The sequence below is a fragment of the Patella vulgata genome, chromosome 1 (assembly GCF_932274485.2).
Source record: "Patella vulgata chromosome 1, xgPatVulg1.2, whole genome shotgun sequence".
NCBI classification, from domain to species: Eukaryota; Metazoa; Mollusca; class Gastropoda; family Patellidae; genus Patella; species Patella vulgata.
The window spans coordinates 32,360,952-32,485,007 of record NC_065879.2 but is presented as its reverse complement, the minus strand read 5'-3'; the positions used below and the strand labels follow the sequence as shown (position 1 = coordinate 32,485,007).

At 35.3% G+C, this 124,056-nt stretch overlaps 6 protein-coding genes across 9 annotated transcripts; 3 read left to right on the top strand and 3 right to left on the bottom strand.

The window, feature by feature from the left end:
• Nucleotides 1–7,547: 7,547 nt before the first annotated feature.
• LOC126809700 (collagen alpha-1(XII) chain) lies at nt 7,548–17,824 on the top strand. The gene is made up of 5 exons (XM_056102058.1): nt 7,548–7,566; nt 10,074–10,296; nt 10,735–10,969; nt 11,182–11,553; nt 17,156–17,824. The coding sequence occupies exons 2-5, from the start codon at nt 10,078–10,080 to the stop codon at nt 17,446–17,448; spliced, it is 1,119 nt and encodes a 372-aa protein (XP_055958033.1). The 5' UTR covers nt 7,548–7,566; nt 10,074–10,077; the 3' UTR covers nt 17,449–17,824.
• A 23,308-nt stretch (nt 17,825–41,132) lies between these two features.
• On the bottom strand, nt 41,133–59,145 carry LOC126811535 (FAD-dependent oxidoreductase domain-containing protein 1). Of its 3 annotated transcripts, none has more exons than XM_050537225.2 (11): nt 58,934–59,145; nt 57,399–57,489; nt 56,921–57,194; nt 56,583–56,712; nt 55,914–56,016; nt 55,335–55,429; nt 54,536–54,711; nt 54,014–54,162; nt 48,877–49,012; nt 47,258–47,362; nt 41,133–44,935 (listed from the first exon to the last, which is right to left on the bottom strand). In XM_050537225.2, the coding sequence occupies exons 2-11, from the start codon at nt 57,422–57,424 to the stop codon at nt 44,681–44,683; spliced, it is 1,449 nt and encodes a 482-aa protein (XP_050393182.1). In that variant the 5' UTR covers nt 57,425–57,489; nt 58,934–59,145; the 3' UTR covers nt 41,133–44,680. The 3 variants fall into 3 exon arrangements, with proteins under 3 accessions (XP_050393182.1, XP_050393191.1, XP_050393207.1); XM_050537234.2 differs by having other exon boundaries at nt 59,030–59,133; XM_050537250.2 differs by lacking the exons at nt 56,583–56,712; nt 56,921–57,194; nt 57,399–57,489 and having other exon boundaries at nt 58,934–59,133.
• Nucleotides 59,146–71,445: 12,300 nt separating this feature from the next.
• Nucleotides 71,446–83,938, bottom strand: LOC126814863 (uncharacterized). Its single transcript, XM_050540286.2, has 3 exons — nt 83,080–83,938; nt 76,981–77,059; nt 71,446–72,226 (listed from the first exon to the last, which is right to left on the bottom strand). Exons 1-3 carry the CDS (start codon nt 83,868–83,870, stop codon nt 71,468–71,470), a joined length of 1,629 nt encoding a protein of 542 aa, XP_050396243.1. The 5' UTR covers nt 83,871–83,938; the 3' UTR covers nt 71,446–71,467.
• Nucleotides 83,939–84,438: 500 nt separating this feature from the next.
• LOC126822009 (phosphatidylinositol polyphosphate 5-phosphatase type IV) lies at nt 84,439–103,933 on the top strand. Of its 2 annotated transcripts, XM_050550729.2 has the most exons (12): nt 84,439–84,563; nt 87,413–88,732; nt 90,786–90,909; nt 93,104–93,201; nt 93,574–93,698; nt 94,033–94,152; nt 94,627–94,719; nt 95,139–95,306; nt 95,587–95,702; nt 96,078–96,214; nt 100,286–100,332; nt 101,064–103,933. In XM_050550729.2, the coding sequence occupies exons 2-12, from the start codon at nt 87,450–87,452 to the stop codon at nt 101,141–101,143; spliced, it is 2,391 nt and encodes a 796-aa protein (XP_050406686.1). In that variant the 5' UTR covers nt 84,439–84,563; nt 87,413–87,449; the 3' UTR covers nt 101,144–103,933. The 2 variants fall into 2 exon arrangements, with proteins under 2 accessions (XP_050406686.1, XP_050406693.1); XM_050550736.2 differs by lacking the exons at nt 84,439–84,563; nt 87,413–88,732; nt 90,786–90,909 and having other exon boundaries at nt 90,931–93,201.
• A 1,408-nt stretch (nt 103,934–105,341) lies between these two features.
• On the bottom strand, nt 105,342–112,948 carry LOC126828402 (DNA-directed RNA polymerase I subunit RPA12). Its single transcript, XM_050558197.2, has 5 exons — nt 112,891–112,948; nt 111,306–111,454; nt 109,247–109,350; nt 108,902–109,011; nt 105,342–105,526 (listed from the first exon to the last, which is right to left on the bottom strand). The coding sequence occupies exons 2-5, from the start codon at nt 111,430–111,432 to the stop codon at nt 105,502–105,504; spliced, it is 366 nt and encodes a 121-aa protein (XP_050414154.1). The 5' UTR covers nt 111,433–111,454; nt 112,891–112,948; the 3' UTR covers nt 105,342–105,501.
• A 181-nt stretch (nt 112,949–113,129) lies between these two features.
• On the top strand, nt 113,130–120,072 carry LOC126828396 (uncharacterized). The gene is made up of 4 exons (XM_050558186.2): nt 113,130–113,300; nt 114,668–114,769; nt 117,842–117,934; nt 119,058–120,072. Exons 1-4 carry the CDS (start codon nt 113,223–113,225, stop codon nt 119,169–119,171), a joined length of 387 nt encoding a protein of 128 aa, XP_050414143.1. The 5' UTR covers nt 113,130–113,222; the 3' UTR covers nt 119,172–120,072.
• The last annotated feature ends 3,984 nt before the right edge of the window (nt 120,073–124,056 follow it).

The window sequence follows — 124,056 nt, the reverse complement described above, 5'->3', positions numbered from 1 at the left end:
TTGTTGGAATGTAATCACGTGGAAGCTTGTGGTGACACCTTTAAAAATTAAAGCTAAACCGAAAGTATGATCACCTGCTGATTCACTTTATTGTTCTAGCAGTAGCTATAGGCCTACTAAAAGGAAAAACAATTATATGGAATACAAGTTACTCAGAAGTGTATAGCCGGCGAATTTTCAACGACGGTTCTCTCGTCTTTATCAAGCAATCATTTCTATCATCACCGATCATTTTTTTTTTTTTTTTTGAAAAAGATAATACAGGTTAGGCCTACTACTTAGAATAGAAGTGTATTTCCGCCAAATTTTCGACGGTTCTCTCGTCTTTATCAAGCAATCATTGCTATCATCACCGAACTTGCATTAATTGCAAGACACACATTCAGTTTGACTTGGTGCATGAAAATTATTGAAAACAACATAAATCCTTAATAATTTTAACAAATACAATGTAATAAGCAAAACAAGTTATGAAACCAAGAAATTAAAATGATATACGACGTGTACATCTAGCTCTTATACAATTTAATGGAGTGATTGGGTTTTGTTTTTTTTAATTACATTATCAGGATCCCGAGTATATAGTTATATGCCTATATTTATTTGTATATTTGTGGTACTTATTTGCGCTAATCAGATGGGCCCTGCGTACAAACAAGCAGATTGGCGGTAGGCTATAAATTTATTTTTTATATCGACTGACTAATTTTTAACATTCATTTAAGAACTGACTACATAACTTCAAGCAGGCTATAGGCCTATACTGGTCTACACTGTAGCACTAGTTGACAATAGTTATATGCCCCTCAATCCCCGCTCCCACCTCCTCGGATAAATCACACGGGTGTCGATGGAGACGCTAACACCAAACATTGGTGATCTGCTATGATTTGTTGTTATGATTTTAATTTTTACAAATAACATGTAGGCCAAGTTAGTAGTCAACGATAATAACAGCGTTCATAATGTCGCTGGACATGTTAAACAGTACATTTGGTAAATGTCACGTTTTCATAACCATTAAAACAATAAAAGAACATACAGATGTAGATGTAATAGGCCTATTACGGATGTAGGATTGTGGGTGATTCATAATACCAGTACGTCATGTCATAGCTACTTAACATACCTTTATCACCACCCACCAAGAAAATTACTTTCAAGCCATTGAAGCAGCACTGGTGTAACACTATGCTAACCCTAGAACCATTCTGTATATAATTTGGAAAATGGCTTAAAATCTTTGATTTGAGTCAACAATTAAATTGTCGAATTCATTCAATTTTGTGTGTCGTTAAAATTTAACATCTATAGTTAACACCATATTATAGTCAGCTGTGTTCTAGCTGAGTATTCTAGCTGATTTTCGACTAAATCACATTTTTGCCCCCATATTTGGTTGATTGGGGATGTTCCATGAATGTCCCTGTCAGGTTTCATCTAGCTCTGTTCGCAAACGACCGAAAAATGTTACTTCTAATGAATTGTTCAAAAGGGGAGAGAAAACGCGAGCACGATAATATTATTTTGTGTTATTTCGTGGTGCTGAAGGGCACTCCACGGGGTAAAACAAACAGTAATTTTAGCGTAGATTATAGTATGAATCGCTTATGAACTATTAGATGGTATAAATAGAAGGTTAGTAAACAAACGCTTAAATTTTTAAAATGTCATTTTAATTTGTTTGTTACATTTTTGACTAACAACCAAGTCCTGACTCTTGAGTACTCGTTTTACAGTCGATGGATTTTTTCTGCAGGCGGACATCTGGGCAGCAACACGCGCTCAGGGGATTACGAGCCGATAGCAGAAGCTTACTTCTATTTGGCTATAATTTGATCAGTCTTTCCAAACCTGGGGGTCAATCATTAAAAGAACTTGGGGTCGGGGGAGTCAAAGGGGTTCACCGGGGCTCCGCGGGTAAATATGAGACTTGTGAATAAATATGTTATTATATTCCATTCAATCATTTTCATATACCAAAAGAAAGCCTCAGTAAAAAAAATATAAAATTTAAGCCATCTAATTTGAATAACTTTAACCAGAGCTTCGAAATATGTATTCTATCGCCTCGCGGTATTTTAATCTATCTATATATATCAATTAAACACGAGGGATAAAGTCAACGATTAACTTTTTATTGATATATTACCACACTTCGTGTTTCTTTTATAAATTATAAAGCCGTATACAGTAGACCTTTTATACAAAGTTTATTTAAACATGTATAACTAAACGATTAGAGGGGAAAATAAGACCACAAACACGAAAAGAAAAACTGGCTTTGGTGTCGTACTCTCTTCTTTTGTTTATGCCAGTGCCTTTATGTCGTACATGTACTTGTTTCTTTATAACAAACGGCGTCTTTTGTATAAAAAAAAACTCCTTACACACGCCCCATTAGTATTTTTTATTGTCCTTCTCTTTATTTATGGTGTTGGTTAGTGCTAGGTTTCTAAACAAGTAAAGGTGTGGAATTAGCTCTAATTGAATGTAGTTAATTGCAGCTCAATCTCAAAGAATTAGCAGTACGTAAATACCAGATCGTCTATAAGCCCGGAAACATTACAAGGCGAAAATATATCTACTTAATCCTTAGTGAAACAAAAGTGTATAGTTGACGTTCATTTATTCTATGCGAAATCGAGTGTAAAAAAATGGCTATCGAAATCATAAAATGAGTGCAGAATAAAAGTTAATTTGATACAAGTCTACGTTTAAAACCCAAACGACAAAAACGTCCTTCCTTTAAACGTTAAGTACTATGTTATCCAACTACACGATATATTTTATTCATGAACTTCCCAGATCTCAACCCTTCTTTATTCAAAAAATTGAAGAAAAAAACAAAGAGAATTGTTTTTTTGTAAAAGGGCACAACAGTTCTTGGATTTGTGTGTGTGTGTTTTGTTTTTTTTATCGTCTGTATTTAAATCAATATTTATTTTAGAGCATGTATTCCGACTTATTTCTATTGCAAAACGTCTGCTTTTAATTGGTATTGCACAGCATGAATAACAAGCGAAATGAAATAATGGACAATGATCGCTGGAAAACTCATACGATATTGACAAGGAGTTTAAGACCTGGCCAACAATTATTTACGTCCATGGTTGTCATGAATTGATTTTCTTTCTGCATATTAATTTTATGCTCATGTCAAGACAGTGGTATTTCATAAATCTTTATCATAGAACCGAAAACTTTCTAAAAAAAAAGGTTTAATTGTTTCTAGATAACATTTAATGAGAACTAACTGTTTCTAGGATATATTAATTTTACCATCCCTAATGGACCATATAAAACAGCAAACGAATAGTTCGGCAAAGCGACACTTACAAGTTCACGACCGTTTTTTTCTAGAAAATCTATAATTTAAGTACGAATGTGTGTTTGTGTGTGTGAAATAGCTACATTTAACATCTGCTTCCACCAAAGTGATATCGCCGACAAGCACCGGTTCGATCGTTCGTTCCTTGATGCATAACGTTCGCTTACACCTTGGCTGATATCGCAGACAGGTTTTTTCCTGGGTCAGACCATAAGGTCTCTGATGCCAATCTCACACCTGAAATCGTAGATTAACTCTTAGATCTTGTATCACAGGCACCAGTTGCATAACAGCTTAGCCACTAGCAATTCTTTCTAGAACACTTTACATAGTAGCAGTTATATCTAAAACGCTTTACCATTATGAATATTAGCAGTTATTTTAGCAGTTATTTCTAGAACACTTCACCACCAATAGCAGTTATTTCTAGAATACTTTGCAACAAATAGCAGTAATTTCTAGAACACTTAACCACCAATTGCAGTTTTTTCTAGAACACTTAACCACCAGTAGAAGTTATTTCTAGGGTACTCTACCAGCAGTAGCAGTTGTTTCTAGAATACTTTACCGCCAGTAGTATAGCTGGTTCTTTATAGTAATAGCAGTCATTTCTAGAATACTTTACAACCAATAGCTGTTATTTCTAGAAAACTTTACCGCCAATATCTTTATTTCTAGAATATGTTACCACCAATAGCTGTTATTTCTAGAATACTTTACCACCAATAGCAGTTATTTCTAGAACACTTTACCTCTAATAGCAGTTATTTCTAGAATACTTTACCACCAATAGCAGGTATTTCGAGAACACTTTACCACCAAAAGCAGGTATTTCTAGTACACTTATTTCTAGAACACTTTACCTCTAATAGCTGTTATTTGTAGACTACTTTACCACCAATAGCAGTTATTTCTAGAATACTTTACCTCCAACAACAGTTATTTATAGAACACTATCACACATTAGCAGTTGTTTTTAGAATAGTGATTTTTTATAGAATATTTTACCCCCAGCAGCAGTTATTTTCAGAATACTTTACACAGTAGCAGTTGTTTCTAGAATAGTCATTATTTCTAGAATATTTTACCCCCAGCAGCAGTTATTTCTAGAATATTTTACCACCCATGGCAGTTATATCTAGAATAGTTTACCACCAATAGCATTTTTTTTTAGAATAATTCACAGCAAATAGCAATCATTTCTATAACACTTCACCACCCATTGCAGTAGAGCACTTTACCATGGTGATCTCGAAATTTTCTTCTAAACGCGAGCAGCAAAATGAGAAGAAATGTAAATATGAAGAAGGAGTTTCTATTCGCGTCACTAATTTTTCTTGGTAAAACAGACACTTGAGTCGACAACATATAGGCTAACATAAAAACTTTCCTGTTGAGAACTTGGATTGGCCTAAAACTATTTTTCACCCCATGGTTATAGTTAAGAGGTTAGATCAAAATCGTCAAGTATGTGGAATAGAAGGTGTTTTTCTTTTTGAAATCTTTAAGACTACAATTAAATGCCTAATAGGTGAAATAGCTTGACCTTAACGTCCCAGAGAATGTTTCTTCTCGCCCTACATGTCAACATGAAGAAAGCAGGCAGAACTTTCCTTTATTATTTTTATTACGTATTCTACGTAGATTTCATTGGTCGTATAGTAAATACGCCTTAGTATCGTGATAAGATATTGTAAAACGAAATAAGCTGCCTTCTTTTCTTTCTTTCCGCTTAATTGTGATCTCAATAGCAGAAAACGCCTTCCTTTTCTGTTTTTCCTCAGAATCAATCATCGGAATCTTCATAAGAAAAGAAAATTTACATCATGTGCTAAAAATGCATCATTATATGTACACCGTTGTTTCATTTTTGGCTCATTGTTTCAAATATATGCTTTGTTTTTGTTTTGTTGTGTTTTTGTTATAGTTTTGTTGCTTTTTTTGGTGTTTTAGTTGTGTTGCGTTGCGTTGCGTTGCGTTGGGTCAGGGAGTGGGACGTCTTTATGTTTGTTAATAATTACCCCTTTTACTGGACAAAATTTCATCACATTCAAAAAGTTCCATTAAAAAATTCTCATCCCCCGTTTTTTATATATATTATACAAAAGGAATAGATTTTTTCTAAGGAAAATAAAGAACAAAAGTAAATAAAATAAAAATAGAAAATGGAGAAAATCCCAAAATGAACAATGACGTAATGTGTATCAGATATATATAAAACGAATATTATTTTTCCAAAAGTCTTGAATTAATATCATTGTTATTCGGTCTATACACACAACCAATAAATTAGGTAACATGGAAAAAATTATATGCAATGTTTATATAGCTTTTGTGAAATTTATGATAATGATATATTTTATTATAGCTAATGATACGAAGAATTATATGATCATTATTGATAACAATATTGTATTATATATAAAGATTATTAAACCTTTAGGGAAATAGATATTTTATGATAAAAATCCAAATCATAATCAATGAAGTCAACAAACACGACACCAAGTTGACTCCCCACACGAAGAAAATACTATAATGATGAAAATATTCATATTATAATGGACAGTGGTATCAGATGTTCATGAAAGAGTAAGAATCCACCTATGAAGTAAAACATTAGGCCTCTTCAAATCTGTAATGGCCGATGAAATTCAGAGATAAGTCTAGTTGGTAAATATCCCCGTTTCAGCAATTCCGGTAATAATACTTTGCTTCGAGCAAAATATCGTAATAACGTACTGGCATAACGTTTATATAATTGATAATGACATATTATCATTTCTGCTGATGATAAGAAATTTATTATACCCACTGATAATGATATTCTATAGATGAGAAGTTAATATACACTGATAATGATATTCTGTAGATGAAAGGATTATTATACCAACTGATAATGATATTCTGTATATAAGAAGTTTATTATACCAACGGATAATGATATTCTATAGATGAGAAGATTATTATACCAACTGATAATGATATTCTGTAGATGAGAAGGTTATTATACCCACGGATAATGATATTCTATAAATGAGAAGTTTATTATACACTGATAATGATATTCTATAGATGGGAAGTTTATGATACCAACTGATAATGATGTTCTATAGATGAGATGTTTATTATACCCACCGATAATGATTTCTATACACGGGAAATTTATTATGCCCACTAATAATGATATTCTATAGATGAGAAGTTTATTATACCAACTGATAATGATGTTCTCAAGATGAGAAATTTATTATACCAACTGATAATGATATTCTATAGATGAGAAGGTTATTATACCAACTGATAATGATATTCTATAGCTGAGACGTTATTATAATAACTGATAATGATATACTATAGATGAGAAGGTTATTATACCAACTGATAATGATATTCTATAGATGAGAAGGTTATTATACCAACTGATAATGATATTCTATAGATGAGAAGTTTATTATACCAACTGATAATGGTATTCTATAGATGGGAAGTTAATTACATTACATCTATAATGATCGTTTAATATATCAATTGATAATGAAGATGGTATTTTACCTTTAATGATAATATATAATTGTATATTATGATAATGATAAATTTATTAATGGTAATGATATCTTATAATATCACTGTAACGAGAAGTGTATTATGCCTATCGGTCATGGGGGATTTATTATAGCTAAAGTTTATGATAAATATTATGTCTGATAATGATATTTTTTTTATATTTATTAAGAAGTCGTATTTTATTAATATTTTACCTGGGACGGGTTTTTTTTTGTTTGTTTTTTTTTTTTGGGGGGGGGGGGGGAAGTGTCTTGTATTGATAACAGGTAATTTGTTTCAATAATAAAAAAAGGAATTATATACCATAGAATTGTCTCTTGTGTATTTCTAGTTCAATTATTACATGGCATCGAGATACGCGAAAACGACAAAATCTCTGTGGATAAATGCTGCACATTGAACGCACCCGGAACACATGAGTGTATTTTTCACACGTGCGAGCTCACCTTTTTTCCGATCGAACTAAATTCTGTATTTGTTTGCAGTGTATTTACTTTACATCACGATCAACCAGCCACGCCTACCATTTTCAGCATTACATCTATTTGGTGCGCTATGATCGAGACTGTTTATATACTTATAGGTAGATCCCAGTATTTACCTGTCGGTAAAGGAGGAAAAAGCCTTTGATGATGACGTCACTTTGCGTTAAGGGCGGATCAGGTGTTGTAAGTATAGTCTATATAAAGCTAGTTTAATATCACTCTTTCTTATTTTTGTTACAAGTATTTCCTTATAGTCGGACGGACGATCGTCCTTAAATATTAGAATAATTTTGGATATTTTCGAAACTAAACCTGGTAAGTTAAACATCGTCGATTCTATAGTTTAAATAATTACATTAATGGCTTATAATAACCAGCTTGATTTATTCCAAGTGCATTTTCATTGTTTTGTTTAGTTGAGTAGGGTCTATTTTGAAATAATTAATTCCTAGCTTAAACTTTTTTTTAACCATTATTATGAGTTTAACAAACGACTTTGTCATTAGAGACAAGTTCGGTGCCATTTATTACAATTACTGGTTTCCAGTGAGCGTTGTCAAGTTGTGGTCACGAACGACTGATTGGCGACTATACCGTGGACCCCGTATAAATGGTGCTATCTCCACAGAGTAAAAATAATCCCGAAAAGCTTTCAAATATAAAACTACATGTATATATTATATAAATAACTATACTCTTGCTACTCAAGTTATTTGATCTGTTTATCTGAATATAACTTTAAATTAATACACGTGTAATTATTATTCTGCCAATTAAATTAAATCCTAAACAAACCTGCCCTTGATGTTGGCAAAAACGAAATTATTATGATTAGAAATAGGTACATGGGATGTTAGTAGAACTCTGACAATTTTCCTTGAAAGCACCGACGACAAGATTGTATATAAATTATTTTAAAACAACACTTTTTTAAGCAATATAAACTATGAAAAATATAAAAATGGTTTGAAAAGGAGATCATTTGAATGATATCTATCCGGTTTTAGAAGAGCGTCCCTTTTATGTGCTAAAAAAATCACTTTTTTTTCATGGGCATTAACCTTTTTAACGTTTTAGCTATAATTTTATCACTTGCTCCCACAAACTGAACTATTCACAGAAATAAATAAACTGTCATGATAGGTTCCGTTCTGTTGCTAATACTCTTAATCATTGGGTTTAATGTCATTAGTCACGTTTAGTTCTTATCACTGTATGCTAATACAAACTCCTCTTTTCTTTTATCTGTTTGTTAATTAGGACGAACTGTATAACAAACATCTACACACTGAAAGACCGAACATAGACCTTTTAAACATGTCTTTATCCTCAGCTTGACATGACATTATGTCACCCACTTTCTATATCACCAGGATTTCTTTTGAAATGACCGGCACCTCCTTGCCTCCCCGCTCTTTTAAACTCACGCTGTACCCTTGGTATGATTGTTTAGGTTTGTAATTTTAACATCCCAAAACTATAATGCGAAAGACTGAAATAAACTAGGTGGTCGGATATGGCATACAGGGCCAGTTTTTGGCACATTTGACAAATTTTCTCAAGGGGCCCGCAGCTCACCAACTTAATAATTTTCCAGGCAATATGGCAGCAGGGCTGCATTTTCAGGTATTAAGCAATTAATAATTGTTAAGTAAAGCATAGTGCGTCTTAAATAGGAATAGGTTTATTTAAAGTTATTCATATCCTGCAATGCATTCATATCCTGTAACTTCGGGCCTCCACTGGCCATGGACATAATATTCCTCCACTGTCGGAAAAAGTGCCCATTTATTTCCATGTAGAATTACTATAAAAATTCGACTCTTTTTGGTAGCATACTTTCAAATTATGTTGATAACAAATTAACGAGACTATAATTTTGAAAGTTCAAATGACATTTTCTTTTAAAACCTGAATTAATGTTTGTCTTAATCAGATAATTGCACACCTGTGCAAAAGATGTAGGTTAGATTTTACCGGCCATTTTCTTAATTCTAACCACACTCTTTCGGTTTACAGTTACATTAATTAGTACTTTTAAACTTTACGGATTTATGGATTTCTTGCTCTGCCTGGTGTTAAACTTAAAATGCATTAAAATGAGAATTTGCTTTATTTTTAAACTTAAACAGAGTAAATACGTGAAAAATGTAAGTAAAAAAAAAAGTAAGTTAACATCTTAATTTAACATAATGTTAAAAAAAAAATTAAATCCTGTAAAAGTAAACAAAAGCAATTTGAAAGTTTCAACGAAGTTTGAAAGGTAAGTGTAACCTTAAAGGGTAATTTCAGCAGCCAACTTTAAAATACTGAACCCAATAAACAAATATACATTTTTTACTGACTGTGAGATTTACCCAACATCGTAACTGTCAATACTATTTTCAAATTTCTCTCTACAAACTAAAAACTACCCAAGTAAATTGGTAGTGTATTTAATAGAAAAGTCAGCCAATATCCAAACTGAAAGTAGAAAGTAAAATAAATAATACATTAAAATAGGATCAGATTCGATACGCAGCATCATATCATATCTAATCTGATATTTAGATTTTTTAAATTGTAATAATTATTGTCATTCAAACGTCCAAATCGCAATAAGAAATTATTTTCAAAAAAAGATATATTTCTAAATTATTTCTAAGATCTATATTTTTTTTTAATAAGTGATCTTTTTTTTTCAATTTCAGAAATATGAATCCAAAATTGCATAGGTTGGTGACATTTGGACTGGCCATCTGTTTAGTCCAGAGTAATGCCGTTCCAAAGACTATTCTCGCCAATGGCAATGATTGTCCAGACGATCGTTTGATGAAATCCAGAACTTGTAAATCCAGCATGGAAAATCTTAGAAACCAGTATAGAGATACTTTGAGCAATTTACAGGATGTTCTAGCCAAAACTATCGACGAGGTAAGTAATATATTGATACTGCACGAGGGCGTAAGCCCGAGTGTTGTTTCAATATAATACGCAATGTCCTATTCGAGAGCATTAAACAACTTAAAATACAGAAATAATGGTACCTCAACATCAACAATCCTAGTCGAAACCTCGCTCAGTAGTAAACAATATTTCGATATTCCAGAGAATTGTGTCCTGTGTATTTCCAGTTCAATGACTATAATTCAAACGTATATTGATTGCTTTCAAGGTTTTTTTCTCCTTTGGATTATGTTTGTTTGTTGTGTGGGTTGCTTAATACATTCAAGGAAAAAGCTGTAATCGTATTATGTCCATAGGATTTCAGATTCCATTCTAAAAACTTTCATTTTTTGAAAAGAGCCAAATCACCATATAATAGAATACCTTTTTGAAAAGAGTCAAGTTTCTGAATAATTTTATTTTCAGGTTGATAAAGCCGCAAGCCGACAACTTGAACCTTTATGTAGTAAACTGTCCTTACAAACACCACTTATTCGAGCAGAAGACGTACAGAAATGCGTTCTTTCACAGTGGTCGGAATGGTCTAAGCCACAGGGTTTCGGAAAGATAAAAAGAACCCGAGAAATCAAGATAAATGGTTGTGGATGCCCAGACGAATCTGAACTCGTACAAACAGTTGATGTTAGCAAATATACCAACGGTAGGTACATGTAGTCTGACGTTAAGCAATGTCAATGGAATATGAATATCTGCACTTTGAATTTAAATTTCCTTTTCAAATATTCTAAATCTGAAACGCAAATCAGAAAGCGGAAAATAATCTAACCATGGCCGACACTCGAATGTTGAAATTTGAATTGTTATATCAAACTGAATAAAATAGTAGCTAATAATGATACCTTATATTTCTAGACAATACAAGTGTTGCTGATCAATTCCAAGGAGAATTTCTAACCAATGGAAGCAACCCAAACCTACCACGTGACATTTTGATCGTACTTGATTCCAGTGGTAGTATCTATGACAAGGACTTTGAACTAATGAAAGATGGTCTAGAGATTATGATAGATCTTTTCTGTGGTGGCTTTGGACCAGACAAGAGTAATAACCGAATGGCTATAATACAGTTTGCTACCAACGTCACTATCATTCATGAGTTCGGTGATGACCAGGACCCAGAAACATTGAAGGAAAAAGTACGCAAACTTCGCCATTATGCCGGTAACACCTGTACCGGAGATGCCATGGACGTTGCTTCCAGAGATATATTTAATTCCGTTAATGGTAAGCATGCTTTTGGTCTGGTTTATTTTTTAGTTTTAGTGTATTAGACAACGCATGATAACAACACTGGGTAGATCAAACGATGCGGTATAGAGACAGAAAATATAAAATCAAAATACCCCAAAAAGATAAAACGATGTCGGAAAACCCTAATCAAATTGTATTTGTAAACATCTTGGGGTCGAGTGAAGGTGGAGTAAATTTTGGATGATCATAACATATAATCAGGGCTGGCTTCAAGGCGATTGTTCCTAATTAGAACCCACACACAAGTGGGTCCGCGCTAGTTTGATCTACCCAAGTCTTGTCAAATACAACTTACACTAAGGCACGTTCTTAATAATTAAAAAAAATGTTATTTTTGGTCATTTTTATTAAACCCTTCAACTACTACAGACATTTACTGTTTCCAAATCTTACTGAACATTGTCTTAGAACTCGCTTAAGTTTCTAGATTCAATTTTATGTAAAAGAATCTTTCTTTCTTCCATAATCTTAATTTCAAGTGGGCCGCTTCTCCTTGCGTGCATGTCGGAACGCGGTAGCAATGGTAGAAATATTCTGCTACGGTCTCTTAATAATGCAAGTTTCTTAGTCAAGCTAGCGGATCCCATGGATAGCATTGTTAGAGCTTATTTTAATTTTTTAAGCATGTTTAATTGTGTATCTTGTAGTCTTAACTATCATGTGGTTCACTTACCAAATCATTTCACGAAAGAAATATATATATTAAAATTTTCATCTTGCAGCAATACTCACCGTTGAACAATGTCAATACTTTATTTGATGTTACAAATATTGGAGTGTTTACTAATACGAAACACCCCTGTACTACATACAATAAGGAACAACAATGTTAGCTTGTTTAATAGAAAAACACATCACTTTCTTTGTAAAGATTTGGGAATGTATAGAGGGTTAAAAATAAAGATGAAACATTTTTTTATATTGTACGACAGTTTCTAGATTCAATTTTATGTAAAAGAATCTTTCTTTCTTCCATAATCTTAATTTCAAGTGGGCCGCTTCTCCTTGCGTGCATGTCGGAACGCGGTAGCAATGGTAGAAATATTCTGCTACGGTCTCTTAATAATGCAAGTTTCTTAGTCAAGCTAGCGGATCCCATGGATAGCATTGTTAGAGCTTATTTTAATTTTTTAAGCATGTTTAATTGTGTATCTTGTAGTCTTAACTATCATGTGGTTCACTTACCAAATCATTTCACGAAAGAAATATATATATTAAAATTTTCATCTTGCAGCAATACTCACCGTTGAACAATGTCAATACTTTATTTGATGTTACAAATATTGGAGTGTTTACTAATACGAAACACCCCTGTACTACATACAATAAGGAACAACAATGTTAGCTTGTTTAATAGAAAAACACATCACTTTCTTTGTAAAGATTTGGGAATGTATAGAGGGTTAAAAATAAAGATGAAACATTTTTTTATATTGTACGACAGTTTACAATTCGCCGTTTAAATAAGCCATGTTCTATCACTGTGGTCAACTTGAAGAAGTTCACCAATAAAAGAAAAAGTCACAACCGTTGATACTATGTTAGTTTAAAACAGTATCTATTGAAATTGAGTATAACTACTGTATCATGCTCAGTATTTGTGTCTTATGATAATAAAAGTCGTGTAGTAGATTCATCAGGGTGTATTTTATAGATAGAATAGTAAGTTTTAGCAAGTTTTTCGCATCAACATAATAGCTTATATCTATAGCATGGTATTAGAATTATTGCATTTTTCGTGTGCTTTGGACAAGAAGCAATCTGATTAAAACACAGATCCTATTACGTTTCTTTTTTTATAGTTCAAAATTTGGTTTTACTACGCTGAGATCTGGAAGAGTTGTTATATAACCCGCGTTCTGGTTGAAGTCAGATATTAGCCATTACACGGAACTGTGGGTATCCCACTAGAAACATCAACGCTCATTGGTTAATCAAATGTGTGACGTCATAGGGTCAAAAGCTGCTCGTATGACTCCTGACGCGACCCTCTACTACAACTGGTCAGATGTTCATGTAGGAGAGGCCATCGAAAGTATAAAAAAAACGAAACTAAATATATATCTGTATTTTAATCAGATTGCACAAAAAGTGCCAAACTGTTATTTCGATTTGAAATATATATCGAAGTTTGTAATTCATCTGTTTGATTTAAAGAAGTCGTGTTAGTACCTGTTGCTCGATAAAAAAAGAATTGGTGGGTAGCCGTGCTGAAGTCTGCAGTCTTAGATCTAGAGGGCCTAATATAGGTGTATAATATTTTGACATTGCCAAAAGTCTTTCTTACATGCACTGTAATCTGAGACATCCACCGTCATTCTTGGCTTTTCCCAGTTATGCTTAAAACGCACGTTCACCTTCCTCTCACCGCGGGGGTGTGGGATTGGGATGGGTCCTGTAAGTCGAATAGCCGACACTGAGAGTAGTATTTAGATAGTAATGGGTAGTTTAAAGGACAATATTGGTGTTAATCATTAACACAAATAGTCCGTACATTCTCTTTTTTTTATTCATTCTATACTTAATAAAAACATTTTAATGTGCAGGCTTTTTCTATTTTTCTCGTTTTCTCTTATCTAGTGACAGTCAATTATTTTTTTGAATTGTCAGATATCCTCCCACAGTCTTATATAACAACTTTTGATCTTCGAAGGAATTATTAGTGAGCAGAAATTCGCCCGTGTATCTGTTATCACTCGTCACTTCCAGTCGGTTATATAGAAGGATAACCCATGTTTTCCTTTTGCGTTCGTCACTTCCGTTTCTTGAAATCTCCATAACGCATCTATCGTAGCAATGATCTATGTGTTAAAATTATATTCGGAACGTGTTTAACCAGTTCTGTCGCATATGTGATAAAGACTGACACCAATATTGTCCTTTAACTTGTTCACCAACATGCGATATCAATACTTTCAACCGTAACGTCACAAAAGATCGAAAGCATCCTTCGAACTGTGGATCTACAATCAGTTTATATTGCAATTTGTTTCCGGGAAGGGAACCCTGGAGTAAATGTTCAAGCACCGCCGAACCTTTGAATGTCTTTTATACGCCCACATTTTTATTTAGACACATATTTTCGTCGCCCCTGTCCGTCCGGACGTCCGTCCACAAATTGTTTGTGAACACTCTACAGGTCACAATTTTTATCCAATATTGACGAAAGTTGAGATGTGTATCTTCCAAAGATCCCGGTTCCTTTCGAAATCGGCATGTATGGGATCGTAACTTCATAGCTTGTTGACCCTCTGGAAGTGACAATTTTTATCCGATTTTGATGAAACTTGAAATTTATGTTTATAACCCATAGATCTTGAATCCTATCGATATTCGTGCATATCGGACTGTGGATTATGGCTCTTGATTGTACGAAAAATCGCGTTTTTAGCCCGTGGGTCATCTAGAGGCCATAATTTTTATCCGATTTAAAAAAAAACTGTTACACCATAATGACGATTAAGTTCGAATTTCGTGAAAATCGGACCGAAACTGCACGACAAAATGGCCACTCCTTGCCCGCAAATAGTGTAAAAGTGTGGAATATCAAGGTAGTGGACACTCTAGAGGTCACAGTTTTGATCCGATTTTGATGAAACTTAAAAGATATGTTTATATGCAAAATATCTCGGTTCGATATTCGCGCATATCGGAACGCAACTTCCTGGATTATGACTGTACAATAAATCGCTTTTTTGGCCTGTGGTTCCTCTAGAGGTCACAATTCTGTATCCGATTTTGATGAAACTTAAAACCTGACAAAAAAACTGACCCCCAAACCTTCATAACAACAGCCAGTTGTCACGGCCATTTAATAACTGGGTTTTGCTTTAATTTATCCCTTAAATTGTTTTTGATACTTGGGTTACTTCATTATTGGTTTGAAATTAATTAGATATATTAAGGAGAAATTTAATATATTGTTTAAAGTAATAATACGCGTAGCTTACCTCTTTAAATTTTACTCTGAAACGTGTAACGTGTAACGTGTAACAGTATTATTTGATTTGGGCCGTTCTTTCACGTACCTTTCTATTATCGGTTTAACAAATATGACAAGATTGAAATGTAACAGGTTTTGCCTTAATTATATTGCAATCCAAATAACAATGTTTGGCCTTGCGTACTAGTCATGAAATGCGTCTTATGATTACTATAATTATGTAAATGATAACATCTGTGTGAAGTTTGTTGAAGGATCCAAAACTCTATTACGAACTGCTGATTTGTTTTTTAACAGTTTAAAGTTAGTAGGCGTGACACTATCCCCGCCTCTTATTGTACACGTAACCAGGGAAATTAAATTCACTTGTTAGTCTCAAAATGTCCGAGATTTTAAACGCAACGAAACTTCGAACCCACTCTAGCCCCAAACAACTATGTCAAGCTATGTGATACGTCTTCAAAGAAACACCAACTTCGAGTCAAGTGAAATAGGAAACGCGACTGGAGACAAGAAAATAGCCTATGTTTGAATAAACCTGCCTGAAACAATTTCCAGTTTTCTGTTTCATGTTGTCCAGATTATTGCTGCGTTTTAATTACTTATTAGCATCGGCGAATAGTCGCTTAATGAAAACTTGGAGAAGTGCGCTCTATAAACCGTTTCCAAACGGTTCAACATTTTGACGTTTCCTTTATAGCAGAGCTCCAGTTGAACTGGGACCGCTCCTTTAAATAATACCACACCTGACACGTCGATAGAAAATGTTAAATTTAAACAATTTATTTGAATTGTACTTTATGACATTGATTTGCATATATTATTTTTTTTTTTTTAAAAAAAATACTCTTTACTGGGTGACGCCAAAAAAGATTAACGTATTAAAAGGTTCAGCCTACAAAATAATTATGGTGCATGTTTTTATGAAGTCTGCCAATTGTGCATATCATGTGCGATTTCAAAAACAACTGAAGACTGCATAAAGGGAGAGGAAATCTTATTCTTTGTTTACGGCTATAATAAATATCAGACGGTACTTTCAAACTTTCAAACTATAGGTAAATGAGCTATGTATTTGTGGTCTTCATAAAAATTTGGGACTGCCACTCTTTAAGACGCAGATCGTGACAAAAATTGTCATCTAGCCTTATGTGTAATGGTCTGTTATTGTATTTTACATTCCGAGAATTTCCCCCATTTCTCGCTAACACCTTCAAGATAAATACACAAACATTGGACATTGTTATAAAAGCGACCCTTTAGACACGAAAGCTTATGATTATCCAGACAATTCTGTAACCTTCAGTTTGGAAACTTGTCGTCAATCCTAACAAAACTGGCCGTTTTTATTTCTTTATAAAATCACCTCAAAGCTTTAATCAAATAAATGCTTGTCTAGGATTTGTCACATAGAGTTGACCACATTTCCCCTCTGAACCATGCAGAGCCAAGACAGCTCCCGTGATTGTCTTGTTTGTTGTTGTAGTGTTCGTTCTTTTTCTGTCTGTTCTCGTTATACATTTTATATAAGGGGTCCAGTGGAGATTCAGTTTGTATTGGGTTTTGTTTTCGAAAAACTAGATGCATAAAGTGACATCGTTTAATTTTTTTTTGTTTTCTTCTCTTTCTCAGGTATGAGAGATTACACAGTAAAAGATACCCTATTAGTGACAGACGGACAATCTAACTGCGGTGTTGATCTGCATTACACAGTTTCAACATTCCTCCAGAAAAAGTCTAAGGTCTGGGCCTTGGGTGTTGGCCTAGCAACTTCACCAGCTGCTAAGAAGGAAGTGGAATCCGTAGTCACCGACAGAAATGCTAAACACATCTTTTCTTTGGCTCAATTTACCGATTTCAAAGCAATGATTGACAATATTAAGGCCCGCGGTACTAGTGACCCGTGCCAGAAAATTGAATTGTAATAGATTAATAACCTTGACCAAAGATATGTTACATTCCTGCCAATCCCCTCCACCCCGAAAATAAACACATGAACTACAGGCGAATATTACAATAAATAACTTTTACCATGATGATGACGAAGAAGAACATGTAAGGAAAGCATTTGTTTTTGTTGTTTTTTTTATCTATTTGTAGAATAAATTAATATATGGTTTTTTTGTTAATCCTCCCAACATCCACGATATATTGAATATTTAATAGCCGAATGATAAATTTACAGTTGTCACAGTTCAGTTAATTCTTCATAAAATTTGATGTTTAAAACAGTAAAATTAGAATTTGTTGTTCAAAAAAATAAAAATTAAATTTTACATTTAAAACAGTGTTTATGTTCTCGACGTACGAGACATGCTTAATATATATTCATGTTGTTCTTATTCTTTGTAATAAAAACACATCTATGGTAAAAATAACGTTCTGAGTATTGATTATGAAACAAACTTTACATTAACTTCTGGGAAAAACAGTTCCCCAAGACGATTTTACAATAGACCTCTCGCCTCATTTAACATAGGCGAGTAAGTAGATTTAGCTGGGGGTGGGCATTGGTCTAGGGTGGAGACAAGGTAAAGTTTGCGCGAGGTCTTGGAGATTACCCGAGATTTTTACAACAATATTTCTGGTCATTTAGGTGAATACATCAAAATGGCGGCAACGCTACGCATGATATTTCGATGAATGTACTCTGCCCGAATAAGGGGAAGTACAGTCCTATCAACGCCAGCATAAAACTCGCCTGCACTTTAATTAAATCATAGACTACGCCCACCACTGACAAAGTCGACAGTGACGACTCTAAAAATCAAGGTCACCAAATCCCACATGGGAAATTTAAAAAGAAAATGCATGGCAAAAGGTCAACGGAAACAACAGATTTTTAAAAAGCGACAGGGTCCTTTCTTCAATGAGCATTCCCATGGAGTTTTAAAACATTATATCCATTATGTATCGCGTTCGCAAGCTTTCATACATTGGGAAATAACTCTCATGATTTCAGGGCAAAATGTATAAATATGACTGGAAAGAGAAGTCCGAAAATTACGATTCGAAAATCGAGGTACATACATTCCGATTGAGTTCTACAACATTATGTCAAGAACTCCGACATGTATCGGCTATGGTGATTACAAGATTTCCTAAATTTGGCTAGTGTGCGGGGAAAACCTCCATCTTCTGTGATTATAAAACTCTGGTTTGGGCTCTTCTTTGTGGACCAATCAATGATCCCTGCGAATCTGAAAACAACATCCGAATAGAACTATGATCTGTAGAGTGGTAAAAAGAATTTGTCGACGGAACGACGGACTGGCGTATACGCCTACATTAAATATATAAAATAGCATGATAACTCAGTGAATTTCGATTGTGGTTATTCAAAAACTCAATCGGTCCATCGGGCTCCCTGGTGGTCGAACTTTCTGACTGGACAATAAACTGTTCATTTTTATATGCCATTAGATTACAAAGGATCAACGTGAACAAGGGTGGGTGGGGGATGGACAGGGGCGTGAATGTCAGTCGCAAACTAAATGCAGTCGGTCGCAAAATAAGTGCTCACTAAATTAATGAGGTAAACAAATAATGCCATAAAAGGAAAAATCCCAAATTTTATGTATTTGCGTGAGTCCGTGCACCTAAATTGCATACGTCACGCTACTCACCCAAAACTTTAGTATAAAATAAGCTTGTAAACTTATGTTTGAAAAAAATGTTTTTTTACCCTTATTCTGTTGTGAGTTGGTCTAAGGAAAAAAATCGCCCTTTGGAGAAAAATAGTCGGTCTCAATATAAGTGCAGTCACTGGAGTCGGTCTCAAAATTATGCATCGGCGACTGACCAAATGAATTAATGAGGTAAACAAACAATGCCAGAATAGAAGGGGGAAATCTCAAATACTTAATATACGTGCACCTAAATTTCTTACGTCACATAGTTGGTCTCAAAATAAATTTTCACTGCAGTCTGTCTCATACTAAATGAATTAATGAGGTAAATAATGCCAAAATAGAAGGGAAAAAGTTTGTGCGAATCCGTGCACCTAAATTGCAACGGTATAGTATAGTATAAAATAACCTAGTCAACTTGTCATGTTGGAAATAAAAAATCCCTGTTATGAGGATGTTGGTCTAAGAAATTGAGAGAGCTTGTTACGAAGATTTTGATAACTTAAATTATATTATTGATTGTCATACGAATAACATTAGTCGAACAGTTGGTAAAAAGTTATCGGAAGCATAGTTTGTTTCAGAAATACGTAAAAAAATCTTTAAACTATGAAATGTTAAGGTGATCTATTGAACTTGAGAATTTTTACTTGTTGCATATCTAATTCCAATAGAATTTAAAACGTATTTTACTCGTGTTGTAAGTATTTTCTGACCATCAGAATTCTGCAAAACCTTTTCCCAGTAAACGCCCCCCGTGAGACAAAGTCCCTTTAGGCCCAGTCCCAAAAAATTAACAGCTCAGTTATATAATCTAAAAAAAAAAAATTTCGCGCCTACGACGCTCAATACTATGATGTCATTATTCTTCAACTATTCTGTCTTATACAATCTCATCACTATCATATTCACAGTTACAGTGAATCGCCCAGTTAGTACTACCACTAGTGAGTTGGGCGACATACTGTAGAATTGTTATTTCCACTCTCGCAAAACAGGCGAAATTGACGGACGGGCCTCAAGATTCTGTCCCATTTCTTATCCTCTCGTTAAGGGGAATTTGATCCCATTTGTCATGACATTGACTAAAGTTTTTCAGGCCCAGTCCCCCAAAATTAAGAGGTCAGTATCTGATTTTTTCTCGCGCCTGCGCCGCTAGATTCCATTATTCTTCCACTCCTCTGTGGTCTTATACTGCCTCAGCACTATCATTCACAGTTATAGTGAAGTGCCCAGTAAATAGTACCGTTGGTGCGTGGTGTGTTGGGCATCAGACTGTAGGAATGTTCTGACAACTCTTGCAAAACAAGCGGAATTGACAGGGGCAGATTTCGAGATTCTGTCCCATTGACTTCTATTTCTGGTTCTTTGTTCAAAAGAATGTGCTCCCAGTACTGACCTTAAATGCCAGGATATTGATTCAATTTTTCAGAATTTTCTCAGGTTGCTCAGTGTTATGGCCACTGATCCTAAGGTTCACATAAATTTAATAACACAGTCAATAACAATCATTATATTATATGACATAAACTTTATGTCAACTTGAATACAACTGCTTTCCGACGAGATATATATATATATATACACGATCTATGTTCTACCGGGAGGCTCAGATATAGCTAGTATATATATACGATCTATGTTCTACCGGGAGGCTCAGATATAGCTAGTATTTTGTTGACATTCATTGCAGGTTGTGCTTGTGGATGGCGCCCTAGATTTGAAACAGCCCCACCCTCATTCCCAGCTTCCAGATAAGCTACTTCACTCGTATTAGGGACATGTTCATCAGTCGGTCACATTTTTGCTAAACACCCCCCCCCCCCCAACCCCAAACAAAACCTTTCTTTATGTACGCCCCTGGGAATGAGGGATTGTCTGTTCTACATGAACTGTCTGGTTTGATGCCCTTTAAAATAACTGCATACTATATATTAATATTCATAATATAGACATAGACACGAATCGGTATCTTCATTAAAGGGCTAAGCTAAAGTTACAGTTACAGATGAGATTCTGAAATAATTAATAGCTATTCTTATTGCCGAGAATTTGAATCCATTCATTACAAAAATGAGAAAGGCGATATATATTAAGTTTTTATTTCAGACCAGTTAATATATATTAATTTTTTTTATTTCAAACCAACTAGACATATTATAGAAAATATGATACCAAGTAATATCAAACAGAAAATTAACGACTTTATTAATACGTAAGCAAACGCATATACAATATCATCATCATATATGTTATTAAAAACAAATTAATTTTGTATTTTAAACTTCTAATTAACAGTGGATAAGTTTTAATAACCACTACTTTTGTTTCGTCAAAAATTTATCATGTGGTATTTCTGGTGATTTTGTTTTGTATTTATAGACAATTTACTAACTTTATACATATATCGAAAAACTGATAATGGGAGAGAGATGCAGCCATAAATGTTTTTTTTAACAGTACATATGCTCATCATGAGGAATTAAGGCACCGCGGTATCGCCAAATAAACAATACAAAATAATGCAACAAAACCAATAAAATATTAACGTAATAAATAAGCAATATTTTAAAAACAAACGTTTATGATAAACAATGACTTGACAAATGCGTTTACTTCACAATAAGCGAACTTTGACCAAAAGTGCGTAAAATTATAAATCAAAATCTAACGTTTTCGTTATTCCCTATTAAAGATTGTCAATCACTCGTTAGTTAGTCTATGCCAGTCTTCTAGAATACATTATTACATCCAAGAAAATTGTTTAAATTGTTCACGGGGCATTTTGTAAATGAGTGAGAATAACACATGACACAATATTATATGGCATACACATGGGCGCCGGAACGTCCGAGGGGCAGGTGGGCAAGGTGGGTCCAGGGGGGGTCTCCCCCTCTGGGCCTGAGGAGAGTCCGGGGGTCCACCATCGCGAACATTTTTGAAAATCGGGCGCAGAAACGATGAAATCTGACGTCTTCTGGCAGGCTACCTGTCAAAATACAACTCAGATCACTAGAATCATGGACCTTATAATACATTATAAGGTCCATGCTAGAATCAATAACTGATTCGGTTCACTTCGACGTAGTATATCAAACAAACATCTCGAAGCCAGTGTTTCAACATTTCATCGGATATATTCAAAAATATAAAATCTTATCATGACTTAGTATGGCAACGTGTACTAAACCCGTAACCGAAGTATATTTTTGCGCTGTTGCGATCTAATAACTTGCCTGGTATAGATCTTCTTCGTCCATACGATTTTTTTTTGTGAATAGAAGCACGATATGGGCTCCCCTGCCCTTTACCTAAACAACCAATGCCCGAACGCACATCAATTGTTATTGATATCAAGTTTGTTTTGGGTTGGGTTTGTTTTTTTTTTGGGGGGGGGGGCATTTGCACCGTCCCTGGGCATGCTTAGAAGTTTATTTCTGGCGAACCTTCGTCGAAACGTCGCCAGAAACAAACTTCTAAGTAACTTGTATACCATATAATTTAATTGTGTCATGTGTTATACATTCAGGAATAATAAATGTTTTTAGAAGAAAGTCTGCTTAGCATGTAATAATACATATCAATAACATTTACGTAACCTATATAACATATATCGAAAATAACAGCAAACGTATTTAACATCTGAAAACTTGTTTGCAATTCATTTAATTTTGATAGCGATCAATTTAGAATACCTCCATACAGGTTTATAGTAAATTTTGACGAAATAGCAACTGGTTTTAAATCCGTTTCCCCCTATTATAACATCGGCAAAGATCAACAAATTGTGATCTGAAGAAAGGGGAAACGATTAAGAAAATGAAAAATGTGCTGCAGATGACCACATCCTGACTCCACCATAAAGCTTGGGACAGGTAATTCAAAGCAATTAATATTTTAGGTAGTGAGTGGACTGTAGAATGAAACATTACAACTTCGGAAAGATCTCCACAGGCTTCCAACAATACAGCCAGACCGTGAAACATACAAATCAACCTGACAGCAACCCACAAACTTTTATGTTGTTTGATTCCTTCTTGTGTGTCATCGGTTTGCTTCTTCGGTTGGACGATAATGCGGACTCGTCTGTTCTGGATAGCATTAGACGGATCTGTGACAGTGGCAAGTTTGTGTTCTTGACTAGGTGTCAATCTAGCAGAACAAGTGACAGGTTCAATTTCACGACAAGGTGCCAAAGTAGGTGAATAAGTGTCAGACTTGTTTTCTTCAATAGGTGGCAATCTTGGGTAGACACGACAATCTGTATTCTGAGCAGCTTGAGGCGAATCAGTGGACTGTTTGTTTTCTTCATTAGGTAGCTGTAACGGGTAGATACAATACTCAGGATTAGGTGTGATCTGTGGTGGTTCTTTGCTGTACTCCGGCGGAGGAACGGGTGGTGACGTTTCGGCTTTCACACTAAACGTTCCAATACTCAATCGACACAAAGGTTTCTTTGAAAGTACTGGCTGACTCATGGATTTCGTCAAAGGTACCAATTTCGTTGGCGTCGGGCGATCTGTTGTTCTGCAATTGCCGGAATTAGCAAGTCGAATTCTGGCAGACTTTTGAACATTGTCAGCTCGATTTATCTTTCTTTTTGACGCATTACTTTTTATTCTGCAGCACCCATAGCATAATTCAATTCCGGTTCCAATTAATACAATGAAAGCGGGAACTATTCCATTTAAGATAGATCGTATGACAATATTAGTCATGGTGTCATTGTTCAACCAGCCCAGAGCAAAGAATTCATTGAGGAGAGAATTGGTAGTTTTTGAGTCTTCCGCAGCATAATTTTTTTCAGACCTATGATGAAGATGGCCATGCTTTTTATGCCCGTAGTAATGGCTGCGTGTTTCGTTCCACAGTGAAGACGACTTTTCTTTAAGAAAATTATCGATTACGTCCACGCCTTTGGCAAAAGCCTCTGAAGTGTGTTGATTTATATCAGACGAGTCCATGAAAGCAAACTGTTTTAAATAATGCAATCTTTTTTTCACATCCCCGATCTCTGTAATGTCTATTTGGTTAAGTTTATTCAAAAGGTTTAGCCAGGGAGGTTCCGAATCTGTGCTATCGCTAAGCAACAGATCAAGTAGTTTCATCATAGTTGCTGTTTTGGTTCCTCTAAAGTTGATTGGTACGTCCGTGTCTTCGGAATATGTATCATAGTTATAATAATGTGAACCGTGGCTATAAGATGTAGTCCTAGAATTTTGATATAAGGTATCGTTTCCTGTGTATGCGGGATGTCTTGACATCTCCGGGAGGATTTTGTTGCGAAATTGTGGATATCTAATGCTACGTCTGTTCATACGTGGCTGTACTTTCTTGTGTCCTTTTCTGGCGAAATCAAGCTTTCTGGACAAACAGTTTTTCAGCACTTTTGAGGCGTGGATCATATCTGATAATCTGGTCTTTTCTTCTAGGGCTGATGAGGACATTCCAGTTTCAGTAAAAACCCGGTTTTCGTGTTTTGTGACAGAGCATGATGAGAAGAATATAACTATTCCACAAACAGCAACGATATTGAAGGCGATCAGAACAGCTATCTTACCAGATTTTTTTCCAGTTACAAGCTTTTTTCTTCTGAAGAGTCGGTCAAAAACGAGTGCAACTACTAACCATATGGAACAGGTTAGAGGGAATGTCTGAGTCCAGGCTACGAACTGACATTTGGCATCTTTAACTACATCTTTGGCCATCCATTGTACTATAAAACAGAGCAGGAATATCGTATCAAAGAGAGCGAGACATCGCAAGTATATGATGAAGGTTGACCAATTGGTAGCTCTCTTGGACAATGCGATAACTACACACAGGTTTCCCAATATTCCCACAATAGACAGCGCCAATTGAATCTCCAGAGAAGGGCTTTCGTATGGTCGAAGCATGATAAAATGTTGTCCTGAAAATACAGAAATTCGTATCTATTCAAAGATCTCAACAAATTATTATATTATAATTTATAGAGAAAGCATTAGTCTGAATTTTTTTAATATAAATTAACTAGATCTTTCACTCCGGGTAAATGATTAGCTTATGTTTTGAAAGAGCGCGTCAACGAGAGCACCATGCAGGGCCATCTTCGGTTATCGTAATTCCTTGACTATGGTCGAACTAAATGAATCCGAATTTCATTTAGTCCGGACCATAGTCCGAAAATACTGAACCATGCTATTGTCGATGAAACGTAAATGCTCAATATTTAGAAAGAATCTATTTTAGTTTAGTATATAATTTTTGGAAAGCTTGAAAGAATTTTAAATTGTTGCTGCTTCTATGAGCAGATAATTTTTGTCTCGTATGTTATGTCTGACCCTGTTCATCTCCCTCTAGTGGTGAGGGAATGGGACTGCCTAGGGCCTTTATTATTCTAAATCTGAAACTGAAGGTGTAGGTGACGGCTCTCGAGATCCGTAGCCCCCATGCTACACTGTTCAACGTCGCCAACTTCAACGCAAGGCTGCGCTAAAATTTAAGCTTCCACATTTCTATATTGTAGAAATCAGTGGATGTTTCCCAAAATGAATTGTGAAACATGCTCTGAAATTGAGCATTTTGTAGCCATTTTCGGTGACCTGAAAACCTTAAAGAGACAACACAACAAATATGTTAATGGGACCACACGACAAATACCAAAGGTTGCTATTGTAGGCCTACTGTAGAATGCAATCTGTGCTTAAAAGGGTGATAAAATACATATGTGAAAACCAAAATTTATCCATACATAAAATGACGATTTCCAGTACAGTCCTTTATAGCGACATCACGTTGGAACCACTTCAGCATGTCACTTCTTGTCCCTAGGGGGTTGTCATACCGTAAGTTTTATCAAAAACTAACGACCCCCCATCTTGGCACTTTTTGAGATTTTTGCCTGGTCTTCTCCCAGATACTCTCTCTCTCTCTCTCTCTCTTCGTGCATTTCCGTCTGGATTATTTGCCTTCTAAGCCAGATCTCGTCCACGATTAATTAATGGTACGCACACAAATATGTCAAATTGATAGTAACATCCTTACCCGCCTTGTCGCTTCTCACTGCATTTTCGATCTGAGCAAAACTACAGTAAAATTAAATAATAACGTGAAATATAAGATACCACTGACGTACACAATATCGATTTACATCGTTATTATAACCACGTTGATTATTCGCTTCATATTACAGTTTTAATGAAAATCGCCCGACTGATATCAGAAAATTAGAGATACATAAAATAAGTAAACATCTAACGCAAATTAAATGGATGGTCTTTTATCTGGAATGCAACAGAGTGGGGGAATAGAAAATAGATTTATCGTCCGCTCTTCACAAACTACATTATTTTGGCACTGACATATGGTACCTTTCATTTCAATAATTCACTTGTGGGTAGGAGTATTTAACAGTGGGTGTAAAACGGTGGACACCCCCAAAAAACGACGAGATTAGGAAGGTGGTTTCACTTCTTCTCACGTACAAGCTAGAGATTAAAAATAACGCAACATGACTCAATGACAGGCATTATGATAATACCACTTGACCACCAAAGCTCCTTGAATACAAAAGGCCTATTATATATTCAACTTCAAACAAATATACCCACAAGCAGCTTTGACGCCACAAGGAACAAGGGTGCTGTGAAGGGTGTTTCTTCAAACATGTCGAGGGCCAATATGCATAACAATTGTAGGCCATCTTACAACAAGCCAACAGTGAAGCTGATGTCCCCCGCCGAAATCCCAAAATAAATAGATGACACATATTAATTAATTGCACATTTATGTTTTTCAAAAGTATCGAGCAATCAAACTATACACTAAGTTACACCACTCTCTATCAGATACAATGAAGATGGTCTTGTCCCAAAGCATCGATCAATGAAATTGATTAGCTCCGCTTAGCTTCAGCTCGAAACAGTGGCGGATCCGGGGGGGGGGGGGTCTGCTCAGCTACATATTTTTTTTTGTAAAACAACACTTTTTATGAGAAAAGTTTCTCGGCCGTGTGGTTTATTCTTTATCGTCAGATGTGGGACAGGGTGGGCACTCAAAGCACGAGATAATGATATAGACATTATGTGATATCACAATTAATGCTTTGCATCCATCAAATTGAATCACAATGTCATTGTATTAATTCATAATAAAAATTAAGTCAAACGAGGTGTTAAATTTCTCTGTTTAAAAAGCTCAATGTGTATGTATATACGCCAAAATGACGATAGAGACCATCAATCTGTTTCACAGAGAATTACGAGTCTAGTAATATATCTCTGTCAAAGATGACTGCCTTAACACGTGCCGTCACAACACGCGGCGTCAATCATTGGCTGATTGGCGCGTGCATTGTTTACATAACACGTTACTGCTTCGGAGAGAATGCTACATTTTAGTCATTTTAATACCCATTTACACTAAATAGGAAATAATTTTTACCTACAAATACGTCAAACGCCTTTATTTATTTTTCCAATACATACAAAAAATGTTTTAGAATTTAATTTGTCTCAGGAAAAAAGTTAATATTACTGGCTCATTAAGCCGCATCGATGTCATCCTTATCAGTGATTGTCGCGGCCTAGCAAATATTCACTGCGGATCAGTGTGAGAGACTATGCGGGAGGAGGGGAGGATACATTGTCTCAGGAACCTGGCACCCCCCCCCCCTTGCAAAAATTTCTGGATCCGCCCCTACGAAATGTTAATCATTGAACATCTACATCAAGTTTAAACATTCTATCTCAATTAAATGCAGAGTTCTTATGTTCCAAAGTCTTGACCAATCACATTGCTTATCGCGCCTTAGCCTAAGCAGAAAATTCTCACCATCGAACTTAGTCAAGGTAATGATATAATGAATCAATATTCGGAGTTTCATAGCCCCCACTTCATTATAACCAAAGTTATGGTGACCCAAAGCATCAACCAATCAGATTGCTTAACCCTGCTTACCCTAAGCAGACAATGTTCATCATCGAACTCCATCAAGGTATTCACATAATGAACGCCTACACCAAATTTGAATATTCTACCTCAATTAGAAGGAGAGTTATTGTGATCCAAAGTCTCGACCAATCAAATTGCTTATCGCTCTGCTTACCCTTGGCAGAAAATGTCCATTATCAAACTTAGTCAAGGTATTGATGTAAAAAAGGCTATACACCAAGTGTCCTCACTCTCACTGAATTAGAACTAAAGTTATCGTGTTCCAAAGCATCAACCAATCCAATTGCTTATCTCTGCTTACCCTAAGCAGAAAATTCTCCTCTTCAAACCCCATCAAGGCATTCACCTAATAGAAACCTACGCCAAGTGTGAACATTCTAACTGAATTAGAATAAGAGTTATTGTGTTTCAAAGTTTCGACCAATCAAACTGCTTATCGCTCTGCTTACTTTGAGCAGAAAATGCCCATTATCGAACTTAGTCGAGGTATTGAAGTAATGAAACTATACACCAAGTTTCATCACTCTCACTTAATTATAACTAGAGTTATCGTGTCCCAAAGCATCAACCAATCAAATTGCTTATCTCTCTGCTTACCTTAAGCAGAAAATGCTCATCTTCGAACTCCATCAAGGCATTGACCTAATAAACACCTACACCAAGATTGTAGCTTAATTAGAAAGATAGTTATTGTGTCCCAAAAAGTGTGACGGACAGACAGACAACAAATTAGCATAATCAACTATTGGAGGTTTGGTTGGGTGCATTGAAGCAATAGCTAATGACCATGCTCAGACCATAGGAAATTGAAACTCTTTCTGTCACCAGCATCTGCATACAACCTAAAGGTGAAATGTGATTGAACGAAATATGCTGGGAGTATGGATGGAAGTGACGGAATAATCCCTTTGGTACAAGAAGCTAACCACGCTCTTAGGTGCATTAGATCCGCATTGATAAGCGGATCTCCATACTATAGTTAGTGCATCAACTCATCCTCGATCGTTTGATCATGAACACATATTTTAAGTTTCATAAAAATCGGATCAAAATGTGACATCTAGACTGCCCAGAAACAAATGTGAGCGGTCAGGCATAGACGACGACATGATATGTCCACATGAAAATGATAACAATGCTTTCGATCTGACAAATGGGTAAAATAATGTGAAAGTAAAGCCGAAAATTTCAGCAATCTTGGATAATGACTGCCATTTTGAAAATTCATTTGGCTAATGTAATTGGCTTAATAAATGACTCTAAACGGACATCTATGCTAGTTTTATTGCTGGACTCCAGATTCTAATGATTGTTAACATCATCATTATAAACTCTTCAAAAAAGTAGGGGATATTCAGAAACAATACAAAACTGCGGAAATGCACTGCTGATTTTATTAGAGGTAATCAGTGTATGTTAATAACAGACCAATTGCCTACACATGAACATAAACGGTTCATATGGGCGATTATATGACGGCCCCATTTCAATCGCAAAGAGATACACCGTCAAAAGTGAAAATGGACGTTTTTGATTTTTGTTCTAATAATGAGTAATTGCTCCACCAATCCTCAGACATTCAGCAATTCGTCGTGGCATGCTCCTAATCAACCGTCCAATCACGATTTGGGGCAAACTGAACCACTCCTCTTGCAGTGCCGCGGCAAATTCTTGCAGTGTTGTCGTGTTATATAGTGATAAGTCTAGTTACATAAGTAGTTAATTGTGGTCTGAATCTTAGTTAAGCTTGAAAGAGTTACCTCCCTTTAACTGTCTTTGCCTTTGATTTATAAAAAGAATTATTGATGTTTCTACTTTGTATGAGTGATCTGCCCTTGGGGGAAGAGAATAAACATGTGGATCATTGAATGGTGTTTTCTTTATTGAGAGTTAAAGATTGAGAAATAGTGACACCCCCAGTGGGATTAAACCCACATAACATGGTGGAGACGCCAGATCTTTCCCTGAAGTAACTTTATAGTCATTGAATTTGAGTGGATGCCATGACTTTTCTTCGATTGAATTGGATTTGATTTTTATTTTGTGCCAGCCAAACTCGCCTGGTTTGAGTCAAGCCCAGCTTTAACTTTTCAGGCTGCTTACAGCTTAATTAGGCCTATCACTGTGAATATTCGCATTGTCATTGTGTGAAAAGACAATTATTGTGCCTATTTGTGGTTGCAGTTTGACTTTGTTCAAGAACATTTTTATCATTTTCATTGTGAAATTTTGGTGAGGTATCCTAGTTCGTTTGTAGTATTCCACTTCATTGAATTATTAGCCTAGATCTAGACATGAACACTGCCAAGAATCAGTTAGACCTAATTTAGCCTGTCATGCCTTTTATAAACATTAAAGCAAAGATGCAGTAATATGAATGATGACGAATGAAAATGATTACAAACTTTTGTGTAGATGAGCTCAGATCAGATCTTATTTACAAGCTGAACAATTTCAACTTCCAGTTTTTAAAATCATTGAATGTGTGCTGTGTCCAGTGACATTTGATTCATTTTCAACTCCCTAGCGATTCCTGTTACATGTGCTGTTTCGAAAGGAGTGCAGTGACATTTTCATCCATTTTAGCTTTTATAACAACATTAATTTGATATTCTGTGTTTTATAAAACTATTAATTTAATTTACAGAACTGTTTAGTAATATTTAGTCAATTTGTCCAAAACTATATTGTCAACTCCTTGATATGTAATATTTGTTTTCTTGTAGGAATCAATTGCATGTTACTAATCAAAATTTCTTTTCAGGTTTAAGTTTTATGATTTAAGTGTAGGCCTATTCTTTTATTACCAGAAATTGATCAGTGTCAGTGTGTGTAAGGTCCTAGGTACCGTAACTTTAAATGTTATTTTTTTGGCCTAATATTTCTCTTCTTATTATCTGCAATGGAGAAAATGATTGATCGGTTCGATGGGTCTGTTATTGATAGGGATACTGCAAGAGCCCACATTCTTAGCTTTGAGGATTACCTCAACCATCAAGATATTGCTATTGACGATGAAGAATTTGAGCACATATCACAACTGTTTAAGCAATCGCTCAAGGGCAAGGCTCGTCTTTGGATAGAGGACATTGAATTTGATTCTTACGCTAGTTTGAAAGACCAGTTCATTGACAAGTATTCCTCAACTAAAACTAAACTTGGATTGTATAGCCAATATTCCAATATTCAATATGATTGTTCATTGTCACCTAGTGACAATTTAGATAAAATCAAGAAATTAGCCAATCAGTTAGGTTATAATTTGTCACAAGTTAGGGATAAATTTATATCTATTTTACCAACCAACTGTAAACAGGCTGTTATTATGGCAAGTTCAGATGACACAACTGCACAAGCACTTGCGTTTCAAGCTCAACGCTATTTTGATGTGGGTAGTAATTCATCACCAACTACAGCTGTAAAAGAGGTTTCCTTTAATTTGTCTGAGAATTTGTCCAGTTTACGATTGCAATCCCAGAATTCCCATAGTCCCCAAAGGAGAACCCCAGCACATTCTGATTCCAGCAGAGACACATCTCATTCACCTTTCCGGGTTCAACGACCTAAAAGTACCTCAAATTCTAGGCTGCGCAATTCACAGTCACCCTTTAGAGATAACAGTCCAATACGTCAGTCGAGGCGTGTTATATTTTGCGATTATTGCCTCAATCCGGGTCACACATGGAGATCCTGTTTTGCTCGGCAAGATGATCTTATGAGTAGGCGTAGACATTTGTCACACTCTTTCAACCCTACTAGTTTATTCAGTCACCTTATACGTCAGATTTTCAGTCGCAGCCTTCTGCTGTTGACAGACAGGGTTTTCGACAACCTGGTGGATCATCTAGGCCACAACGCTCAGATCAACGCACACATAGTTCTCGCAAGGATTTTTGAATAGGGGAATATTTGATAATAATGCTCCACAAATATTCCCCCAACTCAATCATCTAGCCAAACATGTTTCAAAGGACATTAACTCGGATGTCATTCTTCAGTTAAGTCCCTTTAATTACTGTAAGGGTAGTTTATCAGATAGAAAATCTGTGCTTATTTTATTTGATAGTGGTGCTTCTAAATCACTTATTTCACAATCCGTTGTTAATTCTTCTCCTTATTTGTCAAGTTTACCTGTACATAAGTTAGAAAAATGTTTGGAATTTCGTATGGGTAATGGTCAAATGTTAAGTTGTTCAACTTTCAGGTTTATACAAGTCTTTATTCAAGGTTATTCGTTTCGTTTAAAGGTTTATGTTGCCCCACATTTAGTGGGCATTGATCTTATTTTTGGTCAGGATACCTTATCAGAGTTACAAGGTTCCTTACATTTTGAGGATAATGTATTTCGGTGTAAGCCTAAAAGAGTCAACTTTTCCCCAACACACAATGTGTACATTAAGCCAGGTCATACACGCTATGTCGCCTTATATGGTCATGTCCCAGGTCTTTATAGGAATCGTGAGGTCCTTCTTCAGAAGAGATCAGATAACACATGTTCATCGTTTATACTCGCTACTTTACAGCGTAACAGAGCTGTTGTTCCCATATCAAACCCTGGTAGTAAAACTCTTCACCTTAGGCAATCTCATCCTTTGTTCTATTTCAACACAGGTACTGTTTTTGTGTGTGATTCCTCAGATTTTGTTCAACGTGCAGAACAATATTCCCACCTTAAGAAGGATGATCCTTTATTGCAGTTATCAGAAGATGAGATTTTACAACAGCAAATTAACTTGTATGATAATTGTATTTTGTCACCTAATGAGAAGAAAGATTTTCATAGACAACTATCCCAAAGCAGAGAAGCATTCAGTCTTTATGGTGAGATTGGCCATTGTTCTAACATTGAAGTTGACATTAATGTTAATGACCCTCGTCCATTTTATATTCGCCCATATCATACCACTGAATCAGATAAAGAGGTTATCGATGCTGAACTTGATAAATTAGTAAAATTGGGTATTATCGCCGAGGGTCACCAATCGTACACCTCTCCTGTTTTAATTCTCCCTAAAAAGGGAACTACAGATAAACGTGTTGTAGTTGACTTTCGTCACTTAAATAAGCGCATTAAGAGGTATAACCATCCATTCCCTTTATTATCATCTACCTTGCAAAGAATTGGTCATGCTAAACCCACAGTTATCAGCTGCCTTGACCTTAAGTCTGCTTTCTTTTCTATGCCCCTTTCACAAAATGCTCAACAATACACGGGTATATCGTCCTATCACGGAGGTCGCCACTTTTACTTCAAGCGCTTAACACAAGGCTTAAGTGTATCCCCTGCTATTTTTCAAGCCGAAATTGATAGGATTCTCTCTCAAGTACCTGACAGCCGTCATTACTGTATTGCTCATCACGACGATATCATTGTATTTAGTAAGGATGTCCAGTCACACAGTAGTCACTTACAGGCTGTCTTTCAAGCACTTATTGATAATGGACTGAAGATTTCTCCTCGTAAATGTTCGTTCTTCAGAAATCAAGTTGTGTACATGGGTCATTTAATTAAGATTAATAACGAAGGACTTGTTACCCTCCAACCATTGGCAAATCGTTGCCAGGCAATTCAACATCTTGTTCGTCCTAAGTCTAGTAAAGAAGTTCGTAGGTTTATAGGAGCCGTTAACTATGTCTCAAACTTTCTGCCAAGGCTACAAGAAGTTATGCAGCCCCTTCATCAGATTTCTTCCAAGAGATCTAAATTTTCATGGACCGAAGAACATGAAAAGGCTTTTCAAGATGTAAAATATCTTCTTACTAACCCACCTGTTTTGTACCTCCCGACTGCAAATGGTCCCTTGAGTCTCTATAGCGATACATCTCGATCAGCTACTGGATCGTACATTACACAAATCATAAATGGCAAGGAGCGCATATTGGGTTATTATTCTAAGAAGTTACCTCCGCATGTAAGTATTACAGTGTTACCGAGTTGGAAATGTTTGGTCTTCTCATAAACATCACAAATTTCCAGTACTTACTCAAAGGAATTGAGTTTACTGCTTATGTTGACCACTCTGCAATAGTTCAACTTCTGTACTCCAAGAAAGAGCCTTGTTCTCAACGTCTCACTAAGTTAATTGTCAAACTATCCCAATATTCATTCAAAATCTTCTATAAAAAGGGAACTGAATTAGTCTTAGCAGATTTCTTATCAAGGAGTTCAACTGATACAGACGATGAAATTGATCAAGTTGTGCCCACTGCTTTTACCCTTTCTGAGCTCGCATTTCCTGTTACTCAGTCAGCAAGTCGCCCGGTTACACGGCAATATGCAAAACAGAAGCAAATAGCCATTCCCGAACTCTTCCCCAAACCTTCCACACGCACTACTACCGTTAGTCAACCAACTTCTAGTACTTCAACTGAAATCCCTTCTTCCATTGTGTCTTCCAATAATATCTCTTCACAGTCAAGGAATTCTAGAACTCACCAGTCAAAATCTCAACAGAACTCTTCCATTCCCCTTCCCTATATACGCCAACCAAGCCAGAATGCTGTCCCACCTAAACCACCACCAGTTCTCGCCGACACACAAGTATCTTCCTCTAATGATTCTATATCTGAATCTCGTCTGGTCGATAAATCAGTAGACATTGATATAGATGGTGATACTCCCATTGATCTCTGTATTCCTCCCAAACCCCTCATCCACAATTGTGAACGGCTGGTCACTAATCATTTCCCAAGACAAGCTGAATTGGATAAGTTGTACAATGTTATTAAGCGTAAAATCATCAGAGACTATAATTTGACATTCGATCAAAATAAGCTTCGGCTTGAACAAGCGTCTTCTCCCCAATTTAAGCCTATCTATGATTATTTGTCTCACAATATATTGCCCAGTGATCGCAAAGCTGCGAAACGTCTCAAACTCCAAGCAGAAGAGTACATTTTAGCAGAGCATATTTTATTTCGTCTTCTCCTACCCAAGGATGATCGCTTTACTCTTCAACTTGTCATTCCTGAGTCAATGTGCACAAATTTGATACATCAGTATCATGATAGCCAGTTGTGTAATCATCAGGGAATAGTTCGGACTTATTTGACTATGCGAAAGCTCTTCTACTTTCCCAACATGTTTCAGAGGATCGCACAGTACATTAATACATGTTCTACTTGCCAGAAATTCAAACCCAAGACAGATAAAACCAGAACATTTCATCCTAGGATACCTGAAGAATACAATGTTTTTGACAAACTTAGTATTGATTTCAAAAGCATGCCTGCATCCATCTCTGGTTTTAAGCATCTTCTAGTTATATGTGATGAGATTACTCGCTTCATCATTTGCGTCCCAACTAAGTCAGTTGACGCCGAAACAGTGTGTGAAGCTTTAATCCAGAAAGTAGTCTGTCTCTTTGGTCCCCCATCTGTCATAGTAACAGATGCAGCTGCAAGTTTCATCGGAAAATTGGTTACCTCTCTTTGTACAACACTTGGTATTAGTCAAAAAGTAATTAGTGTTGCAAATCATGGTAGTCTTCTGGCAGAACGCCACATTAGATCAATCTCTGATTTTCTCAAGGTTAACTTAAATCAGTATGGAACTGATTGGGTCAGATATGTGTCTCCCTGTTGCTATGCTTACAATTCTTTTGTTTCACCACAGTTAGGTGACTTTTGCCCTTACGAGTTGGTATTTGGTAAGAAGCCCAAAAACCTTACCCATCTTCGTTGGCAATTCGATGGAGTTTGTCGTTCATATTTCGAGTATGTTTCCCATTTAAAGGACAAGTTTGATCATATTTCTAAGACTATGCTTGAATTACAAAGATGTCAACAGGAATCTCAGAATATCAGTATTGCACACACCCTCAGTAAGAATCCTATTTACGGATTGGGCCAGTTAGTTTATGTACTCAAACCGTCATCATCAAGCCTTACTTCAAATTCACGTAAAATCAAAGCTGATTGGTGTGGTTTTTTGGTTGTGCATCAAATTCTTGATCGAACCCATTACGTTCTCTCTACGTTGGATGGTAAGGTCCTACAGGACGTCTATTCGATTAATCGGTTAAAACCATGTTTTGTTAGGTCTCCTAATTTTGAGACAAAAATTACCCACATTGATCAACTTCAGAAAGAGTTAGGTAATATTCCTAACAATGACAATCTTACTGTTTTAACTGAAACTAATCAATGTTTCATTACGGATGAATGTGATGTTATCTTACCTAGATTTGATGAGAGTGATATTGTTTCTAATAGGTCTACAAATCCTATTAATATTTGTCATTATCTTCCAAATGGTACAAATAATCATAATATTGCTTATGTAGATAAGTTATCACACTATCAGTTATCAGAACAATGTAAGATGTTACAGGAAATGTCTAATGTGTCTTCTATGGAACTGCATAAAGCTAGGTTCAAATGTGGTTCATTGCAAGTTTTGATAACTACCTCTAATGTCAAGAAAGGTCAAACTTCTTCCTGGATACCAGTTAACTCATCTCCTGTTTTGTTTAATGTAGCCAATGGACTTATCAATGATAATAAACTACAAGTAACTGGTAGCCTAAGCAAATATCAAACCTTGTTATAATAATTATTGTTTTACATTCATTTGAGGATTATAACATAAGTGTTATTCTAACATCTCTGAATCGTGTTTATTCATAGACCCACCTGTATCGCATATTTTAGAGCAATCTTTTCTTGGTAATATATACTACATGCTTTTGGGGGTTTTGGAGCACTTGAATAAACCTATTCTGATTTGTTTACTCATTTTTTTTGATGTCTTTGATTTGTTCAAAGTTTCATGCCTTGTAATATATGTTACACATTAGTATTTTTAAGCACTTATACAAACATAGATGATATGTATTGTCAAACTAGTTTTTCCAAAAACTGTGTTTTTGACTTAGGAGGGAGGGATGTTATATAGTGATAAGTCTAGTTACATAAGTAGTTAATTGTGGTCTGAATCTTAGTTAAGCTTGAAAGAGTTACCTCCCTTTAACTGTCTTTGCCTTTGATTTATAAAAAGAATTATTGATGTTTCTACTTTGTATGAGTGATCTGCCCTTGGGGGAAGAGAATAAACATGTGGATCATTGAATGGTGTTTTCTTTATTGAGAGTTAAAGATTGAGAAATAGTGACACCCCCAGTGGGATTAAACCCACATAACAGTCGGTTGACGTTGACGTCGACGAAAACGTCTCCCGATCAAATTAAACGTAACACACTAAAGCAAAGATACGCTAAACAGTAAATCTTATGCAAGAACCGATAGGAAAGCAAAACTAGATAGATAAACCAGCACGCGGCAGTTTTCATGAACCCTTCCTTGAAGTGTCGAATTTGACAATGAACCCCTCCCACGTGTATGGCGCTATTGCGTGTCGCACATGCAGCTCAGTGATTTTGTTGGGGCGATAAGTTCTTCATCTGTGAACATACCCTCAAAGCATGTCAAATGTCCATGACTATTTGTCATATCGCAACCTGGATAGGTATTTTTATTTCAATACCCCCTACTTGTTTTTTGAAGAGTATATATGGTATTGGATATACAGCCAGGGCATTGGTTGCTTTAACCATTTTGTCTGTACACGTATGTGGTAGTGTATATTAGTGTATATTCAGTGGGCCTAAGCCTATAATAAAAAAAAGAGAAAGAAAAAAGAAAAAAGAAAAGAGAAAGAAAGGAGAGGGGGGGGGGAGAAAAGAAAGAAGGAAGGGGAGGACTTGACACACTACAGGAGAAAGAAAAGATAGGAAAAAAATGACTGACAAACATCACAAAAAAAAGAAGTGTACTACAAGGAAAGAACATTATGAGTTTGACCTCAATATACCGAGAACCGTGTAATTCATCTTTTAACCTCTACTTAGTTCTTCATGAGTCATTATCGCAGAAATAATCGCCAAAAACTGAGAATAAAAGGTTTTTGTTTTTGACACTGAAGAGAATTCTCAAATTCATCTAATGATAGTGCTCTTAGGTCATTCTGTTATCTAATTGTATCAGGAAATCAAAAATTTGCCTACTACTGCTTTGGTCTGAAATGCTTGGAAAATGGGTTTGCGGTTGTCAATTTTCAAAATTTTCCTGGGGGCCTTCTCCAATGACCTGACAGGTGGGCCTACGGCCCACCAGTCCGGCACTGTGTATATTTGTATTTATTGTATCTTGGGTATTTGTATACTGGGTATTTATTGTGTATTTGGTGTTTTTGGTATTGTCCCTTAATATTACATCTCTAAGCTCGTCAACGACATCTTTACAGTAGCAATTCTAATCTCTCTCACTTTTAAAGGGACAATAACACTCTTCCTGGCTTGACAGCTCCAGAAAATAAAAAATAGCCTTATTCTAAGTACTAGATGTGTTAGTGTCCTACCTGCTGTGTAAATTATCCATTAAATCCTAATATAATCAGTATATATTTTATATTTGAATCATAGTTATAGTTGTGTAATTGAGAATATTCTATTCTCAGCGATTTAGTGTTAAATTATTAATATCCTTAATTTCAATCCTGTATTTTATATGGTAAAGCTTTTGGAAATACATATACCACCCTAAACTCCTATTTTCTAGGGTATGTATTTGTATGTATTTATTATTTAATAGTCCATTGTAATTATCTGTCAACAAGGTCGCCATTTTATAAACCCTGCTTTACATTCCTTTGTTTCAAATAAATGACTTCCCGACACCATTTTTAATATATGTATATAATGTAAATTATTATTATTCTTGATTTTTACATACATTTTTATATTCATACCTATTGTCATAAAGATCCGCAATAAAATCTGAACCCGTGACCTGGATCTTCATTAATCATTAAAGAACCCTGCTACATTGTAACAGATAACAAGAGCATCTCTACCGCTGCAATATACGTCCACATTCCTGCTTTGATCGTTTAAATGATTCATATGCTGAAATTGAACAAAATCTCTTTTTAATTGCAATATGTAGAGTATTTACAGGCAAAAAATCATCCAAAATCTTCGACATTGAAAACACGAATTATTTATCAATTTAAATCAACAGTGATGTTGTGTTCTTAACGGAAAAGATGGGATTATGATATCCAATATTTAAGACAAAAAAAAAACATTTTACCATTGGTATACGAGTCGTGTATGCCATGCGTTTCAGCGCCATTTGTAACAGGGGACTCGAAAAAGGAGGCCAGACATGTCAAACGTTGACCTCATATTCTTACCTGGAGAGCATGCGCAATAATTTACTATTGGTAACCAGACGCTAGAGATTGCCATTCGATTGAGACTTCTGGCGTATTTCACCGAACATAACTGATTAGAAATTACAGAAAAATCAGTTTATATACATTCATTTTACATTATTATATGCGTTGCGACCCACTTGTGTAAATTTCTAGATCCCAAATATTAGCGATTTAGCTTCTTTAACAAAAAAGTGGGTATGGTGCCACACACCTAGGGGTTAGGGACATTCACCAAAATAAATAGTTGCTATCCTTACGGTATAAGGAATAAATATGCCAAGTTCCAAGATGATACATTCAGAATTCCAGCCTGTAGACAAAAAACACAAAAATTGGGCGTGGCTTTGTCCCTGGGGGTTGGGCATGAACCAATATAAATAGGTGCAACCCTATGATGGATCATGCCGAATTGGATCCAAACCTGTTAATAATTGAAGCCTGTGGATTACATGTACTTACAGACAGATATTAACAAAAAGTGGGTGGGTATTGCACCGCCCAAGTGAGGCGGATCATGCACCGAAATCAATAGTTGCCGTCCTTCGGGTATAAGGAATAAGCATACCAAGTTCCAAGATAATCCATTCAGAATTGTAGCGTTCATTCGCTAAACACAAAAATTGGGCATGGCTCTGTCCCTGGGGGTTGGGACATGCACCAAAATCAATAGTTGCTATAAGGAATACATATGCCAATTTCCAAGACGATCCATTCATTAAGAATTGTGGCCTGTATTCAACACACAGACAAATGGGTGTGGCTCTGTCCCTGGGAGTCGGTCATTCACCAAAAACAATAGGGATAATCTTTTGCACTTTCTGAGCGAGTTCCGGCTAATAAAATTAATCAGTAAATGAAGTGAAATGTTATTCCTTTTCTAAATCCCTGACCATGCAAACCCATACAGTCGATGGTGGTTTCCTACAAGGTTGTTGACACTCTAGAGGTCACAATTTTTATACGATTTTGTATATAACCGAAAGATCTCGGTTTGTTTCGATATTGGCGCATATAGGATCGTCACTTCCTATGTATACATTTGTAACTTGTGGACCCTTTAGAGCTCACAGTTTTTATTTGATTGTAAAAAAATACGTTACACCATAATTACGGTTGAGTGCAAATTTCATAAAAATCGGACGGAAACTGCCTGACAAAATCTCCGCTGCATCATAGATAATACCGGTATTATCTATGGCTGCATGTAATATCCAGGTTGTGGACCACCCAGAGGTTCGAATTTCCATCCAATCTGATATATCTCAAAGGTCTGGTTTCCTTTCGATATTGGCCCCTATTGGACCGTAACTGTCTGGATTATGACCCTGATGGTACGAAATATCACGTTTTAGCCGTACGTAACTAACGTACGAAAATTAATTGGTGGCTAGCCTTTTTTTCGCACGTAAACAGTGAATGGCCATTTTGCTCAGTAATCCCCAGCCAGAATTTGGCTATTTTCTAAATTTGCGTTAAAGTTTAAAATATTTGTTTTAGAACTGAAATAAATTAACTATTAGTCAATCCCAACGCTAAAAACATCAACAGAATTGATTGTGTATATCTAAAATAGACACGACCGACGCACAAAATAGTGCCAAGATGGCAGCTACCATTTGCAGATAGGTTGTAGAACCGCTATACGGGCAAAATTACTCTCGTAATAACTCACTGCATGGCATTGGAACGGGAAAGTAGGCTTGTTAACCATTTCATTTCAGTTACCTAATTCCCAATCTCCACTTCCAAAAGTGTTCACTTCCATTTAGGCATATAAAAAAAACCTTGGCAAACATGTTTTTTAATATATATATATATAAAAAAAAATTTCGTATTTATACAGGTTTTAAAATGCACTATATTTACAATATATGTTAAATATATAATGTTCATATAAAAATATGCATAAAGTGTACCTCATTTGCATGAAAATTCACATTAATTATATATGTGTATGAAAATATCAAAAGTCAAGTCATATCTGAATTTACATATACACTGTTACAGAAATCAAATATATTACTAGTTTTATGTAGAACAGATTTCACTGATGAGCAGTATTTTTGTGACTAATATATTATGATTATTAGGACCAATATATAGTGATTCAACCTTATTATTATATATATTCTGTGTAAAGAAATTAATATTAGCAGACAGGTTATATTGAAACCTAAAAGCAATGCATTTAATCATTGCCATGGAAAAAATACAAGATGGGGTTTGTTGATTCTTACCCAATTGATTCTTACTAAAACTTTATAATCTACCCAACTCTAAATCGTAGTTCTATTAGACTGTAACTAAGGGGGGGGGGGGACAATAGATATACATTGTCCCTCAATTTTACAGCACCACTGAGAACACTTCCCGCCCCCCTCGTTGTTCTAAGCTACTTACGACCCGGAGTTCTAAACATCAGCATGGTCTTTGGCATTCTTTTAACTCAAAACTTTCGTCATTCAGTGAATGAATTCCCTTAAAACTTTAACAGTATATTTGGCAACTTGAATCTCAATTGTGAGTCAATGTCACATCGAACCGGCCACTGGAGTGTTTGCTTCAAAACCAGACTCGTTTCTTTATATTCAAGAATTGGCGCAACAAAGTTAGAATATTTTCATCCCACTGTAGTGACTTGTCAAAAACTTAATTTCCAGTTACACTAGAAATAATGACCAGATTAGGTCAAATTGGCTTTAATCAAATCCAGACATAGTGGGATAGAGTGGTAGTGGAATAAGGTGGGTTTTTAATGCTGTACTGTATTTTTGTGAGGTTTAATTCGGTAAATTATTGGCACTTTTTGACTAGCTTTTTAACCTGTTCCTTTGATGTTACTGATAGTCAAAGTCACTGAATTTGAATGCGGCCGCCGATACAGATGGCGCCCGAATTTATATCTTCACCTTAAATGCACGACAATATCTCAGCTCAGAAGATCCATTAAATGAAAAAAACAAGCCAACAGCGAGGCTGATGTCCCCCGCCGAAATTGCAAAATAAATAGATGACACATATTAATTAATCGCACATTTATTTTTTTCACTAAGTTTCATCACTCTCTATCAGATAGAATCAAGATTATCTTGTCCCAAACCATCGACAAATGAAATCGATTAGCTCTGCTTAGCTTCAGCTCGAAATGTTAATTATTGAACTCAGTCAAGACATTCACCTAATGAACATCTACATATACATCAAGTTTAAACATTCACCTAATAGACACCTATGCCAAGTTTGAACATTCTACCTCAATTAGAAGGAGAGTTATTGTGTTCCAAAGTTTCTACCAATCAAATTGCTTATCACTCTGCTTACCCTCAGCAAAAAATGTTCATTATCGAACTTAGTTAAGGTATTCATATAATAAATCTATACACCAAGTTTCATCAATCTCACTTAATTAGAACTAAAGTTATCGTGTCCCAAAGCATCAACCAATCAAATTGCTTATCTCTGCTTACCCTAAGCGGAAAATGCTCATCTTCGAACTCCATCAAGGCATTGACCTAATCAACACATACACCAAGTTTGAACATTCTAGCTCAATTAGGAAGAGAGTTATCGTGCCCCAAAGTATCAACCAATCAAATTGCTTATCTCTGCTTACCCTAAGCGGAAAATGCTCATCTTCGAACTCCATCAAGGCATTGACCTAATAAACACATACACCAAGTTTGAACATTCTAGCTCAATTAAAAGTTATCGTGTCCCAAAGCATCAACCAATCAAATTGCTTATCTCTGCTTACCCTAAGCGGAAAATGCTCATCTTCGAACTCCATCAAGGCATTGACCTAATCAACACATACACCAAGTTTGAACATTCTAGCCCAATTAGGAAGAGAGTTATCGTGTCCCAAAGCATCAACCAATCAAATTGCTTATCTCTGCTTACCCTAAGCGGAAAATGCTCATCTTCAAACTCCATCAAGGCATTGACCTAATAAACACATACACCAAGTTTGAACATTCTAGCTCAATTAGGAAGAGAGTTATTGTGTCCCAAAAAGTGTGACGGACAGACAGACGGACGGACAGACAGACGGACGGACAGACAGACGGACGAACCCATTTTAATAGTCCCCTGCTTTCTTCGAAAGGCGGGGGACAAAAAGTCATTATGGATCCTTCTCGTAACAGATCTGTGGTCGGCGCCTCTACATTATGTACCCCAGAGAATCTGAGAGAATGGATTCTGCCTTTTGAGGCAGGAACTCGCACTCCAAAGAGGATTCCTAGCATCTCTAACACAGTCAATGGCAATTATCATAAACACAGATAACTCCATGACCGCCATGAATGCCGAATTGGAGAACCAAGAAGTCATAACCGTCAACGAAAATCCAACAACCGAAGTGGAATTTGCCACCTACTCAGTTTCGGACAACGATGAAGTATCATGATCTATGTTTCAATACTATACTGGAGAAATACGACATTGTGTTTTAAAAAAGCTTAATGTGTTTATCTATAACTGTAAACATTGTTTTCATTTGTAATTCCATATATGTTTCTATCTAATTTATATCTTTTTATAAATATCTTTCACCATAATCGTATTATTACCGTGAATCGTACGGTATTTAGAATACTAATTAAATTACATTTATTCGATCAATATTCTTCCAAATTAATCACTAATAATCCTGATCATTCAGAACGGATCAGGATTACTTCAAATCACTCCAAATTATTCTTAAACGTTCCACTGACGTCACAATTATTCTACTATAAATACCACACGATTCACATAACCAAACATGTCTACGAAATCAACATTGGTGGAAGTGGACGTAAAACTCCAGGAAGGAACGAATGAATGATAAGCAATTATTACTGAAGAAGGACTCCTCATGTCCGAAACATTTGATTAATAAACCTCTTGGTAACATTAATGGAGTTCATCTGACTTATACTGGTTACGGAGGTTGTGTCTCATTATACATCGTCTTCTCTATAAACCCCTGTGTATCGCCGAGAACCCAGTACGGATGTCCTCCGACAATTAGTCTCCAGCTTTCTCACACCTCACTTTACGAGAGTTCTCCACGTCCTCTCCACGTCGTCTTCAACTAAGTCACTAAATTCTGAGGGCGAAAAAAAAATCAACAACTAAAATAATTCCTTCGATATTTTGTCCAATATTATAATATTTAAAACACTTTCAACATATTATTTGATAACACTTTTGTATTTCACACAGCAATCTTTCTTCAGATGAGATGTTTTAGTGGTAAAACAAATCCAGATTTTTATACAAAAAAAATATTTGAAAAAAACATCCACAGTTCAAGTCTATGTCCAAAATTATACAATCTCTTCCTGACTATGATATTCTTATAAAACAAGAGATTCTTAAAATCTTCCCATATCATGTTCTCATCTCCTCGCTTATAAAATCATTTCTGAGGAATCTGTCAAATCCAAATTTTGACAAATCTATAGATTTGTAATCTTCAGCCATGATTAATTCAGCTATAGCTCTCCCTACACCAATAGAATGTTGTACAGCATGTCCACCTAATCCATTAGCAAACAGAAAATTATTATGAAATGGATGTCGTCCAATCACAAGGTTCTCATCAAATTCATTGTAGTCATGGTAACATGACCAAGCACTCTTCAACTATAACAGAAATTTAAAAGAATTAATACAATAACAGATTTTTGCTTTTTGTTATCTAAATTACATTCCAAAGTATATAAAAATCAGTACCAAAGTATATATACATCAGTACCAAAGGTCCTTTGTTGATGGAGATAATTCAAACAGAGGAATAGTTTTTCTGACAAGGGGGCATAATTACAGTCTTTGTAAAGAGGAATGAACAAACAGCATATAAGCAAGATTTATTCTGCAAACTCCTCACATGTTAATTCATGTTTTTACAATATCTACTCCACAGCAGCTACATCAATGTCTAAACAAAGGCATTTCCAACCACCTAATACACCAACCAGCAGCATAGTCATCGAAACAGGGACTTGAATGAATTTTAAGTTATGTTAATTATCTGGAGAAACTTAAAAACTTATTTTTAACTAAAATTAGGCTGTGAAATTTCTTAGAATGTAGAACCAGCAGTTGCCAGGCAAGATACGCCCACATTTTGCAAGAGATAGATAGAGAACAAGCTAAAAAAACCCAAGAGCATCGCTACCACTGCAATATACGTCCACATTCCTGCTTTGATTGACAACATACTTTTTAAAATGAAGAGCATGAAATATGAATTGGCTGCAATGACTGTAATATGACAAGAGGCAAAGAAGGCTAGGCGTTGGGGTTTGTTTTGCCAAATTTACAGACTAAATATTAACAAAAAAGTGGGTGTGACACTACAAAACTGACACAGTTATATGTGACACTAAATAAATAAATAGTTGCTGTCATTGCGATATAAGGAATAAATATGCAAAGTTCCAAGATGATCCATTTAGAATTGCAGTCTGTAGATGATAAACACAAAAATTGGGCGTGGCTCTGCCCCTGCGGGTTGGATATAGAACAATATAAATAGGTACAATTCTGTTATTGAAATGATTGACATACTGAATTTGAACAAAATCTGTTAATAATTGCAACCTGTAGAGTATTTACAAAAAAAAAAATTAACAAAAAGTGAGTGTCGTATGACACCACTGGGGATCATGACATGCACCAAAATAAATAGTTGCTACCTTACGGTATAGGGAATAAATATGCCAAGTTCCAAGATGATCCATTCAGAATTCTAGCCTGTACAAATAAACACAAAAAATGGTCATGGCTTTGCCGCCAGGGGTTGGACATGGACCGATATAAATAGGTACAACCCTATGATGGATCATACTGAATTGGATCCAAATCTGTTAATAACTGCATCCTGCAGATTATTTACAGGCACATCCAGGGGGGCGGATCATGCACCAAAATCAATAGTTGATTTCCTTAGGGTGTAATGAATAAGTATACCAAGTTCCAAGATAATCCATCCAGAATTGGTCGGGACATGCACCAAAATCAATAGTTGCGACACATAGGCTATAAGGAATAAATGTGCCAAGTTTCAAGATGATCCATTCAGAATTACAGCCTGTAGAGAATAAACACAAAAATTGGGTGTGGCTCTGCCCCTGGGAGTCTGGGCATGCACCAGAATCAATATTTGTCATCCTTAGGCTATAAGGAATACATATACCAAGTTCCAAGATGATCCATTAAAAATTGTGGCCTGTAGACAACACACAGACACACAAAGAGAAAATGGGCCTTAGCTCTGCCCCTGGGGGTTGGGTATGCACCAAAAATAATAGGAGTGATCCTAAGGTTATAAGGAATAAGTATGCAAAGTGTCAAGAAGATCCATTAAGAATTGTGGCCTGCAGGTGACAAATAAACAAATACAAAAAATGCATGTGGTTCTGACCCTGGGGTTCGGGCATGCACCAAAAACAACAGGAATCATTCTTATGGTATAAGGAATAAGTATGCAAAATTTCTGAACAATCCATAATGATAAAAAATCGGATAAAAACATGATTTTTCGTAAATCAGTGGGCATAATCTATGCAGTTACGATCTGATATATGCCAATATCGACAGGAACCAAGATCTTTGGGAGATAAACCTATATTATAAGTTTCATTAAAATCGGATAACAATTGTGACCTGTAGAGTCTCCACAAACAAAGTGTGGACAGATGTCCGGACGCACAGAGGCGACAAAAATATACGTCCACATAAAAAAGTGAGCATGTAAAAACAAAATTATAGACCAAAAATTATTAGTCAGCTCAAAGTAAATAAAAGAAGGAAAGAAATCCTTAAATGTCAACCACAATTTTGGCAGATGACTTTTTCTCGCTAACAGAAGCTGAAGGCTACAGACAGACACACATTGCCTTAGTGACATATATAAGCCTACTCATAATTCCTTCTTTCAAAGGAATCTGGTCTTCAATATACCTTTAAGTTTTTAAGTGTTGGAATTCTGTATTCTAATTGGGGCTTTACAGCTTCTTCAAAAAAACTATAATCTATTGACAGGTCTTCTGTTGATGGCTCCCGTTCCTATAAAAATTAACAAAACCAGATAATAATTCAACCCAAGTCAATTCATGCAATCAGGGTCTCATAAGCCCACATAAGACTTACATAAACATTAACCAAACAGGAAACAGACTCAGCCTATGTAATTAAACCTCCCCCCTTATGTTAATATACAACTTTAGGCAGCTTTTGTGAAACATGCCCCAGAATTATAGAAAGTACATTAAATATGACATTTAATTTTGTTAAAGTAGCTAAGTCTCTAACTCAATATCATCCAAAATCTTCGACATTGAAAACACAAATTATTTGTCTGTTTAAATCAACATTGATGTTGTGATCTTAACGGGAAAAGATGGCCTTCTGATATCCAGTATTTAAGACAAAATAAACATTTTACAATTGGTACACGAATCGTGTACCATAGTGCGTTTCAGCGCTATTTGTAATAAGGACTCGATAAACAAGGCTAGGCATATTCCACAAATCATGTTAAACGGTGACGCTATATTCTTATCTGGAGAGCATGCCCAATAAATACTATCGGCGTAAACTGGAATAACCAGACGCTAGAGATTGAAATTTGATTGAGAATACTGGTGTATTTCGCCGAACCTAACTAATTAGAAATTACAGTAAAAACAGAAACGATCAAATGTAAATCAATTTATATACATTCATATTACATTATTGTATGCAATGTGACCCATTTGTGTCAATTTCTAGGTCCCAACTATTAGCGACTTAGTTCCTTTAAACTTTACAAATACGGCTTATTTAACCAACAAATATTTATGAAATCTAAAATTCTATACCTTTAAATTTTAATTAGTGTATTAAATTGCAAGCACAAACATTAAAACAAATATTGTTTGCAAAATATATTTCTAAACTATATCAATTTCAGTCTGTTATATTAATGAAAACAAAGAGATATCATAAAACTAAACGACCTTCAAAATTTTAATTAAACCTATTTAATATTAATTGTGTTCGAACTAATGAAAATGTAGAGATTGTATGAAATGATAAACCATTCTTGTTTATGAAGGCAGACTAATTAAAATTCAGATAGGTATATACATTTAAGTAGCAATATTTTCATTTTTAAAAACCAAACATGTTCTGACTTTAGTGTTAAAACATACTTTATATGGTTCATCTACAAATGCATTTAATCTTACAAAGCTCTACATTACTCAAATACAACATTTAAAAAAATCTTAAACATACTGGCTACCAAAATAATGTTTGTTTGTAGTATGTGATGTTACACAGAGATAAACAATTGACATTATACAATAATTCAAATATAATGCAAATATCAGAGCTTAGACTGTTAAAATTTTAAAATATTAAAACCTGCATATTCAATCATTACTATGGTTAAAAGTTGATTAATGACAACAAATTCTTCTGGCTTGCACAGACTTATTACCGCTTTAAAATACACACACCTGAATTACAATGTACAAGTTAATATATTCAACATATTGCCAACAGTGCTTGTCAACTTACAAAGTATATTTACCTACCTCTGATGGTGTACCTCCACAAATATAGTTCCCACCTAAACCTTCTCTTCTAAAATATACACCTGCAGGATCTATTAGGACAGGGGTTTCTAAACCAGGACCATTTGGGCAATTCACAACATACACAAAACGTTTCCTTTCAAAAAAATAAAAAAAATAAAACCAATTCTATATTTATATATGTTATGTTACAAATATATTTTCCAATCCAAGGTTATTAAGTCATACTGTCGTGGAAATAAATGTTTAATTCTTTGACGAGAGTGTCCCTGAGCCATTCGGGTTGATCGTTGATAACAAGATGTCTGACGTCTTGAGTCTTGGACATAAATAAGTGAAGATTGTGGGGACTACAATGTTGATTTTTTGGTTTATCTCCAATATTCCACCATGTGTTTATAATAGTCCTCACAGTTGTTTTATGGCCATGTAACAAGTTAAAGGTCTAGTTTTCAAATATTGATACCATAACATTAATATACAAGTGGGAATCTGAGTTCAGACATAGACAGCAAAGTCAACAGCACTTCCAAAATCAACAAATCCTGCAATGTCAAATCAAATCAAATCAAATCAAATCAAATCAAATCAAATCAAATCAAAATAAATAAATAAATAAATAAATAAATAAATAAAATTTTAAATTAAATTAAAAAATAAACAAAACAAACATAAAAACCTAAAACTAAACAACAAAAAAAAAACAAAAAAAACTAAAACTTAAACTAAAACTTAAACAAAAAAAACAAAATACTAAAACTAAAACTTTTACAATGGATAATTTGAAATTGTCGTTCACCAAAGAAACAGTTTGTTAATTTGAGGGAATCAGGTTGGATACCGTTTAGTTTTAAAATCAGAGACAGATGAAGCCTTTTTTATATCATTACTAAACTATTCCACGTTTTTATAGTAGAAGACAAAAAAGAGTTTTTATAAATATTAGTTTTACATTTAATTTGTGTAATGTGGTCAGAATTACGTAAGTTGTAAGGGTTGTTAGAGGAGGTAATTGGTGGAATAAGACAACAGAGATAAATGGGAGCTATGTTATTTACCATTTTATAAAACATTAATTTATGAGAATCCAGATCTAATATAAAGTGTATTATTTGAGGTTCCAGAAGGTAGGGCAGTTATCGATTGTAAATGCATCTAGGTAGAGTTTTCCTAACTTTTGTAAATATAGAAAGAATAAGAGAATTATACAAAACACTTATGATTATGCAATGGTTTAAATTTATCAGTCGACCATGATTGAGGTTATACTAATTAAAAAATCCACATCATTATCCCATTTACAATCTTTGTTAAAAATAACACCTAAATGTTTATGAGTATTTACATAATATAATGGGATATTGTTAGAAGAAGCGACAAGCAAAGCGGGGGTGGGGGTCTACTAAATGTAAGACTGATCATTTTGTCTGGGTTGAATTCGACCTTCCTCTTTTCTGACCAAACATGAGTTATCTTCTGATCATTATTTAAAGTATTAAGGGTGTTGAGGGGATTATCTATGATCAAAATAACGAAGTATCATCTGCGAATAATGTTAATCGGGAGCTAACATCATTTGTAATATCGTCAATAAAAATTAGAAAGATAGGTTGCCAGGCAACGAAACATACGCCCACAGCAGCTAAATCGCCTGAGTGGTCGACAAGGGTTGTCACATATTTATTCTTTTTTAGGTAATTGGGGGCATTTAGTTTTGTTTTTTTAAATGGGGTTTAATGTCCACTGGACACAAACTAGGTCATTTCGGGACCAACACATGTTTAATTTCATTTCAATAATTCGCTTGCGCAAAGGGGTCTTTAGCAGTGGAAGGCAATTGGAGGACCCGGAGAAAACCCACAAGGTTGGACAGGTGATCCTACTCCTTGTCATGTACAACCGGGGAATCGAAACCACGGCAGTTGACCCAATGACAGACCTTATGATACAGCATGCATGTGCTAACCATTCAGCCATCCAACCCCCCAATTTCATACAGATCAGATTATAATTTTTGTCGTTCACAAGGTTGTACAAACTAAAACAAGGGCCTTAACTTTAGAAGTAATTTACAGAAAATTTTGAAATTTGACAGGCTTTTTCGTTTTACTAATTTAAATAATGCATATAAATTTCATACAGATCGGATGATAACTTTTGTCATTTGAACGTTCACAAGGTTTACAAAGTAAAACAAGGGCCATAACTAGAAATAATCGACAGAAATTGCTGAAATTCAATAGACCTCTGTTTCACAAATTTAAATGATGCATATAAATTTCATATATATCGGATGATAACTTTCAAGGTTGAACAAACTGAAACAAGAGCCCTAACTTTAGAAGTAGTAATTGTAAATTGCTGAAATTCAATAGGCGTCATGGTTCCACTAATCTAAATGATGCATAGAAATTTCATACAAATCGGATGATAACTTTTGGCGTTAGAGCTTTCACAAGGTTCAACAAAGGCCATAACTGTAAGACGTAATAAACGGAAATTGATGGAATTCAATAGGCTTCTTCGTTTTACTAATTTAAATAATGCATATAAATTTCACAAAGATTGGATGATAACTTTTGGCATTAGAGCGTTCACAAGGTTCAACAAAATGAAACAAGCGCCATTCTCTAGACGTAATAAACGGAAATTGCTGAAATTTAAAAGGATTCTCCTTTTTACCAATTTAAATGACGCATATAAATTTCATACAGATCTGCAGATAACTTTAGATGTTAAGAGCTTTTTTTAAAATTAAATAGGCTTCTTTATCTCACTAATGTAAACAACATACATCAATTTGAAAACAATCGGATGATAACTCTTGGCATTAAAGTGTTCACACTCGTACGAGAGCTATGTCAATATACGTGAGTTTAGTTTGTGTATCAAGCCATGATGCCATACCCTATCAAATGCTTTTTTTATATAAAAAATATAGCTTTTACCTCATGCCCTTTGTCTAAGCAGGTAGAAACATGGCTTTACAAATTGATGAGATACATATCAGTGATTTGGTAAATAGCAAAATCATTTTGTTGAAACCCAGACTGGTATATATATTTAATGTTTTTAGTATGAACAAGACAACAGTGAGGCTGATGTCCCCCGCTGAAATCCCAAAATAAATACATGACACATATTAATTAATCGCACATTTATTTTTTTTAAAAGTATCGAGCAATCAAACTAATTATCAACTATACACTAAGTTTCATCACTCCCTATCAGATATCTTGTCCCAAAGTATCGACCAATGAAATTGCTTAGCTCTGCTTAGCTTTAGCTCGAAATATTAATCATTGAAATTAATCAAGACATTCACCTAATGAACATCTACATCAAGTTTAAACATTCTACCTCAATTCGAAGCAGAGGTTTTATGTTCCAAAATCTTGACCAATCAAATTGCTTATCGCTCCCTAGCCACAGCAGAAAAATCTCATCATCGAACATAGTCAAGGTATTGATATAATGAATCTATACACCAAGTTTCATCACTCTCACTTAATTAGAACCAAAGTTATCGTGCCCCAAAGCATCAACCAATCAGATTGCTTATCTCTGCTTACCGTAAGCAGACAAAGTTCACCATCGGACTCCATGAAGGCATTCACCTAATAAGCTCCTACACCATGTTTGAATATTCTAGCTCAATTAGAAGGATAGTTATCGTGTTCCAAAGTCTTGGTCAATCAAATTGCTTATCGCTCTGCTTACCCTGAGCAGAAAATGCCTTATCGCTTTCTGTAAGACACAGAAATGCATAATTTTGCCAGCATTATTCTAGGTCTCATTACATAATGAATGAATAAATGAATGAACTGAAGTTTAAGTTCTACTTTTCCACACCAGCCAGACTAATGAAGACCAGATTATACAGTAGGGATTATACAGTACGCTGAATAGATAAATATAAACAATGCCGGTACAAAAGTGATGATATATGTTGATTAATTATTTATCTCAAAATACAGCAGTAGAACTAAAGTTAGTATTATCTGTCTTAATTCTTCAAAATAAAAAGTGGTATCAGGGAGAAAGAGAAATGGGGTAATTTCGGGACTAACATATGGTTCAATTTTATTTCAATAACTCGCTTGAGCGCAGGGGGTCTTTAGCGGTAGGGTAAAGCCAGTGCGACAGGAGAAAATCTACGAGATTTGACAAACGACCCTTTTGATTTTCACGTACAATCCGGGAATCCAATCCAGACCACTTGACTCAATGACAGACCTTATGAGACAATGCACACCTTAGACTTTAGACCATTGGACATCAGGTGTTCCGAACAAGTTAGCATAGCCTATCTCGTTCTTTACACCTGTCAATACTTTTAGATAACTGGAGTGATAGTTTTTACCGGGATTTTAGAAGCTGAAACTCCTGGGTAGAAGATAACAAGACCACAATCATAAAAGTCACTAACCCAGTGATTTAAACACTGGACATTTGGTGCATTTTCTTCGCTCGAAAGAAAAGTTAAATTATACCAAATCCAAAACAGTGGTAATTATAATATACTAAACTATTTACAAAAATAATTCACACATTTTAAATAAGGTTTTATAGACACGGAACTTAGTTGCCCAAATTGTTTTATTTGTGGAGTTATTGATGCCTAGATGTTTGAAAATAAGCAGATAATTGCAATGTGTCGAGGCCTATGACTTTTGAGTCAATACATTAGTATCAATAATGTTTGACACGACTGCTTATAAATTAACAAGCCATATAAACATTGGATCACGAGATACTTCTTATTCGAATAATTAAGCCAAGATTAGTTAAATAATATAAAAAATAATTTATTTTGTAAGCAGAATGTTTCTTTCATTGTAGAAAGTAGAAATCCTGTCCATGGAAGTAGATTTATGTCGATGAAAAGTTGAAAAGCTTGATGTTTTTGCAGTTTAAGTACATTAAGTTCTAGGTTTTCACCATAAAAATATCATTTTAGATAATAATTTTCCAGTTTACTTCAGATTTTCTACTTTTTACTTTCTGCTTTTTGAACCTGATACCCCACCACAGGTTTATACAGCCTGAATATAAGGTGATTTGGTTTTGGGATAGTTTGAGAGAGGAATTTCAATTTAAGGTCATAGTATTCTTTCGGCAGCTATAATAAATTTACCTTGGTGTTACGGGTAGAGGGAAGGCTAAATCTACATCACTGCCAATACCAATTATTGCTTTTCTAGCAACTTCACCTGCCCAAGGCCCCGCACAATTAATTACATGAGAGAATTTAATACCATATTCATTCCCATCTTCACCATTTACCTACATAAAAAATCACAAGATTCTACAAAGTAAGCAAATATTTATTAACTATTATTCAAAAAATGTAAATTTAAAGATTTGACGATCACAATGAATCTCACCAAGTTGTAATATAATCTGTCCTATATCTCGTTCACAAACATTTTTATAAAAAAAACAAGTATGCAATCCAAAAGAGTTAGGTGCAATTCATGATATTACCTTAAATGTGGGCCTATAAAAACTAGTGAGAACTGATAAATGTAGTCTCTGTGTGTTTCAATCTTTATGTGGAAATTGGAAAGACAGATGAATGGATGTACAGGCATGAGGCAATATACAGCTGCATTACTGTGTGTATGCATATAAAAACAACACTTAAAATCATAATTACCACAGCACTGTCCAAAAATTTTTTGTCTATATAACCAGTTCCTGAACTAACAGCATGTGATTTAAAGTTAAAGCGATCTAATTCACCATGAATATAATTGACACCATAACTGATATTCTTCTGAAAGAAACTTTTGATCAAGAGCCATGGATCAAACCAGCCTTCTCCTTGGAGACCTGCATAAATAAAATCACATTAATTCTCCATTAAAAATAGTGATTGGATTGATTTTTTTGTCAAATATTGTTCCAACTGATTGAGTATATTATCTAATTGTTAGATTTACAGGTAGGACACCTTACCCTTATCACAAATTGTACAGAAAAGTATGAATAATGCTGCGGCACATCTAACCTTCACGGCACTAGGCCTGATTATGTCTATTTTTATTCAAACTTGTTTATCATGTGGCTTGATCAAGGGAAAATCCAGTTTTAGCTTGTATTTGTTGTTAGTCGCTGTCCATTTACCATAAATATCAATGTCTAAGTAAAGTATTGGATTTTCATCCATTATTAGTCATTAGATCAACACATAAAAAGAACTCCCTACGTCACTCGGGGAGACCACCATAGGGTAGTTTCAGGGAATCCAGTATTTTTTCTACCAACCAAATTTGCCATACTTTTATTCGAAATAACTACCCAATAAGTACTTTCATGGGAATGTATCTTTAAAACAATACATAAATAAAATCTTGGAGCATATTCATTTCTGAATACGTGCATTTTAATTGAGTCTAAAATCATCCAGCCATATGGTCCTTTAATCAAATTAATCAGTCACTCTTTATACCTACCATACGAACCAACTTCAACATCTTGTAAATTTAACCATGGAAATTGCTGTGCTAATTTATCTTTTGTTAAGAATTTGATTCGAGCTCCTAATTCACTGCAAAATATATTAGAAACCATTTAAAATAGATTAGATAATCCAATCATTCCTTCCCACTAGAGGAGTTCACATAGCTATTTCCTAGAATTGACTACATACCATTCATTCGTTGGTTAGTGGGGGGGTTAACGTCCAATTAGTGGGTGACATCACAAATATTTCCTAAGAAACTTGCCAGAAGAGACAGTCGTTATTGAGAGGCAAGTCCAGTGTTGGACAGGAATAGGGGGTAATTCACAGTCCCCTCACGGTAGTTTGAGGTACGGTGTTTAATTGAGCCTGTCAGTACCATTGTCTCTCTAATCAAACGCATTGCTCCTGGAAGCAAGCGATAAAAGAAGTAACTTAATCAGGACCCCTGGAATGGTGTCAAGCATAATAAGGTTCATGGTCACCAACTGCACCAAGTACTAAAGGACAGTCAGTGTTAAAGGGAGATAACACTATTGGTATTATTTTGATTTGTGTAACAAAAACATACTTCTGCATTTTTACATGAGCAGCAAGTTCTTCTGCTTTATCTTCTGGAGTAAGAAATAGGTAACCATGGTGATTGAATTTTACATCTGGGGGATCTTCTTCATCTATAAATACAAAATGATGAAAAAATATATATATAAATAAGTTTAGTTAAGATATAAATTTTAATGATTTTAACAATTATTTGAGCTCACTTGATTAGGAATTAGCCATTAAATGAGTGCAAAAAAAAAACATGTCTGACATCAGTACAAGTTCTGTTAGAAAAACCTTTCAACTTTTATTCAGTTTAAACTTTGAAATTGGGTCATTTTGAATTGTGCATGCATGGGCAGCTTACTAAAACAAGGTCTGGGCTTTGTAATTTTTCCAATCAATATTGACATATTTAGATCAGGGAAAACCCAAAATAATTCAGTTGATCAATATGATCCTTGGTGTTACCTCCCATCTAAAAAAAAGTATTTAGAAAGGACATAAATAAAACTTTACAAATTTAATAATACACATCTGTATTTTTTCAACATTTGATGAGATATATAGTGGAAACAGCTCAGTGAATATAAGATTCAAATTACTCTTCATATCTATATATCAGTAAAATTTGCTTTCTCAAAGTATAACTTCAAAAAGTAACATTTAGCATTATTACTAATAAATAATGAATTACCCAGAACACTAAGGTATTGCTTGATATTACGTAAAAAATCAGTGGCAAATAAGGAAAGTTGCACATTTTCAGGAACAGAAAATTGATGTCTAACTCCTCCAGCTGATAACATACTTGATGCTCTGCTATACTGAAAATACATTAAATAGGCAAAATCAAGACATAAGGGACAGAAGCTCCTTTAACCTGTAATGAAGAGTGCATCTTCTGCAATAATTCTAAAATTATATTAGTTAATCTGCACTAAAATTGAATTGAGACAAGTGATGAGATGTAAGAGGCAGAGTTTTTAAGCCTTTATATACCAACATAACCATGTGACATAACATTATACTTACTGTTAGATCTCTTTCTACTAATGCCACTGAAAAAGCTTTAGGATGAAGATGTTTCAACCAAAAGGCCACAGATGAGCCCACAAGACCTCCCCCTATGACTAAAGCATCCACTTCTCTTGGTATTAATTCTGTTGGCAAGGGACCATCTAAGTTTGTAAATTCATCCTTTAGAATCTTCCAAGGAGATCTATAATGGCCTCCTGGTGGTACTTTCTTGCCACTTCTTTTTGTGGAGTAATATCGTAATAAGCGTGGTAACAGATCAGCTTTAGTTCTGAAAAAGCAAGTTTTACTTTTAACTTTTAAAATACAACTCCTCCAAGAGTCACACAGTAATTGTGCCTATCATTTAATTTGCATATACACCTAAAATTAATTCGAAACTGGGTTTACATATGCAATTATTATTGTGGTGACTTATCAACAATGAATATAGGAGGGACAAGAAAATAAGAAGAAAAATTACTTTAATACTTACAAATGTTTCACACCTGTATATAACATGGTGATAATACATGAATTCCACAGGCTACAGATCTTGATCAATATTAATTAGACTTAAAAATGGACTAAAAGAGAATGCAATATGAATTATATTGGTGGCAATTTTTCAAATAATCTTCAATGAGTATAATTTGTAATAATTTTATTGTTCTTTCTTAATTGATCAAAAATTTTATCACTAAAAATGACAACAGGATTTTTTGTATGCTTGATTTTAATTTTCTAGTTCCATGTTAGTTTGCAACACAAAAACTCCTCCATACAGCTAGCAAAAGTGATTGACCAAATGTAGTGTAGTTGACTTAGATCACATCTTTCGTTGTCAGTGAGTAACTCACGTTTGTATATTATAATCATATCTAGGACTACTGATAGAGAACTGGTTTAAGATGAGTTATTTGCTCTTGAATTCGATAATGTCAATTACAAACATGAATTTAACATAATAGACTATAGACATCATACTTAGTCATAACTCAATTTTATTTTTGAAAGAAATTTTCCACGTTACAGGGGCCTGTATCGCAAACTTCAATATTGCTGTGCCTCTTTTTAATCTAATTTAATCCATGCCTGGAGATTTTGTTTTCTTACTTAAATGTTAATAAATCTGACTACTGGTACATCAGATATTATTCGAAAAATACAAGCAGTTTATGACTTGTAATTACAAGTTGTAAGTGTTTGACATGAAAAGCATTATTCTTGAAGAATTGTTTGTTCAGAATATTCTTTAAAACACGACAAAAAAGCCCTCCCATATTAAGTGACCAAACTGTTATGATAATCTTTATAGTCTCTATCCTAATAATAATCCAAAATTATAACTCCAAAATCTGCATCGGCTAGGTTCTCTGGCCTTTTAAAGTGGAATCTGATTTGACATTGACAAAACGATTACATTGTATTCAAAGATAGGCCTACTGGTACCATAGTATACTGTAGTCTTAAGACAAATCTGCTAAGCCATTGCTCGGCAACGCAGTGGCTCGCTAACACTGAGGTCCTGGATCGATCACACTAATCACAGTACTGGCAGCGAATTTCCAACTCGTCAGACAGTTATGCAGGACATATATGGGCCTCGCAAGGACAGTGCCTATAGTAGTTAGTCTGATGGAATGAAAACCAGCTCCTCTGTCAGTGTGCTATACATCGGAGTGCACGTAAAAGAACTCTGACAGTTGGAATATAATTGCTGACCGGGCACAATTTCCCTTATAGCACACTATAAGGTAGTTCAGCACTCTGAACGTATATAGGTCTCATTACTCTCGCCCTGTATAATGCGACTGCAATACAATGAGACCTACATTCAGAGCTGAACTATAGGGCGTAGGCCTATGCCCAATAGGTAGCCTATAGAAAAGTAGGATATTAAAACCTATTTCATTCAGTACTTCATTTCATGTCATTGCTGAGATGAGATGTAAATACTTGAAGTACATCACCTTTTTTTAAGGAACCGAACTAAAAAAAATAATAATAGCCTATAAATATAATATACACCTTTTGGCTTTTCTTATTTTTTTAGTCTCTTAATCTTAATGATATATGTTAGCTTCCATCTGCTGTAATATGATTAAGTTAGACGGGATAGCCTACTCATTCTTTGCACAGTCCATTTCTACGATAATTTTCTATACTCCAACATTGTAATCAGTAATCCCCTTTCTATCTGTCATTCTTCAACACGTGCATTCTTCAATAATAACAGAAATCAAGGGAGATGATAAACCGAAGAAATTCGTAGTTGCCTCCCTTACATCGTGACCCGATTGAACGGTATCGGGGTTTGGCTTTGCACCAAAAGAGCAATCTGTTTCCCAGCGGTATTGCAAAAGCCATCTTAAGCGAATACTGGTCAATGTGACCATAGAGCTCTGTGGCAACATAGCCTTATTATCAGGGGTGGGGTGATCGCCCGAAGGGCCGGTCGGACAAAAAATGAAAAAAATATTTTTGTCCAATTCGTCTAAAAAACCTTTTTTCTGCTGAACATTATATGGGGGGCGATGATGATCATGTTGTATATGGCCGGTGGCTTTAACGGCCGGGCCGCCACGCCATCACTGGAGTCTGGAATGGGCTGGTATAATAGACTCTATGCTCGGTGGGAGAGGGCGAGGGAGGTGAGGGCGAGGCGGATAGCAATTGGCTCTATAAAAAATTACACACATTTTATTTATCATTAACTCTTATTTCGCAAATTCTGGGTCCATTTGAAATCATCCTAATTATAAGGAACCAAATATTTATCATAATATCGTCAATAAGGTTTTAGCACCTTTACCGCAAATTCTGAGAAAAAAAATTAATCCCATTGATTTCAGGGTCGACACTCTTTATGCCTGATTCCTTGCTCTCATTTCGAACCTCATTTTTTTTTTATTTCCTTCGTGAACCACGCTGTTGGAGAGCTTTCGAACTGCCAATATATTGTAAATCTTTGATTTGGTGTTCTGACGGCTACAACTAAGCTGATACACACTACGAGCCTTTGCGCAAGTATAAGTAGCTTAAATTGCAACATTCTCAACACATATCACAGTTTGCATGGAAATAAGTAATTATTTTACAAGTAGTGAAGAGTGGAACACTGAATCTGAATCGTATCTTACTGAACAGTTTTTGTATATTTTCAAGGTGACGTGAAATCACGTGCGTGTTCTAATTTATGCGGTAGGCTATGTTTCACCTTTAATTCAATGGGAATTGGGAATTGGTCTATTATTTAAGATATGTGCAGTGCAGTTTGAGGTAAGTTTAACTGGAAATTATGGGAGTTATAGGCCAGTAACTCTTTTGTCATCAAATGATGACAAAACGTGTTCAGAGAAGTCCTTATTAAGATACTACTGTTACTGCGTCTGGAGCAAGATGGGAGACATAAGTAGTATAATAGACTCTCCCCCCCCCCCAAAAAAAAAGTAGGGGATATTCAGAAACAATACAAAACTGCGGAAATGCACTGCTGTTTTTATTAGAGGTAACCAGTGTATGTTAATAACAGGCCAATTGCCTACACATCATGAACATAAACAGTTCACATGGGCGGCTTATCTGACGGCCCCATTTCACTCGCAAAGAGATACACTGTCAAAAGTGAAAATGGACGTTTTTATACGCCCACATTTTCAAGTGGACGTATATTGTCGTCGCCCCTGTCCGTCCGGACGTCCACAATTTATTTGTGGACTCTCCACAGGTCACAATTCTTGTCCGATTTTGACGAAACTTGAAATATAGGTTTATCCCCAAAAGATCTCGACTGCTTTCGATAATGGCATGTATCGGATCGAAACTTCATGGATTATGGCCCCTGTTTGTACGAAAAGTCACGTTTTTAGCTTGTGGACCCTATAGAGGTCACAATTTTTATTCGATTTTGTTGAAACTTGAAATATAAGTTTATAACCCAAAGATCTCAGTTCCTTTCGATATTCGCGCATATTGGACCGTAACTTCCTGAATTATGCCCCCTGATTGTACGAAAAATCGCGTTTTTAGCTTGTGGACCCTATAGAGGTCATTTTTTTAATCCGATTTAAAAAAAAAAAACGTATTATTATATCACCGTTACACCCTAAGGACGACTGAGTTCGAATTTCGTGAAAATCGGCCCAAAATTGACAGACAAAATGGCCGCCGTTCGTTCTCAAATAGCGTAAAAATATGGTATATCAAGGTTGTGGACCCTATAGAGGTCACAATTTTTATCCGATTTTGTTGAAACTTGAAATGTAAGTTTATAACCCAAAGATCTCGGTTCTTTTCTATATTCGCGCATATCAGACCGTAACTTCCTGAATTATGACCCCTGATTGTACGAAAAATCGCGTTTTTAGCTTGTGGACCCTATAGAGGTCATAATTTTTATCCGATTTAAAAAAAAACATTTTATTATATCACCAATACACCCTAAGGACGGCTGAGTTCGAATTTCGTGAAAATCGGCCCAAAATTGACAGACAAAATGACCGCCATCGTTCTCAAATAGCGTAAAAATATGGTATATCAAGGTTGTGGACCCTATATAGGTCACAATTCTTGTCCGATTTTGTTGAAACTTGAAATGTAATTTTATAACCCAAAGATCTCGGTTCCTTTCGATATTTACCCATATCGGGCCGTAACTTCCTGAATTATGGCCCCTGATTGTACGAAAAATCGCGTTTTTAGCTTGTGGACCCTATAGAGGTCATAATTTTTATCCGATTTAAAAAAAAAAGTATTATATTATCACCGTTACACCCTAAGGACGGCTGAGTTCGAATTTCGTGAAAATTGGCCCAAAATTGACAGACAAAATGGCCGCCATCGTTCTCAAATAGTGTAAAAATATGGTATATCAAGGTTGTGGACCCTATAGAGGTCACAATTTTAATCCGATTTTGTTGAAACTTGAAATGTAAGTTTATAACCCAAAGATCTTGGTTCCTTTCGATATTCGCGCATATCGGAATATAACTTCCTGAATTATGGCCCCTGATTGTAAGAAAAATCGCGGTTTTAGCTTGTGGACCCTATAGAGGTCATAATTTTTATCCGATTTAAAAACACGTATTATTATATCACCTTTACACCCTAAAGCAGTGGACACATTAGCTGAATCGTTCGGCCGAATCATTCGGCCGAATTTTATTCGGCCAAATCAATCGGCCGAATGGGTGGACACACTAGCCGAATGCTTCGCCCGATTCAACCTGCCGATTGCATCACCTTTCACGTCACATGATTAAACATGGCGGCGTCGATGTCTTCAATCTATCACGTGACTTCTCGATATGAGTGGTGATTGGCTAATGAATTCTATATTCGGTCGAATGCTTCGGCGAAGCGGACACACCAGGCGAATATAATTCGCCCGAATAAATATTCGGCCGAATATATCAAACCTGTTTGATTCGGGCTAAGGACGGCAGAGTTCGTATTTTGTGACAATCGGCCCAAAATTGACAGACAAAATGGCCGCTGTTCGTTTTCAAACTGAAAAATATGGTATATCAAGGTTGTGGACCCTATATAGGTCACAAGTCTTATCCGATTTTGTTGAAACTTGAAATTTTGATCTGATTTTGATGAAACTTGAAATACATATTTATAACCCAAAGATCTTGGTTCCTTTCGATATTCGCACATATTGGATCATAACTTCCTGAATTATGGCCCTTGATTGTGCGAAAAGTAGCGTTTTAAGGATGTGATTCCTCTAGATCTCACAATTTTTATCCGATTTATAAAAACGTTTGAATATATCACTGCTTCACCCTTATGATGGATGAGTCTGAATTTCGTACAAATCGGACCAAAACTGCCGGACAAAATGGCTGCCCCTCGTACGCAAATATTGTAAATATATGGTATATCAAGGTTTTGGACTCTCTAGAGAGAGGACACAATTTTGATCCGATTTTGATGAAACTTTAAATACATGTTTATAACCCAAAGATCTTGGTTCCTTTCGATATTCGCGCATATCGGATCATAACTTCCTGAATTATGGCCCCTGATTGTGCGAAGGGTCGCCTTGTTTGCTTCAGCCGTTCAGGTCACAATTTTCTTCTGATTTTGATGAAACTTGAAATGTAAGTTTATAACCCAAAGATCTTGGTTCCTTTCGATATTTGCGCATATCGGATCGTAACTTCCTGAATTATGGCCCCTGATTGTACGAAAAATCGCGTTTTGTTTAGCTTGTTGTCTATCCATCTCTTGCAAAATGTGGGCGTATCCTTCCTGGCAGTCGCTGGTTGGTTTTCGTCTTAATAATGAGTAATTGCTCCACCAATCCTCAGACATTCAGCAATTCGTCGTGGGATGCTCCTGATCAACCGTCCAATCACGATTTGGGGCAATCTGACCCACTCCTCTTGCAGTGCCACGGCCAATTCTTGCAGTTTTGTCCGTTGACGTCGACGAACACGTCTCCCGATCAAATTAAACGTAACACACTGAAGAAAAGATACGCTAAACAGTAAATCTTATGCGAGAACCGATAGGAAAGCAAACATGGATAGGATAAACCAGCAAGCGGCAGTTTTCATCAACCCTTCCTTGAAGTGGCAACTTTGACAATGAACCCCTCCCACGCGTATGGCGCTATTGCGTGTGGCACATGCAGCTCAGTGGTTCTGTTGGGGCGATAAGTTCTTCATTTGTGAACATACTCTCAAAGCATGTCAAGTGTCCATGACTATTTATCATATCACAACCTGCATAGGTATTTGCATTTTAATATCCCCTACTTTTTTTTGAAGAGTATATATCCGTCTTTTTCTCTCAAAAATATCAAGGTTACAGTTGTTCTTTATTTGTCTAAAAATAATAAGGTACCTATAGTTAATACGGCTACCGAGTCAAACCTCAAAACCGGTAATTTTTCAAATTTAAAAATCTCTGAACTGCATGAAGTCAGGGGCGATTATTATAAGTATAAAATAGATGACATTAGCAATAGAGTTTCACTTCATGACTAGTCAAAGACGTCCAGCATGTTGGAAAACCAGCGGCTGCCAGGCAAGATACGCCCACATTTTGTAAGAGATGGATAGAGAACAAGCAAAAAAAAAAGAAAAAAAAGCGATTTTTCGTACAATCAGAAGCCATAATCCAAGAACTTATGGTCTGAAATGCGCGAATATCGAAAGGGGCTGAGATCTTTGGGATATAAAGATATATATTTAAGTTTCATCGAAATCGGACAAAAATTGTGACCTCATAGGGTCCACAACCTTCGTATTACATACTTGCATGGGCGTCACACATGGGGGGTCCGCAACCCCCCCCCCCCCAATTGTTTTTCGGGGGGGGGGGGGCTGAATATACCTGACCCCCCCCCCCCAAAAAAAAAAAAACCAAAAAAAAAACCATTTACATAGTAGGCCCCAACTCCTATTTATTTACAAAAATTATTAGGATTAGTTAAGATTCTATCTGTATAAAACAATGTACAAATTAAACCACAAACACTTATGTTTACTTTTTGAAATCCATTTATAATACACAAAATGTACAAAATACTTTAAATACCTATACAACTTTCTTGTAAATGTAAATGTGTTGTTCATAACTCAAGTGTAACATTCAATATGTAAAAGTCATGAAAAAAATATTAATACGGCACCCCCTGACCTAAACATGATAAACATTGTATTGGTGTGATGTTTTAGTTTAACCCCGTAAAATATGCCAGAACAGTGTTTACAGAAGACTGAAAACTTTAAAAAGAAATTTGGGGGATGCCCCCCCCCCCCCAGTGGGAGGGTGACCCGCCCACACTCTCCCTATCGCGCTACATCGGCTGATTTTTCGTACATTCGAGGGATAACCCATGAAATTTCGATCCGATACATGCCAATATCGAAAGAAACTGAGATCCTTTGGAGATATACCTATATTTCAAGTTTCGTCAAAATCGGATAAGAATTGTGACCTGTAGAGTGTCCACAACCTTGGTATTACATACTTTTACACTATTTGCGCACAAGGAGCGTCCATTTTGACAGACGTGAAATGAAATGAAATGAAATAGGGTTTAACGTCCTACTTTTCTGCTCCGAACTGGGCTAATGAAGACGGGCATACGCCCTACAGTGTGCTATGAGGGAAATTTTGCCCGGACAGCGGCACTACAGGCTACTCTTATATCGACTTCCAACTGTCAAGGGATCTTTTACGTGTACACGGGACCTCGGTTTTTCGTCCCATCCGAACGACTAGACAGCTGTCCCTGTCAGGCCCTCCGCCCTGCATCACTGACAAGGGGGAACCACCCCGGAAAATCTGGATGAACTTTCTGGGCCAATGCAGGGATCGAACGCCCGACTTCCAGGTTAGCGAGCCAGCGTCTTACCCACTTAGCGAGGTCGGGTGTTCGTCGAAAAACCGAGGTGACGAGAGAGAGGGGGAGAGAGAGAGAGGGGGGGGGGTAACGTCCATTCGACACAAACCAGGTCACCTAGGGACTAACATGGTTCAATTTTATTTCAATAATTCGCTTGTGCGTATGGGTCTTTAGCAGTGGGAGGAAACCAGAGGACCCGGAGAAAACCCACGAGGTTGGACAGGCGACCTTACTCCTTGTCACGTACAACCATGGAATCGAAACCCCTCCAATTGACTCAATGAACTGGATTGCAAATCTTATTATCAATTGGGTTCATCCTTTTATTTTTAATTGGCCAAACAACCCCACGAAGTTTGAACAAGAACCTTGAAGCTTACTAAGACACGGTCAATAACTCAGTAAATCTGTAGAGCGATTGCTAGATTAGGTATCAGTGACAGGAGCAATAACTCTGTAAATAATTGATGCGCTAGAATCAATTTTACATATTCTTGTTTTATCATGGATAAACGTTTGGTGTAAAGAAGGGCAAGAAAATTCTTCAAACTAACTATATAGATATATATTTTATTTACATAATTTATATAAATCAATTTACAAATTCAAATATGAAATATGTATGACAAAGTCAAAACACTAATATATACAATTAACTACTATCACAAAATTCCACTTGTAATTGTATGAAAGACATAATTTTCGTCTTAAATAATCCAAATATTATAGATTTCAGATGTCCTTACATGTAAGTAAGTCTTCCCGGCAATGGACATCAGCACTAGGGGCTAAATTCTAAATCCACCGTTTTTACTAATTTGCACATAATCACTAGAATTCCCCGAGGAAACATTTAACAGCATTTGGATTGTACTATTGGTCGCTTTACCGAATTTCGTCTTTGGGATCGTATCGTTGGTATACGACGGGGACTAAATCTTCTAAAATTCGACTCATTTTGTATGCATTCATACACTGATTGTTCATCATGGAAAATCTGGGTAGTTCCAGAATCTTCTGAAATCTCAAGCATCAGCGTTCGAAGATGATTCTGTAAATACGATTCTTTGTTCTTCAATTCATGATTCTTGTTTTTTATATAATTTCGTTTTTTCTGTATCTCGTTCAAACGTCTGTCGATTCTCTTGTTCAACATTTTTCTCTGTAACTGATCACCTACGGGTGCCGCTGTCACATAACGCTTGGTTCTGCTTACATGTGGAGTTTCTGAAAATAAACTGACATCGTCGCCGTAAGTTGAAACTTCGTGATTTGTAGTGAATTCAGTTAATTTACTGGTTTCTTTAACATTATCCATCCTTGTAATAGCTTTTGAAATAAGATACGATTTAACAATAAGTTACGATGCACTATTAGTTAAAGTTTGACTGATGTTTAATTATAGAAGTTTATATACTGTATCTAAATTTGTCATTTAACTGTCAATCAAGGCACTTGCACTGTTATACAAACTAATCCATAAGTTTAACCACTAATCTGTCAGTGTCATTAAGTCAACTAATAAATTAATCAAGCTCAATTATAGATATTCCGATACCTCTTAATTAGGTGATTACATTTAAAATTTATCTGACAACCGTATTTTATATAGTTTCGGTAATAATTATAATGCTCATACAGAATAATTCAATTTAATGTCCTTTAGAATAGAACATGTTTACCATATTTCACTTTCTCGGCAGAATTCGTAGAAATTATGACCAAGAGAAACCGCGCAACCTGTGACAAGATCAATAATAGAGGTTAACCAATCCATCATAGACCATATCATTATATGTCTCCCAAATTGCTAAAGTACAATAAAAATGTGTTATCTTGTCTAAAAGTTTCAGCTCAGAGTATTGACCCGTTTGGAAATGATAGCAGAAGCAGTTTATATGGGTTACGGAATTCTTTTACAGCACCTGCAGTCGGGAACTATTTCTTGTGGTAATTAAAATGCAGCAATAACGTTCAATTATTGGCCTATTAACCCAAGACATATTAACGTGCCTATACAGGCGAAATGAAAAACCCGTGCTTCGAGAATCAGAAATCCGTGCTTTGAAAAAAATGATACGTATCCTTATGAATCTGATTGCATGAGGAAATTCAGCCTGTGTGCCATTAGCAATCATTGTGATCACCAAATTCACTGCGTTTGATTTCATTTAAATTTCGTGTTTTGTATGTAAATGTCTAAAAATAAATCTGTTGATGACGCAAGTAGTTAGATGCATGTTACAGTAACGGGTTGTCTGTTTTTGAACGTTTCTTTGGACTGCCAATGATACAAATACGCAGCTATAAATACAAATCTGTAAATTATGTAAATCTTTATATGACCAGTTTCACATTAATTTATGCTTCTATTTTTGCCCGTTTTAGATGTTGATGATCAAAAGATCTTGATTGAATTCAATTTTGGTGCAACTGCTTGGGTTATGGCATTACATACACAAAGTGAGCTTTCTAGAGTGATGGGATCATGGGAGCACAAATCCTGTGGATAATCAGCATTCCGCGACAGGCCCGACGGAGTGGGGAAGGAGGGATAGGGAGGCTGTAGCCCCCCCCCCCCCCCCAACCACCACCACCCTGAACAATTTTGCCACAAGTAGTCCTTTCTCCAGGTTATAGCACGCAAGTAATTATGCGGTTACATACAACGACGCCTGATTTTAACATAGAAGTGAGGCTTCTAGACGTTCAGAAGAAACCCCTGCTATGCTCTATACTGGTCCCTTGGTAGAGAGACCCCAGTTGCAAGGGTCACGATAAGTAAACTAAACAGTCGATCTTTATTTCAACCCCATCTCTCTTCGGTTGTATCTATGACAGAATAGGTAATTAAAAAAAAAACGACGGGATAGAGTTTTTCTCACACTCTTTCCTTGTGTGCCTTATAATTGTCTTTTTATTAAATCCTACAAAGATCCAAACAATTTCAAAAAATTTGCTGAACTTAAACTTCAGCCTGTGTACGATCATTTCCCATAGTTTCAGTTATCTTGGTTGCGCTTGCATAAAAGTCATGTTCTTTCCAAAATATGCTCCAAATGGCCTCCGCAGCGTTGGAGGAAAACTTGCATACATCGCGCAAAATTGTAAATTACTATAACACATTCCTTTTTGGGGATTTCCCTGATTGTCTCACGGATAATGATTGTGTACCAGAACAACTAAACTTTCAAACGATTAGTGAAGGCAGCAATCACAACCTATATATACGCTTTATAAAACGTGTTCCTGGTCTTTAATTTCCATGCATCGCCAATCATTTGCGAATAGCCTACTAGAAAGACGCATAATAACATTGGTTTGTTAGAGTCTGTTAGATGATGATCATGTTGTATGTGGCCGGTGGGTTTAACGGGCCGCCACGCCATCACTGGAATCTGGATTGGGCTGGTATAATAGACTTTCTGGGCCGGGTGTGCTGGGTGCGAGCCGGAATTCGGAATCCTGCAATGGGGATTCCGAATTTCATCCGAAAATTTCATCGGATTCCACCGACACTGTCGCCAGAAAGGTCTGCCGATTGTTCGTAACTCCCCAAAAAAATTCAATTTTAAGGCCTCTGCAAAATTTGATGATAGCTGGTCTTGACGATACAATGATAATACGTTAATTAATAATATGACGATATGATAATTTCACAGGTTGATGGTTGTAAATTACTTGCAGGTCGGGGTTTTGGCCTAAATTAATCGATTTATGAGATATATTATTTGACAGAGATTATAATCAGATATGCCACCAAATCGCATATTTGGGGTTCATGTTTCAAAATTTTCATGTCTGGAACCACCATCCGGGCTCCGCGGTCAGTAAAAGGGGCCGCTCCGACACGGGAGCCCGGGCCGGTTCCCGGCCCCAATCCGCCCCTGATTGAGGACCGTCTTTGTTTTTATTGTACCGATAAAGTCGAAAATGAAGAACACCGTGTTTTAGAATGTGAACTATATAATATAGCGATTTTAGAAAGGTTTTATTTACCTTTATACAAGTTCTGAGAAAATGTCTTTTATTCTGTCCAGGGATGAAATAGTTAAATTCAGTGCCAAAACCTACTGCGATATTTAAAAAAACAACGGATGCAAACTTTGTATCCATGTTCGTGAATGGGTTCTTATTTTTAGCCCGGTATAGATATTAATTTTAGAATTTCTGTCGTAGGTGTTTTTTGTATTTTACTATGCTTATTTATTTGTTTCTATATAATGTACATATCGTCTCTCATAATTCTTAATGAATGGCAGTTTTTTAATACTTAGTATATCATAATTTTAGAATGTGATGTATCTACAACTGGTAAGACGTTAATAAACTAATACATGTATTGCTATTACTACTACTACTATAGAAGCCATAATAAATTATTAATGATGCGGAACATATGGATTAGCTTATTAGTCCGGTGCCCGAAGTGGGTGGGGTGGGGGAATCGCCACCCGAGCTGTGATTTTATGCGACCAAGTGTTTCTAAACCAGTTGTTTGCGTAGATTCCGAATCTGTGGGGATCATGCGTTTTTTTGGTGTTTGTTTTTTGTTGGGTTTTTTTTTTTTTTTGGGGGGGGGGGGGGGGCGGGGCGTTTTCGATTATGTTGACTATTTTGACATAAATGATGATCATGCAGGGCCGTAACTAGCCCAGAGCAACAAGGGGGCGGGAAGTGTCGTCAGGGGTGCTGTAATATTGACGGACAATGTATATCTATTTTTTTATGGTTTAAATTTTTTTCACAGGGGGGGGGGGGGCGAAACTTTTTGCAGGGGGGGGTTACCCCCCCCCCCCCCTGCGCCCCCTCTAGTTACGGGCCTGTGATCATGTTATATATTAATAAAACATAACTTTCTAGGACTGTCCATCTTTAAACAGGTGTATATCATGCCCCTGGACAACTGTCTTGATTTGTGGAGAGGGGGGTTGCAGGTGTGCATGTGTGGAAGAGTGGGAGTGGGGGGGGGGGGGTTGTAAACTGTCGGGAAATGAGATCACGTTGATATAAATGGTGATTTGCTTAGAGCTTGGTAAAACAGTACTTTTAATGCCGCTCCACATCACTTAATTAATATGTGTAATAAAGATTCCCACATAAAGAAACCACTTGGTTCAAAATCCACCTGAAAGTGGCTTCTCGTTAGCTTTTTCGTTTAGTACTAATTTCGTCATTCAAAATATTATATTGTAATGGTACTTTTCAAGAGTTCTGCAAATGTGAATAATAAAACAAAGTAAACAAGAGACATGCTTACATATTAGGACAGGCGACCCTACTCTTTGTCACGTACAACCGGGGAATCGAAACCAGGTCAGTTGACTCAATGACAGACCTTATGATACAACGCGCACGCCCTAACCATTCGCCCCATCAACGGCTCATCAAAAAACATCCACGCCGCTTATTCTTGGAGTTATAATTGTGAAAAACTCTATTTTAGGCTCTTGTCAAGTTATCTGTGACCCGGCGTATATATTGGAAAAAATCAATGTATAGCTTATGTGATGAATTTTCCTGATATTTTGTGTCATTATCTTAGCGCACGCGCAAGGGTGTTCCCTGTGGGAGGAAACCGGTGTACCCGTAGTAAATCCACGAGTTTGAATGTGTCCCAACACACCAGAGATCGCAACACCATGACCGTAAGCCATGGATGACCGACCAGCTAGAACTCGAATTTATATGAAGCCTAAATATGGATTGCAAATAGATTGGGTGAATCTAATCAACAAAATCTGACCGATGACGAGATTATTGATCTGTGAACAAACATCACGATTTAAATTAGGTACAATGGCCCATAAATCTCATCTTTTTTCTTTAAAGACTGCTATTGGAGTGCTCAAGTTTGAATGGCAGAAGGGATGAATCCATCATCGAAGGGGCGAGTTACTTTATGGGATGGGAGGGGGCGCAACAATCTCATCAGTATTAAATTTGAAAATCGGGCTCCATTTAATGCAATTTCAGTGAATTTGATATCAAATTTTGACTGGATGGTTAGTTGAGTTAATCTTGTTCAAGGGTTAAATTTAATGTGACAGACGTGTACTCATTATTTAAATGACATCTACAAGTCATTGTCTACTGTTTTAAACAAACCAACACACCATAGCACAAAAAAATGACCATTGTATTATATACATTATCAATATAAAGTATCACAGTCATTTAATATCACAAAACCACAGTTAAGTCTTTGTTTTGCAAACTACACGGGTCTTATCATCGACATTTTGAATTTGACAATCTCTGACAGAGTTGATGATGGTATCAATGTCTAATTGAGCGTCTCCCAGCACATTGGATTTTAAGCGATTGTTTTTCCTAACCACCAATGCTTGGTCCATTTCTGTACAAATTGTTTTTAATTTAATTTTAGAGTTCTCGATAAGCTCTTGGATTTTCTTCCTGTGGGTAAGACACGGGTCACAACACCCAACTTCTACCTTCCCTACAATATTATCCTCTTTATAAAAACTTAACCGACGAGGTTTTCCTTTTCTTTTAAAATGTGGTTTATCTGCTTTTCTTAAAGCCTGTAACTTTTCCCGCCAAGTCATAGAATCTATACTTTGTGAGCTTAAAGAGGAGGTTGTGTTGCGAGAATTTATATCTTGAAGTTTTCCAAGAGACAAATGACCCCTTCTAGAGAACACAGACATTGGGCGTGGGGAAACGATGTCTGTGGAAACAGTCGAAGATGCACCTATTGATGGATCTGAAGAACCGTTGTTACCTGGCATGGTATCAGAAGACTCGTTATCAGTTTGGAAGGTATGCGACGGATCCGACAACAGGCTTCTACAACATGTCTGGGCGTTTGCACATTGCTTTGAAATAATGCTGGAAGAATTTGATTGATCTTGTTGACAAATGTTGTCAATCCTTGCGTCTGGGTGGGGTTTTAGTGACACCTCAGTATGATGTGGAGGTTTTTCACCATCAATCTGAAAATATATGAAAAAGGGCTTATCAAATCACGGACATAAAACATATGACACTTCTAGTTAATCTGAATTTTAATATTTAAGAAAGTGAAACGTAAAAATATAACAATTTTTAATATAATATGTCATTCGTTAAATCTATAAACAGGTATAAACAATGAAACACTAGAATATACACCTTACAATATAATTAATTAATATTCCATGGTCAATTTTGAATTTCGCGATTAAAATTTTTAACTCGTTAGTATTAAAGGTGACATTAATGAAACAATAGTGTTATTATCAACGTCACATAACACAGCAATTAAAAGAACCACACACTTTAACGACAAATAGGCGAACCTAGAATTTAAGCGTTGTTAATTATGTTATATTTTGTATTGTATGAAAGAATGGAAAAAATAAATACGATGGTGATGATGTAGTTTTGGTGATGATTACGGTTGCTACGAAAGCGCTCTTTGATGTTGCTATGTATTGATGATTCAGATATATACAACATGCATGTATGACGACGATGATGATGATAAAAAATAGGTTGGATTAATTGTTAGGCCTATGGGTTTTTTGTTGTTTTTTTCAAAAAAAATATTACAGTTAATTTATATATCAGTAGCTTTGTTATATTAGTTCACGGCATCCACATCCGACTCACTTCGTGTCTATTTTCTGATTGGATCATAACGGGCGGCTAGACTTACGTACGCTCGACCGTTGGAGTCGAACCACATCTGTAAAAAGTAATAAAACATAAACGGTTCCTAGATTTAAAAATTGGGTGATTTTTCAGTGTAACTACTATTTAATTAGTTGAAAAGTATATTTTCACATGTTTGTGTACCCTTTATTTTGCGTAGAGTTTGTAGGGCTGGTGTAGCGCTTATGGAATCTGTGGAATATAATCTAATACAAGACAGCTTAACAATGGGCGGAGGGGGGGGGGGGGGTAATTCCTGTGCTACTTAGGCGAATGTAACTTTGTTAATCCTCGTCTCCATCTAGGGAGCCACGGTGGCTACATGAGTAAAACGCTTGTTCACAAGCCTGGAAATCGCGGGTTCGCGCCCGGTGTTGGCCGAGAAAGATCATCGGGATTTGCCAGCGTGGTTTCGTCTTGTCAGTGGTGAAGGGCGGAGGGCCTGACAAGCACAGCTGTCTAGTCGTTCGGATGGAACAAAAAACCGAGGTCCTGTGTACACATTAGCGTGTACGTAAAAGATCCCCTGGCAGTTGGAATTCGATATAATAGTAGGTCGTAGCGCCGCTTTCTGGGCAAAATTCTCCTCATAGCCCGTCTTCATTAGGTCAGTCGGAGTATAGAACAGTAGGACTTGAAACCCCATTTCATTTCATTTTGTCTCCATTTAGGGAGCGGCTCTAAATTTTGGTTGGAGTAGAAACGATCGGGTTGGAAAAAAAATATAAATCGTGACGTTATTGCTTATTCGACGTATATATTCATAAAACTAAATAAAGGGTGAATATTATCCATAATTGGGACAAATATCAATGAAGTGATCCATAAAACTAAAGATAAGAAATCACACGGTGAATACGTGTTGGTATCCACTCAAACATTGTTAAATTTGCATGGTTTGAAACACTTCAAATAAACACAGCAATCAGAATCTCCCTTGATATTCTAGTTCAAGCTATTACCTATGCGTTAGTAAAATAATATGCATGTCAATTCAACTTGGCACAACCATTCAAAATAGTTAGTTTAGTCACACTCTGCTAAAAATCAAATATAAAATGCCCTTTTGTACAACCAAGTTTCTTAATTATATCACAGATTATTGCCGTACGGAACTTAAATCGGCATTAGGTAAGATTAGATAAAGAGCTGACAGTTCTCGCTAAAATAGTTAAAAATAGATAATGAAACGGGAATATGTTGAAATGTCAGTAAAAGTACTTCATTCCGGGCCAAGCTGTCGGCGATACAATAACACTGTAGCCTTGATTGTCAATGCTACCGTTGTTACGATTATCCATTTTTACCGTTATTTTATCGACCACAAAACTTATTCAAACCTACTTAATATCGGAGGCAGCCGATGGCATCGAGCGTTGATTATGGTCTTGGTAAGTTAATTAATGTCTAATTAATAATTTATATAACATTTCAGACCTAAAGAAAGGCTTGCAATAGGCAGATTTAGCTCTTGCATAATGTCGGTTTAATTAAATAAGATTGTGTTTTTACTACATGTACAATTACAAGTGTACCGACAGACAAGAAAGCGGTTTACTCAGCAGAACTCCCCAGGTAAAACTATATATAGTTTTATATGGTTGTCATCGACATTTAAAATTGATAGAGTTCGGGGATATTTTACTTGTACAGCCCAGAAAACATACTTCTTTTAATTTGGCTTTCTGAATTTTTCGACATACAAGGTGTACTAAAAATAGTTGTCAGATTAACATGTGTGAAAATGGGAACATGAGTGGTGGGATGCAGAATGTATTGCGCTTACAGGGACGTACGGGGGACATTTTGGACTTCTATACATGTATATTAAATTAAGCAAGAGACTCGTTGCATCAACGGTTATTGTAAAGTTTATCCGCTAAGTTTTACGGGCAAGATGGGTGTAGTATCTACATGTATATGTACATCATTATCATTTGTCTGATGATCATTTTATTTTTATATACCCAAGATGTGGGCTATAGGTGTAGGTGCCATAGTGCAAAATCTTCAAATAAATCAAAATATGACGGATGTGAAGTTAATAACAGTTGCTGAAAGTTAAGTAAGTGTTGTAACACGTGACACACATCTACCCCAGAAGCAATTGATGGTCCTTGTTTCATTTCTTTAAGCCGCTTTTTGGTGGTAGCCTTAGATACGTCACCTTCCGACTGACCTTCTGTAATCATGACCTCTGCTAACTCCTTCAATTTCTGTTCAGTAGGTGTTGAACTCGCCCATCTGTCTTTTGAACCTTGAAGTTTTGGCGGTAAAGATTTTGTGGAAAATTTATTGGCAGGTGGAATATATTTACTACCACCTTCGTCAGATATCCAGGGCGAAGAGCAAATTGGTGTTTTGGGACTGGCTTGATTAACGTCAGATTCAGCAGAGCAGACTTTGGCGGAACGCGGTACGTCAGAACTATTACTAGAATTATTAACCATGTTTTTTATTGGGGGGACTTTAACTCCATTTCCAGAAGGAGGTATAGAATTAGTATGTAACTGCTTCGGAGATTTTCCTGGTGGTTTTGGAAGCCTTGAAAAATATTCCGTTTCTTTTGCATTCCCATTAGTTTTCTTGCCTTTCGTAACATCCACTGGATTATGACACTGCCAATACATAATACTAGGCATTGATGGAATTCCTTGACTGCCATCTTGTCTGTTGCCTGCCTTTTCGCGGCCTATGGTGGCTCTCGCAGACGGAACCAGTTCTTCTGTTGGAAAGAATATCTTCTGCCGATACGAACTTTCAGTTCTGCGTGTGTAGTTATCTTTTGAAGCTACGTTTTTATCACATGACGCAGAAAGATCATTGGTTCCATTACCTACTTTATTGCTGAGGATTTTACGCATTCTTAGAACTTCTTCGGTTGGCGAGAGGTGTTTAGCTTTAGACGTGGAGGACGGTCCGGACTGCGTTGAAACACCATTTGAGAACTGGTTAGTTTTGACACTTCCTTTCTTTACAGTGAAGCATATTGGTTGTGGGAATTCGTTATCTTCTGGTCCAGTTTTTACCAATACAGCTTCCATTTTACCGGGTGGATCTATGTTTTCTTTAGAATAATAACCGACCTTAGTATTACCCTTCTTTAGTTCACCACGGGTGAACATAGCTTGTTTTTGGTTGTAACGACATGAAGCTTGCTTAACAGAAATATCTTTAACTTTAAAAGGACAGTTCATTCCTGCTTCAAGTCCTCTCTTAAGTTCTCGTTCTCTATCAACTGAGGTTGATCTCACTGGTTTCCAAACCTTTTTCTCTTGTCCTACTATAGAAGCAGTTGCATATTCGGCGGTAAAGGCACATAATGTCGAATGCGGTTGTGTGAAACGGGAATCTTTCAATGAAATCAGACTTGGTGAATCTAAAGTTTTCCTTCTCTTTCCACTGGGCGGGTTATTTTCACGGCGAATAACAGGAGCAGACTGGATATCCGCGTCTTGTTCGCCAACAACATGTAACTTTTCATCAGATGTCTCGGTGATTGTTTCAGATTGTATTTCCGTATCTTCTTTCTGTGGCAGTGGTGACTTTGATCTCGTGGAAGATCTACTTGTCTCTTCTGGAGAAGGACTTGATATTGGTGTTCTGTGGGTACTATCTGTGTATTCAGAGTCGCTTCTTTCGTAATACTAATCAGTAACATAGATAAAATATCAATTGATAAATATAATATAAAGGGATTGTAGAATTCAGTTTAGTTTTAAAAGCAGAAAAAATATATTGAACTCTAAACAATACCATACAATTACCGTATATTGGTAGAACATTTCCAGATGGCATAACCTTATCAAGAAACAAAAAGCTAAGAGATAATATAGTGTTCATTCATGTACTTTCATAAATTATATACTAGTAAAAAGCATGTTGTATGGGAGTGATGTGGGATTACTATTTTGGCCACTTATGCACATTACATGTACAGCAATTCTTAACCCCGGTGTGATTGGGTTTTGTTCTCAAAGGGTCGACGCTAAAATTTAAACTCTGGTATCAAGTTTGTGTATTTTACTATAAGATAACCAATATATAACAGTACCTGATAATCTGGTGAAGCGTTTAAACCATCTAGGGTTCGAATTTTTGAAGGTGTTGATAACTTTGTGCCACTGGCTATTCTGTAACGATAAACAAAAATCATAGCTGTATAGTATTAACCAGATTCGAAATCATAATATTTCATGAAGAATCTCACTAGTTATCTCATCATAGTCACATGTCTGGGTATTTCTTATCGAAGATCTATCATGTTTTCGTTGTGTAACTCACGCCGGAAGGAGCTCAAATGGACATAATGCAATTTGTTTTCTTTTTATGGATATTCCGCCAAGGATACCTTCTACCAAGTAGGATGAACTTTTGAAATCCAAATATCCTGAACAAGGGATTTAAGTGGTGCTTTTTATAATATACTGGGGACCACGGTGGCTAAGTGGGTAAGACGCGGGCTCGCTAGCCTGGGGGTCGGGTGTTCGATCCCTGCATTGGCCGAGAAAGTTCATTCAGATTTTCAAGCGTGGTTCCCCTTTGTTAGTGATGCAGGACGGAGGTCCTGACAAGGACAGCTGTCTACTAGTTCGGATGGTACGAAAAGCCGAGGTCCCGTGCATGTAAAATATCCGTTGACAGTTGGAATTCGATATAGAGTATGCCGTAGTGCCGCTGTCCGGGCAAAATTTCCCTCATAGCACACTGTATGGCGTATGCCCGTCATTAGCCCAGTTCGGAACAGTCCGACGTTAAACACCATTTCATTTCATTTCTATAATATACTTGTATCCTGCGAGAAGCATGGAGTATGATGGTTCTGGCTTATGCACAATGTTAGCGTGTGACAGTCTTATCATTTCACCAAACAACGACTAAAAAAGGCGTCCAAAACAACGTGAGAACATTGACTTCTTTAGGTGCCCCGTATACCATACTCAGTCCATCCCTGATTTGGAAAGTTCGTGAATTTACGTTGTACTTGTGTATTTTAACAACTGGCTTGATTATTCTGCTGGTGGCCATTGTCCCTTGGCTACATTTGTGTCAATTTCTAGGTCCCAAATATTAGCTATTTAGCTCCTTTAAGTGGCGACTTGTGATATACACAAGACAGCTAGAACACGCGACACTATTTCTCTTGTATTCGAGAAGTTCACATAGCTAGGGAATTTGGTGGTAATTTGGGGTTTACTACAGCATACTAAACGTTCGTCACATGGGGTTAGACAGAATCCGTCTGAGTACAACTATGTAACGTTTTATTGTTTATATCGGCGATATGGTAACTAGCATTTATAAACAATGGACACACATTTCACGATTCACGGATACGTTTTAATAGCCATATAATTAGAGGGATCATATATCTTTAAACCGTGATATTAGGGATTTGGCATAACCGTGGTGATTAAGAACCGTGTAAATGTATATACACGTAGGGTACTATCATAACTTATTCTATTAGGTGCAGTGTAATTTATTACTCATATTATATTTACTCGCTAGCTTTTTCTTGACTATATGCAAGCTGTAGCCGACTGCACATCTCTTCTATTTTATTAAAATTTTAAAAAAACCTTTACACTTATGGTAAATTTATGTAATAATAACTGTAAGAAATTTCATTCGAAAACAAAATTGTTTACGTAATATAACTACTCAATCTTATAAATTTCTCAATTTATTTATTTAATGTGGCTGTAAAGGGCTTTGATTTATGACGGTGGGATTTTCGGGTTTTATATTTGTTTAGTTTTCATAAGGGATTCATAGTGTCATAAATCATAATATAAACTAATGCATTCCTTGGATCGGTATCTACGTACACGTACTTAATATACTTGCTGTCAAAGGACAAGCTTGATCATGACAGAGTATTTAATTTATAAGTGGCGTTTGAGTGGCTCCATATTTTGTTTAGTTATTTCAATTAACTGCTTAGAGTGGGCTAACAATACCGTGGGATATTGGGCGTTATATAGAGAATACATCGATCACTATATCATGAACACATTCATATATGTCTGGTCAATTTTCTACATAATAATACATTTATGAAAGAGGCTCGGTGTTTTAAAGACTGGATTCCATTCATATATTAATCCTTAAACATTTCGTTCCTTGTTTTTATCAATGGATAACATCGAATAGCTCTTATAAAGACTGGCCCGATATTCATAGAAATGTATTTCAGTTTAAAAGATAGGAACGCAAACCGTGTAAATGCGCCCACACAGAAATTATGCCATGCGAAAGAAAAACTTAGATGCTGACTAGATTTGATATTACGATTCGTGTCTAATAATGACCTCAATGGCTACGCCCAATCTAAAACAAATCCATTACATTACTGTAGCCTCTATCTGTTAAAAATGTAGCAATGTAACATTGCTTTTGGAGAATTGTGTGGGGGGGGGGGGGGCGAAACTGAACGTCGTGGAGTGATGAATATCAATTGGGTTCATCATCTCATGACCCCAATGTTTCAAACCTAATTGGAAAGATGTCTGTTAAAAACTGTAGCCGCTATCGCATTAACGGGCTATCGGAGAAGGGTTGGCGTGGTAGATCAAGAACAGAAGGCTGCGAAACGATGTCAGAATGACAGGGGCAGCAATTCCAAAAGGGAAAATTGGAGAACGCTGACAATCGATAGGGGTCATCTGCTCACGGTGAGTATGCTTCATGCCAAGTTTGAAAAACATCCTTCAAAAACTCTGTCGTTTACAAGGAATTTTCTTGGAACAAAATCATCACACCAAATCCCTCAAACAATCTATAGCCTCTATCAACGAGAAACTGTTGACGGACGGACGGGTAGGGGCGACGACCGACTATATACACCCAAAATACGTGTGGCCCTAAAACATTAGCGTCATCAAGACAGAGTAACGGTGGTGTGACAAACTTTATAATATTCGATTACCAAGCACTTTTAAGGCGACTTTCATAGCGTTGCCTTAGTACAGAGTATGTTTGGGGGGGGGGGGGTGGATGGCCGAATGGTTAGCACGTGCGTGCTGTATCATAAGACCTGTCATTGAGTCAACTGGCGTGGTTTCGAATCCCCGGTTGTACGTGACAAGGAGTAGGGTCGCCTGTCCAGCCTCGCGGGTTTTCTCCGGGTCCTCCGGTTTCCTCCCACTGCTAAAGACCCCTACACGCAAGCGAATTATTGAAATAAAATTAAACCATATGTTAGTCCCGAAATGACCTAGTTTGTGTCGAGTGGACGTTAAACCCCATCTCTCTCTCTCTCTCTCTCTCTCTCTCTCTCTCTCTCTCTCTCACAGATTATGTTCGTCTCAAGGGTTCCAATATGCGGATTTGGTATTTGAAATATTTGTATATGCTTACATCGACGTCAAGAATCTGTGTTTGTTGTTTGTTTTTCTATAACCTTTAAACATACATTATGCAAGAGCTAAATCTGTCTATTGCAGGTCTTTCTTTAGGTCTGAAATGTTATCTAAATTATTAATTAGACATTAATTAACCTATCCAGATCATATTCAACTCTAGATGGCATCGCTAGCCTGCGATCTTTACTGGATTATGAGCCGATTTACTGAATAACTTTCCTTTACGATTTAACTTTTAATTGGATAATCGAGACTATGCTGTTTATCGTACTGACTTTAGTAATGATGATCGAGGCTAGGCGGAAATTTCAATCGCTTAGTTCTCGGTTCATAGTGGATCAATTTGAATGAAATTTTCAGCAAATTGCCTTTACATTATCTTGTTTTTAACTATTATAGTGAGAACTGCCAACTCGTTATCGAATCTCCCATAATCTACATGTATCTTTAAATAGATTAAATACCCCCCCCCACCCCAATAATTTGGTATTTATACTGTTATGTGGCTGTACGACAGTTATGATTTTTTCTATCACAGATGATACAGACAGTTTTAAGTCTACACTGAATGAAATAAATGGAACTCGTATGTTATTTGTTCTAAAAGATCCCACGATAATATAGTGCACTTTTATAATATGTACATATTTATTGAATAAATAGTGTCAGAAATAAAAGATGGGAAAAAGATTAACACCATCCCCTTGTTCATGGTAATATAAAAGGTGTAATGTGCACCATGCATTCGATAATATCAGATTACTATAAACTAAATAGTAGAAGAATGGTCGAAAATACAAATTGCATGTATATGTAGACCGTAAATATAATAACTTTATTCATATCAATAATGAAAATAATCAAAGTACTATTAAAACTACATATTATGTGACCAAACCAAAAGTCGATATAATCTTCCCGGCGTCGCACAGTCGATAATCTATTAATCGGATTAGGCGGAAATCGGTCAATTCTTAATCAATATAACCGCTTCATAAAACGTGAAATAAAGGTAGTCTACTCAAAGCAAGCAAGCAGTTGATATTTCGATCACTGTAGTGTTACTGAATAGATTGGTGTCTCAAAACGCATACTTATAGACGGTTTCTTGAATATTTTATGTAACATTTTTGCAGTGCCTACATCTACTCAGTGCAGTAATACTTGTATACGGGTAACTATGGGTGACGTAACATTTTCGTGTGGGTTAGTACATACTATAGAAGATTCAAAGACACTCGGTCCCCGTAACTCCAGTATACTTATTAAGTTTAACTTATACATAATACTGTTATACAATCTGTTCCGAGTGTGTGGACGTGGTTTTCATATTAAAGGGGGGGGGGGACCCTGGTTTGTCGTCATCCGAACGAATAGACGGTATTCCTTGCCAGTGAATCGGTCCTGTATCAATGACACGGAGAAACGAGCTTTCTCGGCCAACAACGAGATCGAATCTGGGACCTCCCCATCAGTGAGGCAGGACCTTAGTCACAGAGCCACCTGGGGGTTGGATGACCGAATGGTTAGCACGTGCGTGCTGTGCGGTCTGTCATTGAGTCAATTGGCGGGGTTTCGATTCCCCGGTGGGAACAAGGAGTAGGGTCGCCTGTCCAACCTCGTGGGTTTTCTCCTGGTCATACGGTTTCCTCCCACTGCTAAAGACCCCTACGCGAAAGCGAATTATTGAAATAAAATTGAACCATGTGTTACAATCCTACCTGCCTTTAATATCAACATCTCTTAGGAATCGTAAGTGTCGGACCAATTTTATTAACCAATGACAAATTTACAATGTAAATAATCCATGATCACTATCGTCTGATATTTAATTCACGGATAATCAGATGTCTGGCCGTAATACTACATCAGTCTTTTCCACACCCAAGTTAAAACATTCTTTTCTATCTTCAGCGCGGCAGGGCGTTATTATCATTACCCGATATTGACTATATATCTACATATCATATTACGATATTAGTAATTTATAGATAGGGATCCGCTATTCGTACCAGGTTCGACACCAGAAACGTTGGCGCCGAAATATACTTCAGACCTACAAGCTGTACTTCAATGTGAAATGAAATGAAATGGGGTTTAACGTCCTACTGTTCTGCTCCTAACCTGGGCTAATGAAGACGGGCATACGCCATACAGTGTGCTATGGGGGAAATTTTGCCCGGGCAGCGGCGCTACGGCCTACTCTTATATCGAATTCCAACTGCCAAGTGATCTTTTTCGTGCACCTCGGTTTTTCGTCCCATCCGAACGACTAGACAGCTGTCCTTGTCAGGCCCTCCGTCCTGCATCACTGACAAGGGGAAACCACGACGGAAAAAACTGGATGAACTTTCTCGGCCAATGCAGGGATCGAACACCCGACCTCCAGGCTAACGAGCCAGCGTCTTACCCACTTAGCCACGTGAACCCCCGTACTTCAATGTAGTTTTAACTATAAATGAATGAGTGAAATAGGGTTTAGTGTCTTACTTTTCTGTTTTAACTATAAAGAAATTAATGGATACGTGTGCAATCCGAGGCAGGATTAAAAACAAACTGTATATATTATTGAACCAAAAAGGGCAATTATCAAAATAGCTATCAGCGATGAATTTAAAATAAATGTTCTGTTCTGCGCTCTTTGTCCAAATTAGTTTTGAAGTTTTGACCGACCTGTCAATATTTTATGCGTCATGATTAACGATCGGGGGGGGGGGGGATCTTTCTAATAATTGATCAAGAATGAATCTGCCTGCTATAATGTGCGATACCTCAACCCAACTCACCTCTGATGATTATTACCGGGTAGTGGTGTAGTTGTTATATCGGTTGCGCTATTTTTGCCGTATTTATACGTTGCACTTTCTCGTCGGGTATATTTCCTGGCAAATAAATCATTTTGCGCACTGCAATCCGTATCCGATTGTAAAATTTGTTCCACATCGCTCTCAATTACCCTTCCTACATTTTTTCCTGAGAAAAAGTCAGTATACACATTGAATGGGTTGGAAACACTTCTGTTTGTATAAGAAAAGGTACCGGTATGTGGTTTGCTGTTTGTTTCCTTACGTTCTGACTTCTGTGATATTGTTTTAGTATTCGGCACCATTGAATATTTTTCGTATTCTTTGTAACGTTTTAAATCAAAGTATTCTTTAGAAGATGGAATTCCGGTATTTTTAGAACATGTGCAATCTTTTCGGTATTGTTCGATGTATCGTTTTGTGTCTTTATAATGCCTAAATATATAGTGATGCCTAGCTAATGAACAACTTCGACTGTCTCTCCAAGAAATAAACTCTCTACTAGAACTGTTACCACTATCTTCAGCACATTTTTCTCTTTTTCGATACGACACATTTTTATCGGGCACCCAGCCTGATAATTCACAAAATTCATCGTCTTCGGCTTTTTTTCTTCCTTTCTTTTTGGTTGGATTTTGTTTTGTTTTCTTTATAACGTCAAGGAAGTCTTTTCGTGAAAACTCATCGTCTGCTATTAATAATGACTCTTGAATTTGTCGCTCCAAATATACGTCGTGTTTATGTTTATTATGAAATACTTCAGGACCTGTCATTTTAAATATTATTGCACGGTTAATTTACTGTTTTCCACACTTTATATTTCATACTGTTATATCCTTTGTATCCAATAAACACCTTGTGGGGTTCCTGTCGTGTGCCGCACACCTGTCAAATACTTTGCTGTGCGATTCGATTTGTTTACGGCTCTTCCAGCCTCCTACCTTTACCGGTAGATACTTCGTGAATAGGAAGCTAATAAAACGTGGCAATGGTTTTTTTTATTGTTCTTTCTCCAAGACCGTAATACTCTTGTATGCAAATATATAACATACTTATTTTTTTAATATTTTAATTAATAGCATCTTATAGCCTACTTTAGTTAGTATGTTTTTCCAGGGGAGGAGAACACAACAGCGGATTTACGACATTGTCACCAAATTTATGTATTTAAAAAAATATCCAACATACATAGTTCTGTTTATTAATGATATATATTCTTGTTACATCCTGAGAATCTGAGTCACTTTCGAAATGATAAATAAATTATTTGTTTATCTGAGGAAAACGGTCGTAAATATTTATAACGGAAATCGAATGTTTTTATAATCATTAAGCATGCGCATAAGATTCAGCATTCCACAATGGCTACCAAAATAATGTTTTTGGTTAATTATAAGATTATACAACCAACTTAGCCAATTTTATTGGTTTGCATTCGGTAGACAATCCGAATTTTAAAAACTCTAGTAAGTATTTTCAATTATGAAATATAACTGGAGTTAATATGTGTTGGAAAAAATCGAAAATTTATAGAATCAATGCCGGTGTTTGCGTTGTTGCTATGCAGTGTCAGTGAGTGAGTGAGAAGAAAAAAAAAGGAATATTTTCTCTTACTACTGACTTATTATCCTTATTATAAGATAAATATGTATGCATTAGTGAAATAACTATAATAGTGGCTAAATGTCATTCTGCAAAATATCACACACGTCCTTATAAATTCACTTCAAAATTATGGCAGTGCTTCCAACAAATCATCATATTCATTCATTGTACTATCGACGTATCGTATGCAAGTTTTCTTTTGTACATACTCTTTAATTGTGGTTACTCTACCTAATTAAAAGTTAATTTTGCAAAGGCAGAGGGTGTTTGCCTGCCTGATGGCAAGGAGTGATTTCGTCATTTTTTTTTTGCTAAGGCCCAAAAATAAAAGAGGAATCTGTTTCCTGTAACCGGATGGAAAAAAGGGTAGGGTTTTTTTTCTTTTTTTTTCAATGTTACATTGTTAGATCTTAGTAGTAAATCTATCTCAGCATATAATATTCTGTGCAAAAATCTTCAATTTTATGTTAGGTTGAGTCCGCGCCAGGGAACATGAAGCACAAATAGATTGGTGGATGGAATTCTTGGATAATTGTTTAAAATGTATCATAGGCTAGATTATGATTTAAATATTCTTTTCGGGAGCAAATGGACTTTTTAATCGTTCTATAATGCTAAAAAAAATTAGCATCCGGAGGCCATTTTGGAAAAACTTGCGCTGAAAAGTTAAAAAAATCATATCGTAAAGTCGCACGAAATAGGTCCATATTAAATTTATTTATCTTGTTTTAAATACCAATCGAGCAGATCCTATCCACCTGTTTGAAATATACATTCACTTATTTTTCTCAAATTGCGTGCCGTTGCTTATTAGGACGAAGGTTGTGAGGATTATAGCTTTTCGAAATGTGCAGTGGTGAATCTGTACGAAACCTGTAGTCTCGAGTTTCATGCCAGTTAGCAATCTCGCGTCAACAGTATGGCAGTTCTTAATAATCGTTCGCTGTACAGTAGCCGCCTATTCCGATCGGTAAATGCAGATTCAAAGAACGATGACATTTATATTCATTTATAGCAACAAATAATATAGGCATTTTCACGAATCTGGTAGGTTTTGAGTATTCTGAACGGTCGCTTGTTGAACAAAAAAATTTTTTTATTTCTCGACACTAAAATTTTTTTAAGAGTCGGCAGGTTTTGTGATGGGTCGGTCAGGTTACCAGAAACAGAACATTTTTTTTCTTTGGCCTAACCAAAAACTTAACCCTAATCCTTGACCACGGAACTTGGACATGTATTACTATTAATAATTAAGACTACCATGTACATTAATTGGCGGTTTCTCTATCTTTCTCTCTGCCGAAAGTTTCACCCAGCCAGGTGACGAATATCTTAGGGAACATAATAGAACAATCGGTTTTGTTTAGATTGGGTGGCTTGCATTGTTCAAATATATCTAACATTACCTTTTGCAAATTACATTATATTTAAATTAAAGATACATTATGGGAGATAAGATAAAGAGATGGCAGTTCTCACTATAATGGTTAAAAACTAGATAGTGTAAAGGTAATTTGCTGAAAATTTCAGTCAAATTGATCCACTATGAGCCGAGAAAGAAGCGGGTGAAATTTTCGCATAGTCTCGGTCATCATTACTAAAATCATTAATATAAACAGCATAGTCTCGATTATCCACTGTTTTGATTTAATTATCAATGGCCGTTAAGCGGCATATAGAAATCTAATTCAGCCAACATCGAAGGCTAGCCTTGACATCGAGAGTTTATTATGGTCTGGATAAGTTAATTAATGTCTAATTGATAATTTAGATAACATTTCAGGCCTAAAGAAAGACTTGTAATAAGCAGATTTTGCTCTTGCATAATGCATGTTTAATTTATAGGACCTGTTTACACTTTAATTAAAAATACTTAGCCATATATAGATAGTTGTGTGGTTGTTTAATAATTGCCTTTTTAAAAAACTGCCGAAGTTCTTTTTAAAGCCATTATTACAAATCCAGTAAGCTTACACTATGTTATCAATTGTAATGTTTGGAAATGGTTTTGTTTGCTTCAATCACTGTATATTGTTTGGTGTAGCTATAAGAACGTAGCTATAAATGTTGAGATATGCTGATGTGCTTGTTTTTAGCTACGATTGGGTGCCTTTAGTTCCAAGTGGCAAATTCAATTTCTTTATTAATGTATGTAACATCTTAAAAATAAGATAATTTTTATACTATTATGACTAATTAAACTTACAGAGGCCAATGTAGTGGCAAAACTTTCGCCTAACTCCAAGTATTCACGTTTAAATTAATGAAGCATTGTTTTTATCCGACATAGACCACCATACATCTCTCGTTTAAAAATGGTGTTCCTAGTAACGACTTAACGCCTCGATTTTAAATACGATGATTTATACCCGTTTCAGGTAGAATTATATGCGTTATTGGATGTGGCAGAAATATCACAAATAACAATAATCATCGTTGTTTTGATGAAAAATATTGTCAATTTTACTTACTAAGGCCTGATGTGATTTGCGTTGGGCTTTGCTACGTGGAACTATATTAGCACCATCTCTTATCTCGAAACATGGAGGGTTGAAAAATGAGGTATTCTATTATGTTGGCCTTATGCTCTGTTAAGCATATACCTGTACCAAGTTTTTACACACAGCCAAAAACACTCTTATCAGTGATGAATTTGAACACTTTTTGTCAATGTGTAATTTATTATAATACTATTTTATGTGTTTTATAGTTTAGAGAGTAAGCCCACCTCGGGAAGCTGGTGGAGGATGTCCAATATCAATATGAACATGATCGAAGATACAAGTACTATTGGTACAATGGATGAACCAATAACAAAGAAGCAACCAAAAGTTAAGAAAAAAGGAATGGCAGCCAAACTAGCAGAAAAGAAAAGAAAAAATGGTTCCTTGGTTTCTTTAAGAAGTCAATCTGATATCAAAACTGACAATAAAGGTGAAGTAAATGGTGAAGATTTGAAAATAAGTAACAATGAACATAACAGTGATATTGATGTTATCCATGTGTCAACGAAGCATGATGATATAATTCGTGTGACTAGTTCTTCTAAAAATGATGATGTCAGTAATGTCTCAACAAACTCTAAAAGACTTATGAAACGTGAAAGATATAATGAATCTGAAGATAAAACAAAGGATAAAAGCATAATAGATGCTGCCTTTTCAGACAATTCTTCAAAACCAAAACCCAGGCCTCGTCATAACAGTGATAATGTGCGACCAAAAAATCCTGAACCTATCGATTTAGATGAAGGTTTTAATACAGGAAAATCAACTGGTGAAACAGATGAAGCCATAGTTAGCCCATCAGAAACATCTCAAAAATCACAAAGGCACAGAAATCTACGCCTTTCACATCAAAGGTCAAACTCAGTGGAGTCATTAAAAAATGGTCCATTTATGCCTAAACCGCCAACCACTCCACGCTCCAAAGGTGCAACAAAAGGTGAATCCGTTATCAAAGATAATATATCGTCTGGCGAGGAAGCAGACACAGAGGCCAAAAGTTCACCTTTAAATCATAAGCAAACAGTTATAAAAGATTCTCATCAATCACCAAGATTAAAAAATATAGAATTAACAATTGATCCTTGTGCTTTACAAAACAAACATGTGAAAGATATAGACAGTCCCATAGCCGACAGACTAAGTAATGGTTCAGAAACTGAGATGCGTGAGTTGGCAAAAAATTATGAAAAGATATTGAATGACAAATTAGACACACCTCGTAGTGCAGCCGAGGATAGATTATTTAATCATGCATCTCCATTGCAATCTCCTGGACATTCACCCTCTAAACTCCTTTCTCCTAGATTAGCTCCTCTCACCCCTCTCAAACATCCTCCTCCCTTACCTGGTAATTTTAGCTCTCCTGCTCTAAGGACTAAATATAAAACAGAGATAACAAATCCGTCCAATTTATTTGGGAATTCAGATTCGGCACCACATATTGCAACTGATAACATGTCACAGAAATCATATGCATCCGTAGGGGCGATCCCTGTAATGACAACGAAAGAAGCTCGATCAAGGTTAGTCCAAATTTTGAAATACTAACAAAAAATTGTTTCCTCTGGCTCAGCAAACAGTTATAGTTTGACAAATAGGCTATATATAAGCTTTTTATAGGACCACATTTTTTATGCCTATTTGTATATCACTGTCACCCCTGTCATATGCTTATTGTTAGCACAATAGAGGCTAAAAGAATCCCAGAGGTCAGTTATAGCGTTTGTTGGTCTATAAATATGGTAGTCAAGCTTGTGGTACTGTCTCTTATGAAGTATGAAAAAAATCTAATGTTAAATGCAGAACCTTGCAACGTGATGAGTAATTTAGCCACATTAACGTTTTGACAAAATAAAAACACAAAAAAAACCCAAACCATATTTTGTATGGCATGATCTGATCTTTTTATACGCCCACATTTTCATGTGGATGTATTTTGTCGTCGCCTCTGTCCGTCCATAATTTGTTTGTGGACACTCTACAGGTCACAATTCTTATCCTATTTTGCCGAAACTTGAAATATAGGTTTATTTCCAAAAGATCTTGGTTACCTTCGATATTGGAATGTTTGGGATCAAAACTTCATGGATTATGGCCCTTGATTGTACAAAAAGTCACGTTTTTAGCTTGTGGACACTCTAGAGGTCACAATTTTCATCTGATTTTGATGAAACTTGAAAAGCATGTTTATAACACAAAGATCTTGGTTCCTTTTGCTATTTGGGCATTGTACGAAAAATCGCGTTTTTAGCTGGTGGTCCCTCTAGAGATCCCAATTTTTATCTGATTAAAAAAAAATGTTTGAATATATCACCGTTACACCCTAATGATGGCTGAGTTCGAATTTCGTGAAAATGGGACCAAAACTGCCGGAAAAAATGGCCACTTTTCGTACGCAAATAGTGTAAATATATGGTAAGGTTGTGGACCCTTTAGTGGTCACAATTTTGATCCAATTTTGATGAAACTTGAAATATACGTTTATAACCCAAGGCGCTTGGTTCCTTTCAATATTCGCACATATCGGACCGTAACTTCCTGAATTATGGCCCTTAATTGTACGTAAAATCACAGTTTTAGCTGCTTATTGTCTGTCTAGAGGTCACAATATTATCTGATTTGAAAAAACTTTCGAATATATCACAGTTACACCGTAATGAAGGTTAATTTTAAATTTCATGAAAATCGGATCATTACTGCCTGACGAGATGGTCGCCCCACGTACTTAAATAATGTAAAAATATGGTATATCACGGTTGTGGACCCTCTAGAACGTAGAGGTCACAAATTTGATCCCATCTTGATGAAACTTGTTTGATATTAATCCAAAGATCTTGGTTCCGTTCGATATGTGCGCATATTGGACCGTAACTTCCTGGATTATGACCCCTGATTGTACAAAAAATCACATTTTTAGCTTGTGGACCCTCTAGAGGTCACAATTTTTATCCGATTTTAAAAAAAAATTCGAATATATCACTGTTACATCGTTTAAATGTATCACCATTACACCCTATATCAGACCAAAACTTCATGGAATATGGCCCCTGCATGAATATACGTAAAATCATGTTTTTAGGTTCTGGACCCTCTAGAGGCCACAACTTTTATTTGATTTGGAAAACCATTCAAATATGTCACCATTACACCATAATGACGGTTGAGTTCAAATTTCATGAAAATTGGGCTGAAACTGCCTGACAAAATGGCCGCTCCTTGGGCGCAAATAGTGTAAAAGTATGTAATACCAAGGTTGTGGGCTCTCTAAAAGAAGTCACAGTTTTTATCCGATTTTGACGAAACTTAAAATATATCTTTATATCCCATTTATATCAGTCCATTTCGATATATTCACACATTTTAGACCATAACTTCCTGGATTATGGCCCTTGATTGTACGAAAATTTGCTTTTTTCATATCTTGTTCTCTCTCCATCTCGTGCAAAATGTGGGCGTATCTTGCCTGGCCACTGCTGGTTTAAATTTCATATGGTGATTACTTTGCAACTAGTGTTTTGCCTAACAACCTATGTCTATTTATAGAGTGATTTAAAATAATGATTTTATTTTCATTAGAAGTCAGAGTGATGCTGGTATTCTAAGTTCTCCATCTTTAATGGGTGCTGAGGAGTTGGAGCGTTATTTTCCCGATAGACAAATCCATGTTTGGATTGGTTCTTGGAATATGAAAGAAATTAAGGTAAGCAAACACAACAATGAAACCATCACCATAATATCATAATGTGAATATTAGGTTTGGTTTTTTTTTCATCCATAATACATTTAGTTGTTATATTTGTCATTTATAAGTAAAAGTTGTCATTATTCTGCTTTGATGGATATGCCTACATTGCACTACAGATTCGAGTTGAGCAACTGGACTGTCTTCAGTTTGATTGCCAAAGACGAGGGGGAATAGTTTAATGCGTGTGCGTTAGATCATAAGTTCTGTCATTCAGTCAAGTGACGTGGTTTTGATTCCCTGCTTGTACGTGACAAAGGTGTAGGGTCGCATGTTCAACCTCGTAGGTTTTCTCCAGGTCCCCCGGTTTACCTCTCGCAACTAAAGACCACTACACACAAGCAAATTACTGAAATAATATTGAACCATATGTTAGTCCTGAAATGACCTAGTTTGTGTCGAGTGGACGTTAAATGAGTTAAACCCCCATTTTTCTCTCTTGATTGCCCAAACTGCCCAGCTAGTTGACTATGACACTTCAGTCAGATCATACATTTGGGAATTCACATGTAGAATTCTGGTTTTTGCCATGTTTTTCTCTAGGCCATTAATTTTGGCAATGTCCTTTCATTATAATTAATTTTATATATAATTATTGTACTACTTATTATCCCCCGCCTTTCGAAGAAAGCAGTGGACTATTAAAATGTGTTCGTCTGTCTGTCTGTCACACTTTTTGGGACACAATAGCTCTCCATCTAATTAAGCCAGAATGTTCAAACTTGGTGTAGGTGTTTATTAGGTCGATGGAGTTTAAAGGTGAGCATTTTCTGCTTAGGGTAAGCGGAGATAAGCAATTTGATTGGTTGGTGCTTTGGGACACAATAACTTTAGTTCTAATTAAAGATACATTATGGGAGATTTTTATGGAGAATTGGCCATTCTTGCTATAACAGTTCAAAAGTAGATGATGAAAGAAGAATATATTGAAAATTTCAGTCAAATTACTTTATTCTGAACATAGTTATCATCGTTGTAATATTTGACTAGAAATGGTAGTGAAATGTGCCGTCACCTTGGGCGATCGTTTGATTGACAGGCGTTAACTCCACCTACATATCTCGATTATCAAGTAAAGTTTTTAATGGCATGCGGAAACGCTCTACAGCGGCCTCGCTAAGTACACTCTATCATTTAGCCTCGATCTAACTGACGCATTATCATCAGGATGCGCCATATTTGAATTAATTAATAAGTGAAATTCTATTTAAATCCGAGCTGTAGCCGAGCCATCCGTGGGTCTACAGAGTTGATTTTGGGCTTGTTGTTTAAATAAAGATCTAATTAAGACTTGCAATAATCAGATGTTGCTCTTGCATAATGTATGTTTAAGTGAGAGTGATCAAACTTGGTGTATAGTTTCATTACGTCAATACCTTGACAAAGTTTGATAATGAACATTTTCTGCTCAGGGTAAGCAGAGCGATAAGCAATTTGATTGGTCTAGACTTTGAAAACAATAACTCTGCTTCTAATTGAGGTAGAATGACCAAGTTCGATAATAAGCGTTTTCTGCTCAGGGTAAACAGAGCATTAAGCAATTTGACGGTTTAAGACTTTGGAACACAATAACCCTCCTTTTAATTGAGGTAGAATGTTTAAATTTGGTGTAGACGTTCATTAGGTGAATGCCTTGTTGGAGTTCAATGATGAATATTGTCTGCTTACAGCAAGCAGAGATAATCAATTTGATTGGTTGATGCTTTTGGGCACGATAACTTTGGTTATAATTAAGTGAGAGTTATGAAACACCGAGTATAGATCCATTATATCATTACCTTGACTAAGTTTAATGATAATTTTCTGCTTCGGCTAAGGAGCTATAAGCAATTTGATTGGTCAAGACTTCCGAACAGAACAACTCTGCTTTTAATTGAGGTAGAATGTTTAAACTCGATGTTGATGTTCATTAAGTGAATGTCTTGACTGAGTTCAATGATTAACATTTCCTGCTAAATCTAAGCAGAGCTAAGCAATTTCTTTGACTTTGATTCTATCTTATAGAGAGTGATGAAACTTAGTGTATAGTTGATAATCAGTTTGATTGCGTGATACTTTTAAAAAAGATAAACTTGCAATTAATTAATATGTGTCATCTATTTATTACGGGATTTCGGCGGGGGACATCAGCCTCACTGTTGGCTTGTTTCAGTCCATATCATCATCCATGACTGACTTCCTGCTTCCTGAATCTATAAAGTATGTCCAAAATATTTATGTTGTTGGTACGCAAGAAAATGCTATGAATAAGTAAGTACCTATTACCTTGCCCTTAAATGGTTTTCTACCAGGAATTTATCCTGGCATTCATAACAAAAATAGATAAGTTTTAGTGGGATCTTGAATGATTTTATTATATATTGTTTATAGTAAATAATTCAATTCCTTTCTTGGGGGTTTATTACAATACAATTATGAAAAAATATATGGTTTAATGGAACTATTCGAAGTATATTTTCAAACTTTAGCCAATATAAGTTGACCCAACGTTTCACAGACCCAAAGTCATATAGACCCTTAAGTCTCATTATCAACATTTAATCTGCTTTACCATTTTATTGGTATGAATATTATGAATAAACGATAGTGTGATATTTATGACAATATCTTATATTTTTACAGGAAAGAATGGGAAATTCATATACAAGAGATATTGGGACCAACATTTGTTTTATTTCACTCTGTTACTCATGGTTCATTACATTTAGCTGTTTTTATACATCGAGATCTCATATGGTTTTGCTCAGGTAGATATAATTTGTAACTTTAAACATTAATTCCAAATTACTTTCTTCGTCAGCAAATCATTTATTTTATTTAATTATGTATTCCCATCTATGCATTTAAGGGTTTTGAAATGGCTACATGTGCATGTTTTTGTGTCACAGCCATATAGGCCTTGTCTGTTGTTCAATCCTCTTCAAATGATTAAAATATTGTTTTAACTAAAATATTGTTTAAACTAAAATATTGTTTAAACTAAAATATTGTACTTCAGAGACTTTAAACTATTTCCACTTATTATAAGCGGATATTTCAAAATCGACGATATTAATAGCTTTGGATGTTTCTGTTATACAGTACCAGAAGACGATATAATATCAACACGAGCTGTAACTATGGTAAAAACGAAAGGTGCTATTGCTATATCATTGTCATTTTTTGGTAGCTCCATCTTATTTATTAATTGTCATCTAACTTGTAAGTATTACCATTAATTGACTTTTTGTTCCATTGATATACTATCCTTCAACATTCAGATCTAAAAGATAATTTGGATTGGTTTGTGGATAAAACTTTTAATGGAGCTTTCGGGAAAGGCAGAAACTTGATGGCCATTTACTCAGAAGATGCTAAATGGATTATAAAACGTTGCAATGCCGACACTGGTTTTTGATGAAGAAAAGTTTCAAAACATTATACATTTTCTCATTTTGACTATGCCATGTTTGAGGTTGGGGATCAGATAATTCAACAAACAATTGGTTTACCAATGGGAACTGACCCCGCCCCATTTATGGTAAATGCACATTTATATAAATATGAATTCTGCTTTCTGGATCATAAAACGAAAAACTGATTACAAAGTAGCTAAAAGTCTAAACTTTATTAGAGTACTTTTGATTGTGTATAATGTTAAATTACGTATTACATTTAACATTTGTTGTTTTTCAGCCGATCAAAGTAGAAAAAAAGAGAGAATTTTAGATTATCAGAAAATCATTAGTGGCTTAAAATTACCCAGATCTTCAACAAGTACAAGTAAAGGTAAAGATAAATTATGCTGATCATAAGTAAATCAAAATACGATAAAGTTCAAACCTTTATCTGCCAAGGTTTTGGAAGTGAAATGGGGTTTGATGTCCTGCTTTTCGTCTCTGACTGGGCTAACGACTGAGGGAAATTTTCCCAAGATTTCAGCATTTATGACTACTCTTCACCAAATTCCAATTTTCACATGTTTTTTTCATGTATACTCCTACTCCTCTGATCTTTTGATATGCCTCCATTATGCACGTTTAGCACTCACAAGGGAAACCATGTTGAAAAATTCAGAGGAACATTCTTGGTATAACCAAGGCCTTGCTCATTGAACCACCAGGGATCCTTCCAAGGTTTTAGTCTAGCATAGCAACAACTGAGTTACCACAGATTAAAATATTTATTAGCAAATCGATTTATTTCAGATGCGACAGCTAACTTTGATTGCGTATTTTGGTGTGGTGATCTTAATTTTAGAATAGATAGAAAAAAGTCTGCTGTTGAAGGAAAAGTAACAGAAATAACAGAATCTTCAATTCCTAATTATGAAGATTTAACTCGTGGAGATCAACTAACTAAAACTATAACTGAAGGTTTGTTTATATTCTGGTACATTGTAGTAGTTAAAAGTGTTAAAACATAACAAGGTTAAAATCTCCTCTACTAGCCTATTGTCCATGTAATCAGTGGGGAAAATATGGATATGAAAACATCATATGATATTCTGCATCTAACATTAGACATCTCAACCTTGTTTTGATGTTATGTGGATTGTGGGGATAGAAAATAGTTTGTTACAGCATATCTTATTAGCTAGAGTATAATGATGTAGAATTTACTAAATGCATAATTAATGAATACTTATCATTTCAGGTAAAATATTTCACGGTTTTCAAGAAGGTAGAATAAATTTCCGTCCAACTTATAAATATGATGTAAATAGTGATAACTATGATACATCTGTTAAGAGTAGAATACCGGCTTATACTGTGAGTAAAATTGATTAATTATAACAAATTAACAGCTTGTATAGAACATACTCACCACAGCTATGTCCATAAAGGTTGTCACATGTTTATTATGCACCCACATTTTTATGTGTGGACGTATATTGTCATCCCCCTGTTCATAAAGGCTGTCACATTTTTATTATGCGGCCACATTTTCATGTGTGGACGTATATTGTCATCCCCCAGTTCGTCCGGACATGGTGTTGGAATCAAAATTAATTGTGGTGACAAGATTGTAAACAAATTTATTTTACCATGGTCCATGCTTTATGATAATTTATTTTGGTTTCAGTAAATATTGTGTATAATCCAATACTTTACCCTTTAATCATATTCTATTATTTTGTTTTACAGGATAGGATTTTATTCCGATCTAAGAAAAAAAATCATATATCATGTTTACACTATGATTCTGTTATGTCTGTAATGATGTCTGATCATAAACCAGTTTATGGTATATACCAAATGGCTGTTAAACCAGGGAGAGACTTGTAAGTACAGTTATTGTATATAGAGACCAATAGTGTAACTAAACAGAGGTGCTGGACACGAAAAGTTAGGGAGTACCACTTCAAAAAATGTGAAATTTAGAAATTGAGAGATTAAACATGCATTATGCAAGAGCTAAATCTGCCTATTGCAGGTCTTTCTTTAGGCCTGAAATGTTTTCTAAAGTATTAATAAGACATTAATTAACTGATCCAGGCCTTAATCAACTCTCGATGGCGTCAGATTTCTCCTATATTAAATAGATTAGAATGGTTCAACGATAGTTTGATTTAATCAAATATGGAGGACCGAGACTTAGCTTCGATCAACCAGTACGGTGGTTGAAATTATTGCACACGTCTGTCAAACCTTCAAAGGCTAATATCTTTGCTTGCAATAGAGTAATTTGAATGAAATTTTCAAATTATTCATTTTACATCATCTACTTTCGAACTATTATAGCAAGAATGGCTAGTTCTTTATCTAAATTTTACATAATGTATCTTTAAGTTAGCTAACCAAAATGTTCAAGGTTTGCTCACAGTGTTGGTCAGGAAAGTTCCTCATAATTTTCTGGTGTGGTTTCGTTTGGGTCAATGGTGCAGGACAGAGGACTGACAAGAAATAGTGTCTAGTCATTCAGATGGGACTAAAAACAGAGGTCCATTGTACATGTTGGTGTACATGTAAAATAATGCTGGATGGTTGGAATTGGAAATAAGAGTAGGCAGTAGCTGTCCTGGTAAAATTCCCGCGTAGCACACCGCTTGGCATATGCTTATCGTTATTAGACCAGTTGGTCCAGAAAAGTAGGACGCTAAACCCCATTATGTGTTCAAAATCAGTACTAGTTCTGCTTGATCTTAGCGCTGCGTTTGACTGTACATGATAGACCACCAAATTCCTTTTAAGAGATTGCTGAACAACTTTGGTGTAAGTGTACTAGACCTTACATGGTTCCAGTCATACCTTGAAAACCATACACAGACAGTTGTTATGAAGGTTCCCATCCAATTCAACGGTTTTAAAGTATGGCGTGCCACAGGGTTCTGTTCTCGGTCCTTTATTATTTACTACATACACAACATCTTTACGAAATGTCATTCATAAACACGGTCTTAACTACCATCTGTATGCCGACGCCACACAAATTTATATAGCTGTTGAGCCTTCTTCTGAACCATAGATCTTTCGCAATTCAATATCAAATGAAACCAAAAGCGCATATCCTATTAAAGGTTTTAAAAAGTATCTTAAAACCGAATTTTTTAATCAAATATACAGCTGATTGAATACGGTTCTAGCTGTGTTTGTCTCAGACTTTTACCATGTGTATTAAATAATGTTCAGTGTTTTTTGTTTGTCTTTTTTATACGCCCACATGAAAATGTGGTTGTATATTGTCGTTGCCCCCGTCCGTACGTACGTCAGTCCATCGTCCACAATTTCTTGCGAACACTCTACAGACTACATTTATCATCTGATTGTTTTGAAATTGATATATGTTGTTTACATTAGTGAGATGAAGAAGCCTATTTAATTTCAATAATTTTCGTTAATTTCTTCTGGAGTTTTGGTCCTTGATTCACTTATGAAATTTCAGAAATTTCTGTTAATTATGTCTAGAGTTATGGTCCTTGTTTCACTTTGTTGAACCTTGTGAAAGCACCAACGACAAAAGTTATCATCCGTTCTGTATGGAATTTATATGCATCATTTAAATTAGTGAAACGAAAAATCCTATTGAATTTTAATGATTTTCATTAATTTCTTCTGGAGTTATGGCCCTGTTTCACTTAGTTGAACCTTGTGAACACTCTAACAACAAAAGTTATCATCCGATCTGTGTGGAATTTATATGCATCATTTAAATTAGTGAAACGTAGAAGCATATTGAATTTCAGCAATTTCCGTTTATTAAGTTATGGTATTTGTTTCACTTGTTATTATCCTTGTTCACTATATTGAACCTTGTGAACGCTCCAACAACAAAAGTTATTATCCGATCTGCATGAAATTTATATGCATCATTTAGATTAGTAAAACAAATAATCACATTGAATTTCATCAATTTCCGTTAATTTCTTCTGAAGTTATGGCCCTTGTCTCACTTTGTTGCGCCTTGTAAATGCTGTAACGACAATAATTATTATTCGATCTGTATGAAATTTACACAGATCATTTAAATTAGTGAAACGAAGACTCCTATTGAATTTCAGCAATTTCCAATAATTAAGTTTAGAGTTATATAACCCTTGTTTAACTTTGTTGAACTTTATATGCATCATTATATACATCATTTAAATTAGTGAAACAAAGAATCCTATTGAATTTAAGCATTTTCAAATAATTAGTTGTAGAGTTATGGTCCTTGTTGAACCTTGTGAATGCTCAAATGATGAAAGTTATCATCCGATCTATATGAAATTTATATGCATTATTCAAATTAGTGAAATCAAGAATCCTATTGAATTTCAGCAATTTGTGTTGATTACTTCTAAATTTATGGCCCTTGTTTTACTTTGTTGAACTTGTGAACGTTCACATGGCAAAAATTATAATCCAAACTGTATGAAATTTATATACATTATTTGAATTAGTAAAATGAAAAAGCCAGTCAAATATCAACAATTTCTGTAAATTACTTCCAGAGTTAATGCCCTTATTTCAGTTTGTAAAACCTTGTGAACCCTCAAACACCGAAAATTATAATCTGAGATCTGTATGAAATTGTCTTGTAAATAAATGCCCCCAATTATCTACAAAAGAATAAATGTGCGACAACCCTTGTCGACCACTCGGACGATTTAGCTGCTGTCGGCGTATGTTTCATTGCCTGGCAACCTATCTTTATGGAATAAAGATACATTATGGGAGATTAGATAGAGAGTTGACTGTTCTCGCTATAATAGTTAAAAAATAGATAACGTAAATAGAAGTAAATTAGAAGATGTTGAAAATTTCAGTCAAATTTCTCCACTATGAACCAAGATTATAGCTTTTGAATTTTAAGCCTAGTATCGATCATCATTATTAAAGTTGGTACGAAAAAAACCCAACATAGTCTTGATTATCCATTTTTGGATTTAATCATCAATGAGCGTTGAGCAGCAAATTGGATTCCAATCCAGTGAAAATCTGATACATAAGTTGACATCAAGAGTTGATTATGGTTTGGATAAGTTAATTAATGACTAATTAATAGTTTATATAATATTTCAGGCCTAAAGAAAGACCTGCAATAGGCAGATTTAGCTCTTGTATAATGTATGTTTAATGTGTTGTGATTGTTGTAATTTTATATTAGTTGTGCTTATGTAAATTGCCCGATAGCAGCTCGCTGAGTTGAATTGTCAGCACTATATAAATTAATTATTATTATTGTATTTCCTTTTATTTGGAAGTTTTTAGCTAATGTTTTCCTTTTTGTATTGAAGGTATAAAGTTATCATGTCAGTTATAAAAAAAATAGTTTTTATCAGATAATTGTATTTATATATCTGACTTCTCACCACATGTTTAAAGGGCTAATACCAATAATTTTTGGGAGAATAAAACTGTTTAATTTTGTTTTAAAATGCCTTAAAATCCTCTACCTAAGGGCCGAGCAACTAACACAATATTTTTGATAAGTTTTCAAATAACTGAAAACTGTCAGTCTTCATCTGGAAATGGAGACCAGTGTCCCAAGCTGTATTATGCGGTGTCTAGATAAAACCAGACATTTTTTGTATAAAAATAATGTGTAGGTGAAATTTATCTTTCATTATCAAGTATAGCATTTGGGTCAATCACTGTAAAGACCTCTCAATGAACGGGAATCGATTATCAGGCCCCCAAGGAAAAAATTGACCCAAAATCTTAAAAGGGTTACGTGCCCGGATAAGCAGTTTTGACGGTCATGTCCAAACGACTCAATATTTTGAGCTGAAATTTTGAGATACGGTCAATACACCATTCCTCTATATTTTGGCATTTAAATTTCATACAAACTCGGCCTTTTATTTTTGAGACTCTGTTCAAATAAGGGATAGTCCCTTTAATACTATTCCAATTTTTTTTTTTTTTTTCAGTGTCATGTCTGCAGCAGGTAATTTTGATCGAGATGTTTACTTGAAAGGTAACTTTAAATTCAAATAACTTAATCACAAATTACCTATCCGTGAACACCAAATATTTCAGTTATTAAAATATCATTTAGGAATCAATCAATCCCCATTTATCCTTAAGAGTATTTAATTTGAAAGAACTTTTACAAGATTATTTTGATAAAAAATGTTTAAACTTAGGGCGAAGCAGTCCAATTTGGAGAGAGAGATAAATGGGGTTTAAGATCCACTTGACACAAACTAGGTCATTTCGGGACTAATATATGGTTCAATTTTATTTAAATAATTTGCTTGTGCGTATGGGTCTTTAGCAGTGGAAGGAAACCAGAGGACCTGGAGAAAACACATGAGGTTGGACAAGTGACCCTACTCCTTGTCACGTACAACTGGGGGATCAAAACCACGCCAGTTGACTCAATGACAGACCTTATGATACAACACACACGCGCTAACCAATCGGCCATCCAACCCCCAGTCCATTTTGGATAACATAACTTATGTCTCAGACATTTGAAATATTTTTGCAGTTAATGCTAAATCTTTAACCAACAAGGCAAGGTACAACCTATAATCAGTATACAGATTTATATCTTTAGTTATCTGATTGACCCATGATGTACTTTCAATAGTTAACTCATCAAATTATTTGGACATTCCAAAGTCACCTTTCTTATAAAATTTGTATGATTGGTTGAAAGGTATTACTCCATCAAATATTTAGGCAAATCATTTGTTATTTCAGCAAATCAGAGGCGAGCGTTGCGACTGGCTACATCAGAAGTTAAGAATCAGAAATCAAGTACAATCTGTTCAATACAATAAGATCAACTCTAAAGCTTTGTATTGAAGATGTGAATTTTAGGAAAGACCTGAAATAGATTATTTGAGAGACAAATGTCAGTGCCATATTGTTTTGACTGTTTGGATGGAAGGAGTTGATAGCAAGAATTAAAAAAAAAAAGATCAGTTCTTTTAGAAGTGATCAATAAGCTGACAAGTATCTTAGAGATGAAAGATATGCATGGGATATTTATTTAATTACCAAAGAAAATGTGATATTAAGTTATTGTTATACTAGTGATGGTTGCCTGTCTCAAAAGTTTAAAAATCAATCATTATATTATATCCTTGGAAAAAGGATAAAACTTTAATTTGATATGTGTATATGAGCTTTTATCAGGATACTGATAAAATTGATTGTTAAGTCTGAATTTTGATGAGGTTCTTCATGATCAGCAAATAATTTTGATAAAGTTCTTCATGATCAGCCAATAATATCTCAGTTGTAGTAGAGTTGGTAATTCTAAGAAATGTGGGCATTTAAAATCAAATCAGACCTGTATCTCTATATTTGGCATTAGTATTCAATGTCTGAAAAAGGCCAATGTTCTATTTGTTGTTCAACAGTTTTTTTTTGCTAATGGAATTTAGAAACTAATTCATAGGAAAAAGAAATCTGATACTTTTTAAAATAAAAATGTATTGGTAGTTGAATTAATGTTTTAGGGGTTCTGTAATCCATTAGAAAGGTTATTGTACACAGACTAATGGTAATTTTGAAACTTGGAATGTGATATGAGAGCTGCCTGCTCATAAGGTTCAGTCATACCTGTTATCAAAATGAAGTGCATTAATTGTAACTATGAAAATAGTTTCAAGTGTAGTTTCTAATTTGATCAGAATTATTTAATATCTTGTTTATTTATTGTGATAGAATCAAGTATTTTTTACAATCATTTGTGCCAGCAAAATATTATAGATTTATATATTTCTAATCTTAACTTATTATAATTTATTTTAGTACAATCATTTATATCTTATGCTTGTGGTATACTATAACCGTTAATATAGTGATTTTTTTTATACAGTTTAAATTTGACCCAAATCTAAATATTGATTGATCTTTGTGATTAAAAGGACAGGACTGTTTTGATTGATGTAAGTATTAAGAGTTAAGTTTGAACAACTGGTGCATTATTTGGATTTAATTCATACAATTAAAGGGGCATTATGGGAGATTAGATAAAGAGATGACAGTTTTCGCTATAACAGATAAAAAATAGAAATGATATGAAATGGGGTTTCACCTCCTACTATTCTGCTCCGAACTGGGCTAATGAAGAAGAGAATATGTGGTGCTTAAAATTTCAGTCAAATTTCTCCACTCTGAACCAAGATATTAGTGATTGAATTTTTGGCCCAGTCTCGATCATCATTACTAAAGTCTGTACAATAAAAAACAAAGTCAGGATTATCCATTTTGACGTTAAATTATCCATCACAAAATGTATTCAAATCAGTAAATATCTCAGGGTAGCGATGGCATCAAGAGTTGATTATGGTCTAGATAAGTTAATTAATGTCTAATTATTAATTTAGATAACATTTCAGGCCTAAAGAAAGACCTGCAATAGGCAGATTTAGCTCTTACATAATGTATGTTTAACTTTTGATTTCTAATAATGTAGACAAAGTTGGTTCTCTTTACAACTTTTATTTTTGACTGTTTAAAGCATCAGAAACCTCAAATAAATAAATAATTGACACTCTATTATTGATCATATAAGGTCCTGTAATTTTTAAAACTACTGGTAGTCATATTATAATTATAAAGAGAGAGAGAAATGGTGTTTAATGTCCACTCGACACAAACTAGGTCATTTCGGGACTAACATATGGTTCAATTTGATTTCAATAATATGCTTGCACTTGGGGGGTCTTTAGCAGTAGGAGGAAACCAGACACCCCGGAGAAAACCCACGAGGTTGGACAGGCGACCCTACTTCTTGTCATGTACAACCGGGGAATCGAAACCACGCCAGATGACTCAATGACAGACCTTACGATACAATGCACATGCGCTAACCACCAATCGACCATCCAACCCCCCTAATTACAAATATTTTTGAATCTCAGAATAATTACTTAGTTCTATTATGGTATATATAGAATTGTTTGCTATATCTTGGAAAGTATTGTATGACTCGCATCTAATACACAGAAAGTAATAATGACAATCACAGAACATTAGAACCTTTTTCTTATTTTTTTTAACTACATGTAATCTGTCAAAAGATTACTCAAGAATATTAATTAGCATGTAGTCAAGTATTACAATGTAGTATATATTATATTAATTAGCATGTAGTCAAGTATTACATGTAGTATATATTATAAACTACAAGCAATTTGCAAAGATAAACAAAAAACATATTTTTTAACTGTTACTTTTCTTTACGTGTCATTTAAAATTTAACAGCAAACTTTTAAAATTTGTATTATTTACTGTATGTTGATTGTTGAATGTTTTTTTTATAGTATGTTGATTGTTGATCATTATGTATAAGTTGAATGTTTTTATTGTTTTATAACCTTGATTTAAGGATAGATTTCGTTGAGTCATGACTCAACCATCAATAGGAAGATATATAGATACTTCAAGAGAAGGTCATTTTACCGTCTACAAATTTTAATATAGTTGCCAATTTGCCAGGATAAGAGTGCATATAATTTAGATTTGTTATTTTATTGTATCTTCAGTGTTGTGTCAGCAGTTGTTATTGTTTATAAAATATAATGTAGAAAAAATTTAAATAAAGTGTGAATACAGTTTTTCCTATGTTTTGAAAATATTAGGTTGTAGCCATGATAAAGTGCCCCAGTAGACAATTCTTCATACAAACAAATCCTCACCATGACCTGTAACATACATAATTATGATATTTGAAGAAGAGAATAATGATTGATTTGTATAGCGTGGAGTGCTCCAGCTAACAAGCTGCTTCAGGGCACTCTTCACAATCAAAATACATACAAGGTAAAACAAATAGTTCTAAAAACATTAAAATGTCAACATGTTCATAGTTTAAAAAGTTTAGTTTTAAGATTCTTTTTAAAAAAAAAAACATTAGTAAATTTTTTTTTATATGACTAGTTAATTCATTCCACACGTTAGAAGAGGCGTAAACAAAAACCCTTTCACCAGTTTTTACTGTAGGAACGTGAAGTAAGTTTTTATCAGCAGAGTGCAGGTTCCTACATCGTTTATACGGTGTTAAAAGTTCAATAAGATACTGTGAGGAGCAGCTATTATTTAGACAATTAAAAGTTAAAATGCCATTTTAAAATTAATTCATTGATAAACTGGTAGCCAATGAAGGTTTTGATGTACTGGAGTAATGTGTTCAGATTGTTTAGAGAGACAATACTGCAGCTTTGTTCTGAATTTTCTAGAGACTTGTCTATATCTGATGCTGGTAATTGGTATAGAAGTGAATTGCAGTAATCTAGTTTGGAGAGAACAAAAGCGTTAGTTAACATTTTAGCGATATCAGACATTATAAATGGTCGAAGTTTACCAGTGTTGTGTAGATGAAAATTTAATGACTTGCAAATAATAGAGATGTGACTTCATTTTAATACCTTGATCACAGTAAACTCCAAGATTTTAAACTGATTGAGAGGATGTTATTGTTGAATCACTGATTTTAACGGATTGAAATCCCTTCCGTGGTTCTGACAAATGTCGAAAATATGCACTGTATACAATGAACGTACAGACAGGTTAAAGTAGCTAAGTCTGTAACTCAATATCATCCAAAGTCTTTGACATTGAAAACACAAATGTTTTGTTAATTTAAATCAACATTGCTGTTGTGATCTTACCGGGAAAAGATGGGCTTCTGATATCCAATGTTTAAGACAAAAGGGACTTGAAGAACAAGGCTAGACATATTCCACAAGTCATATCAAACGGTGACCCCATATTCTTATCTGGAGATAAATACTATCGGTAGAAACTGGGGTAACCAGATGCTAGAGATTGTCATTCATTTGAGATTTCTGGCGTATTTCGCCAAACATAAGTGATTTGAAATTAGAGTAAAAACGGAAACGATTGAATGTAAATCAGTTTATATACATTCATAACACATTATTATATGCGTTGTGACCCATTTGTGTCAATTTCTGGATCCAAAATATTAGCGATTTAGCTCCTTTAAGAATAAGATATATAACGTATGTAAATATATAAGTTTATTAACAATAAGTAAATATTATGTAACATAGATCTTTATAATAGTTACAACCATGTAGACTATTATGCTATAAAACTACTTGAGTGCAAAGTATTTTCCCACAAAACCTTGCCACTAGCATTATGGGTTATTAAGTCTAAATCAGGAATATTCTATTTCTTGGTGTCTGAAAAAAATAAATAAAAGATCTGCTGTAAAGTTATTCCTTATAATTCAACCCTTTTGCTCTGCTCTAGCCAAGAGGTAGAGTTATCTCCCTTACAAAATCAATTAAACTGATTAATTTTCTGCTAGACTGCAGATGCTGACATAAGCCTGGCTACTTCTGACATGAAAGGACGTTTGTTGCATTTTTGGAGTAAACATAAATAACTAGAGAAAAGAAATGATAGATAACCATGAGTTGACGCTAGATGAAATTGAAAGCCATAGGCCTACCAAGGCAGTTTGTGTTATCTTTCTCTTAATTTTGAATAGGTTGAATAATTACTACCAAAAATTAAAACCAGCAGTTGCCAGATACACCCACATTTTGCAAGAGATGGACAAAGAACAAGCTAAACAAAAAAGCGATTTTGTGTACAATCGGTGGGGGGCATAATCAAGTTACGGCTCAATATTTGCGTATAAGTAGCAGCCATTTTGTCAATCAGTTACGGTCCAATCTTCACAAGATTTGCACTCTACCATCATTAGTGTGTAACGAATATATATTTAAACAGTTTTTTTTAAATCAGATAAAAATTTTGACCTCTAGAGGTTCCACAGGGTAAAAAAACTTGATTTTTCGTAAAATCAGGGGCTATAATTCAGGAAGTGACGGTCTGATATGTTCGAATATCGAAAGGAACCAAGATCTTTGAGCTATAAACATACATTTCAAGTTTCATTAAAATAGGATAACCAGCGGCTGCCAGGCAGGATACGCCCACATTTTCGAGAGATGGATAGAGAACAAGCTAAAAAGAAAGTGATTTTTCCTACAATCAAGGGCCATAATTCAGGAAATTACAATTCGATATGTGCAAATATCGAAAGGAACCGAGATCTAAGTGTTATAAACTTACATTTCAAGTTTCAACAAAATTGGATTAAAATTGTGACCTCTATACGGTCCACAGCCTTGATATACCATATTTTTACGCTATTTGAGAACGAAGGGCGGCCATTTTATCTGTCAGTTTTGGGCCGATTTTCACGAAATTCGAATTCAGCCGTCCTTAGGGTGTAACGGTGATATAATAATACGTTTTTTTAAATCGGATAAAAATTATGACCTCTATAGGGTCCACAAGCTAAAAACGCGATTTTTCTTACAATCAGGGGCCATAATTCAGGAAGTTACGGTCCGAGTATGCGCAAATATCGAAAGGAACCGAGATCTTTGGGTTATAAACTTACATTTCAATTTTCAACAAAATCGGATAACCAGCGGCTGCCAGGCAGGATACGCCAACATTATCGAGAGATGGATAGAGAACAAGCTAACTAGAAAGTGATTTTTCCTACAATCAAGGGCCATAATTCAGGAAATTACAATTCGATATGCGCAAATATATAAAGGAACTGAGATCTTTGTGTTATAAACTTACATTTCAAGTTTCAACAAAATCGGATAAAAATTGTGACCTCTATAGGGTCCACGACCTTGATATACCATATTCTTACGCTATTTGGGAACGAACGGCGGCCATTTTGTCTGTCAATTTTGGGCCGATTTTCACGAAATTCGAACTCAGTCATCCATGAAGTTTCGATCCGATACATGCCAATATCGACAGTGGCCGAGACCTGCAGAGAGTCCACAAACAATTGTGGACGTCCGGACGGACAGGGGACGACGGCATAATACGTCCACATGAAAATGTGGGCGTATAAAAATTGTGACCTCTACAGTGCCCACAAGTTAAAAACATGACTTTATGTACCATCAGGGGCTATAATCCATGAAGTTGCGGCCCAATACATGCCAATTTCGATAAGAACCAAGATCTTTGGGAGATACACCTATATTTCATGTTTTGTTAAACTTGGATAAAATTTGTGACCTGTAGAGTGTCCACAAACAAAAATGTGAACGGACACAAAAACACATGGACAGACAGGGGCGACAACAAACCCACCCAAACAAAACTACACAATACATATAACAATGGTATACAAGGGCGACGACAATATATGTCCACATGAAAATGTGGACATATAAAAAACCCACCCAAACAAAACTACACAATACATATAATAATGGTATACATGTAGTGGGTAAGTAAGCAAGTGTCATTTAGCCATAATGAAAAGGCACAGTGAAGAACGATCGCTCTCTGCCAACTACTGCACCGTAGCTCTATTTACCACACTGTAATGCTTAACAATAACAGCTATGATTTATAAGGAACATGCACATATCGAGGTAAGTAGGCCTAATGCAAGAATATTTCTAAATATTATTAGTTTCAAATAACTATGGTCATCTTTTCTATTTAACCACAGTTCATGTTTTCTGCTAAATTTTCCATGTGAAAAGATTATTGTAAACTTCTTTTTACTTTTTTGAGAAAGTAAAAACGTAAGAAAAATAAGGATTTCTCAATAGCACTAAGAGAGGGGTTCACTAGTCTGCCGGCCGATTCACTAGTCCGCCACTATAAGAAATACTATAAATATGGGTATCAAAAAACCTAATCCGAACCCTAACTAATGACCTCACGGACTAGTGCACTAATGAACCCACGAACTAGTGAACCCACAGACTACGGGACTAGTGAGCATTCCCCAGCACTAATTAAAAAATCCAAGTAAGTTGAGACAAAATCTGGCAGGGGCATAATCTCTGAAGAAAAATCGATACATATCCGATGGGTGGACAAACAGGGTGACAACAAAATACTACATGAAATGTGGGTTTATAGTGTATAGTAAAAACTTAATGAGTGATGATTCATACTTATCATCCAATGATTAGAAAGAGTGTATGACTCATGGGTATTGCCTTCAAGATTATCTACCATTGATATATTTTATTTTGAGTACCTCTTAGCATGGATCAGTCTGATTAAAATACAGATCTATATTTCGTTTCGTTTTTTTATACTTTCGATGGCCTACACTACATGAAGATCTGACAAGTTATAGCGATAGGTCACGTCAGGGGTCAAAAGACCGACTTATGACCCTATGATGTTAGACAATTGATTAACCAATCAGCATTGATGTTACTAGTGGATTACCCACAGTTCTGTGCAAAATACGCCTAAAGCTCGCCGTAACAGACCGTTTCATTGGCTTATCCCGGACACCATTCAGAACACAAGTTAAATAACAACTCTTCCAGATCCAAGTGTAGTAAAGACAAGTAAAACGAAATTTTGAACTATAAAAACGAAACGAAATAGGCTCTGTGTTTTAACCAGATTGAGCATGGATTAAACCTAAAATATTAGCTATTATCTAAAATGACTTTAATTTCTGGCTCTATAATTTAAGCTGGACTAGATTCAAGTTAGGATTTTAAAAAAAATAAAATTCAATCAGTCATGCTTACTTGCATTCTGGACAACCATAAAAAACTGTTTGACCTTCATCTGCACCGCGCGTCTGACGTGTTGTATATGTCATTCCTTCATTTCCACATTTAGAACATGTTCGATCAGCCTAGGCAAACAGAACAAATATGAAATATTTACAAATACATAAATAATACCAAACGTTATTTTCAAACTATTTCAATCACAACAAATAAAAAGTCAACTCTTCACAATCTGTTACTCTCTTGCAACATACTTACTCCATCAAAAACTATAGAATTTCATTTAACATCAATCAAGAAAACTACATAAGTCATCTGTACTATCACTGTGACTGTTAAATATCTGACATGTTAACTCACCATTGGTCCTGATGATACACCTTCCATATCTTTCCCCATATTAGTCAGAATTTCTTCCATATTATTATATGTTAAATTATATTCAACAGATACACCATGGAATTCTGAAGCAAAATCATAAACCATACATGCGAACCGAGAATTATTTTTTTGATCCATTTTGATTTTCACTGTAAAACTAAACACTGATCTATTCTAACACTTTCAAATCAGATCTGTTGAAAATGATTTTACTTATTGTCCATGTTAATGTTAATGTTAAGCAGACATGTTTCTAATCAGAGCTTTAGATTACCTGTGTTGTGGTTTAACTCAGTACTCAGGTTGGCCTGGTTTCTTATGTATATGAAAAGTATATATTTGTAACTTTTTCTAATAAAAAATATAATGCCAAACAAGATACCAAGTCAAACAGCTGCACCTATACAGTTACCTGGCTGGTGGATTGAATGAATACTAACAAAACTGAATATATTCTTGTTGGATCCAAAAATGATTTTTTAAAAAAAGTTTCTGGCTATCCATTTGTTGTCAAGACCGTTGTGCCTGCAAGGTATGTTGGGGCTTTTTTTATAGTAATATGCTTTTGACAACACAAGCGTTAATTTCAATAAAGAAATTTTGATAAAATACCTAAATACATATCCATTGAGGATACCAAAACACTTGTACAGACATTTATCACCTCCTGATTGGACAATTTTTAATTCACTTACAGCTAGATTACCTCTTGATAAATTATAGAGAGTGCAACATTTTGTAGCAAGCTTTATTACACTTACTTTAAAAGACATGAACATATTATGCCTGTACTTACTATCAGTTACATTGGTCACATTTTGTTTATTATACAGATTTTAAGATTCTATTATTTTCTTACAGGTGTTTAAATAATTACTGCCCATGCCTATATCTATTTGACTTTAAAAGTTTGCATGTCCTCAAAAGACTTAAGTTTATCTGACAACTATGTTTTAAAGACAATTTCTTCATATGTAGAACAGTGTTTTGTTATCAAGCTCCAAAGCTTTGGAATAAACCCCCCACTTGCTATTAGAAGCAGTACCTCGGTTGAATCATATAAAAAATTTGTAAAGACTTGTTTATTTTTAAAAAATGTATGGAAGTTATATATTTTTATTAGTGCTTTTATCTGATGATGTCTTTACAATTTTCTTATATATTACAAATGTTTTTACACCTTTATATTTATGTTCCATATTCTATAGATATTTATATGTCCGATAAAAATGTTGCAATATGCTATTGTAACTTGTATAGTACCTCTGAACACTTGAGTAAAGGATATGCAAATAATAATCATCATTAAATATCTTCATGTGGAGAAAGGAGTATATTGAACAGAATATATAGAACATAGGCCCAGGGTGCCTCGCAAAAATAATAACATATCTCTAAATATACTGTGATGCAATGAAAATGCACCACAGATTAGACTGGAAGTGCTGGTGAGTCATAATGCAGCTGAAATGCAATATTTGTCATGATTGTTGACTGGACATTAAGTGACACAAAACAAGTAAGTATGGCAGCCTGTAAACAGCCTACAACTTATGTACATATGTAGGCTTCTAGGAATGTATTTTTGTTCAAATTTATCATGCAGTAATTAAAGATTCATTATGGGAGATTAGATAAAGAGCTGGCAGTTCTCACTATAATAGTTAAAAACTAGATGATGTAAATGGAATTTGCTGAAAATTTCAGTTAAATTTATCCACTCTGAACCAAGATTTTAGCGATTGAATTTTCGGCCTAGCCTCGATCATCATTACTGAAGTTGGTACAATAAAAAAACAGTCTCGATTATCCAGTTCATGATTAAATTATGAATGAAAGTCGAGCAGAAAATCGGAACCAAACCCAATAAATATCGCAGGCTAGCGATGCCATCGTGGGTTGATTATGGTCTGGATGAGTTAATTAATGTCTAATCAATAATTTAGATTGCATTTCAGGCCTAAAGAAAGACCTGCAATAGGCAGATTTAGCTCTTGCCTAATGTATGTTTAAGCGATTGGTGATAAAATAAACATACTTGTTAAATCAAGCTTGTATCCACATTTTAGACATGCAACAAATTCTTCTGTTCCAGGCAATGGCAGGATTGTTCCACAATCTGGGCAAAAATTTAATTCAGTTTCAAATACACTTGAATCATCCATTTTGGTACTGTGTCACTTTTTTCTACAAAAAAATTCAAAATGTTGGAAATTAATTTCTTTTTCTACTATCATGCCCATATTTTAGGGTTGTCTTTCGGACATGCAACAGTTGGCTATCTTATAAAAGAAACTTCACCATGCAAAATGCCATTTCAATCATACTCCTAAACTACAGACAGTCTTTATATTATTACTCCTTTTACAGGTATTTCGTATAAAGTGAACATCACAAAGTACAATTTTAATAGGTAAGCTTACACAATTACTGAATTTATTTCTATTTATTACTATGCAGCATTTCAACGTGGATACTCTCATCTTAATAAAGTAAGTTATACATATATATATATATTTGCCGTTTATTCATTAATGGGGGTGATATCACAGTCAAATACAAATATGTGGATAAGGGTGGGGGTGTACTGGGAACAAACAGTTGTATAGATTAAGAAACTGGTCAATGTATAAGTTTGATACTCTTTATGTTGATGGCCTTAAGTAGTTCCCTGGTTTTCTTCTAGAGGCGGTCTACTGCAAGAGTTTTTGCTTGGTGGTCCAACATAATTTTATGGTGTTTGTTGTATGTGATATGATCTGCTATGGCTGAATAGTTGGTGGTGGCAAGGCACTTGTGTTCTTTTATCGTACATCTACAGAGGTGTCTAGTTTCACCTACATATTTATTGGAGCATGGGCAGTCATTTCTTTTATGTACGGTACATCCTTTGGTCACAAATGGAAAGATTAAAAAATCATATTCTAATTACAGGATTAAGTTTACTTCTCCTAATACTTTGTCTTTGGAATCACTAATGTGGAAGCAGATGCCAACCCACCAGCTATTATTACGTATTCCATCATTTGCTTGTCAAAATGTTGCGGATCAATAGTAATAAAATCAGTAATTGTGTATTGCCAAAAATTGTAGGCTCATTTTACAGTCTGATTTTTCAACCACGATAAAAATAGTATCGGTGGCGCCCCTAGAGATCTTTAGCATTGCTACCTATAGTCTTTATATTAATATCAAAAATTCTATTATAATATACTTTGCTTCCCTGCTACATACTAATTACTACAGACTAAAATTATCTGTAGTCAAATAAATATTACATCCCAAGAAAATTTACCTCAGTTAAAATATAAAAAAACATGCAATCAAAATCTCAGGTGAGGAGGTATAATCATGGACCTTATAATACATCTTATCATTATAACTTATTAATATTAGAAGATTGGACGGTATAATCATAATTATAATAAATATGCCAAGGCAATGCCAATAGCCGACAACAACTGACTGTAGTTTTTGACAAGATCATTTTATTGCGAGGAAACTAATGTAAAGCAAAATGATAAAAATAAAAATATAAATGCAAAGTCCATTCAGGGGCCCTTACTGCAAGTACAGTGTTTTCTTTTTCAAAAATGCATGCAAATGCAATACCGAATATTTACATGTGTTTTGTGGGCGCAGCCATATTGGTTGTTTCAAAATAACAACTGCATTAAGTCACACGAATGAAACGAAAAGGTTATTATTTCTAAAACCAAATATCAACAAATAACTGTAAAATTATTATTTCTGCTGTGTAATGATATATTTGTTCAATTCAATAATAGAGCACCTAAACTGTGATGCAAATAGAATTGATTTCTTAGAATTTTAATTATATCTGTTTCCGTTTTAGCTACACGTATTCTCCAATTTAAATACAGTTCAAACATCAACAAATGAAAATTGCACAATTTGAAGCGTGTTTATTAAAAAAGAGGATTTAAGAAACAAAATGAAGCTTTTAACACATAACATGTTGTCATCTAACTTCGTTAAAGGTGTTACAAAAGGGTTTCCTTTGAAGATTATGGTATGTAGTAGTTCCTTTAGGCGTTGGCCGAGAAAGTTCATCGGAAATTTCCGGCGTGGTTCCCCCTTGTCACTGGTGCAGGACGGAGTGCCAGAGAAGGAAAGGCGTAAATAGTGTATAGTCGTTCGGATGGGACAGAAAAGCGAGGTCCCGTGTACACATTGGTATGCATGTAAAAGATCCTTTGGCAGTTGGAATTTGATATTAGAGTAGACCATAGGGCCACTAGCCGGCTATAATTTCCCTTATATATATATACAGGAGGTTTTACGCATGACATATTTCCAGTGTCTATTTATTTTTTTTTTAGCTCTGGCAGACCTACCGTATTCTTCATGTGTCTTAACATGGTAAATGCTAGGGAAAATGTTGTTTTCAGCCTTTTTCTCTTTATAGAAAACGTAAAAGCACAGACTTATATGGTGTATGTCGTCTTCATTACGACATTAGCCCAGTCTGAGCAGAACAGTAGAACGTTAAACCCCATTTCATTTCAAGAATGGCCTCTGATCGGATACTGTCCTCAGACTCTTCGTGTTCATTTCTATTAGACTGCAATATTAAAATACCGCTCTACCGCTACCTCTGTTCTTAGGCTATTTTGGAATCCTTACTTTCTATTTTTCACCTTAATTCTTTTTTTTTCACCAAAAGGAATCATTTCTGACACAAATTGTGTGTGTGTGAGAGAGAGAGAGAGAGAGAGAGAGAGAGAGAGAGGTGGGTTTTAAGGTCCACTGGACACAAACTAGATCATTTCAGGACTAACATATGGTTCAATTTTATTTCAATAATTTGCTTGCACTCTTTAGCAGTGGGAGGAAACTGGAGAACCCAGAGAAAACCCAAGAGTTTGGACAGGCAACCGTGGAATCAAAACCATGCTGGTTGGCTCAATGACATACCTTATGATACAGTGCGCATGTGCTAACCATACAGCCGTCCACACTACCACCCACCCCCCTTACACACACACACACACAAATTTATAATAATTCTGTTCAACTCTATTTTCAAGTAGAATTTTGTGATTAAAAAAATAGGTGGGGTAGAGCAGTATTTTGGTATTGCAGCTTAATAAGAACGTAAAGTGGAAGATTTGCGAAAGTGGAATAGTGACCAAATTGAGAGTCCAGCTTCACCTTTATTAAGACAGAGCCACGGTGTCTAGTTGTTCGGGTGATATAAAACTTGAGGTCCTGTGTTCATGTGGCTGTGTACGTAAAAGTATGCATTGACATATGGTGTCTACATGGAAACAGCAGTTGGGGCAAAATTGCTATCATAGCACATGTATGTGTTCTAACCCGATTGGTGCAGACCTATATGGGCAATTAAAGTAATACTTTGTTTTGTTTCTTTTTTAGGCCAGTAAAATTGAAGAAAAAGAAGTTGATTTTAATCCTGAATTTATAAGCCGGATGATTGCAAAGTTAGACTGGCCAGCTTTATATACAGCTGCTGGTGATGTATGTAATATAATACATATCTTATCAATGTGACAAATTAATGAACAGTGGCTACTTCACATTTTGTTTATCTATTGATTTCCGGCATTTTATTTCTAAAGCGGTGGACACACTAGCCGAATCGTTCGTTCGAATCAATCAGTGTCGAAATTCGCCTAGTGTGTCCACTGTCATTCGTCCAAATGTCTATTCAGCCGAATGATTCGCCCAAATCAAACAGGTTTGATATATTCGCCTGGTGTGTCCGCTTCGCCGAAGCATTCAGCCGAATGTAGAATTCATTAGCCAATCACCACTCATCATCCACTCATATTGAGAAAGCACATGATTGTTTAAGACATAGACGCCGCCATGTTTAATCATGTGACGTGAAAGGTGATGCAATCGACTGGTGAATTGGGCGAAGCAATCGGCTAGTGTGTCCACCCATTTTAAAATTCATTGATAACTAAAATCACTTGTTAAAAGGCATGGCCATCAACTTCCACATATTATCAGGGCTTGTTTGTTATTCACAATCGTATCAAGCATGAAGTTTTTGTGTCAAAATTAACCATATCACTATGTTTGTACATGTATTAAATGCTGTATGGTGCCTTATATGGTAATCAATGCATAGTATTTTCATGGGAGATCACAGGATAATGCCGCTATTGCTGAGAATTTAAAAATTGAGTCTTAGCATTATGGATAAGCAGAAAATAAATAAGTTAATTGGTGTTTATTAATAGCTAATAATAGGAAACACTTTTTTGGGTGGGTATAGTGTTGGTGTGTTATGCACATTAAACATACATTATGCAAGAGCTAAATCTGTCTATTGCAAGTCTTTCTTTAGGCCTGAAATGTTATCTAAATTATTAATTAGGCATTAATTAACTTATCCAGACCACAATCAACTCTAGATGGCATCGCTAGCCTGCGATCTTAAATGGATAATCGAGACTATGCTGTTTATCATACTGACTTTAGTAATGATGATCAAGGCTAGGCGGAAATTCAATCGCTTTTTTCTCGGTTCATAGTGGATCAATTTGAATGAAATTTTCAGCAAATTGCCTTTACATTGTCTAGTTTTTACATATTATTGTGAGAACTGCCAACTCGTTATTGAATCTCCCATAATGTATCTTTAAGTTTCCCAATAAATGTTTCTTGAGATTGTAAATTAATAAAATAGCATGATGGCTACCATGTATGTGACCGATTCTTACGAAGGAAAATGATAACAGATTAAAATATTCTGTGATCGCATTTGACATCTGTACAGAACTAATTAATGGGAATTAAATACAAAGTAAACATGAAATAATTTCTTACTTTTGGAGAAATAAAATATGCAGTAGGGAGATCAATTTTGGAGGACTGAGGAGAGCAATAAAATATGCACCTAGATTGGGATTTAAGTGAGCGATGGAGTGCAAAAGCAACAGCACACCTCAATGTGAAGGCCTGTTAAGGAGGTCTTCTTTTGTAATAAAGAGTTATTTTTGATTTGACATGATTTGAAACTAATTGGGCTAATGCAAAATTTTAGATGAAATTGACACGCCATCGCCAAGATGCAGGTCTAGAATATTTGAATAGTCATTTTAGTGTTTTTTCTAGTCATTTTAAAGATACATTTCCGGTAACAAACTGGGTGATTTGATGATATATTTGGACTAAAAACATATTCAAACTAATTAATTTATCATAATTTTGCTTCAAATCCTTCCCAAAACATTGTAATTGCCAAGGAATGCTCTGCTATAAAAATCGATCAAAAGAGGTCATGTTTGTATCACGTGACTTACCTCTCTCCATACCTATAGCAACGGCAGCGAACACAAAAGAAGAATTCATTGCATATACAAGACGATGCTGTCTGTAATCGCTGACTATTTATTACAAATATCGAATCCTAATTAAATTCTCGGATTATTCACTGCCCGGGTCTTTTCCCGTGATTTTTATCTCAGAAAGTGTTGTACGTCTAACTCTTCATTAAGTTTATCAGCATGTACACAAAGCGCTCAATGTTCGCGTGCAGCCTTCGACGTCACACGTGCAGATATTCCTAATCGTCGGGCTGTCGATAAGGGAAACCCTAACATTTTTGTCCTGTATACGCTCCATGAGTGTTTTTCAGGGAATCTAGTATTTTTCTAGTAAGATTGGATATCTCTACTTTCCATACACACCAAAATTGCATTACTTTTATAGGCAATAACAACCTGATAAATACTTTTCTGGGAACCTATCTTTAAGTGTTCAAAGGTTCTCCTACTATTGTAGGCTAGAAAGAGCAGAAAACCACCAAGATTAATTTATCTAGATATTTAATTTTGATAGAAAGACTGTAAATAACAAATTAATAAATAAAACATAAGGCACTCTTAAAGAAAAAGTATTTCTTTATTAGGCCTATTATAAATAGTATTCGTTAATGACAGAAATTAGCAACAAAATTAACGCATTGCGACAAATGCATGTTTTTTTTTTTTCTGCCCATGTATTTAAATTAGGAGAAAACTCAGAAATTATATTATCTTGAAATATAATTTTGGTCGAAAAACCATAAATAATAATTATTATTTCATCAGCGTAAATTTATTAACACCGATAAGTGAATATTTAATGAATTAAGTGGGTGGAAGGCACCTCTTTAATAAATGGCATTTAAAATATTCGCCTTCGCTTATTATCAGCACAGACTATTTATTCCTTTCGTTTTAAATTCTCCGACAATTCTATATTTTAGCGCAGAATAAAAAATATGCAGGAAATAAAGAAATCTCGATCATCAAGTCCTATTATTCCTATTTTTTGGCGTTCACCGTTTGACGTTTTTGGGAGAATCACAGACATGGCGAAAAGAATGTCCCTGGGTTAGGATTGAATCTCAAAATGATTGTACATGTAATTGATCAGATGACCCTTAAAAGATCACATGGAAGTACTTGTAGACAGTAATATTGCTATTGTCTCTGCACTAAGAAAAAAAAACCTTATTGTGATAGGTCTTTATTATGACAATTAACAATAGTGTTCTTTATCCAGAAATAGCAAAGTTTTTTTTTTTTTCAATAGATCAAAAAAGCAGAAGGAGTACCAGAAACTATTGCAGAAAATTATGAATCAAATGAAGATTTTCTGAAAATTGCACATAATCTCTTATTACAGGTAAAGTTTATCTAACAAGCTAAGAAAATCGTGATATTCTCAAAATCAGGTTCCCATAAAGATTCTCAGTTTATACTTAAACATCTGAATCCGAATCCTTGAGCATTATGACAAATACACATGTACTTGTCAAATTTTATGAAAAAGGAAAAAAATTGCTGTCATTTGACATTATAGTATGTCATTATCCAGTAAATAAATTCTAGATATTAAATATGTCAATAAAGAAATGAATAAACATTATGCCCACTTCTCTTTAAAACATCATTTGACTAACAGATTCATGTACACAAATCCAGGTTGATTCATTCAAAAATCAAAGGCCTTATTGATAATGTTAAAGGATCATGAGCAATGTGAGATAGGTGATGTCAACATGTAATTTTCTAATGATGAATGATGCCTTGATGAGCAGTTTCTGCTAAAGCTAAGCAGAAATAAGCAATTTGATCGGTTGATGCTTTGGGACAGGATAACTTTAGTTCTAATTAAGTGAGAGTGATGAAACTTGGTGTAAAGTTTAATTATGTCAATACCATGACTAAGTTTGATAATGGGCATTTTCTGCTCAGGGTAAGCAGAGCAATAAGCAATTTGATTCTATTTGAGTGATAGTGGTGAAACTTTGTGTATATTTTCATTGCGTCATTACCTTGACTGAGTTCGATGATGAGCATTTTCTGTTTAGGCTGAGTAGAGACTTCAATCTGATTGGTCAAGACTATTAGGTGAATGCCTTGACATTGTTCGATCGTGCACATTTTCCACTAAGGCTAAGCTGAGATAATTGATTCGATTGATTGAGACTTTGGAACATGATAACTTTGGTTCTAAACAACTCTGCTTTTAACTGAGGTAGAATGTTTAAACTCGGTTTAGATGTTCATTAGGTGAATGTCTTCAATGGGTTCAATGATTAACATTTTCCACTAAAGCTAAGCAGAGCTAAATAATTTCATTGGTCGATGTTTTGGAACAAGATAACTTTGATTCTACCTAATAGAGAGTGATGAAATTTAGTGTATAGATTCACTAACGATTCGGCCATCCATCCCCTATGGATAAGAAAGAAGAATAAGAATATGATAGTTGAATAGTAATAATATGACATTTTTATTTATAGGTTGAGATTATAGAAGGTAATTTAGTCTGTCCAGAAACGGGTAGAAAGTTCCCAATAACAAATGGAATACCAAATATGTTGCTTCATGAAGATGAAGTTACTGGTGACAAATAGGCTTGTTTAATGACTATGCCTCTGTATATATTGTGAATATTTGGAAGGACAAAGGAGAATTTCTTTGCTATTATATTTTAGCCTGGCCGATTCCATTTGTTTTGCATTTCCTGTTAAAAGACAGCTGTTATTACATGTATTTCCATAATGGACACTTGGAATTGATAAAGACAGTAGAAATTAATATTTATGTTTGTAAAAAAACTTTCCTCAAACTTGAGCATCATTTAGTACATAAACTAAATGGTACCTGGTTGTCATTGTTTGTGTTCAAGTAGAGCATTATTAAATGCTTAACTTGGAATTTTGGTTTGTGTTTATAACCAAGATATTTTTGTTACTGAAATAAAACATAAATTGTTTATTTGTTTCTTTTTTATGCACTGACATTTAAAGCGATATAGTTGCATATTTTCTAAGGAAGTCAAAACATAATAATATCTATATTATTATTTATTGCTTAATAAGTTGTCAAATCACTATTATTAGGTCATAGGAATCAATTTAGCACTAAAATCTAATCAATCAGATTAACAAGCTACAACATGTTCAAAATTCTTCACTAAAAACTAAAAATTATCAACAGGTCTCCCCTGTATTGCAATCCCTACATTGGCTCCCAATTCAGTTACTCCTATTTGTCTTCAAAGTGTTAAATGGCCAAGCTCCATCTTATATAACAAGAGCATCGCTAACGCAGCAATATACGTCCACATTCCTGTTTTGTTTGATATGGTCCAGTTTGCATTGAGGGTCTGTGAAATAAAACTGGGTTGTAGGACTGCTATCAGTATAACATTTCGTTCACATTAACAGAACACAATTTTTATTTTAAAACAATCGATGTCTTTATTCTAAAAGCATGACGTTTTTTTTTTGTTTTTTTTTGCTTGATTGATAACGATAAGAGAATACTTGTGGAAACGTCGTGCTTTTAGAATAAACTAGTGATTGTATCCCATAAAAACTGTGTTCTGTTAATTTGTTCCCTGATCGCTAAATGCCACTTAAAGAATAACTAGAAATGGGCGTGGCTCTGCCCCTGGGGGTCGGGCATGCACCAAAAACAATAGGGATCTTCCTTGGGGTATAAGGAATAAGTATACCAAGTTTGAAGAAAATCCAGTAAGAATTGCGCCCTGTAGGCGACACAAAGACACACGAAAAGAAAATGGGCGTGGCTCTGCCCCTGGGGGTTGGGCATGCACCCCAAACGATAGGGATGTTCCTTAGGGTACAAAGAATGTGTATGCAAAGTTTCAAGATTATTAGTTAAGAAATGTGGCCTGTAGACGACAAACAAACAAATACTAGAAATGGGCGTGGCTCTGCCCCGGGGGGTCGGGCATGCACCAAAAACAATAGGGATCTTCCTTGGGGTATAAGGAATAAGTATACCAAGTTTGAAGAAAATCCATGAAGAATTGCGCCCTGTAGGCGAACCACAGACACACACACACACACACACACACATACATACATACATACACACACACACACACACAGACAGGGGCGACGGCATAATACGTTCACATTATGAATGTGGACGTATAAAAAGTTATGTAGAACCCTATACTGCCAACTGAAATCTCTGTTCTCAGAAAAAAGATCCTCTAAAATCTCCAACTACTGTTATTATTTACTATTATTATTATTATACAACACTTACATAGCACTATCTTTTAAATGTGTTTTCAGGTACGCTTTACAATAAATATAGAAAATATAAATATCTATAATATCAGTAAAAAATAAATAAATATCTATAAAATCAGTAAAAAAAAAAAAATATCTATAAAATCAGTAAAAATATAAAAAAATATATAATAAAATCAATTCAGTTAAATATAAATACATGTATTGTATGTAGTAGTTATTAGCACCCTTTCCGAGGTGTATCGGTGAATATCAGGACAGTTTTGGTCGAGGGGCCCAGCCGAGGCGAAGCCTACTCGGTGAATATCAGGACAGTTTTGGTCGAGGGGCCCAGCCGAGGCGAAGCCGAGGCGGCCCCCGACCAAAACTGTCCTGATATTCACCGATACACCGAGGAAAGGTGCTAATAAGTTACTTACATCACATTTCTATCGCGTATTGTGAACCAACATGTGAAAAATAGTATTTATCATCGAGTCGTTTCAACCGAAAAGTGACAAATACTTTCTGCTCTTTCATTATTTATCCCTTTCTGAGCCTCACGTTACATTTCATGGTAGAATGATTTCGCTGTGAAGAGACGACCTGAGTAGTATTTACACGTGCGTCTTGCTATGATACTCTGAGCGTAAAACAATCACGTGTTTGTTTAGACCACACCGTCAAAACATCTTATCTATGGCGTAGAGGACTGCGATATTATTAAATGTAGTGTAAAGGAAATGCGAAACGTGGGTCATTCCTGGTGAAAGTATGCATCGGCGGATGGTTCTTCCGTTGAAATTTATTTGTAATAAAGTTTATGACTTTCTAGGCGTTTTTTTCATCCTGCTTATTATCAATGCCTGTGAAGTGTCCAGCAAGAGAACTGCGCCTTCTATCATCACAATTAATTAAAATAATTATTCAATATTCTAATATATATATTTTGCATATTAATATAAATCAAACCAAATTATAAAATAGATGCCAATTGATACGTATAATAATTGATTTTTGTAATATGTTGTTATGTTAATTTAATGTCATTGTATATGTTTTTGAACTGCCATGTAGTTCCCCCCATTTTGTTTTGTTACTATGATTTTGACTAGTTGTTTCATGTACATTGGTTAGAGCCATCGTCCACATTTGCGATCTGGATCGGACTAATCGTCCGCTACTGATTGCTTGATAGGTATCTAAAACGGTTTAAAAGTATTCGTGTATCAGAAATGAACAGTATTCTTTCTGTACATTACTGATACACGGATACTTTTAAGCATGTATTGCGATTAAACAGGATAGTTTTATCAAAGGTTACCAGTGGCAACGAGTAGAAGTGGGATGTAACTATGATTAAACTAAGATTGAAAACCGGTCGATAGTTTCTGTAATGATTCGGGTCAAGAGTTGGCTTTTTTATTTAGGGAACAACGATTGCGGTTTCGAAAACATATGGAAATATAGCACATAGATTGCACGGTTGATCGAGTTATTGAAGAAAGTATACAGTCACGGGCACTTTTTTACAAGCCAGGTAGGTAACGGATCAAGGGGTGCAAGACTTTGAATTTGATGAAAAGATTAACTTTTCAATTTCATGATCGGCAAAAGCTTCTATAGATTACAGTTTACGTTAGACAAGAAGGGTGTAGTGATTTCTGATGAAGATGACTTGTTCAAATCATTTCTGATTTTCGTGATTTTGGAAGAAGAGGAGTCAGCAAATCTATTTGGTAAATCAGTTACATCATCAGTTGGGAGTTTTATGGCACCATTATTGTGATCGAGTCGCAAGTTTACAACTTTATAAAGTTCTATCTGCTTATTTTCACTGGATTCTATTCTATTAACTTACAACTTGGAAAACGTGCCTTCTTCTATGCTGGACCTTTTCTATGGAATATACTTCCAAAGTTAATGAAACAATTTTTTAACGTCTGTGCAAGGGCCATTTTAAATCTGAAACCGAAACATTGTTATTTAAAGACCCTACCTGTAAATAATCAGTTAATATAACCAACAGTTCCTTAGAAACTTCGTCAGTATTAACACGTTTAATAAATGACAATATTATTACTATTATCAAAATAAAAATAGCAATGAAAATAATAGCAAAAGTGCATCGACAGAACAATTTTTACATCGGAAAATATATACAAATGTATTAAACTTCCTTCTTATTTTATACTAGTAGCCCTACATAAATAGCATAAAACTAATTTGGTGAAAAGGAATATAATATACTTTGTACATGGATATCGCAATGCATATTGTTGAAAACTGACCTAAGCCAACATTCCAATGTGCTAGAAAATATGATAAAATGTGTCTTCTAGAATAAACAACACATCCTGATTGTTGACTATTTGATTTCTACCATGCAAATAGTTTTTGCACACTAACACCGAAGCACTGTTAGGTTTTAAGTTCTTTCATTTTTTTTTAAAAAAGAGTTTACATTTAGTTTTTATATATCCCTTCAGACTCGCTAATTTTTATAATTACTTTGACTCATGTCTGAAGTTAAAGTAAAAATCCCCTTTTAAACAAACTAATATCGGGACACGGTTTGATTATGGAAGGTTGTATTATTATTCTCCTGGGTCCGCGGTTAATCTCAACTGAGAGACCCATTACCGCTATCATTTAGTTTTCGAGCGATAGTTACGGTCTGTCCTGGTTCCTTATGTGCGCGACAGTCGAGTGAAAAAAGGCAACAGTTACGTATTTGTTGGGTTCCCTATTTTCGTGTAAAAAAGTCGAGAATTGATTTATGGTGATGATGTACTTTAATTTTCAGTCTATGAAGCACCCTGATCGAAAGCCTTCCAACAACTCACCTGCTTATTAAAACTATATAACAATCTTTGATTCGCCCTTGTATTTCTTGTTTAATTATACCTTTATCGTTCCGGTTTCAATTTGGTTGGCCAACACTATAATATGAAGATCTATAAAAAATTGTTATCAATGCTTTGTTCACTTCATACTTGTAAAATCTTTTTTGTGAAAGGGCCCGTTCATTTCATAGATATGATTTTGTTGAATCAATACGTTCAGTAAGAGCAGCATACATGTTTTCATAAATAAACAGCACTAAAAAAATCAATGTAAAGGCCAGACCACGTAGCTTGAACACAGAGATATGTTGTTTTAATGTCAAAGACATAAAAAACGAAAAACAACCGAAAGTTTGGCCACAGGCCATGATGGATTGACAAACTTTTGGGCGGGTAGGGCGAAT

Coding starts and splice junctions, on each gene's coding strand:
- LOC126809700 (XM_056102058.1), top strand. CDS start 10,078: ATGAATCCAAAATTGCATAGGTTGGTGACATTTGGACTGGCCATCTGT. Junction 10,297..10,734: donor TAGCCAAAACTATCGACGAG/GTAAGTAATATA, acceptor TTTTATTTTCAG/GTTGATAAAGCCGCAAGCCG. Junction 11,554..17,155: donor TATATTTAATTCCGTTAATG/GTAAGCATGCTT, acceptor TCTCTTTCTCAG/GTATGAGAGATTACACAGTA.
- LOC126811535 (XM_050537225.2), bottom strand. CDS start 57,424: ATGTTATATACAGGTGTGAAACATTT. Junction 55,430..55,913: donor GCTCATGTAAAAATGCAGAA/GTATGTTTTTGT, acceptor TATATTTTGCAG/TGAATTAGGAGCTCGAATCA. Junction 54,712..55,334: donor TGTTGAAGTTGGTTCGTATG/GTAGGTATAAAG, acceptor TTATTTATGCAG/GTCTCCAAGGAGAAGGCTGG.
- LOC126814863 (XM_050540286.2), bottom strand. CDS start 83,870: ATGACAGGTCCTGAAGTATTTCATAATAAACATAAACACGACGTATAT. Junction 77,060..83,079: donor CCCGGTAATAATCATCAGAG/GTGAGTTGGGTT, acceptor TTATCGTTACAG/AATAGCCAGTGGCACAAAGT. Junction 72,227..76,980: donor ACGCTTCACCAGATTATCAG/GTACTGTTATAT, acceptor ATATATTTTCAG/ATTGATGGTGAAAAACCTCC.
- LOC126822009 (XM_050550729.2), top strand. CDS start 87,450: ATGTCCAATATCAATATGAACATGATCGAAGATACAAGTACTATTGGT. Junction 95,307..95,586: donor AACTAAAACTATAACTGAAG/GTTTGTTTATAT, acceptor TTATCATTTCAG/GTAAAATATTTCACGGTTTT. Junction 95,703..96,077: donor GTAGAATACCGGCTTATACT/GTGAGTAAAATT, acceptor TTTGTTTTACAG/GATAGGATTTTATTCCGATC.
- LOC126828402 (XM_050558197.2), bottom strand. CDS start 111,432: ATGGATGATTCAAGTGTATTTGAAACTGAATTAAATTTTTGCCCAGAT. Junction 109,012..109,246: donor GTGTATCATCAGGACCAATG/GTGAGTTAACAT, acceptor CTGTTTGCCTAG/GCTGATCGAACATGTTCTAA. Junction 105,527..108,901: donor TATGGTTGTCCAGAATGCAA/GTAAGCATGACT, acceptor TATTTTTTTCAG/ACACCAAGAAATAGAATATT.
- LOC126828396 (XM_050558186.2), top strand. CDS start 113,223: ATGAAGCTTTTAACACATAACATGTTGTCATCTAACTTCGTTAAAGGT. Junction 114,770..117,841: donor TATATACAGCTGCTGGTGAT/GTATGTAATATA, acceptor TTTTTTCAATAG/ATCAAAAAAGCAGAAGGAGT. Junction 117,935..119,057: donor CACATAATCTCTTATTACAG/GTAAAGTTTATC, acceptor TTTTATTTATAG/GTTGAGATTATAGAAGGTAA.